The sequence below is a fragment of the Ceratotherium simum genome, chromosome 39, assembly GCF_057802395.1.
Source record: "Ceratotherium simum simum isolate JZ-2026a chromosome 39, ASM5780239v1, whole genome shotgun sequence".
Lineage (NCBI taxonomy): Eukaryota > Metazoa > Chordata > Mammalia > Perissodactyla > Rhinocerotidae > Ceratotherium > Ceratotherium simum.
Window position 1 is genome coordinate 15,116,594 of NC_141938.1, and position 138,001 is coordinate 15,254,594.

The 138,001-nt window shown below is 57.1% G+C and overlaps 5 protein-coding genes across 7 annotated transcripts in view; 4 read left to right on the forward strand and 1 right to left on the reverse strand.

The window, feature by feature from the left end:
- Positions 1-18,315: 18,315 nt before the first annotated feature.
- Positions 18,316-59,887, forward strand: AP3D1 (adaptor related protein complex 3 subunit delta 1). Its single transcript, XM_014796025.2, has 32 exons — positions 18,316-18,588; positions 32,288-32,383; positions 33,261-33,341; positions 34,416-34,496; positions 36,677-36,784; positions 38,434-38,563; positions 39,299-39,438; positions 39,617-39,690; positions 40,967-41,016; positions 42,549-42,598; positions 43,163-43,211; positions 44,374-44,519; positions 44,600-44,748; positions 44,824-45,054; positions 45,595-45,826; positions 46,569-46,714; positions 47,206-47,347; positions 48,093-48,164; positions 48,993-49,068; positions 49,477-49,673; positions 50,114-50,187; positions 50,411-50,591; positions 51,260-51,331; positions 51,924-52,028; positions 52,964-53,110; positions 53,502-53,549; positions 53,941-54,130; positions 54,553-54,641; positions 54,804-54,889; positions 55,458-55,579; positions 55,691-55,770; positions 58,690-59,887. Exons 1-32 carry the CDS (start codon positions 18,493-18,495, stop codon positions 58,783-58,785), a joined length of 3,636 nt encoding a protein of 1,211 aa, XP_014651511.1. The 5' UTR covers positions 18,316-18,492; the 3' UTR covers positions 58,786-59,887.
- A 1,583-nt stretch (positions 59,888-61,470) lies between these two features.
- IZUMO4 (IZUMO family member 4) lies at positions 61,471-64,069 on the reverse strand. The gene is made up of 10 exons (XM_014796029.2): positions 63,856-64,069; positions 63,691-63,771; positions 63,524-63,595; positions 63,114-63,140; positions 62,940-63,015; positions 62,711-62,758; positions 62,610-62,624; positions 62,240-62,257; positions 61,991-62,005; positions 61,471-61,712 (listed from the first exon to the last, which is right to left on the reverse strand). The coding sequence occupies exons 1-10, from the start codon at positions 64,067-64,069 to the stop codon at positions 61,622-61,624; spliced, it is 657 nt and encodes a 218-aa protein (XP_014651515.2). The 3' UTR covers positions 61,471-61,621.
- Positions 64,070-65,010: 941 nt separating this feature from the next.
- On the forward strand, positions 65,011-84,997 carry MOB3A (MOB kinase activator 3A). Of its 2 annotated transcripts, none has more exons than XM_087425813.1 (4): positions 65,011-65,153; positions 77,000-77,551; positions 80,489-80,691; positions 83,543-84,997. In XM_087425813.1, exons 2-4 carry the CDS (start codon positions 77,131-77,133, stop codon positions 83,570-83,572), a joined length of 654 nt encoding a protein of 217 aa, XP_087281939.1. In that variant the 5' UTR covers positions 65,011-65,153; positions 77,000-77,130; the 3' UTR covers positions 83,573-84,997. The 2 variants fall into 2 exon arrangements, with proteins under 2 accessions (XP_087281939.1, XP_087281938.1); XM_087425812.1 differs by lacking the exon at positions 65,011-65,153 and adding an exon at positions 70,338-70,529.
- A 15,808-nt stretch (positions 84,998-100,805) lies between these two features.
- MKNK2 (MAPK interacting serine/threonine kinase 2) lies at positions 100,806-113,389 on the forward strand. 2 transcript variants are annotated; one of them, XM_087425815.1, is made up of 14 exons: positions 100,806-100,932; positions 101,079-101,213; positions 104,502-104,589; positions 104,736-104,837; positions 104,917-105,014; positions 106,965-107,044; positions 107,354-107,427; positions 107,703-107,807; positions 107,902-107,957; positions 108,028-108,123; positions 108,593-108,787; positions 109,922-110,086; positions 110,897-110,940; positions 111,207-113,389. In XM_087425815.1, the coding sequence occupies exons 2-14, from the start codon at positions 101,163-101,165 to the stop codon at positions 111,442-111,444; spliced, it is 1,392 nt and encodes a 463-aa protein (XP_087281941.1). In that variant the 5' UTR covers positions 100,806-100,932; positions 101,079-101,162; the 3' UTR covers positions 111,445-113,389. The 2 variants fall into 2 exon arrangements, with proteins under 2 accessions (XP_087281941.1, XP_087281940.1); XM_087425814.1 differs by lacking the exons at positions 100,806-100,932; positions 101,079-101,213 and adding an exon at positions 103,553-103,697.
- A 20,141-nt stretch (positions 113,390-133,530) lies between these two features.
- BTBD2 (BTB domain containing 2) overlaps positions 133,531-138,001 on the forward strand; it is a 22,993-nt gene continuing 18,522 nt past the window's right edge. Inside the window, 3 exon segments of the mRNA XM_087425816.1 lie at positions 133,531-133,630; positions 133,633-133,683; positions 133,686-133,926. Coding sequence (XP_087281942.1) covers positions 133,543-133,630; positions 133,633-133,683; positions 133,686-133,926 — 380 coding nt within the window. The 5' untranslated portion in view covers positions 133,531-133,542.

Below are 138,001 nucleotides of genomic sequence, written 5' to 3' on the forward strand. Positions count from 1 at the left end.
CCCTTTCCTGACATATCTCTTAGGAATTATGCAAGATCACTCCTGGACAGCCTCAAGTGTCCAAGTTTTGGCTTTGAATTATACCATTTGGTTTGAGCATGCTGGTTAACAAACAAACAAAAACAAACTCTCTTTTGCTATTTTGACACGATGGAAGCCTCCAGAAGCCACCTAGTCAACCACACAGAATTCTTAGAGTCTCCAGATCTGCTTTTTTTATTGTGGTAAAACACACGTAGCATAAAATTTGTCATTTTAACCATTTATAAGTGTCCAGTTCAGTGGCATCAGGACATTCACAGTGTTGTGCAACCATCACTACCATTCGTCTCCAGAACTTTCTCATCTTCCCAAACTGAAACTCTGTCCCCATGAAACACTAACTCCCCATCCCCATCCCCCAGCCCATGGCATCCACCGTCCTACTTTCTGTCTCTATGGATTCGACAGTTCTATGGTCTTTTTCTGTTCCAGGATCTCCTCCAGGCTACCATGTGACATTTAGTCATCATGTCTATCTTCTTAAGCACCTCTGGGCTGAGGCACGTTCTCAGATTTTCTTGTTTTTTGATAACCTTGGCAGTTTTGAGGAGCACTGGTTGGGGATTTTATAGAATATCTCTCAATTAGGGTTTGTTTGGGAGTTTTCTTATGATTAGGTTTGGGTTATGGGTTTTAGAGAGGAAGACCACAGAGGTGCAGCGCCCTTCCCATCCCATCGTATCAAGGGTCCATGCTATCAACATGACCTATCACTGTTGATGTGGACCTTGATCACCTGGCTGAGGCTTGTTTGTCAGGTTTCTCCACTGGAAATTTACTTTCCCCATCATTTTCCATCCTATATTCTTTCGAAGGAAGTTCCCATACACAACCCACACTTATGGGGTGGAAGTTATGCTCCGTTTCCTTGAGGGCTGAGTATTTATGCAAATTATTTTGACTTCTGCCTGGGAGATTTGTCTATTCCCTGATTTATTTATTTATTTATTTATTTTAAAGATTTTATTTATTTATTTTCCCCCCCAAAGCCCCAGTAGATAGTTGTATGTCATAGCTGCACATCCTTCTAGTTGCTGTATGTGGGACGCGGCCTCAGCATGGCCAGAGAAGTGGTGCGTCGGTGCGCGCCCGGGATCTGAACCCGGGCCACCAGCAGCAGAGCACGCGCACTTAACCGCTAAGTCACGGGGCCGGCCCCCCTGACTTATTTAATGATTTGTTCATATCAATACGGAGTCATGGATATTTACGTTATATTTTGGGTTATAATCCAGTACAGCGTTATCTCGTAGCAAAAACTGTCCCAGCTTTGGGGATTGGGAGCTCTTTCAGTTGATTTCCGTATCCTTTTGACATACCCCCATCATTGTGGTGGATTTTTAAACAGTTACTTTCTGGTACTACAAGATGCTCCAGGATCATCTTGTATAAGTCCTGCCCCAGCCCTGGAATCTGCCATTTTTCCAGTGATCTCTGGTTCCCTTTGCTGGAGAATGGTATTAGAAACCAAGATACTGGTGCTGAGTGTCGTGGACTTTTAAGTGTTCCACATGATGGGACAAGGATATGTGACATGAGTATGTACAAATGGCTTTTGTCAACCACATTGAAGATAGAGTGCTGGACAACGTTGTTCTCTAAAATCATGGACTGTCAGACTCTTTGCTGTTTTCAGTCCCATTGGACTGAATGCAGTGTCTTGCTCTTGCCTGAAGGGTCTGAACCCTGCAGGTCACTTTGACCCAGAGAAGCAGCCTGGATTTCCAACTTGGACGCAGAGCTTCAGATAAAGGATGTCTAGACAAAACATTCCATTTGGTAGTTTCCAAGGAAACAGGACCCTGCGTTCGGAACTCAGCCCAAGCTTAATGCCAACCTCTTTACTCTTAGGTTTGCCTAGCTTTGAGCCTATCAAACTGTGCTTCATGTAAATAGTACCTAAATTCTACTTTTCCCCCACATCCTGTAATCATCTGTCTCCTTTTTTTGTGTGTGAAACACCCCATACTTCCTCTATTGTGCAGTCTCTCTTGCCACAGCAAGTTAATAAATCTAACTTTCTGGGACCACAGTTGTGTCCCTGGAGGTCTTTATCAGACGTGCTTTACCAGTAAACAGGATGGTGGTGGGGAAAGAGCTGTTGTTAATCCCAGGTCTTTAGACTGTTTTTCTGTGTAATGTTAGACAAGCCATTCAGTGGCTCTGAGACACAGCTTTTGCGTTAGCCTAATGGGGTCGGTAAATTTGTTCCAGTGAACTTCCAGGGGATGTTAAAAGAATCAAGGGGGAGAGAGAAATAAGATATATTTCAACGGTCCTCTTCACGGGAGGAAAGAAGAGAAGGGGATTAGCGGAGGGCGGGGCTGTAATATGTGGGAGCAAGTAGGGCCAGGATTGACAATTCACAGATTTGTCCCCATGCAGGGATAAGAGTCCTCATTAGCCTCTCCCTTCTATCCTTTTCCCCTTTCTTCCCTGTGAACCGTCTGCAGTGGAGAGTCCCTGAAATTAGGATTGCCAAATTTAGCAAATAAATATACAAGATTCCCAGTGAGAGTTGAATTTCAGATCAACAATGAATAGTTTTTTTAGCGTAAGTATGTCCCAAATATTGAATGGGACATGCTTATACCAGACAAAATTCACTGTTGATCTGAAATTCAAATTTAACTGGATGATGCTGTATTTTGTGTGGCATTCCTACCTAGAAATCCAAACACCTGCCACACCCACAGCAGCCTTTTGAAAAAATGGCCCAAAGCACTTCCTGGGGCTGAGTAGCCACATTTGTGATCACATGATCCTATCATGTGACCACAGTTCCGTGACAGGGATTGGCTCCCTTGCCAAATCAGCCAGTGATAGGGTGAGGAAGCAGCCTATCGGGTGGCCTGGAGCTCTAGCCAATAGGGGCATTGGATGGTGACTTAGCAGCCCAATCAGAGCCTCCCTCTGCAGGAATATTAAAGGTAGGACTCCCAGGTAGAAATAAAAGTGGGTTCAAATCCCACCTCTGCCCTTAGCGGTTGTCTGTGTTTTGGACAAGAGTCATCATCCTCTGAATTTTATATGAATTGCATAAGGGCATTAAATGGGGCACCATAGGCAAAGTTTATAGTAAATGCTCAGTAAATATGCCCATTATTACTGTTATCAATGTCAATATAATTAACTCCTTTGATCTTCCTTCTTCCCATGAGATTAGGCCAACAGGGAATATCATAACCCCACTTCACAATTGGGGGAAACCAAGGCCCAGGATCACACTGTTCGGTTGAGCTCCTGGTGCAGCATTGGCTAGGACCAGGACCCCCGCCAGCCAGACTCCTTAGCCAGCTCCCTGGCAGCCCAACGCTCACTGCTGTCTCAACAGGAGTTGTAAGCCCCTCTGCATCCTCCCAGCAGACCTGGTGCCTGTGGTTACCAGGACCACAGGTGATGCAAGACAATGGCTTCTTTGCTGAGACCTCATCCCCAGACACCAAGGACCTGAGACAGCCTAATTGGTGTCTCAGGGGGCTGGAGGTGCCCAATCGCTCACCCAGGCACCAGGCACAGCCCTTGGGACTCCACCCACCAAAGGCAGGAGCAGGAGGGGTTTTCTGACTTTGAACCAAATGGTTCATGCTCTGCCATTGACCTTCTGGGTGACCAGGGCAACACGACCTCTCTTTCTGAGACCCAACTTCCTCATCTGCCAGATGGGCACCATAACATTGTGTGCGTATTCATTGAACAAATGTTGCTGTTAAAACCAAGTGTTGGCAAGAACAGATAGCACTGGAATGCTCACCCACCGCTGCTGGGATTGTAAATTGGTACAACACTTTGGAAAACTGCTTGACGTCAACTGCTAAAACTAACATACACTTAACCTATGACCCAGCGATTCCATTCCTGGATATGTAGCCAAGGGAAATGAGAGCACTTGCCTACCAAAAACTATGAACACGAATGTACATAATTTGGATAAATTACACATCATCAGAATGAAAACCTTTTGTACTTCAAAGAACACCACTGAGAAAATAAAAAGACAACCCACAGAATAGGAGAAAATATTTGCATATCAGATATCTGATAAGGGACTTGTGTCTAGAGTATATAAAGAGCTCTTACAACTCTATAAAAAATTTTTTTAAATAGACAAGGCATCTGAATAGACATTTCTCCAAAGAAGATATACAAATGATCAATGAGGTCAGGAAAAGATGCCCAATGTTATTAGCCATCAGGGAAATGCAAATCAAAACCACAAGGAAGTATTGTTTCACACCCACTAGGATGGCTAGAATCAAAAAGACAGACAATATCAGGCGTTGGAGAGGATGTACAGAAGTTGGAACACGTATGCATCGCTGGTGGGAATGCAGAATGGTACAGCCGCTGTGAAAACAGTCCGGAAGTTCCTTAAAAGGTTAAACATGGAGTTACCATATGACCAGCAATTCCAATCCTAGATATATGCCTAAGAGAAATGACAATATAGGTACACACAAAAATTCATACATGAATGTTCATGGCAGCATTATTCATAGTCAAAAAGTGGAAAAAACCCAAAAGTCTATCAACTGGTGAATGGATAAACATGTGGTCCATCCACACACTGAAATATGATGCAGTCATGAAAAGGAGTGAAGCCCTGACACAGCCACACCGTGGATGGACCTTGAAAACATGATGATCCATGAGAGAAGTCAGACACAAAAGGACATAGAGTGTATGATCTCATTGATACGAAATGTCCAGAACAGACAGATCCACACACAGAAAGTGGATTGGTTGTTGTCAGGGGCTGCGATGGGGGTGGGGAGTGACTGTCAGTGAGGACCGGGTTTTTAGTTTTTGGTTTGGTTTTGTTGTGGTAATAAAACTGTTCTAGAACTAGATAGTAGTGATGGTTGCACAATTTTGTGAATGTACTAAAAACCACTGAATTGTACACTTTAAAAGTGTGAATTTTATAGTATGTAAATTATATCTTGTGAAATCGTAGAAAATATATATATTGGTGTCTGCCCCTGGTTCCTGGCACAGAGCTCCTGAATCCTTGGAATTTCCTGGTGATAGGAACATCTTTTGTTCTAATGAGGCAGCTCCTGGATGGCTCCTGGATGGGAGCTGGTCACCAGAAGGACCAAGCCGTGATTAGAAGTTGGAACTTTCAGCCCTGCCCCCATCCTCCAGGGAGGGGAGAGGGGCTGGAGGTGGAGTTAATAATCAGTCATGCTTAAGTGACGAAGCCTCTATAAAAATCCTAAAGGTATAGGGGCCGGCCCCGTGGCTTAGCAGTTGAGTGAGCGCATTCCACTGCTGGTGGCCCGGGTTCGGATCCCGGGCGCGCACCGACGCACCACTTCTCCAGCCATGCTGAGGCCGTGTCCCACATACAGCAACTAGAAGGATGTGCAGCTATGACATACAGCTATCTACTGGGGCTTTGGGGGGAATAAATAAATAAATAAATAAAATTATTTTAAAAAACCCTAAAGGTATAGGGTTCAGGGAGCTTCTGGTGGGTGAACACGTGGAGGTGCTGAAAGACCCGTGTGCTTGGAGAGGGCATGGACGCTCCATGGCCCTTCCCATACACCTTGTCCTATGCATCTCTTCCGTCTGGATGTTCATCTGGATCCTTTATCACATAAACCAATGAGCAGTAAGTAAACTGTTTTCCTGATTTCTGTGATCCACTCTCACAAATTAATTGAATCCAAGCAGGGGGTCGTGGGAACCTCCGATCTATAGCCTGTCCGTCAGAAGCACAGGTGACAGCCTGGACTTGCAATTGGTATCTGAAGTGGGGGCAGTCCTGTGGGACTGAGCCCTTAACCTGTGGAATCTGATGTTATCTCCAGGTAGCTGGTGTCAGAATTGAGTTAACGTGTAGGACACCCAGCCTATGTCACAGAGAATGGCCTGGTGTGGGAAAAAAACACCCCACACATCCAGTGTCAGAAGTGTGAGTGTGGTAGTAGTGGGAGAGTAAAGGAGATGCACCCAGGAGGAGAACTGACTTTTTCCCAGACACATCTCGGTAGCTGTTATTTAAACAAACAAAAAAAAAGGATGCGCGATGGCAGATGTAGTTTTTTGATTTGTTCCTCCGTGTTCCTAACCCCTCCTCGCATCGGCACACTTTGTCAGGTGAAGCTGTTCTTCCAAATGTAGGAAGAGTCTGTGCCGGCCCAACAGGTGGTGGGCGTGGTCCTGACTTGCTCTGGCCAATGGGATGATAGCAGGTGCTCAGAGGTCACTCCCAGAGGCACACAGCCCCTGGTGGTGGTCCGGCTCCAGGAAGGTGAGCACAGACAAGTGGAACCAGCAGTGTGCTGAAGCCAGCTCACACTGGCTCTCGAGAACCTATTGAATATTTAGGAATTTTTGTGACCCAGTTTTTAAACACACCCAGTATCAAACATTAAATTATATAAACATGCAATTAAATAGTTTATAATTAAAGCAAAGGTAATCAATACTTGAAACTCAGTATTCCTAATTGTTTGATTGTTTTACCATTCTCTTGGTGTTATTTATTACATTTCCTATGCTCTTCAGGTTATTTATTATATTATAGTATGGTGGAAATAATATATGCTAGAGACTGAATGTGTCCCCACAAATTCATATGTTGAAACCTAACCCCCAATGTGGTGGTGTTAGGAGATGGGCTGAGAGGTGATTAGGTCATGAGGGTGGAGCCCCCATAAAGGCATGAGTGCCCTTATAAAAGAGACCCCCAAGAGCTCCTTGGACCCTTCTGCCACGTGAGGACACAGCAAGAAGACAGCCGTCTATGAACCAGGAAGTGGGCCCTTGTCAGACACTACCGGCTCCTTGATCTTGGACTTCCCAGCCTCCAGAACTGCAAGAAATATATTTCTATTATCAATAAGCCACCCCGTCTTATAGCAGCCTGAAAGGACCAAGGCAGTATATAATCGCCCACTACTGCACATCTCTTCCCAGCTCTACATTCAATGATGTCACAATGGTAGCTTGAAATCAGCCCCAGCAGGAGTATTTACACCATAGAGATTGGCAAAGGTGATACATAAATGCCCCCCACCCCCAAGCCAGCTGTTAAACATTTACCAGCTCACCCTGCATGGAACATACATGGGCCAACCCAAAGCTTGGAACAAAGACCAGCTGAGCCAAAGATGAGAACAGTTGATTAAGCCACTGAGCTTTGGTGTAGTTTGTTACACAGAGTTATCACAACACTTGCTGACTAATACACCAGGTATCCATCTTATTGGACGGAGAGAGCTTCAAAGCAGAGAATTCAAATGCAGATGAGAGAATCTGTTGATGGTGACAGAGTTGGGTCCAAAGGTAGCTGTGAGCAAGACATAAACATGAGGACTGGGTTCAAATCTGGCAACTTAACAGGATTTTCGTTAATTAACCTTGCTTCTCTGAGCCTCTGCTGTCAAGAGCAAGTAGAGATGACCCTCACCCATTGTCTTGAGGATTAAAATAGAAGAACACATGTGGGGTATATATCATAGGTACACATGCTCCCATAAGGTGATCTCTGATCTGGTCCCTGTCGACGTTGCAAAGCTCACCTTCCTCCTCTCCCCTCCTCACTCACTCTGCTCCAACCTCACCAGCTTCCTCTCTGTTCCTCCACAATGCTAAGTTCGTTCTAACTCTTTGCTTTGTCCTGACGTCTGCCTGGACCATTTTCCCCAAACCTTCTCCTGGCTATGATTTTGTCCTCTATATCTGCTTATTGTCAAAGTCGGCACACAGTAGACACCCAGTATATTGTTATTGAATGAATGGATATATAGATGGATGGATGAGAGAATGGACGGATGCATGATGAGTGGATAGATGGCTGGATGAATGATGGGTGGATGGAAGGACGGATGGATGATGAATGGATGGATGGATGGATGGATGGATGATGAATGGATGGATGGATGGATGGGAAGATGGATGGATGATGAATGAATGGATGGATGGATGGGAAGATGGATGGATGATGAATGGATGGATAGGTGGATGATGGATGGATGGATGGATGGATGGATGGATGGATGGGTGGATGGGAAGATGGATGGATGATGAATGGATGGATGGATGGATGGATGGGAAGATGGATGGATGATGAATGGATGGGTGAATGGTTGGATGGGTGAGTGGGTGGATGGATGGATAAATGGAATAATGGGAAGAAGGATGATGGATAGATGGATGGACGACAGATGGATGAATGGATGAGCCATTAGTAGATGAGGGAATTGATTCAAGGCTGGAGCTGGTACTGATCACAGATGTCCGAACCTCTGGCCACGTCCCCATGCTCAGGGCTCCAGGCCAAGACCATTTCAGAAAAAAAAGCCACCCCTTCTCTGAGCCTGGTCAGCTCTGCTCTCTGCTGGCTGTCCTGGAGATTGCAGGCAGCCCATCAGCTCCTGTTAATGTAGACACTGGCTCTTGTCCAAACCACTGTTTAGTCTTCATCAACTTCACATTTATTAAGCACCTACTCACACAGCAAACAAAAAGACAAAGATCCCTAGAACATAGAATTTGTGTTCAGGGTGGAGGAGGTGGTAGAGATTGATAATAAACAAAACAAGTAGGTAAAAAATATGATGTGTTAGAAGGTGGAAAGTTTTAAGGAGAAATATTGAGCAGGGAAGGCAACGGATATTACAGGGGCTTCAATTCATTGAGGTATAGTCCACGTACAATAAAATGCACATATTTAAATTACAGAATTTGATAAATTTTGACATACGTAAACCCTGTGAAACTATCAGCACAATCAACATAGTGAACGTCTCCGTTACGCTCAAAGGTTTCCTTGTGCCCCTCTGTGATCCATCCTTCCTTCCCTCCCTTCCCCCGGTCCCCAAGGAAAAATTGATCTGCTTTCTGTCACTGTAGGTTAGCATGCATTTCCTAGAGCAGAGTTTCTCCATCTCGGTGCTGCTGACACAGGGCCAGGTCATTCTCTGTGGGGGGCCGTCCTGGGCGCTGTGGGGGGTTGAGCAGCATCCCTGGCCCCACCCACTCGATGCCAGGAGCACCCCCGTGTGACAACCACAGACATCCCCAGACACGGCCCAGTGTCCCCTGGGGGCAGAATTACCCACAGATAAGAAAACCAGGATTAATCCTACTTCAACTCCATGAATCGAGGACTTTTGTTTACTTTTGATCCCAATACGGATGGGAAAACTGAGGCTCTAATAATGGCTTGCTTGAGAACACACTATGAGTTTCAGACAGAGTTGGGAGCATAACCAGAGTCTTTCTGACCGCGGACCCCCTCACTCCAACTCACCTCTCCCTTTAACCATCCTGTGGATCTGTGTTCTCCAACACAGCAGTCACTAGCCACTATATTCAATTTTTTTATTGTGGTAAAATACAAATAAAATTTACCAACTTAACCATTTTTAAATACACAGTTCAATGACATTAAGTATATTCATATTGCTATGCATCCATCTCTAGGACTTTCTCATCTTCCCAAACTGGAACTCTGTCCCCATGAAACATTGACTCCCCATCCCCCTCCCCCAGCCCCTGGCCCCACCATCTACTTTCTGTCTCTATTTTTTTTTTTTTGTGAGGAAGATCAGCCCTGAGCTAACACCCATTCCAATCCTCCTCTTTTTTTGCTGAAGAAGCCTGGCCCTGAGCTAACATCCGTGCCCATCTTCCTCCACTTTATGTGGGACGCCGCCACAGCATGGCCTGACAAGCGGAACATTGATTCACGCCCGGGATCCGAACCAGGGCCACCAGCAGTGGAACACGTGCACTTAACTGCTATGCCACGGGGGCCGGCCCCTACTTTCTGTCTCTATTGATGTGACTCCCCTAGGGACCTCCTGTGAGAGGATCACACAGTATATGTCCTTCTGTGTCTGACTCATGTCAGTGAGCATCATGTCCTCCAGGTCCATCCACATTGGATCAGGTGTCACAATCTCCTTCCTTTTCGTGACTGAATAATGTTCCATTGTATGGATAACCCACATTTCATTCAGCTGTCAATGGATACTTGAGTTGCTTCTACCTTTTGGGTGTTGTGAATCATGTTGCTGTGAACACAGGTGTGCAAATACCTCTTTGAATCCCTGCTTTCAATTCTTTTGGGTATGTACCCAGAAGTGGAATTGTTAGATCCTATGATAACCCTGTGTTTAACTTTATGAAGAACTGCCAGGCTGTTTTCTGCAGCAGCTGCACCACTTTACATTTCCTCCAGCAGTACACAAAGGTTCTAATTCTTCACATCCTCAAAAACTCTTGTTATTTTCTGTTTTTTTACAATATCATATTCAATTTTAAATGAGTCAAATTCAGTTTCTCAGTCCCACTGGCCACATTTCAAGGGGCTGCCACATTGGACAGAGCAGGTGGAGAACGCCTCCATCACGGCAGAAAGTTCTACGGGACCGCGCTGCCCTAGATTGCCGAGCTGGGAATTAAGACTTCAGTCACTTATGTGAAGACCCACCCTCTCATTGTAAACTTTCCTTGCGTGCTAAATCCCACACGGAGGGTCAGGGATGGAGGGGGAAGGAGACCTAGTACTGCCCTGTCAGCGCTCAGGGGAGGGGGACGGGGAGCTCCCCCCTAAAGCCCTCTTCTTCCCAGGACCCCAAGTCCCTTCCCTGATGCCCTCTCAGCCCCCACCTCCCGCCCTCTCTCTCCCCACAAACAAAACAGGCCCCAAATGTGCCATAATGCTCGTCACCTCCCTAGCTTTGTTTTCCTTGCCCATCTGCCCAGGACGCCCCTCACCTCTGTATCACAGTAGTGGCAATGGTTGAAAGGGGAAAAAGTGGAAATAATTTATCTTTCCACCAATAGGTTAAGTAAGAAAATTACAATACAGCAATTAAAACAGAAAACAAGACAGAGCTTTATAAACGATTGCAGAAAGTTGTCTGCATCGGATTCCTATGATTGCTGCAATGATTTACCACAAAGGTAGTGGTTTAATACAGTGAGTAATACACCTGTACAGTTCTGGAGGTCAGGAGTCAACACAGACCTCATGGGGCTAAAATCCAGGTGTGGGCAGGGCTGGTCCTCCCGGAGGCTCCAGGGAGAACCATCTCCTGCCTTTTCCAGCTTCTAGAGGCGCTGCGTCCTGGGCTCGGGGCCCCTTCCTCCGTCTGCACAGCCCGCAGCGCAGCATCTCCAGTCTCTCTCTGCCTCTCACCCTCCTCTTCCCTCTGATGAGGACCCGGTGACATTGGGCCCCCAGGAATCCAGGGTCATCCCCCATCTCAGGGTCTTTGATTTAATCCCACCTGCAAAGTCCCTTCTGCCACATGAGGTGACACATCCACCGGTCCCGGGACTAGGACAGGAATGTCTTTGGGACCATTATTCTGCTGACCACAGCATCCAAGGCATATTGATCAGTGAAGGGAAACAAATCAGCAGTGTGATCTCATTTACTTGAAAATGCACTCACCCATAAATGCAACAGGTCGACACTAAAGTGTGGAAATGCAGAGAGAAGGGTCTGGAGGGAGACATCTCCAACTGCTAATTGTGGTTCCCTCTGGGGAAGGGATATGGGAGTGTGGAGTGGAGAGGGTTTTGGAAAAGGCTATGAGATAGAAAAGCCAAAAGTTATGCAGTGTCCCAGCGAGTCTGAAATCAATAGATGCAATAGACACTAAAATCTCAGGGGAAACATAAGATGAGAAGCAAGATATTATGTAGTCTCAGAGTATCTCCCCTAAGATATTTATTAATTACAAATGGATATCTTGGGGTTTTCCAGACATCTTTCTTTATCTGTTATTGATTTCTAATTTAATTCCATTGTGGTCAGGAAACATATTCTGTATATATTGAGACTTATTTCATGACCCAGCATATTATCCATCCATCTTGAATATTCCATGCGCATTTGAAGAGAAAGTACATACTGCTGTGGTTGGGTGGAGTGTTCTATGAATATCAAATTGGTTGATAGTATTGTTCAAGTGTATTCTATATCCTTACTGAATTTCTACCTGTTCTATTAATTATTGAGAGAGGGATGTTGAAATCTCTAGCCATAATTATGGATTTGACTATTTTTGCTTTTCATTTCTGTCAATTTTTGCTTTGCGTATTTTGAACCTTGTTATCAGGGGCATACATGTTTAGGATTGTTATATCCTCCTGATGAATTGACGCCTCTGACATGGTGTAATGCCTTTCTTTATTCTTGGTAATATTCCTTACTTTAAATTCTTTTTTTTTTTTTTTTGATAGATATATAGTTACTCCAGTTTTCTTATGATTAGTGTTTGGATGATATAGCTTTTCCATCTTTCACCTTTTTTTTCAATATAACATCCCCCCCCCACTTATAGCATTTCCCCCTCAATTTTATTGAGGAACACTTCACATATAATTAAACTAATTTCTTGTAAGATTACAGTTTGACAAGTTTTGACAGTTGTTTATGCTTGCGTAACTATACCACAATCACAATATGGAACATTTCATCACCCCAAAGTTCTTTCTCCTTTTGCAACCAACCCTCCCCTCACCCTTGCCTCCAGGCCACCACTGATGTTTTCTCTCTATATTGTTTTTTTTTTTTTTTTTTAAAGATTTTATTTATTCAGTTTTTTCCCCCCAAAGCCCCAGTAGATAGTTGTATGTCATAGGTTCACATCCTTCTAGTTGCTGTACGTGGGACTCGGCCTCGCGTTGGACGGAGAAGTGGTGCCTCGGGGCGCTCCCGGGATCCGAACCCGGGCCGCCAGCATCAGAGCGCGCGCACCCAACCGCCAAGCCACGGAGCCGGCCCATCTCTATATTGTTTTCCTTTTTCTAGAAGTTCATAGTATGGACTCTTACAGTATGTGGTGTTTTGAGTCTGGCTTCTTTCACTTAGTATATGTTTTTGAGATTCATCCAAGTTGTTGTGTTTATCAGAAATTCATCTATTTTTATTTCTGAGTGTTATTCCATTAGATGGATGCTTGAATTTTTTCCACCTTTGAGCCGTCATGAATAAAGATGCTATGATCTTTTGTGTACAAGTCTGTGTTTGGAAATATGTTTTCATTTCTCTCGGGTAAATACCCAAGAGTGGAATTGCCGGGTCATATGGTAAATGTGTCTTTAACTTTGCAACGAACTGCCAAACCATTTTCCAAAGTGGTTGTGCCATTTTGCGTTTACTCCAGACATGCATGAAAGTCCCAGTTGCTCTGCATCTTCGCTGATACTTGGTGCTAACAGACTTTTTAATTTAATCTTTCTAATAGATATACTGTGGTACCCCATCGGGGAACATTTCCTTAATGACTCATTATGTCAAATATCTTTTCCTGTACTTATTGGGCCTTCATAATCTTCTTTGGTGAAGTATCTGCTCTTCAAATCTATTACTCACTTAAAAAATTGGTTTGTCTATTTTTTTATGGTTTCCTAATATTTGTCAGATATGTGTATTGTGAATATTTTTTCCCAGTTGGTGGCTGTCTTGTCATTTTCTTTCTTTCTTTTTTTTTTTTGTGAGGAAGATCAGCCCTGAGCTAACATTCATGCCAATCCTCCTCTTTTTGCTGAGGAAGACTGGCCCTGGGCTAACATCTGCGCCCATCCTCCTCCACTTTATATGGGACACCACCACAGCATGGCCTGACAAGTGGTGCATTGGTTGCACGCCGGGGATCCGACCCCAGGGCACCAGCAGCGGAGCACACGCACTTAACCACTATGCCACGGGGCCAGCCCCTGTCTTGTCATTATCTTAACATTTTTTTGAAAAGCAAAATTTTATTTCGATAAAGTCCATCTTCTCACTTTCAAAAAATGCTTTGCATTTTTTGCATCCTATCAAAAAAATCTGCCTAAGCAAAGTCACATGTTTTCTTCCAGAAGTTTTACACTTTTAGCTTTTACATTTAGGTCTATGATCCATTCTGAGTTAAAATTGTATATGGTGCTCATTAATAGTCAAGGACAACTTTTTTTTTCCTTTTCGATATTCAATTGTTACAGCATCATTTGTTGAAAAGACTATTCTCTTCCCCAATGAGTTATTTAGCACCTTTGTTGTAAATCAATTGATCATAAAGGCGTGGGTCTATTTTTTTGACTCTCCTTTGTCTTTTCACTGTCTTGATTACTATAGGTTTAGAGTAAGTCTTAAAAATAGGTAGTCCTTCAATCTTGTTCTTTTTGAAATTGTTTTGGTTATATCTTTTTACTACACTATCTATGTCTTTATATTTAAAGTGGACAACACGTGTTTGGGGCTATGCTGACAGTTTCAGCTCTGAATTAGTGTTTAGAGCATTCACACTTAATGGCAGTTTCGATAGGGTTGGGTATAGAGCTACCACCTTGCTTTTGCTGTTTGTTGCTTCTGTTCTTTGTAATCTTTTTCCTCTTCATTTGCCTTATTTTGGATTGACTATTTTTTTTAATTATTCCATTTTATACTATAATTGTCTTATTAGTTATTCCTCTTTATTTTGTTCTTAGTGATTTTTCTGTGGTTACAACGTACTACTTCACATATAATGTAAGACCCTTACAGAAGTACATTTCCATTTCTGTCTCCCATTCTTTATATATCATTATTTACTTCAATATGTTATAAAATAAATCTCACAATATGTTGCTGTTATATTTGCTTTAAAGAGTCAATTATCATTTTAAAAAATTAAGAAATAATTACATTCACCACATTTTAAACATTTCTTGTGCTCTTCATCCCTTTGCAGAGATCCATATCTCTGTTTAGTATTATATTCCTTCTGTTCAAAGAACCTCCTTAAACATTTCTTTTAATGTAGGTCTACTGATCACAAATTCTCTTGGCTTTTATTTGTCCAAAAATATGTATTGCCTTCACTTTTGAAAGATATTGTTGCTGGGTACAGAATTCTATGTTTTTGTTGTTTCATTCGATACATAAAAGATATTAGTCCATTATGGTGTGAATTGTTTCTGATAAAAATATCAGTCATTCTTATTTTTGTTCCTGTGTATGTGTGTGTTTTTTTTTTTCCTCTGGAGTTAAAAAAGTTTTTTTTTTCTTTATCTCTGGTCTGTAACATTTTAATTATGATGTGCCTGGGTATGCGTTTCTCTATGTTTACTTTTCTTCTAGTTCATTGACCTTCTTATATCTGTAAGTTTATAGTTTTCATCATATTTGGAAATTTTTTGGCCATTTATTCTTCCATTCTTTTTTTTGCCCTTCCTCTCTCTCCTTCCTTCTAGGACTCCAATTACATGTATGTTATATTACCTGATATTGTCCTGCAGGTCACTGAGGTTCTGTTTATCTTGTAAGCATTTTTGTCCTCTGTGTGCTTCATTTTTGATAGTTTTTATTATGAAGTCTTTAATTCCACTAATCTTTTCTTCCTCAGTGTCTAATCTGTTGCTAATTCCATGCAATGAACATTTTTTTCATGTATTGCAGTTTTTTGGTCCAGAAGCTCCATTTGGTTCGTTTTTAAAATCTTCCTTTTTCTCTCTTCACTGCATACATGTTTCTTTGAAATCTTTGAGCATATGTATAGTGGCTGTCGTATCATCTTTGCTAATTCCCTCATCTCTGTCATTTTGGGGTCCATTTATATTTACCCATTTTGTTCTCATGGCTATGGGTTATCTTTTCTTGCTTCCTCACGTATCTACTAATTTTTTATTGAATGCTTATCAGCATGAATGATGGATTAATTTATGTTAACAAATCCTGGGTTTTGTTGTTTTCCTTTAGAGAATATTGGATTTCTTCTGGCTGGTAGTAAAATTACTTATGGATTATTTCATCCCTTTGAGACTAAACATCTTTTTTAGGGCAGGTTTGTAATAGACTTCGCTATAGGGCTAGTTTAGCCTTGCAGGAGGGCATAAGTCTTCTGAGGTTTCTACTGGATGCCCCACTCACTCAATGAATTCTTTCCATTTTGGCTTCTCCAAGCATTCACAGACTGAGTGAGCTTTGGGGATTGTCCTTTCCCCAGCCATTGTTCTTTGCCTGGCCTAGTGAAGTTTCTCCGTATACACATGCAGTTTGATGCCCCGCCAAAGACTCAAGGGGACCCCTGTGAAAATTCACTAGCCCTTTCTCAGTATAGTTCCTTGCTCCCCAGTACATTGCCTGGCAAATTCTAGCCACCTTGGCCTCCCTCATCTCCCATCTCTGTCCCCTCAATTCATGAAACCACTGTGTTCTGTTTAGGTTTCCCCTCCCTGACCTACAGCCTGGGAATTGCCTATGGGCAGAACTCTGGAGCAATTGTAGGGCTCATCTTGTTTGTTTCCCTTCTCTCAGGGATTATAGTCCTGCACTACCTCTTGTATGCTGTCTGAAAGCCATCGTTTCGTATATTTTGTCCAGTTCTCTAGCTGCTTAGGGTGGAAGGCAATTCCCACAGCAGTAACCTATCTCATTCTTTTTAAGAGCTGGTCAGGAATCCATCACACGGAGATGCCAGAATTAGTCACCTAGTTTCCAGTTCTCCCTTGTATAGTGATATAACCTGACCAGTTACTTAATTCTTTCATCATAGACTAGTTTTGCCTGTAATTAAACTTCACATTAATAGAATCATACCGTGTACACTCTTTTTTTTTTTTTTTGTGAGGAAGATCAGCCCTGAGCTAACATCCATGCTAATCCTCCTCTTTTTGCTGAGAAAGACCGGGTCTGAGCTAACATCTATTGCCAATCCTCCTCTTTTTTTTCCCCCCCAAGCCCCAGTAGATAGTTGTATGTCATAGTTACACAGCCTTCTAGTTGCTGTATGTGGGACGTGGCCTCAGCATGGCCGGACAAGCAGTGCGTCGGTGCGCGCCCGGGATCCAAACCCGGGCCTCCGGTAGCAGAGCGCGTGCACTTAACCGCTAAGCCACGGGGCCAGCCCCTGTGTACACTCTTGTGTGTTTGGCTTACTTTGTTCAACATTGTGTCTGTGCATTTCATCCATTTTTTTCAGTGTATTAGTAATTTGTCCCTTTTCATCGCTGCATAGCATTCTATTGTCTGGATATACCACAAGTTATATATCAGTTTTCTATTGATGGACATTTGGGTTGTTTTGGATTTGGGGCTAATATAAATATAGCTACTGTGAACATTCTTGTCCAGGTCTTTGGTGGATGTATTTATGCATTCTTGTTGGGAACAATAGTGGGATTTCTGGGTCATAGGGTATACATATGTTAGCTTTAAAAGATACAGCCAGACAGGTTTCCTATGTCACTGTGTAGTGTTGCATGCCTACCTGGAGTGTAAGAGAGGAGAGTTCCAGTTGCTCCACATCCTGGCAACACTTGATATTGTCAGTCTTTCTAATTTTAGCCATTCTCATAGTGGTATAGAGGCATCTCATTGTGGTTTAAATAGAAGTTTCCCTAATGACTAATAAGATACAGCACGTTTTTGCATTATACCTATTGGCTACCTGAATGTTTACTTTTGTGAGTGCGTGTTCATCTTTTGCCATGTTTTATCTGGGTTGTCTTCTTCGTGATTTGCAGGAATTTTTGTTTTGCCTTGTTTTCTGTTCGTCAACTATACTGTGGATATAAGTCCTTTGTTGGATATACGTATTGCAAATATCTTATTCCAGTTAGCGGCTTGCTTTCTTACTCTTAATGGTGTATTCAGGGGACGGGAACCAAGGGTCTCTCATTCACTTGCCATGCCTGGCACACAGTAAACCCTCAATAAATGTTCAGTGAATGACTGTGTTAGAATCCTAGCTCCGGGCCTCAGTTTCTCCACGGGCTTGTTAATTCCTGTCCTGCCCACATCACAGGATTTTGTGAGACATGCTGGAGACACAGAATCCGTTCACTGCAGCGTCACCTTTGGAGGTTCTCAAGCAGCGTCAGCTTTTAGATCCAGAAAAGGCGGAGCTGGATTCTCCAGGAACTTGCCGGAGAAGCTCCACGTGGGCGCCCCGCCCACAGCAGGCCCCGCCCACACCTGTCACTTAGCTGAGGGGCGGGGCAGGGAGGCGGTCCTAGAGAGCGTGGTTAAAAAAAAGCCTGCATGAGGAAGTGGGTGGAGTCCCGGAGGCCACTGACCAATGAGAGGGAAGATCCCTGAGCTCAAGTGGGCGGGGCCGAGCGGGCGCGGCTCGCGCTGTCCGCGTCTCCATTGGGCGGCCTGGCGTCGTCAGGGAAACGTGGCGTCCCGGAGGTGGAGGGGCGGGGCTTATGGGGAGGCAGGGCTTCCGGGGGCGGGCCGCGGGGCCGGGGCGCCGCCGTCAGCTGACCCGCCGCCATCTTGTCCGCCATTTGCCAGCGGCGCGGCGCGAGCGGTAGGGGAGGGGAGCGCGGCCTGCCGAGCGGGTCGCCGCCGCCGCCGCCCCTGGACCGCCGCCGACCTGGCCTGGGAGCACGCCCCGCCGCGGCGGCCGGTAGCGCAGCGCTCCGCGGGCGGCAGGCGCGGCCTCCGGGCACCCGTACGGCGCCCAGCCGCGGGCCTCCCAGGGCTCGAGCCCGGCGGCGGCCGCCGCGATGGCCCTCAAAATGGTCAAGGGCAGCATCGACCGCATGTTCGACAAGAACCTGCAGGACCTGGTGCGCGGCATCCGCAACCACAAGGAGGACGAGGTGAGCCCGGCGCGCCGCGCGGGGCCTGACCCCGACCTCCGACCTCCGACCCCGGCCCTGACCCGACACCCGACCCCCGACCCGAGCCGACTCCGACCTCCGGCTCGCCAGTCGAGGCCCCGCTCGAGCCCCGCGTGCCCGCGGCCTGGGCCGCTGCACGCCCTCTCCCTCCTCGAGCCTCAGTTTACCCCCGGGGGCCGCGGGCAGCGCCGGATGAGACCCCGAAGGCCCGCGAGCCACGATCCTCGGACCCCTGTGTGTATGGGATCGCCTGGGGGGCACTGTTAACAAGGCAGCGCCCCGGGCCCTGCCTCTGGGTGGCCTGCCTCCTGGAGCCTCAGTTTACCCGCTCGGCCATGGGGTCCGCCTCCCCCTCCCCGCAGGTGGCCCCGGAAGAGACTTCGCACGCAGGTTACCCTGAGCGGCGGCCCTCCAACCTGGAGGCTGTTTCTGATCAGCTGTTCAAATGCAAGGTCCCCGGCCCCACCCGGGCCTTCTGGTTGGGGGCCCCTCCTCTCCGCGGCCGCCCCCGGAGGAACCCCGTATGAGATGAGTGCCTGTCCAGTTCGCCCCCCGGGGCCTGGTCGTGGGCCCGAGTCCTCGGGAAGGTGGGGCCGCCCCTCTTAGGGAGGGTAGGGAGGCAGCGGTCGCCCTGATTCAAAACAGGGAAGCCGCCGAGGGTCCTGAATAGGGAAGCCGACTTCAACTAGGAACCCGAAAGCCAGGACGAGGGACAGGTTTTCCAGAAGTAAAAGTATAACCGTGGGCACCATTTCCTTCCCTCCCCCTGCTCTCAACCTGTGACCTAGATTTAGGAGGAATGGGGACAGTTAGTGGCCACCAGGCTGCTGGCTTCATGGAGGGGGCCCAAGCCCACGCTTAACACCATGGAAGCATTGCAGAGAGTCGCCCCTTCCTCTCCTGGAGAGAGAGGCTGCCCTAAGGAGAGCGGCTGCTTGAGACCATGCGGGTTCCACTTCCAGATGTTATGGGGCCCTTCCCACCGTGGCCCCGGGACGTGGTGCAGTTCAGAGTGGAGGGTGCAGAGAAGTTAGGAATTTGCTGGGAGGCGCCGAGGTCCCTCTGCAGGGAGCCTGAGTCCCTCCCGCTCTCCTGCACCGTTTCGGAATGGATGTGACCTCGCTGAAAAGTAATGAGGTTATTTTAGTTCGTTCTATCACCCCTTCCCTTCTCCCTCTGCACCTGGGTTTTGCATCATGTTGTAACTTCTGGCTAGCGCGTTGGTTTCAGTGTGTCGTTAACTCCTGTCCTGCTCTTCAGTTTCTTTTTGATTTGCAAGAGTAGCTGGTTGGCTTGGATTTTGTTTGCTGCACGTGGCTAAGCAAATTTGGGACGTGTTTGCACCCCCAGATTTCTTTTTCTGCGCTGGTTGACCCCCAGATTCTTCCCCGCTCTGTTGGTGGATGTCAGTGAGCAGCCTGTTCTGGAATTCTGAGGACAGGCCGCAGGGTCTTCCCAGTGGAGAAACGCACACTCCAGTCTTTTTTAGAGGGGTGTGCCCGTCGCCACGGGGCAGTACCCTGCGCCATAGTTGATTCAGGTAGAGTTGGTGGGAGTTGATGGCGCCATGTCCACAGGCTTGGGGCCTGTTAAACGGGATTTCTACGGTGCTGGAAGAGGCTGGCGCTGGGAGTCCGCAAAGCCCGGTGCCCGTGTGGCCTTGCCCTTGGCCTATTGGCGATTCCCGGCGGGACGTGGCGTCTGGGGGCCGTGGTCTCCTCATCAGAAGACCGTCGTGATCTGGGGAGTCGTTACTGGGGTGTCACTTCTGACTCCGGATGTCCATCTCTGTTCCTGTAGGAGCGAGCAGGTGGCCGTTGAAGCACTCTTCTGGTCCCCCGCTCTCTGTAGACTAGGTCCTTCCCTTCCACCCCATCCAGACCCACCCCAACGCAGGCTTCTGACAGCAGTCGAGTTTCCCCCAAAGTTTACTTTCTGTAACAGATTTTAGCTTAAAACTGCACAGCATCGTGGAAATGAGGCTTAGCAGTGCCTTGCACAGCCCCGTGGAAAGGCAGTGTGCTGTAGTGGAGATTGTTTGCATGATGTTTGGGAGACCCGAGTCCAAGTTCTCGGGCATGTTTGATGAGGTGACCTGCGGAGAGCCTCCTGATGTAAAGTGGGGGCGACACCCCCTCCCCACCTCACCCAGTGCTCATGAGGGGGCGGCGACTGACGTAATGCAGGCCTCATGCGCACCAGAGCACCGCCGGAATTGTCTATTCACTATTTCCAAACCTCAGCCTGTGACCCTGTGGTGGGTGGTGAATTCAATTTAATGGATTATATTTAAAAAAAAGAAAAAGAAGAAACTAGAAAATCCCAGAGTGCGTGCATGCAGAGTAACTGTGGCTTCTTGAAACTTTTATTTTGGCTTATGGTATCTAAGGGTGTGCTTACATTTGTATTGGGTTACCATGGAAAACATATTTCATAAAATGAGTCAAATAGTTTGAAAAATAGTGGTCTAACTCACATGTTTCTGGGGTGCTTGAATTTAGTACAGCAGGGATAGTGTTGGCAGGTGGGGGAAACCCGCTTGCGCACGTCCTTGCTTCTAAAACTTGGATACGACTAGGAAAAACAGCCAGATGACTTTTATTTTTTTTTTATTTTTTTATTATTTTTTTTATTTTTTATTTTTTCCCCCCAAAGCCCCAGTAGATAGTTGTATGTCATAGCTGCACATCCTTCTAGTTGCTGTATGTGGGACTCGGCCTCAGGATGGACGGAGAAGTGGTGTCTCCGTGCGCGCCCGGGATCCGAACCCGGGCCACCAGCATCGGAGCGCGCGCACTTAACCCCCAAGCCACGGGGCCGGCCCTATTTTTTATTTATTTAATTCTTACGGGTAGTTTTCCTATTTTGGGGGAAGCGTTTTCTTTCAATCTTTTTAAGTTATGAATTATACCTGTAACTTTCTGTAATAGGTTCAGTATTAAGTAAAAAGGGAAAGTACCTCCCCCGTGCACGAGTTTGGTGCATATGCTTTGAGGTTTTTCTCTGTGTGTAGACATTGTGGGCGATTCCGAGTGTGCATCAGGGTTCCGTGGTGCGTCTTGCCTGCTGGTGGAGGAGTCCCGCTGACAGCGTCTGCGTATGTGGCGTGTGCAAGTTTACGAAGCCGCCCCGGGGTGTCTTGAAGGCTTCTCTAGTATGGGTGCACCGTTGTTTGTTTAGCCGCGCCCCCACGGGTGGGCGTTTATGTGGCTTCCAGTTTTCTCTGTTCTGTCCCGCAGTTCCCTACACTGGGCACAGGCTCTCCACGTGTCTGTTAGTGTTTGGGTAGCATCAAAGTGTTTCCGCTCGGGTGTGAAAATTTCCAACCCACTTAACTGATGTTTCTGAACTTGTAAAAATTCCGTTTAATTGTGCCGAGTAATATTTTGAAAGTGGGCGTAACCTGGGATTAAGATTGGATCGTATGGAAGTGCTGATATTCTCTTGCTTCTGACATCAAAAGTGGTGCTTTCCTGGGGTTCACCCCAGTGCCGAGGGGCTGGGACCCCTGGGCTGTGTAGGTGAGTGCGGGGCCGGGACCCCTGGGCTGTGTAGGTGAGTGCGGGGCCGGGACCCCTGGGCTGTGTAGGTGAGTGCGGGGCCGGGACCCCTGGGCTGTGTAGGTGAGTGCGGGGCCGGGACCCCTGGGCTGTGTAGGTGAGTGCGGGGCCAGGACCTGCTGTGGGGACAGTGGGTGCAGCACGTGTCGTGTCTGGACAGGGTAAGCTCTCAGTGCTTTTTGGCTATTTGTGTAAGATTCTTTTATTTTAACAACTTCTGAGGAGAATAAAGATAGTAAGTTGGAACTGAGTTTTTTCCTTTCCTTGAATAACATGGGTTGTTACCCTGAATCAGGGTCTCTTCCTCGGCACTGCTGACATTGGGGCTGTCCTGGGCGCTGTGGGGGGCTGAGCAGCGTCCTTGGCCCCACCCGCTCGATGCCAGGGGCACCCACAGTGTGACAACCACAGATGTCCCGAGACATCACCAGTGTCCCTTGGGGGCAGGACTGCCCAGGTGAGACCCTCTGACCCAAATTGATAAGAAAAATCTCCCAGCATTCCCTAACACTCTCCCTTTCATCCAGGCACCCCTCGTCCACTACTTTGTCACCATGTTGTTGGACCCTGTGCTATTGTGATATAATAAGAAATATGTTTTGGTCTTTGTCCCTGGCTCCTGGCACAGAGCTCCTGAAACCTTTGTAATTTCCTAAGCAACAGAGGTACTGGGAGCGTCCTTATTCATAGATTTGGTCCCTGTCCCTGATTCCCGCGCTGAGCTCCTGAATCACGTGGAATTTCCTGGCTGATAGGAGCGTCTTTTGTTCTAACAAGGCGACTCTGGGTGGGTTCCTGGATGGGGGCTGGTCACCAGAAAGACCAGGCCGTGATTAGAAGCTTGGGACTTTCAGCCCCACCCCCATCTTCCAGAGAGAGGAGAGGGGCTGGAGATGGAGTGAATGATCGATCACGCCTATGTGAAGGGGCCTCCATAAACATCTCTAAACTAGGGGGTTTGGGGGGATTCTTGGTTGGTAAAAGCATCCATGTGCCAGGAGGGTGGCGCACCCCAACTCCACAAGGACAGAAGCTCCTTGCTCGAGACCCTTCTGGACCTCTCCATCTGGCTGTTCACTTGTGTCCTTTGTCATCCCTTTTATTATGTGATAACTGGTAAACGTGAGTGGGTGTTTCCCTGAGTTCTTTGAGCAGCTCTAGCAAATTAATCAAACCCGAGGAGAGGTCATGGGAACCCCGATTTATAGTTTTTGGGCAGAAGCACAGGTGACAGCCTGGATTTGCGATTGGCGTCTGAAGTGGACCATCCTGTGGGGCTGAGCCTCTAAGCTGTGGGATCTGTGCTCCCTCCAGGCTCAGTGTCGGGACCGAATTGATTGCAGGACACCTGGCTGGTGTCACAGAGTTGGTCGGCATGGGAGAGACGCCCACACTGGCTGTGAGAGTGATGGAAGAAAGTGTGTTCTTCCTAGACAGCCCCAGGGCGTCTCTGAGCCGTGCTGTTCCCCTCCTTATGGATTGTGAAGGATACAATGTGTGGAGCACCAGACAGTTAGTTAAGTGTTCCAGTAATTACCCTAAGTTCCCCGAGTGTGATTGCTTTCCTTTGTGTAAGTTTTATCCCTTAAACGTGTCCGTGAATGGTCTGGCTTGCTTTTGCCCGAAGCGTAGTTCTCTGCCGTCTGGCTCCCTTCGCTCCTGCTGCGGCTGAGCACTGTAGCTGGTTCATTTGCGTTACCTACAGTGTTCCACTGTCTGTCTCCACCACAGGCTGTTTGTCCAATTGACGGTTGCTGGATATCTGGGTTATTTCCAGGGTGGGGCCCCTTTATGAATGCTGCGGTGGGGATGAGCAGCCTTAGCCTTGCAGGATCGTGCCGCCTGCCCCCCGAAGCGCTGTCACCGCCTCCTGTCCCTCAGTTGTGACGGCCCCCGTGCCCCCGAGTCCTCGCCTACAGCCGGAACGGTCAGAATCGGCGGCGTGGACAGAACTGGAATTTTCACTTCCCTGATTATGAGTGTGGCTGGGCACGCCATCCCTGGTGTGGTGGCCGTTTGCGTTCTTCGTGAGGCTGTCTCTTCTCTTCAGGGCCGTGGCCTCTATTTGTCTGGCTTGCTGATTTGTAGAAGTTTTTAGAAAGGGCACTGTCCAGGCCGAAGACACAGTGTGTAGCCAGGCCGTGGGTGGGAGCAGCTGTGAGCACAGGCTGGAGAGGGGGTCTGTGCGGTGTGGTTGTGTCTGCATTTGTAACCAGCTTCTCCGTGATGGCCGTCTGCACTGCTCTTGGGGAGCCCAGGAGGGGTTGAGGAGAGGAGGGAATGGTGGCCCTGCTGTGCTCTGGGCTGGTCTCTCCCTGGCACTGTGGCCATCGGGGCGGGTCACTCTCTGTGGGGGGCCCTCCTGGGCCCTGTGGGGTTTGGAGCAGCATCCCTGGCCCTTACTCACTCGATGCCAAGAACATCCCAGTCGTGACAACCACAAACCTTTCCAGACACCACCCTGTGTCCCCTGCGGGGCACAGTCACCCCTGCTGAGAACTCCTGCCCTAGGAGCTCTGATAGTGGGGGTGGGTTGAGAGGTCGAAGCTTGGGAAGTCTGAGGCTTGTCTGCGGCCTCCTCCCCGTAGCTCGTCCATGACCAAGTTCTGGACCCTCCCCTGCTGTGCCCAGGGCCTGCGGTGGCAGAGGTGCCAGACACTCCTGGCCTCGCTGTGTAGGTGGACCCTCGTCGACCCTCCCAGCTTCCCCAAAGCTGCTTACACAGGCCACATATTGGACCTTGTGTCGTCGCTTCTGTCCTTGTCGGGCGGCCAGCGCCCACCCTCGGGCCTGGAGGTGATCTCCTGGTGCCACTGTCCACTACCCCGGGGACCCCGGCGTGAGGTCGCTGCCTGCCTCTGCTGGGAATTTGCCGGGCAGGTGTTCTCTCAGCAGAACCACTCGGGCCCTGAAGCCGGCTGGGGGCGGGGGTCTCCGGCTGCTGTGGCCCGCTGCAGGAGGAGGGGCCACGGCGCCAGGGTAGACAGCAGGCGCAGGTGCGAATGTCTGCCCAGAACCAGAGGCGGCAGGGCCGTCCGGGTGCCTGTGGAGTAAGGTGTTGTGCTGGTTGAGCCAGGGTGGTTTTTCCTTTACACGGTTTTATTGAGATACGGTTACACACATAACATCCACCTACTCTAAGCTCGGAACTCAGTGAATTTTAGTGTACTTAGAGAAATGTACAGCCATCAGCACAATCTAACCGAGAATGTGTCCGTCACTCCCAAAAGAAACCCCGTGCCCATTCAGGCACTCCAGCTCCCCCTCCCGCAGCCCCCGGGCCCACTGATCTGCTTGTGTCTCTCTGGATTCCAGTCAAAGGCTTGTTAACAGTGTTCCCACCCTTAGGTGGGCAGTGCCAGCTCGTGGGCGTCCAGTGTGAGCCGAGGATGACGGGAAGGACCGCAGTTGGCTGTCAAGAGCTCCTCGATGTGTGAGCGTGGGGTCTCAGGGCTGACCGCAGGGAGGGGGCTCCACGGGGTGTGGAGAGGGGCAGACTGGGAGGGCACCCTCTGGGCCCGGCAGTCCTGCGTGGGGCTCCCTGGCCTCTGTCCTGGTCGTCGTCGGTCAGCGCGTCTCTCCTTGCCCCAGACCCTCGCTGTGTTTAATTGCTGGAACCATAATTGCTCTGGACGTCAGGGGGGGCCTTCAGCCTTGTGCGTCTCCAGGCTTGCTGTGGCCCTTCGTGGCCGCAGAGGTGTCTGAGCCCCTCCACGGCAGAGAGAAGACAAGGACGGCGTCCTCGGTCATTGGGGACGCTTCAATGTAGGCAGCAGAACAACTTTTTATCTCAGCACTGACTGTTCTCCTTTTTTGGGTTAAAATGTGTTTTCTTGTTGAAATGATGGCCATCGTAGATGGTAGCTGGGTTATTCTTGGCAAGATACGTACAATAACTGGGTGTCCCCTCCCTACCCCAGTTATTGTAATGACTTGAAATTTTCCTGGTCTGAGAAATCTGAATGTCCTGGAAACGCTGACTTAGGCCCATCACTAGGCCATCCCGTGCGGTAGGCTCTGGTGGTCTCAACCACCTCGAAGCCCCCAAAGATCTGAGACCGCTGGGGCTCCTGCTTACGAGCAGGGTGATGTGGACTCCAAGCCCCTAAGCCCGGGAGCTGGTGGGGCCTGCTGCCAGCACACAGCTCAGCCTGGCCTGCGGGCAGCTGTGGGCAGTGACAGGACTGGTGTGTTTGGGACGAACCAGAGAGAACCACTTGAAAATGTCCAGGGGTGAAGCAGCTGAGATGTCCCTGAGGAGGTGGATGGATAGACAGACTGTGGGACATCCAGCATTCAACGCTGAGAAGAGATGAGCTGTCGTCGAGCCATGAAAAGACAGGAGGAACCTTAAGTACACATGACTGAGTGAAAGAAGCCCGTCTGAGAAGGCTGCCCACCGTGTGATTCGAACCACAGGTCTTTCTGGAAAAGACGAAACCTCGGAGACACCAAAAAGATCAGGGGTGAATAGGCGGAGCACGGGATTTTTAGGACGGTGGGACACTGATGCTATAGTGGTGGATACATGTCACTATGCGTTTGTCCACACCCACAGAACGTGCACCAGCAGGAGTGACCCCTGATGTGAGCTGTGGCCTTGGGGTGATAATGCCGTGTCCCTGTAGATTCATCGGTTGTTGATTGTAACAAGTGTCCCACTCGGTGGGGATGTTGATAGCGGGGGAGGCTGTGCTTGTGTGAGGGCAGGGGCTGTATGGGAAATCTCTGCCTTCCACTCAGTCTTGCTGTGAACCTAAAACTGTTCTTTACAAACGTCTTAAAGCCCAGGGTCCAGTTCCGTGGTTCTGAGCTTGCCAGCACCTTAGAATTGACTGCGGGGCTTTGTGAAAACAGACTCTCTGGGCCTCACCCCTGGAGGGTCTGACTCCACTGGTCTAGGGAGGCCTGGATTTGTCTTTAAAAAGTGCCCCAGCGAACTCTGCTGAGCAGCCAGGGTTGGATGGCTGTGTTGTTTTATCCCTGAGGAGTTCACACAGAGGGGAGTTTGCATCTTTGTTCTAAATTAAATTCTGTCACAGTGAAGCAGCCTTGTCTGCTCCGCGGTGAAGTGTGAGTCTCCGTGGAGCAGGCGTGGGGATCTGAGAAATGTAATCATGCTCACACGTCTGATTGCTTTTTTTAAAAGTAGAGTGTCAATGATATGTAGCCATTTATACTTTAGACCTTAAGATGTTTATAATTTATGTTTTTAATGTAATTTTGTAGGTGTAGATCATTTCAGTGTACCCAGACCAGTTTTTTTTCCTTCTTGCAAAATGGGGAATAAATACTGTTTGTTAGCAGTGCTGTGTGTAAATAAGAGATTAATATAATCTCTCTCCCCCATTCCATATGACTGTTTGAGATAAATATTTAAGCACTCCCCAGTGAGTGTGAAACAGATTATTTTCAACCTTTTATGACTCTTTCCACCCTTTTCCTGTGTGTAGGAACTGTGAACCTGAGCCCCTGTTTTATACCTAAAAACTAAAGGTATAAAAGGGTCTTCCTGAAGGTCAGCCACTTTCCTGGGGGTCTCATTTGTCCTCCCTGGTAGGTGCTCTGAGGTGCAGGGAGAGGTGTCATCGGGGTCTGTTGTTCTGCCTTCCTTCTTCAGGGCTGTTTTCTGTGGATAGAGAGCATTCTGGGTGGGTAGTTTCTCCCACCGTCTCGCAGCCTCCATTGTTTCTGGTGACAAGTCGGCCGCCGCTCCAATCCCTGCTGTCTGTGTGTGTAGCGTGACATTTTCCTCTGGCCACTGTTAAGATTTTCTCCTTATTTTCATGTTTTGGCCGTTGGGCTCTCGTGTGTCTGTGTGTGGTTTCCTTTATAGCTCCTGTTGGGGGTGCTGAGCTTCTCGAACCTGTAAATTTATGTCTTTCCCCACATTTGGGAATGTTTCAGCCATTAGTTTCTCAAATATGTTCTCTGTCCCATCCTCTCCTTCCCCGGAACCCCAGTTACACGTGTGTCGCGTCTTTGACGTGTCCTGGTCCTTGAGGCTCTGTTCGTTTGTTTTCAAACCTCTCCTCCAGGCTGGATGATTTCTGTTGTTCTACCTTCAAGTTCACTGACTTTCTCTCCTCATCTCCAACATGCTGTTAGTCCATCCAGCGAATGTTTTATTCCAAAAATTATTTTTCGAATTCTAGAATTCTATTTGGTTATTTTCTATCACTTTCCTCTCGCCGCTGAGATTTCCTCTCTTTTTATTCATTATGAGCGTATTTTCTTTTTGGTCTGTGAGAGCATGGTTACAGCTGCTGAATTGAAATCTTTGTATGTTAATCCCATCATCTGGGTTATCTCGGGGCCAGTCTTCGATGGTTGTCTGTTGTTCTTGAATAGAGGTTATTTTTTTTGTTTCTTTTTTTAATTAATTAATTTATCCCCCCCCCCAAAGCCCCAGTAGATAGTTGTATATCATAGATGCACATCCTTCTAGTTGCTGTACATGGGACGTGACCTCAGCATGGCCGGAGAAGCCGTACGTCGGTGCTCGCCCGGGAACCGAACCCTGGCCGCCAGCAGGAGAGCGCGCACACTTAACCGCCAAGCCACGGGGCCAGCCCTTTTTTGTGTCTTATTTTGGATAATTTTGCATTGTATTCTGGGTGTTGCTAGTGGTACATTGTGGAAAATCTGGATTCTGTTATGTTGTCTGAGAACTGTTGATTTTGTAGGGGGAGGGGGTTTGTTTTGGGGGCAGTTAGCCTGTCTGAAACTCCAGCTCTGCCTCTCTTGCAGTGGGCAGGATACAGCTGAAATTGGTCATTTCTTTTAGCTTTAGCTGGGCCATGGGGAGTGTGCCCGGCTTGCCTAATTCTGGGGTCAGCTGGAGATTTGGGCTGTTTATACGCAGAGTGTGGGGACCCCGTTTCTCTCTGGGATTTCCCTCCAAGCTTTCCAGCGGCTGTGTTCACCCCAGTCTCTGCTCTCTGGTTCTTGAAGCTGGTTGGACGCAGGTCTCCTGTCTTAGTCTCAGCTACTCTGCCTGCTGCTCAAGAAAAAACCCACAGGACACTGGACACCCACCCAACACTTCTGCTCATTCTCCAGTGCTTCCAGAAAGTTGTTTTAAAACAGGACTTGTGGGAGGCTTGGTCTCATAGGAGCTACTCAGACATTCCCGGGAGTGGACTCTGCCCAGCCCTCCTGAGAGCTGGGGGGCCCTGGGGCGTCTAGAAAACTGGGACATGCAGGTGGAGCACGTGGTGTTTGTCCTCCACCTGACGTGCACTTCGGTGGTTTCCACTTCGGGGCTGTCATGACTCGTGCTGCTACGGGCACCCAGGTCCCGGTGTACGTTTGGACACCTGTGTTAGGCGTTCTTGGGTGGACACCCCAGAGCAGGACGCTGTTTACCCTGTGGAGGAGCTGCCAGGCTGTTGTGCGCAGCGGCTGCCCCACTTCACGTCCCACCCTCTGTGTGTGCGGGCCGGCCTCTCTGACACTTGGGGTTGTGTTTTGTTCTTTGCTTTTAAATCATTAACAGTCATGGTTCAGGATGCAGGAGGGGGCCATCCAGGTGCAGGGCCGGGAATGGAGGATCTCCGAGAGGATTTAGTCATCTGAAGCCTGTTGGAAGGATATGGTGGCGCTTGTTCCATTGTTCCGACGCTCGATCATAAAATATTCATTAAGTGTCCTGTGGCGGAGTGAACGCTGGAATTGCTCCTTTCCCTGGAAGCCGGTGCTGGGGACGGCCGAGGGTCTTGGGCCTGGGCAGGGTGTGGTCCGGGGTGACGTGTTAAATGGAGGTGCGAGGTCAGTGTGCGGGCACTTGGAGCAGGAGTCCGCTGTCCGTGCTTGCTTGTCCGTGCTCGCCACCCTGGTCCGTGGGGAGGCGGCCACTCTTTGGACGGCGCAGCAGGGGGACCATCAAATCCTGCCGCCAGGTGGCCGGCTGGGCAGGTTCTCGAGGTTGTGGCTGTTGGTCAGATAATGGCTGGCGGGGGACTCCTTGTGCTTCGTGGAGCACTGGGCCTGTGCGGGGCTGGGGCAGCGGCTGGACAGACTCGCTCTGAAGCTTGTGGTGACCACTCCCTTCGTGGGCAGGTCTGGGTTCTCTTCGGGGCTGCCACAGTGACCTCTGCGTGTCTCTGGGGCAGGGTGGTAGGAGCCCTGTGCCCCGCTGCTCCCAGGGGACAGCTGTTGCTTTGGGCCTCGGGGTATCAATACTGCTTCGGGTCAGACCTGTGTGCGTGGTGTTTCAGTAAACGTGCTGAGCTAGCGAGGAAACCCAAGAGAAGTGAAGACACCCGTCCACACAGACACCTGTCCAGGGCAGCGTGTCCGTGCACCATGATTCAGAGAGCCTGAAAGTGCCCGTCCACTGTGAACGGGTAGACATGACGTGGTCCATATGCACAGTGGAAACAGGGCGAAGCACTGATGCGTGCGGCAGCGTGGAGGAAGGAGCCCAGACGTCAGGCTCGGGGAGAGGAGCCAGCGGGGGCCGCTGACAGACTCCTTACCAAGCTGGCGACGCTGCGGGAGAGGCTGCCCGGCAGACAGCTCAGAGAGAGGGGACGGAGAGCTCGCCGTTGACAGCCTCAGAGGAGCTCGAGAGGTGGGCGGTGCGCAAGGGCACCAGGCCCGGTGTGCAGCCAGCCCGGTGTGGGTGGTGTCCTGGGAGGAATGGGGCCCCAAGGCAGGAGGGGCCGCTCGAGGCCGATCTTCCCCAGCCCAGCTCCTCATCTGTGCCCCCACGCCGGCTCACAGTCCCCGCGCCCAGTCACGGCCCCAGCACCAATGCCACCTGGCCTGCCTGGGCTTTGTGTGCCTCGACACTGTTCTTGGGTGGCCCCCGCCCCAGAGCGAGCAAGAGGCCTGGGGGCCTGATGCTTCCTCCCCTCGTGGAGTCTTCGCCTCGAGCGCCCATCAGGCTGCTGGTCCGAGGCTCCGCCGGGCACAGGGTCCCCCCGCTCCCCGGGACTCTCAAGTGTTCTTGACTACAGCACAGCAGCAGGTCTCAGGAGGTCCCGCCGAGACGCTGCTGCACATGCGCAGCGAGCACGGGAAGCTGCAGGGGCCGTGGAATGCACCGGCCCACCCAGCCTCGAGTGCTCAGCTGTAGGATGGGGACACGTGTCGAGGATCAAATGGGTGGGTTTCTGTAGAGCGCTGGGGCAGGTGCCCAGCACGGGGAAGCATCCTCTCGCACTCTCTCGTCTTGCACAAAAGGGGGCGTCGGAGGAGGATCCTGCAGTCACCTGTCACCCTGGGTGGGCCCTGAGTCATCCTGTGACTGGAGGTGCAGGGAAAGGGGGTGGCCGCCACCTGGCCGCGGCCCTTCTTGTTGGAGAAGCGGGAGCCAGTGGGGCCTCCGTGGTGCGTGTCCGTCTGGACACGTGCGTTGCAGTGTGGGGTTGAGGTGGACCGGCCGCCCGGAGTCACACTCGAGGATTGTGAGGCAGAAACGGTAGGAGGGATGGGCCTTCAGGGGTAGGACGTGGGACGTCTCCCCAGCCTGTGCTTTCTCTCGTTCGCCATTTGTTAAAAGGTGAAACTGGAGGACCAAGAAAATTTATGTCTTAGTATTCTGTGTTGAAATGGTCATTCTTTTTTTAAAAAAACTTTTCAGTTTAGAAAATGTCAGCTATACACTCAGAGAAAACAGAATACAAACCTTGATGTACCTCCTCTGACGTGAATCTTGTTCCCTCGCGGCTCCCACGGCCCCCCTGCCCCTCCGCCCCTCCAGGAGGAGGATTGTGAAGGATTCCCCAGCATCCTGTTGCACTGATGGCTGTTTTAAATAACAGCTGTGTTGGCTATAATTCATGCAGCATACACTCACCCACTTAAAGCGTACAACTCAGTGGTTTCATTGTGTTCCCAGAGTCACGCAGCCATCACCTCTGTCAGTTTTACATGTTCATCACCCGGAAAAGCAACCCCAAGCCCGTGAGCAGTCACTGCCCCGCCTCCTCCCCCAGCCCCTGACAACCACTAATCCACTTTCTGTCTCTGGATCTGCCTGCTTGGGGCATTTCATAGGGGTGGAATCATGGACTCCACGGCCTTTTGTGTCTGGCTTCTTTCTGAAGTAATTATTCTTAACTGTTTTAGCCAGCCACTTGCAATTTCTCAATTTCTTTTTTTCCTTTTAGGCAAAATATATCTCTCAGTGCATTGATGAAATCAAGCAGGAGCTGAAGCAGGACAACATCGCAGTGAAAGCGAACGCTGTCTGCAAGCTGACCTACGTGAGTGCCGAGCGCCCGCGGGCCTGTGGGCTCAGGCGGCGCTGCAGAGCCACGCCCTCCTCCCGCACCCCCTTGTTGACTCCACATCCTCCCCTCCGTCTGTCTGTCCACCGTCCATTTGTCTCTGTGTCCATCCATCCGTTTGTCCATCCGTCTATCACTCCACTCATTTGTCTGTCCATCCCCCATCCATTGGTCCATCCGTCTGTCTCTCCACCCGCGAAACATTGATTGACGCTATCGGCTCCAGGCCCCGGCCTCGGGGCCCACAGGGATAATTGAGAGTCGCCATGACGATCGCGTGCACAGGGCCTGGTGGAGCCCCCATCCAGCTGGCCCAGGGTCCCTTGGGGCCCTGTCCCACGTGGAGGCCGGCAGGAGCGCCCCTTGCAGTCTCAGCTCCCCCTCGGGCTGGGCTCAGAAGCCTTGGCTCTGACCCATCCTGGGCCGGTTCCCTGCCTGGCTGCCGTCCCTGGTCAGAGGTGTGTGGGCCTGTGGCAGACAGCCCCCTCCCGCCTCCTTCCTGTCGCAGAAGGAAGACGAAGGGCCTGCTGGGAGGTCCCGCCACTCTGTAGCTTTTAGGAGGAGCCGATTCACCGACCACTGGGGGAATTTTACCCAGTACATGTGAACACTAGGATCCCAGCGGCAGGCGTCTGTCCCCTTGTAGTGTCTGTCGTTGCCCTATCCCTCTAGTCTTAAACGTGAAGACTGCCGTGTCAGAAGAAGAGACGAAAGGCGCCAGGGTGTGTGTCGGGGGAAGCCCACATGTTCTGAGAGTGAACGGCGCACGTCCTTCCCCAGGCTGGGACGGGGCAGTGGGTGCTGCGGCTCGAGCGTTGGCTTGTGAGTGATGCCTGTGCCTCGCCCTCCACAGCTGCAGATGCTGGGATATGACATCAGCTGGGCCGCCTTCAACATCATAGAAGTGATGAGCGCCTCCAAGTTCACCTTCAAGGTGAGGGGCCTGACCCTGTGGTGCTGGGCTGGGGGCCGCTATTGACAAATTTGACAGCTATTGTCAAATTACTTATTAATACTATTTATGTAACATTTTTCTTTCATTTTTAAGTAATGTCGGTGAAATTATGGGTTTATAGGATTGGTTATGTATTTTTTGAATACAAATTAAAATAAATTTGTAGCTTTAAAAAAAAACAAGCAAACGCTGACTGATCGTCTCACCTAGAGGCCACCTTGTGCTGTCTCAGTGCCTCTTTGTCATCTTCTGAGCACTTTCTCTCTGCATCGCAGGGACCCCATTGGGAGCTGTTTGGGACACTGCTTTTCTCCTCCCTTGATATCATGACATAAGCACATCTCCGGTTTTAGTAAATGTTCTAAAAAATGGTTTTCCACACCCATGGCCCGTTGGGGGGGTATTCTGTAATTTTCCTGAGTCGACTCGGTTTTTGATGGGAACGTACACCACTGGGCAGCTGAGGCCGAGGCCGCTGCCTGCCCCGAGCGCCCGCCTGTGGGTCCCTGCCGGGGTCAGGCCTGCACTCCCTCTGCCGCCCGTTACTCTGGGGGAAGACACGAGATGCCGTATTCGCCAAAACTGGGGCGGAGCTCTGCCCGTGTGTTAGGGCGTCACGCACACGTGCAAATGTGACCTTAGGTCTCTGCGTCAGCCTGGCAAAGATTGGAGGCCAGTAAAAAGCAGTGCCGTGAGGACTTTGCGCATTAGACTGCAAAGGCAGCTCCCGACGGCCCGGGGGGCAGTGAGCATGCTCCCGCCTCACTAACGGGGCTCAGTGGTTTGGCAGACCTTAAGACAGCAGTGTATTTCAAAGACCACAGACTCGCAACTCTGGGGACGTTTCCTCCTCCTGGTGTTTTAAAGACCCCCGTTGTCGTTCATGAATGAATTCCCGGCCCACCTGTGTACCCCGGGGGCCAGGCTCGGGGTGTTGCTGCCAGGCCTCGGGGGCTGCTTGGCGGGTAGGTCAGGAAAAGGGCTGGGAGCTCCCCACAGGGCACTGGGTCCCCTCATCCCACCCCTGACGCCTTCTTTTGTTCCCCTCGACAGCGAATCGGCTACCTCGCGGCTTCCCAGTGCTTTCACGAAGGGACCGACGTCATCATGCTGACGACAAACCAGATCCGCAAGGTAGGCGGCCCCTCCCGCAGGACCTGCGGCCTTCGTGGGGGAGCTCCTCTGTCCCCACACTTGAGTGTCCATTCTCCACGCGGGCTTTCCTGTTGCTCTGTGCGCGAGTAGAAAGCATGAGGTCAGCCAGATCTCCCTGCGACTCCTGTGGCAAGCGCACTGCCCTCTGACTGACGTCTCAGGAGGTGCCCAGAAGTGGTGGGGCGCCTGCCCTCTGGCTCTCGGGCGGGCGGGTGGGAGATGCCGGATGTCCCTCTCTTCTCGTTTTCACTCCTTGGCGTTGGGGGGCTGCCTCCACGGTCACTCCCCTTCTTTCCAGTCCTCCTTCCTTTCAAGGGTGCGCCTGCGGAGGGTGCACACCTTCCCAGTGTGGGGACTTTCTGCCCACTGGTCCTATGAGTCACACCACGTGCATATTTCAGTCAAGGGTAGGTTCTTTATGTTTTGAAATGATCTCTGAAGACCACTGAGGAATAAATTTCCTCCTTGGCCCTAGTACCTCAAGCATCTTTTGTGTCTTGCCTCCTTGTGGAGTGGTCGGAGGGGGCGTCTGAGAATCAGAGAAACACCCCACCCCCCCCGCCGCCCTTTCCTGGCCCTGGATCACATGTCAGAGGCTGTAGCTCACAGACAGCCGGGTGCAAGGGCTGGATCCCGTGAGTTGTGGTCGCCCTGCAGGGTGACCTGGCTTGGGCTTCCAGGCAGGCGTCATGGGACAGTCAGGCCGTGTAGGTACTTGCCGGGGTACTGATGCCCGGCCTGGACGAGATGTGGATCTGAGCACACGAGCCTACCACATTCACAGTGCTGGGGAGGCCGGCTCACGGCCAAGGGCCAGCAGCACTGGGCATGACCCATGCCATGGGGCTGTAAGGAGCGAGCTCAGCCGGGAGTGGCCTTGGAGAGGAGGAGGGAGAGGGCTGAGCCAGCTGCGCTGAGTGTGGCATACTAGGATGGTAAAGGTGGGGGGGGTGGCAGGAAAGAGGAGGGCAGAGTGGCTTTGGCGGGTCACTAAGCTGCGCTCTGCTGCGGGCACGGCCGAGCCTGGGATGTCCTCATGACTGAGTGGACAATGCACCCACCCCGTTACAGAAGGATCTGGGCGTGTGACTGGGCCCGCCTGCCCCTGCCCCCTCCTTGGCCTGTTGCCACCTCGGCCTCGGGCACGGGGTCCTGACTTCATGCAGCCGCAGCCCCGCCTGCCGCTGCCATTCTGATCCCTCGCAGCCCCAATGTTGGCAGTCCCCGTGCGCACCACTTTACATGAGCCCATGACCTCTGAAACAGCCGCCGCAGACCTGCCCACCGGGCCTCCTCCGCTGAAAAATCACGGACGCCCGGCAGTCGGGGTCTAAGTTCTGTGCCGTGGGTTCCAATGCGGTTTTGTCTCCTCAGCCTTGGCTGGAGTGTGTTGTAAAAGCCAGTATTTTCATGTTATTAGCACAATCTAGAAGCTGAACTCTTAAAATGCATCTCAATATATTCTTCACCACGTATGAAAAGTTTTGGGAGGTTCCTTAAGAAAACGTCTCCCCAGGGCAAGTTTGTGATGTAAATAGAGCACTTCACTAGCGTGCAGTGAGGCGTTCCTGCAGTCGGGGTTAGTGAGAGCCTGGGGGCCGAGAGCCGCGGGTGAGGGACCTCGGGACGTCAGTGGCTGGGTGTGTGTGCTTCCTCCCTGGGCTGGCTTCCTGTCCACCTGGAAGATGACGCTCAGGCCGAAGCTTCTCCCCACTTTTGGGAGGGGCCCAGAGGAGTTGTCTCTCGTTGTAGGAGAGACACCCCGGTGGAAGCGGAGGTTTGGGGTTCTGCTCCGGGGGCTCCCCTGCCGTGTGCCCGTGAGGTGCTCGGGACTGGCTGGCCGTGCCTTCTCACGCGTCTCAAGCAGGGAGCCGCTTCGAGAGCCCCTGAGCGGCGCTGGCTCAGCCCCCGTCGTGCCCTGGGCCACTGGGCTGTGCCCGGAGTGAGAGGCCGCCCTCGCCTTGCCCCTGTCCCCTGTGGGCCAGGACAGCCGTCCCCTTCCTTGTGTGCCGGCTCTTCTCTCGGGGACGGTGCAGAGCCGGCTGCATCTCGCTGCTCCTCGTCCAAGCCCAGCTCAGGCCCCGGAGCAGGGCAGGTGGGGCACGGCTAGGCCGGGGATGCGCGGGCGGCGCCCCGCTGACCCTCCCCTCCCCTTGCAGGACCTGAGCAGCCCCAGCCAGTACGACACTGGCGCTGCGCTGACCGGCCTGTCCTGTTTTGTTACCCCAGACCTTGCCAGAGACTTGGCCAACGACATCATGACACTGGTGAGTTTGTGCGCATGCCCGCCAACCCCTGGCTTCTGCTCCGTGACGTGACCTGGACCGGACGGGTGCCGGGAAAACTGAGGCTAAAACGTCACGCCAAGAGCGCTCGGGCACGCGGAAGCGGGCCAGGGTCCCCAGGATGCAGTGGGAAACTGAGTCACTGTCCTGTTCCGCTGCGTGGTGGGGCTCAGCCTCAGGCAGCCGCTGTTCTCACATTCTTACTCCCCCTTTGAAATCGTCCTGCGGGGGAGGGGCGTGGTCACTAACAGCGAAGTGTGGCTGAGGACGGTCGCCTGCGTGGTCATGCGTGACCCGTCGGGTACTTCCTTACCGAGGCGCAGGTGACAGTCGCCGTGGTCTCAACGGCGCATGGTCAGGGTGAGCCTTCGTGCTCCATCCCTGGTGCCGTCTGTCTTTGGCCATGGTTTGACTTCTCGTGGCTTAGTCAATCTGAAAGGCAGAAGCCCAGCCCGTCCTGATGGCCAGGGTGTTCGCAACGTTGTTCTCAAATACGACATCCTCTTAGGAATCATGGCCCCCGGAGACGGCGACCGTGCGCCCACATCTCCAGCTAACCAGGGGGCCTTGTTTTCCCTTTTGGTCACATTGAAGCAGTGTGGACTGGCGGTTACATTCCTCCCTGGAGAGTTGTGTCCGTCTGTGGTCAGCCTGTCTGCTGTGCAGATGGTTAGGTCTTGGCTCGTGGTCTTGAAGACTGCCATCAGCTTCTGGATCAGGGGCCAGTACCCATGGCCCGGGCCACATCCGGCCAGCCTCCTGTTGTGATCTGCGCATGACCCCGCCCATTCATTCACAAGGTGTCCCTGGTGGCTTCCCAGCTGCAAGGGCAGAGCTGAGTAGCCGGACAGAGACTGTCGGGCCCGCAAAGCCAAAAATACTCAGTCTTTTCAGAAGGTGTGCCGACCCAGTCTCGGTGAAAGCAGTCCCGAGCCCACAGGAGGGCGTTAGCGAGTCACGGTGCCTGTTGGTGCCGGGGCATGGGGCGGTGCTGGGGTGGCTTTCACAGGGCGAGGCTCCCTGGGCCCCTGACGGGTGAGGAGTGTGCCCACCAGGGACAATAGGCCTTTCTAGCCAGAGCACATTTGCCAGGTGGCCAGGAGCTCCAGGGCAGTGAGTGTGTGGGCGTGCGGGACTGAGGCTCGGGCAAGAGGAGCCTGGGACGCCCCTCGGCGTCCTGCTTTGGTAACAGGCCTTGGCAGCCAGAAGAGCCTGAGGCCAGTGTTGCTAGGCGGAGGCTGTCTTTCCAGTGTGACCTTCCGCATCAGAGGGCCCCAGGGCATCTGGGAGGAGCGTCCCAGCCTCCGGAGAGCAGGCCTGGCCTGGGGTCACGGGTGCAGGGAGGCAGGTTCTGATTCCATCCAAGACCCTGTCATGTGGTCTCGGGGCTCGGTGGGGAAGTAGGGCCTGTGTGCAGGCCGGCCTCGCAGGCTGGAAGCCAGACCAGCTGCAGAGAGGCTTTCCCTCCGGGTGACTGAGGTGGGCCGCGGCAGGTATGGGGAGATGAGCACGCAGGTGAGCAGGGCAGGTGCGGGGAGGTGGGACACAGCAGGTACAGGGAGGTGAGCACGCAGGTGCGCCGAGGGCAGCTGCAGTGCCAAGGGGAGACGGACGGCCCTCTGCTCCCGCAGATGTCGCACACCAAGCCGTACATCCGGAAGAAGGCCGTGCTGATCATGTACAAGGTGTTCCTGAAGTACCCTGAGTCGCTGCGCCCTGCCTTCCCCCGCCTGAAGGAGAAGCTGGAGGACCCCGATCCTGGTTTGTTGATTTCAGTTAAGACGGGGGCACCCAAGATGCTGTCACCACTCGGGGACCATGTGGGGCCGTGGCGCTCCGCCTGCGTCTGTGAAGACCAGCTGGAGGCTGTTGTGAGGAAGGAGTTGTGACGCCCCAGGTCCCAGGATCCCCATCCTAGAATCCCCCACAGAGGGCACCTCCTTGCTTTCTGGCACCACAAGATGCCGGGTTCTCGTCCCCCTCTCCCTGCCCCGGCTGTGGACTCCGCCGTGTCTCCAAGGAGCGCTGGTTCTGTTTATTGGTATGGAGTTTAGACGAGATCCGGGCGCTGGGTGTGCTCGTAGCCGCTGGGCCCTCGGCGGACACCCGCCCACACACCGCCCTCGTGGAGTGCTGGCTGGCTGGCTGTGTGTGAGCCGTCACAGTTTATTCCGATGCCTTGACGCCAGTCCTGCACCACGGGGCCCATCCTGCCTTCGTCTGTCCTTGTCTGTACCTCCTTCCTCCAGGGGGAGACCCTGGCTGAGCAGACGGAAAGCAGCTTCTCGAACCCTGGTGCAGGTTTCAGTTATTGATGAGGATGCCCCGTATTGATGAGGACCTCGCTTGTTGATGAGGACCCCCCCATTGATGAGGATGCCCCCTTTTTTGCTGAGGATCCCACTTAATTGATGAGGATGCCGCCTCTTACTGATGAGGGCGCCCCCTTTTTTGATGACGCCCTCTTATTCACAACGACACCTCTGCACTTCACAGGGGTCCAGTCCGCAGCGGTCAATGTCATCTGCGAGCTGGCCAGGCGCAACCCCAAAAACTACCTTTCGCTCGCCCCGCTGTTTTTCAAGCTGATGACCTCCTCGACCAACAACTGGGTCCTCATTAAAATCATCAAACTGGTGAGCCTCCGTCTCTTCCCTTGGGGAGAGGTCCCTGGGCGTCCCAGGAGTGCTCCTGGGCCTGTGGGGGGTGCGGTGTGGGCACACAGAACCGGGCGTCCCTCTCCTGGTCATGGACAAGGACGTGCCGTCCTGTTCCTGCTCTGCAGCGAGTGACCCGCTGGTTCTCATCCCCCAGTTTGGTGCTCTGACTCCTCTGGAGCCGAGGTTGGGCAAGAAGCTGATTGAGCCTCTCACCAACCTGATCCACAGGTGAGCCCCAGGTTCCCTGCGCTCTGTCAGGGTGCCCACCGTCCTCGCTGTCCACCAGGCAGGCCTGTGTTCCCACCCCGCGTGAGGACCCGCGGCTGTCACGTGGGGGGCTGAGCCCCGAGGGAAGTCTTGTGGGATCGAGAAGCACATACACACGCCGGGTGGTTTTGCTCCGGACGACGAGCTGTGTTGCAGGGGCATCTGCTGGCCCTCCTGGAACACCAGGGCTCGGGCTTTCTCTCCCTTTAGTTCAGGGTTTGAAACAGCAACAGCGAAAACAGAACAAAAGGAAAAAAGATACCCCACGTAGCCTCCCAGGTTCACAAGTACATCTGGTGGTCCAGTTGAGCTTTAAACGACTTATGTCACTGGCCAGTTCTGGAATGTTCTAAGAGCTTCTACATCACTTTGGATGCCTATAGTTGAATTGTGAGGGCTGAGCAGCAGGTGGCTCAGGAGATCCTGCCCCCGGTGTCCCCCAGGGAGGTGGCCGTGGGCAGCGGGAGGAGCTGGAGGTCTCGAGGCTGCGTAAGACATCAGAGCTGCGTGCTCCTCTGCGTGCGGCCCAAGCCTCGGGCAGGTCTCTGCCATCCCCTGGGGTCCAGTCTCCTGGCTCGTAAGTGGATCACACATTCACAGATAATTAGACACAACAGGTGTCTGGGCTTGGGACATTTTGGTTTTAAATAATAACCAGTCACTGAGTTCACAGCGTAGCCATGGATTTCAGAGTGGATTAACTAGAAGCCATGGGTCCTGTGGCCGTGGCCTGGCTCTGACGGCCCGTGCTCTCTGGGACACTCAGTGTCCTCAGTCTCGGGTTTGGGTGATTTGGGCTCAAGAGCATCTTCCAGGAGAATACTGGAGTGGAGTAGACATGCCTGGTGCCCGCCCTTGGCCGTCATCATCCTGGGCTCTGCTCCCCACGTCCCCAGATGCCCTTGAGGCATGGCCATGTCCTAGTGGTGGTGGTCTGGGTTAGGGGAGGTGTTTGGGGAATTGGGCTTCCTTCAAGGAAGGAAGGTTAGGGGAGTAGACTGCAGTGGCGGGAGCATCTCAGGCCGCCTTTGGTGGTTAGAAGGGGCGTGCTCATGACCCTTGGAGGGTTCTAATGCCGCAGGTGACAGAGTGGGTGGGCCACGCTGACCGGCGGAGGTGCCAAGTGCCCAGAGCCCCGGACAGGAGTTGGGGTCTGTGGGCGGGGTGCTTGTCAGGACTCTGCGTCTGGCGGAGCGGCCCAGCCGTTCTCATGTCTCCTCTCTGTTTCCGTCCCCAGCACGTCTGCCATGTCCCTGCTCTACGAGTGTGTGAACACCGTCATCGCAGGTGAGAGACCATGGTGCCCGGCTCCGGAGCAGGTGGCCCTCCCCCGCTCCCGCCTGGGGTGTCAGGTCCCCAGTGGCCGTCCCCAGGCCTCACCAGGGGGTGCGAGAACCCCTGGAGTCGCAGGTTCCTGCCCGTCTCGTCCGATTTCCCACCCGCCCCAGTGCTGGGTGTTTATTCCCGTCTCTGCAGCCGCTCGGCGGCGCAGCCTGTCTGGAGCCCCTTCCGTCTGGAGGGGTACAGGGCTCGTTCCTCGTCTGCAGCCAGAGCCCCTGCCCGTCACCCAGCCTCCAGTGTAAATCCTGCTGCTCTCGGCCCGTCCGTCACCCCTGCCAGCAAGACCTTATTTTTTCTGAGTATTTTAAAGTAAATCTTGGGCGTCGTGCCTTTTCTCTGTAGGTTCTTAAGCGTAGGCGTCCACAACAAAAAGGTCTTTGCAGACAGGGTCAGGTGTGTTTCTCAGAAAGTTTCCTTAGAGTCAGTTTGAGTTGGGATCCAGCGAAGGGCCACAGAGCGTTGGCTGGTGGGTTGCCACGTGGTTGATAAATTAGAAGCCCCTCGGCCCCTTTACTTGTTGGGACTGGAGTCATTGCTCCGCAGCCTGTCTGGCCACCTCCTGGGTCCCGTGTCCCTGTGGCCTGGGTGTCTGGTAGACTGGCAGTTGGAGCTGGTGGCTCGAGGGGTTCAGCTTCTCGTTGCCTGCCCGCCCCTGCCCGGAACTGTTGGGCAGCCAGCCTCCTGTCCGTCCTCCTGGGGCGTGGGCGGCACTACTACAGTAATTCACAGGCAGCTGGCCCAGGGCCCACGCTCCGTGGCTGTAGCTGTGTGGACGGTGAGTGTCCGGAGGCTCCGCAGCAGGAATAGGGAAAGGAAGGGTGGGCGTTTGAGAGCAGACCTCGGAGCGTGGGCTCCTGCGTCTGGAAAGATCAGTGGGGAGGGCCGGGGCGTGGCAGGGTCAGAGACAGCCCTGGCGGTATGTGGAGGAATTGGTGCAGAGAGAGGCAGGGGCCTGGCAAGTCACAGGTGCGGCGGGTCTCAGGTGATTGTGCGGTGAGCCAGCAGGTGGGGTGTGGCCCCAGTTCCACGGGACTGCCCTGGATGGGGAGGCCTGGTGCCCTTGGGACTGTGGTCTGCTCTCTTAGCCGTGGAGACCCAGCGCCCAGGGTTCTCACTGGGGGCTGGCACGGACGAGATCCCAGACCCCAGGAGGAGAGCAGGCGCTCAGCGTAGACCACGCATTTGCACAGGCAGCTTAGGGATATGGAGCCCCCTGTCAGAGAGCGCGGGAGCCCCCGAGTCCAGTTCCAGGCACCCACCTTGTAAGCTGGCCTTCCCAGGGAGAGCAGTCAGGCCACCGTGTTAACCCTTTCCTGCACAAACATCAGTTGGGCCGAGCAGTTCCCAGCATGGTGGCGTTTCCACCTCAGGTGCCTCCCGCCGGGCACAGGGGCCGATGCCACAGTGGATGTTGTGAGTGGACGTGTGCACGCCGGGTCAGGCCTGGCAGGCTCCTAACTCGAGGTTGTCTGTTGCAGTTCTCATCTCCCTGTCCTCCGGCATGCCTAACCACAGTGCCAGTATTCAGGTGGGTCCCCGGCACCAGGCAGCGCCATGCAGTGGAGTCGGGTGACAGGCCGGGGAGGGGCCCGAGGATCTGCCGGCCAGCCAGCCCTCTTCTCCCCTCTGTCCCCACCTTGGGAGCCCCCTGCCCCCACGCTCTGACAGATGCCAGCCCACCCCACATACACTGCCATCGTTCACACTCAGCATCCTGCATGGCTGCATTCTGTGGAGCGCGCGTCTGTGGGGTGGACCAGTGAGGGGTGGACACACACGTTGGCACCTGTGGAAGTCGCCAGGGTGTCCAGTGCGTGTTTCTGTGGGCGTTCCCCTTGTGTCCATGTCGGGCGCCTACTCTCCTTGCCCACAGTATGTCCGCTATCTGTCCTCGTCGCTGCTTGCGAGCAGCCCCCCTCCTGCGCGGTGGGTGCTCCTTGGGTGGATGCCTGTTGTGTGCAGCCCTTCTCTCATCTGTGGGGCTGGTGGCCGGGCCCTCAGGGCACGGGGTGGACTCGGGTTGGGGCAGACCCAGGGGTGCTGCATTCTCTGCTGGTCTAGAAGGTGTAACGGTGTCATCTGCCCCGTGCAGCTCTGTGTTCAGAAGTTAAGGATATTAATAGAAGACTCCGATCAGAACTGTAAGTTGCTCCCCTCCGTCCGTGCCCTCTGGGTCTTGGGCCCTAAACCTCTGTGGAGTTAGGGCTCCTTCCTGTGAGAAGACAGTGGATGCTAGTGTTACCCACACCCTTGCTCCATGGAGACCAGTGTCAAGAGGTTGACGGTCAGGCTTCAGGGGTGTTCTAGAGAAACCACCTCTGTCAACGCGGTGCGGCCCCCATACCCACTCCCTCGTCTGCACGCCGGGCACCTTCCGGCCGGTGTCTCAGCGTGACTCTGGGGACAGCCCTTCCCGAGGTCAGACTCTGAGCCCCGTGCTTCGTCCGCAGGGAGATGGGCCCTGGGTGAGGTCCTGGAGAAGGACCCGGCTCATTCTTCCAGCCCCAGTTCCCGGGAGGACCTGAGGGAGGGGCTAGGGAAGCCCAGTTGAGACGGAAGCAGAAAGCTAGGCGAGGGACAGAGCCACGCTGGCACCTGCTCCTCCTGGGTCTCGTCACACTCAAAGCTGCACGTTCCTGCTGGGATGCAGGTGGCTCTCCTATGACGAGCTAGCGAGGGCAGCTCGTGGCGGTCCCGCTGGTTTCCTGAGGAGCATGAAGAGGCCGCGCTGTCCATTTGCTGTATGTCTGCACACGGTCTTCCTTTTGTGGACAGCTTCCGTCGAGCAGTCCTAGCCAGCAGCACCGCCTGGCACAGGGGCTGGGGTGGCAAGGGCTCCTGAGGGCCTGGGCGTGTTGGCTGCTCATTTTGAGTCCAGGTCTGTCTGTTTTCATCGGGGGCCACCAAGCTTTGGCTGGCGGGAGCCAGACAGTGACTCTCCTCAGCTTTGCGGCGGTGCAGTCTCTGCCGTTGCAGCAAAAGCCGGCGCGGTGGGCGTGGCCGTGTGCTGGTTAGACTTCATTCACAGACAGGCTCCGGGCTGGGCTGGGCCTGAGGCCTGCAGTTCGCTGCCCCTGCTTTAGATCCTCGTGTATGTGGGGGGTCAGGAGTGAGCGGTGGCCCCTGGTAAGAGTGAGGTCCTCACCGGGCCCTCACCTAGGACTTCTCTGCCCTCACTTACTGTGCCGCCCAGGATACGTTCCGAGGGTGCCCAGGTTGCCGGGGCCGGGCCTCGCTCTCTGTGCTGGCCCGCACACCCATCGGGGCACGTCCGGGGTTAACCGTGTCTTGCTGTCTCTGCAGTGAAGTACCTGGGGCTGCTGGCCATGTCCAAGATCCTGAGAACGCACCCGAAGTCCGTGCAGGCCCACAAGGACCTCGTCCTGCAGTGTCTGGACGACAAGGATGAGTCCATCCGGCTGCGGGCCCTCGACCTCCTGTATGGAATGGTGCGTGCCCCTCCCGGGTGGCTGGCTACCGCTCCCCGGGTTCCCACAGCAGCCCTCCCTCACCAGCCCTCCCGCCCCAGGTGTCCAAGAAGAATCTAATGGAGATCGTCAAGAGGCTGATGACCCACGTGGACAAGGCCGAGGGCACAACCTACCGCGACGAGCTGCTCACCAAGATCATCGACATCTGCAGCCAGTCCAACTACCAGCACATCACCAACTTCGAGTGGTCCGTGGCGCACGGCCGGGTGGAGGTGGAGGGCCGGCATGGTGCTCGGCACTGCTCAGTGGCTCCCTCCTGCAGGTACATCAGCATCCTGGTGGAGCTGACTCGGCTGGAGGGCACGCGCCACGGCCACCTCATCGCCGCACAGATGCTGGATGTGGCCATCCGCGTCAAGGCCATCCGCGGGTTCGCCGTGGCACAGATGTCTGCACTGCTTGACAGCGCCCACCTGGTGGCCAGTGGCACCCAGCGCAACGGGATCTGCGAAGTGCTCTACGCGGCCGCCTGGATCTGCGGCGAGTTCTCCGAGTGAGTGGGCGGGCCGGCCCCAAAGGAAGGGCTGTCCCCCACCTCCCACCTCATCCCCCGGGAGTCTCACAGTGCCCTCACTTCCCCGGTGGCTGCCGCCCCCCGGCCTGCCCACCTTTCCTTTGCGTTACTTTCTCTGGGAGAAAAGCTGCTTTGACCATAAACATGTCCGATCTCAAGGACGAGGGAGAAGTCAGGAGTGTGACCCGGGACCCGCCCACCCGCCCCTTCACGTGGTCGGGTCTCATCTTGTGTCCTCACACCCTTGCCTGTGGTGGGCAGTTCCATCTCCACGTTTGCGCTGTTGGTGTGGTTTGTTCCTCTTCTGTCGTAACTGTTCTCTGTCTGGCCTCTCCACGACTGTCACGCCGTGGCTGCGATGTCGTCCTCCAAACGCCTCCCTCAGCCCTGGCGCCTGGGATGGGCTGGGCAGGCGCCCCCGCAGCCGTTTTAGCAGGGCGCCTGGCCCCCTGCCCCGGCCCCGGAACCCCCCTGGCACGGAGCCGTTGGGGCGCGTGCTCACGGCCCTTCCGTCTGCAGGCACCTGCAGGAACCTCACCAGACCCTCGAGGCCATGCTGCGGCCCAAGGTCACCACGCTGCCCGGCCACATCCAGGCCGTGTACGTGCAGAATGTGGTCAAGCTGTACGCGTCCATCCTGCAGCAGAAGGAGCAGGCTGCGGAGACAGAGGCGGCCCAGGAGGTCACCCAGCTCATGGTGGAGCGGCTGCCCCAGTTTGTGCAGAGCGCGGACCTGGAGGTCCAGGAGCGGGTGAGAGCTGGTGGGCTGGCACGGTCTGGGGTGTCAGGGTTTCCCGGGGAGGTCAGCCTCTGGAGGAGCCCGCAGCCCACATTCCTGTGTTCTCAGCAGGGCGCAGCTTTTCTTTCCCAAAAAGCAACTTGGGGAAATCCCCTTTTCACTGCTCCACCCAGCCCCTGGCGGGTGGGGAGTTCTGGGGCCGCCCATGGTGGGGGAGGGTGCCCTCCACTCTCGGTGGTGTGTTTGGGTATGTGGCGTTAGCCCGTCTGATGGCGGAGGATCCCAAGACCCGCGTCAGGCTGGGGGTGGGTTGTTGTGCTCCTGGGAGCCACACTCCTGCAGAGTCCCAAGCCAGAGTCCTCTGAGGACCAGCGGCACAAAGGTGCCTGGGTGCCTCCTGGAAGCAGGCACTTCCAGTCGTCTGGGGACTCACGGCCCTTGTCTGGGCGATTCTCGTAGAGGGGCGCTTTCTCTTCTTGTGACCCATCGTGTTTGGGCCTGTTTCTGTCTCTGCTTCCTTCTGCTAAAGGAGACGGTAACAAGGGCTGGTTTCTTCCTGGCTGGGTCCCTCCACACTCGATGGCTTCTCACAGAAGCTTCTGGATGTTCTCAGTAGCCCTCAGTGGGGAGTGGCCATGTGTCACCTTCCCTGGGCTAAGCATCCATGGGGTGTGAGCGATGCCCCATTGTTGCCAAGTGGCCCTCAGGGTCAGTCCTCCGTGACTCCTCTGTGCTCCCCCACGGCCCTGCACAGGCTTCCTGCATCCTGCAGCTGGTCAAGCACGTCCAGAAGCTTCAGGCCAAGGACGTGCCGGTGGCGGAAGAAGTGAGTGCTCTCTTTGCCGGGGAGCTGAACCCAGTGGCTCCCAAGGCACAGAAGAAGGTTCCGGTTCCCGAAGGGTGAGCCGCGTGGCCTATCGGAGGACACAGGAAGCCAGGGGCAGCAGGAGGGAGAGAGGGAGCAGAACTGCACCCTGGACCTGCCATCCAGCCAGGAGAGGTGCAGGAGGGCGGGAGGAAGGCCCCTGATGCCTGAGCCTTCATGGGCTGGACAGACCCCCTCACCTGGACTGTGTCCAGGGCAGTCACTAGTTCTCGTGAGGTCCTGGGTCCACCCCCTGGAAAGTGGGTCTGCTGGCAGCTCTCGTCCACAAACCTCAGGGGCACGGTGAGCCTGTGTGGGGTCCCCAGAACATGGGTAGGGCCGCGGAGGGCAGCTTGGACTCCAGGGTCCCTGGACTCTGCCTTGCCTGCTGTGACCCCAGGCAGCCACTCGGTCTTCATGTCTTTGTCCCAAGGGGACAGCAGCGTCCCTGCCTCATCTGCCACTCTGAGCATGTACGGCTGGGCACGCAGGCTGGAGCCGCCTCTGAGTTCACTGTGTCCTGCAGCCTGGACCTGGACGCCTGGATCAACGAGCCGCTCTCAGACAGCGAGTCTGAGGACGAGAAGCCCAAGGCCATCTTCCACGACGAGGAGCAGCGGCACGCCAAGCAGCGGCAGCCCGAGGCGGACGAGGAGGAGCTGGCCCGGGTGAGCGCTCCTACTGGGGTCTCGGGGGTGGGTGGCCCTGCTCAGAGCAGGTTCTGAACTCCGAGCCCACGGGTGGCCACGCACGGTTCTGTCGGGTCTGGCCTGTGTGTCCCGCTGTCCTCCGGGGAGCGCTGAGCCAGCCTCTGATGTCCCGGTTGGGTTTTCTTGAAACGAGAAGCGGCTTCTCTTGAGCCCAGAGCACCCCAGAGAGAGCTGCGGGGGCCTGACCTGGCGCCCAGGGGCCTATGGGTGCACTTGGCCTGCCCCGACTGTCTGCTCCATGCTCCCCTGGGCGCAGAGTTTTATAACAGCGTGCGACGTTCAGATAGCCCAGAAAAGGACAGGAGTGCTGCGTCCCCCACCTTTCTCCACCATGTCCAGCTCCTTTCGTTCTGAAGTTAGGGACACACACACCCCCGGGAGCCCCTCTTCTCTCACTCGTGGCCTGTTCTGCGGTTGTCTCGGCTCTGCCCTGGAGCTGGGTGGCCTCGGGCAGCTCACCCAGCCTCTCTGAGCCCCCGTCCTTAAAACAGAGACAGTCATAACCCTATAACCTCCTGGGGTTATGACCGACTTGCCGTCTGGCCCCACACCTGCTCCTTCCCACTGTGGGGGCCTGGTCTTCCTGTCGGTCAGAGGCCCCCCAACCCAGGGCCTGGAGCCAGGAGGCGGCCCGCGCCTGGGAAGGAACAGGGCTCGTGTTCCATGCGTTCGCTGACAGACACCTCGGATCCTTTCTCCGCAGCGTCGAGAAGCTCGGAAGCAGGAACAGGCCAACAACCCGTTCTACATCAAAAGTTCCCCATCCCCCCAAAAGGTGAGGCTGGTCCTGGATCATCCTCGAGGGATGTTTCCCAGCCCCACTGGGCCCGTCGACCCACCCTCGGGTGGACACCAGGGGGCAGTGATGGGTTATCTTGGTCGATCCACGTGGCAAGACAGTGGGGGGGTCCCCTCCCCGGACACTGAGACCTGGGAGAGAGCCAGTCCTGCACTCGCCTGTGGTCAGGCTGCCCTCGCGGGTGGTGGGGCTGCAGAGGTGGCGCCTCTTGGTGGGAAGGGAGTGGACGCAAGGGTATGTCTAGCGTGGCTGGAATGTTCTAGATCTTGGTTCAGGTGGTGCCCACTGTCTTCATCCCTGCTCTCTGCCCAGTGGCCCCCCATTGAGGGATTGTTGGGCTCCCTGTGAGAGACACAGCTCCACGTGGCAGGCACTCCAGTGTGTTCCTTCTCTGGGGATCGCCGGTTCACTGGTGACTTGGCTCAACCTTCCTAAGGGCCGCGTACTGTTTCCCACCTGCCATGCTGAGGGCCATGACTCCACAGACCCCCACCAGGCCTGTGTCGTCTGGCTTTTTGATTCTGTCCGTCCTGCTGGGTATAAAGTGCTGGCTCACTGCGGTTTCTGGCCTGCGTTAGTTTCTCAACTTAAAAAAGAAAAAAGATCCAAATGGGAAAAATTGATGTAATTTTTGCTTCTCAACTTATTCTTGTTTATACTGACAGACCGTTCCCCCAGTCATTAAGGGAGCAGGGCTCCCGCAGGATGGTCCCTCGCTCCCCAGGGTGTCCCGCTGGGCGGAGACCCCTTCTCGGGTTTCGTCTGTCCGTCCTGCGTGGTAACGCCCTGACATTGCCTCCTCAGCGGTACCAGGATGCACCGGGCGTGGAGCACATACCCGTGGTGCAGATCGACCTCTCTGTGCCCTTGAAGGTGCCAGGCAAGTGTAGCACGGACAGCGTAGGGGCAGGGAGCCGTGTCAGCGAGGGTCGTGGGAGCCCCTGAGCTCATGTCTGCACCCATCCTGCTCCTTGTCTGGAGTTGGTCCTAGCTCACGGGGTGGACAGAGGCACAGGCGAGCCTCTGGGCCACTATGCTGGTGCCACCTCGTCTCTTCCCCCAAGTCTCAGTCCCCACCCACCCCTGCCACCGCATGGGTTGCCTGTCTTCATTAAGAAAGGCCCTGCCCGTGTCCGGGTGGCCAGAGGGGCAGTGCCCACGCGTGCCCTCGCCCCCCTCCAGAGCAGGTGACGGGGGCTGAGGCGCTTTCTGGGGGCCGCCCGCACGTGGCTGTCGGGCAGGGTCAGCCCAGGCACTGGCCGGGCTGAGCGTGTCCCCACGCCCACAGGGATGCCTATGTCGGACCAGTATGTGAAGCTGGAGGAGGAGCGGCGGCACCGGCAGAGGCTGGAGAGGGACAAGAGAAAGAAGAAAAAAAAGGAAAAGAAGGGCAGGCCGCGGCGCCACAGCTCGCTGCACACGGAGAGCGACGAAGACATCGCCCCGGCCCAGCAGGTGGACATCGTCACCGAGGAGATGCCCGAGGTCAGCACGCGGCCACCACGGGCAGGGGCAGGCTCCTGCCGCTGGGGGCTGTCGGCCTCCCGTGAGCCGGCTCTGCTGTGTCCACCACCGCTGGTCGGAGGGCCATGCTCCAGGGAGCCTTCCCATCGCTGGGCTCCTCTGTGGCCCGGGGAGGCCGTGTGCCAGCCGTCCTGTGTGCCAGGACACGGCGGGGGGGCTCAAGCCATGAGTGCATGCACCCCCATGCTTTCAGTCCGTTTCCTGTGGCCTGGCAGCCCTGGTGCGGCCCGACCTCGCCGGCCGCTCTGACCCCCTGGCCCCAGAGCGGGTGCCCTCGTGGCTGAGGACCTGGTTGTCCGTGTCCAGGAAGGGGTGGGGGTTCCGCAGACCTGTTAGGCTCGGCTCTGCAGGGTAGGGGGTTGGGCTGGTTGAGTGGAAACTGAGTTCCTCTTTTCCCTCAGAACGCTCTGCCCAGCGACGAGGACGACAAGGACCCCAATGACCCCTACAGGGCTCTGGACATCGACTTGGATAAGTAAGTGCAGGGCCCGGGCTGGGGGCGAGGCTGGACGTGGGCCTGGGCTTCCCTTGTGTTTGCCGTTCCCCTCCGTCCCCGTCTATCGCCAGTGCAACGTGGCCCGTGTGAACAAAAGGGGCGGCAGAGGGGCTGTCCCAGGCCACACCGTGTGTGTGTGGAAGGACGAGCCCAGGGCCCAAGGACAGCCCGGCGGCTTCTGTGACCTGGCCGCCCTCCCCAGGCCCCTAGCTGACAGCGAGAAGCTGCCCGTCCAGAAACACCGGGACGCCGAGCCCTCCAAGTCCCCTGAGAAGGAGACCGTCCCCGTGGTGGAAAAGAAGAGTAAGAAGCCTAAGAAGAAGGAGAAGAAGCACAAAGAGAAGGGCCGGGAGAGAGAGAGGAAGGAGAGGAAGAAGGAGAAGGTGAGGCCAGCCCTCCTGCTCCCTCTCTCAGGCGCAGGCCGCGGCCACGTCGGGGCACTGGGGACCTGGGGCACAGTGGGCGGGGATGTGGGGACGCGCAGGCAGGCGGCCACCAGCTCGCACCAGGGGAGACCTGCGTGGCGCCCGCGGCGGCCACCTCAGCCCTGGGCAGCACTGACGTGTATCGCAAGTCGTCGTGATGGAGGGTCAGCGAGCCCCCGCCGGCCGCCCCACGCGGAGCACCAGCATCTCAGCGCTGGCCTGCGGGTTTGTGCTCTGCGAGGCAAATGGGGTTTTAAAGAACCGTGCACACGTGGGCCGTGTTGCTTCGCCACAGAGCGGCGTGGCTCCCCGCGGCCATGTGGTGCCACGGCTGTTAGTCCTGGTGGGCGTGAGGGCTGTGCTGGCTCATGGACCGTTGGGAACAGAGCTCATGCGTCCCCGTGCGGGTCTGTGGGCGCCTGTTCTTCTTGTGACAGGACAGTCAGAGCTAGAGACGCCACCGCCCCCTTAAGACTCGCCGCTGTCCTCAGCTCCTGGACGCTTGAGCTCCTGGGTCCTGTGAAGCCAGAGTAGTCCTCTGCCCACGCCTCCTCCACACTCCACCCGTGCCCTCTTGGGGGCCATCCTGCTGCTCTGGCCAAAGGCCTGTCATCCTGTGGTTGCAGGGCGAGGACCTAGATTTCTGGCTGTCCACCACACCACCGCCTGCCGCTGCTCCTGCCCCAGCCCCGTCCACGGTAAGAGCCTGCCGGGCGGCCTGTGCTGGCCCCGCGCCGGCCTCGGCTGCACTTTGCAGCCCGGGCACAGCTGCCTCTCCGAAGCGTCCAGGGTTGCCTGCTCTGGGCGCCGCCCACTCTGGCCCCTCCCCTCCTGTCAGCCCTTCCCAGCCGCCCGGCCCTCAGGGTGGACGTTGGAGACCCTCACACGGACGAGCCGGATTCGGGCCAGTTCGGTCCTGAGCCCACGGTCTTGCCCAGGCAGTGAAAGAGGAATGGGGGTGGCTAGGCTGCTGGGCCTCAGTGCAGAGCCGGGTGCCCCCCAAGCCGGGCAGCAGCCTGAGCGGTCACTTTGTGTTAGTGGACGGGGCCTGGTGGCTTTGGGGTTCAGGCAGTGACCCCAGTCAGCGCCCAGGCGGCCTCAGGCCAGGCCTCCTCTTCCCCCTGCTGGTCACGTGCCTGTGTGCTGAGAAAATATAGCTGGGCAGGAGGAGGCCAGGGCTCGTCCCTCGCAAGGTATCGCCAGCACGAGGCTGTTCTGGGCCCGAGGGTGCAGGACACCCTGTCCTGGGGCCTGGCTGTCCCCTGAAGCCCCCCACCTGGCTCCCTGCAGGAGGAGCCCGAGGTGAACGCCGTCATCCCTGCCCCTAAGGAGGAGTGTGAGGAGCCTAAGAGGAAAGAGCAAGACGAGGAGGAGGAGGAGCGGGACTCCGAGAAGGTGAGGGCGCCCAGGCCAGACACCTGCGCTCAGGGCTGTGGGGAGAGCCAGGCCTGCCCGAACCTCACCCATGGGACCTTCAGGGCTTCTGACCATCGCTGTGGTTACAGGGTTCTGGCTTTTGTGACAGCTTTATTGCACACCGGAAAGTTCACTGTGTAGAGTGAACAATTAGTGATTTCAGTACATTCACAGAGTTATGCACCCACTGCCAGTCTCTAGTTCCAGAATGTTCCATGTCTTCTAAAAGAAATCACATCCCCATAAGCAGTGACTCCTATTTCCTCCCCCAGCCCCTGGCAACCACAAAGCCACTTTGTGTCTGTGGATGTGCCTGTTCTGGACATTTCACATCAATGGGATCACACACCGTGTGTCTTTCTGTGTCTGGTTCTCTCACTGAGCATCGTGTGTTCAAGGTCCGTCCACAGTGTGGCTGTGTCAGGGCTTCGCTCCTCTTCACGGCTGCGTCATACTCCACTGTGTGGGTGGACCGCATCTTATCCATCCACTCTTCAGCTGATGGACACCTGGGTTGTGTTCCCCTGTAGCTGTTGGGAATCGTGCTGCCATGCACGTGTGCCCAGGTTTCTGTGTGGACGTTTGCTTTCGTGTCTCGTGGGTGGATACTGAGGAGTTCCGTAGTTGCTGGGCCGACGTGTCTGAACTCAGTCGTTTCCCCGGGCGTTTTTACCCCAGTCGGCAGTCACTGTCCAGCTGAGCTATGGGTTTCTGGGTCCTGGCCTCCGCTGGGCCCAGCCTCGTCCGTTCTCCATGGACCTGGGGGTTTCTGGCCTGTCTGCTCTGACACGTGTGCCCCTTACCTTGGCACACTTGGGCCTGTGTTTCAAGTCACGTGACGTGAGAGAGAGTGTCGCTGTGTGCCACGTGCCGGGGAAGTTGGGGGTTGACCCTGGCCTCCCCTCTGGTCGCAGAAACCTTCCAAGCATCAGAAGAAGAAGCACCGGAAGGAGCGGGAGGACAGGTGCACAGACAGGAAGAAATCCAGGAAGCAGCAGCCGGCGAGCAGCGGGGCGGCGGAGCCCGTGGAGAACGGCTCGCTGGATGAGGAGCCCCTCCCGGTGAGGGGTACTTCACTCGCCTCCCGCGGCCCGGGGCGTCCCCGCAGCTCGCCATGGCCTCCACGCAGGGAGAGACCGAGCCAGGCTGAGGAGCCGGCCACAGCGGGCGAGCAGGCAGTGGGGCCTCAGTGGCAGTGGGTTGGTGGCCCTGGGGCCGTGGGTGTCAGGGAGGTGTCGCTGTCACCTGGCAGTCCTCCCCAGCCGTGCCAGCATCAGGATCCCCTGGGGTGTAGACGTGTGTTGTCTGTGGCCCACGGGGGCTCCTTGCCCCAGTTCTCATGGTCCTAGTGGTTCCCGCCCGGAGCACTTGGCAGCTCGAGACAGGCCTCGTTCCGTGGCAGACATCACTCAGGCCCTGGCTCCCAGCGCTGAGCTTCTTCCTCTGTTCCAGCCCATGTCCAGCTACTGTCTCCTGGCTGAAAATTCCTACATCAAGATGGTGAGTGACTGGGCCTTGCGGGGGCTGGGGCTGAGGGGTCTTCTCTCTGGCTGTGAGGGGGCGGCTGTGCCCCGGGGGCATCCATGAGCGCCCAGAGTGCCAGTGGAGGCCTTTTTGGGAGAGAAGTCCAGGCCGGCGCTCTCTGCTGCGTGTGACAGGGAGGCCCTCGCACCGTGGGCGGGGCAGGGGCGACAGGGTGGCCAACAGTGGTTCTCAAAGGACAGGAATGGCTCGAAACTGCAGACAGCCGAAGCGCGGTTTTCTTTGCATGAGGATTCGGGAAAGTTCCTTTCTTTGCACTTCCCTGCACTTGCAGAACGAGTGTTGCCCGCCTTCCCCTTGGGTGGTGGGCTTGCGCCACACCCGCTGACCCCGGCCTTGCTCTGTGCAGACGTATGAGGTCCAGGGCAGCCTGCAGGAGGACAGCCGCGTTACCGTGTCCGTCGTCCTGGAGAACCGGAGCAGCAGCTTCCTGAAGAACATGGAGCTCAACGTGCTGGACTCGCTCAATGCCAAGCTGGCCCGGCCGGAGGGCTCCTCCGTCCACGACGGCGTCCCCGTGCCTTTCCAGCTGCCCCCAGGTGAGCCGGCCGCAGACCACCGATGTCCAGGGCTCGGTGGAGGCCAGGGGTTCCCGCGGGGTGAGCAGCTCCTCGTCACGCCTCTGCTCCTTGGTCCCAGGGCTGGGGGAGCCCCCAAGGTCAGGCCTGGACGCCCACACCCCTCCTTGTTCCCGGGGCCCTGATGGCCAAGCCTCTGCTGGAGGCCAGGGGCACCCACGAACCTGCTGTGGGTGGGTGGGGCCAGGCCCAGGCAGAGGACACCAGGAGCCCCCACTTTCTCCCTGTGCCCAGATGCCCCCTTGGGGGCCGAGCCCAGCTTCCCAACCCGGGCACGCAGTGCTGAGGACAGACCCCAGGTGGGGTCAAGCCACTGCCACCTGCCACCTCCTGGGCCGAGCCCCATGCTGTTCCTCAGGCCCCGTCTTTCTTGCTCTCCCCAGGCATCTCCAACGAAGCCCAGTTTGTGTTCACCATTCAGAGCATTGTCATGGCCCAGAAGCTCAAGGGGACCCTCACCTTCATCGCCAAGGTATGCAGCTCTCAAGGTGGGGTCGGGGGCCCACGGGACCCCCACGCCCGCTCCATGTGCTGCGAGCACGCAGACCCCGGGTAGGAGCTGCTCCCAGATCACCGGCCCACCTGAGCTCGCGGGCTGGCCCACTCCCCACTCACCCGGCCCTGCTTCTGGCAGAACGACGAGGGCTCCACCCACGAGAAGCTTGACTTCAAGTTACACTTCAGCTGCACCTCGTACTTGATCACCACGCCGTGCTACAGGTGCGTGAGCCCGCTCCCGCTCCCCTGGGTCCCGGGCAGTCCCCCGGACACGTCCTCGGACACTGGCATGTGAGTGACCAGCGGTAGCTGGTGCAGAAAGTCCAGCTCCTCTGACGTGTCGGCCAGCTCGGGCTGCGTAAGGAGTAGCACAGTCTGGGCGGCTCAGACAACACATTGCTTCTCTCCTGGTGCTGGAGGCTGGGGTCTGAGACCCAGGTGTGGGCAGGGCTGGTTCCCTCTGAGGCCTCGCTCCTTGGCATGTAGACAGCCATCGTCTCCCTGTGTCCTCACGTGGTCGTCCCTTTTTGCATCTCCTTGCCCTTGTTTTTTCTTAAAGGACCCCAGTCACATTGGATGCGGGCCCTGTCTCCAAGTACAGTCACATTTCTGAGGTCCGGGAGGTCAGGACTTCTACGTAGGAATTTTGGGAGCGCAGTTCAGCCCGTGACGTCTTCCAAGACCCTTGGAGACCTCTAGGCCCCAGCACATAGAGGAGGGGACCCCGCCCCCGGGGCTGGGTGCTCTATCTGCCTGTCCTCAGCTTCCCTGTCCTGTGTCCTCCCCACAGTGATGCCTTTGCCAAGTTGCTGGAATCTGGGGATCTGAGCATGAGCTCAGTCAAAGTCGATGGCATTAGTATGTCCTTCCAGAACCTTCTGGCAAAGATCTGTTTTCATCACCATTTTTCCGGTAAGGGATTTGCAGTGGCTGATAGGTGGCACGGCCTGTGCGCACACGATTGTCCCCTGTTCCCCGAGGGGCGGCCGTGCCGCGGCCTCACGCCTGCCCGCTCTGTTGCAGTTGTGGAGCGAGTGAACTCCTGCGCCTCCATGTACAGCCGCTCCATCCAGGGCCACCACGTCTGCCTCCTCGTGAAGAAGGTGAGCCCGCCCCACTGTGGTGTTTCCAGAGTGACTGCGTGTCCCCTCCACGCCAGCTCCCTTCCCCCTTGAGTCCCTGCAGCGTTCTTCTGTTTTAACGTATTGCTGAGTTCACTCCGTGACTGTTTTGTTGAGGGCTTTTGAGCCTGTGTTCGTGGGGACCGTGGGCCTCTGGCTTTCTCTGTCTGGTGCGCGGGGACCGTGGGCCTCTGGCTTTCTCTGTCTGGTGCGTGGGGACCGTGGGCCTCTGGCTTTCTCTGGTCCGTGGGGACCGTCGGCCTTTGGTTTTCTCTGTCTGGTTTTGGCGTCAGGGCACTGACGGCCTCGTTGAATGAGCTGGGAGATGTTGCCTTCTCTTGCATTTCCTGGAAGAGACTGTGTAATTCGTGTATTGCTTCCTTACACGTTCTGTGGAATTCACCAGGGAAACGTGCACGGTTAGGATCGTGGGATCTTCTTGGCGAATGGAGCCTCTTTCACGTGTGTGATGTTGTCTTTACCCTGATTATTTTCTTTGCTCTGAAGTCCGTTTGTCTGATACCAGTCTAGCCACTCCCTCTTTCTTTCTTTTCTTTTTTTAATAATGTTATTTATTTATTTTTCCCCCAAAGCCCCAGTAGATAGTTGTGTGTCATAGCTGCACATCCTTCTAGTTGCTGTATGTGGGACGCGGCCTCAGCGTGGCCGGAGAAGCGGTGCGTCAGTGCGCGCCCGGGCTCCGAACCCGGGCCGCCAGCAGCGGAGCGCGCACAGTCAACTGCTAAGCCCCGGGCCTGGCCCCCTCCCGCTTTCTTTTGATTGGCGTTTACATAGTGTATCCTTCACTTTGCACCTGTCTTTACCGTTGTATTTGGAAGAGTTCCTTGTGGACGCCAGTTTGTCCGACCAATGTCTCTGCCTTTTAACTGGTGTGTTGAGACCATTTGCATTTACAGTGTTACTCATCTGTCTGGGTTTCAGTCTCCCGTTTTGTTTGTTTTCCGTTTGTTCCTTCTATTTTCCTTTCCGCTCTTCCGTTCTCCTGCCTGCTGTGGCCGATATGAGGATTATCGCTGTCCCATGTATCTGTCTGTTGTCTGTCTGACGCTGTCTCTTGGCAGCTGTGTGTGGCGTGACGTACACACGCTTAGCTGTTCAGTCTTCTTGGAACTGGTGTTTCACCACTTCAGTTCCCTCCACCCGCCCCCTGTATGAGCTCTTGTCCTGTGTGTTGCCTTTACGGACGCCGAAGACTCCGTCCCGCCACCTCCCGGTTCCCGCTCTCAGCCCTCAGGCAGCTTTCCAGGGACTTGAGGAGAGGAGCCCGCAGCGCTCGCCACGCGGGCACCCTCCTGCCGCTCGGTCACGCGACTGCTGCACGTTGCCTTCCGGTTCTCGCCTTCTGTCTGGACAACTCCCTGTAGCGGCTCCTATAGAGCAGGTCTCTTGGCTGCGGAGTCTCTCGGTTTCCCTTCCTCTGCTTGTTCTGTGTTTCACTCTTCCTCGAGGCTGCTTTTGCTGGACCTGGAATCTGGCTTCAATGGTCTTTTCTCTCAGTACTTTACAAATATGCCGTTTCTCTCGGCGTCCGTGGTTTCCGATGAGGAATCTGCACTCATCTGCACCGTTATTCTTTTTGTGGGGAATGCATCGTTTTTCTCTGTTTTCAAGAGTTTTCTTTGTCTTCAGTTTCCAGCAGTTTCTGATGTATCTGGGTGTTGACTTCTTTGGGTTTATCAACTGGGGTCTGCTGAACTTCTTGAATCTGTGTGTTTATGTCTTTGCAAAATTTGAGAAGTTTTCGCCTATTATTTACATACTTTTTCAGCACTGCATTCTTTATCCTCTCCTTCTGAGGTCCCAGTGACATGAATCTGAGACCTTTTGGTACCGTTCCTCAAGTCTCTGGGGCTCTGCCCGCCCCCGACTCCTTTTTTCCATCTGTTCAGACTGGATTATTTCTATGAGCTTACTGTCAAGTTCATTGACTCTTTTCTGTCATATCCACTGTGCTGTTGAGCCCATCCAGTGAGGTTTTTATTTTGGTGGTTGTATTTTTCAGGGCTAATATTTCCATTTGGTGGTTCTTCATATCTTCTGTATCTTTGCTGAGATGTTCTGTTTTTCTGTTTGTTTCAAGAGAGTTCATGATTGCTTGTCGGAGCATTCTCGCGATAGCTACTTCTGACATCGTCATCTGGGCGTGGGTTTGTCTTTTCCATGTTAGCTGAGATCTCCCTGGTCCTTGTAGGCCACGTGATTTTGGGTTATATCCTGAACGTTTGAGTACAGTGAGACTCGGGGGCTTGTTGAAACCCTGTGGGGAATGTTGACGTGTAGCTTCCGGCTGCAGGACTTCTGGAGGCTGTGCTTCCATCGTCCGTCTGTTTTCACAGCCTCTGTCCTGCCCTTCAGAGCTCCTCTCGAGTGCACCCCCATGGGGCTGGGACCCGGGCGGTGGTCTGTATTCTCCACTCGTTGAGTGTGCTCATTAGGGTGAGGTCCACGCGTGCTCAGTGCAAGGTGAACCCAGCGGTTCATAAACAGCTTTACGAGGTCACTTTCTCCAAGCTCCTCCCAGGACCTTCCGGGCTCTGGACACTCCTCCCACGGTTCCCCAGCCACAAAGCAGGGCGTCAGTTACCCCACTCTGCCCAGCTCCTCCAGAGTGCTAGTTCCGGCTTCTTCCCGTTCTGGTCCTGGTCCCTAGTCCCTCAGGCAGCTGCTCTGCACCTCGGTCCCGGGTTTGTAGCTCTTCCTGTGGGGAACACGGGGCACAGCGTGCTCGCTCCGTCTTACCCAGAACCACTCATTGCATTTGATCATCAAAGCACCCGCGCTTCGGAAGTATTTGGAAAAACCACAAGCATGGTACGTGCAGCTGGGAGGCAGCATTTTTGCGTCGTGTGTGACGCCCCGCCCGTTGCTTTCCCTCTTCAGGGTGAGAAGTCAGTGTCGGTGGATGGGAAATGCAACGATGCAACACTGCTGAGCAACTTGTTGGAGGAAATGAGAGCCACGCTGGCTACGTGCTGAGTGCCACCCTCGGCCCCGCCATGGAGGACATGTGAGGGAGAGCCAACTCCAAGCGATAGGTTTCTCTCTGTCGCATGGACTATACCCGGCCCAGGCGTTGATTTAAGTCCACTGTCGTCCACCATTATTCGTCAAGCTTTTCTGTTGCGTTGATTTATCCTGTCATCTTTTTTACTTTGACTCTTCTCGCCGTCTTTGGTGAGAAGCCCCGTTCCAGTCTCCCAACCAGCAGGAGCTCCTGTAGCCGGGGGCCGACTGTGCACGAGGTCTCGGGCTGGTGGGGAGCGGGTGGGACTTGGGCCAGGACCTGGCGGGCCCAGGGTGAGGGATGCTCAGGCGACTGGGTGGGGTGGTGCGTCCTGCGTCTGTGAAGTCATCCGAGTCCCACGAGTCCCCAGACACCCTGCCCGGTGGCATCTGGGGGAGAACGGGCTGGCTGCTCACAGCCGCGGGTCCGGGTCTCTCCCCAGGACGTGCAGTGGGAAAGGGTCGTGCAGCCCGTTGTCCACTGTGTTCTCTGTGCCCCACCGCCGTGTTCGTGTGCCGGCTGGAGAAGGGCGGTGGACGCCGAAGCGGGGGGCTGCAACCTAGGGGGGATCCAGTCAGGACCCCTGACTGAGCAGGGCCTGGACGTTCTGTTCAGGACAGTGTGTCCGGGTCGGCGCTGTCGGGGTGAGTGAGGGAGGGCTGCGGTTCCTGGTGTCCCCCTCTCGTCACTGAACACCCCACAGGGTTGCCCCGCGGCTGCTGCGAGGGCTCTGTCCTGCACTCCGGGGCCCTGACCGCGAAGCACGTGCATCGGGCCGGCCCCTGAAATGTGCCTCATGGGCAGGGCAAGGGGACCCGGCCACCCCTGTGAGACTGAACTTTCCTCAGATGATGGGCCTCAATGATGTTTTAACTCTTCCTTTTGATGAAACTGTCACGTTAGCATGTAGAGTAATCTATTACAGAATCCTGTGCAGTGATTCTAGAATCTCGAAACTGTATGATGTGTTATATAAGAATTTATTTGCTATCGACATTCCCGTATTCAGGAGAGAGACATATCATGCTGCTGTAATGATTTGTGTCAGGATGATCCAATAAACTCGCAAACAGACGTCTCCCCGTTGGTCTCCTGCCTGTGCGCACCCCAGCCAGCCAGGGGTCGTCACATGACCCGGGGCTCTGGGCGGTCTCTGAGTTGCTCAGAGTCGGATGGGGGCTGTAGGGTGCCCTCCTGGAGGCTGCAGTGTTCGAGGAGCCCTGTCCCCTCCTGCCCATGTACCCTTTGTTCCCTTGGGAGGTGACGTCATCCCCGCGCACTGTCCAGGCCTTGGGCTGGGGTGGTAAGGGTGAGGAGCCGCCCAACCCCACCCACGGGGCTCTGCGGGGTCCACCCACGAGGCACAGTGGCCATCGCCCTCCCTCCCTTCCCCAGGGAACCCCACTAGTGCAGGGGAGTGGGGCGAGCCACAGGAGCCAGTGCTAGAAAGAAGGCCCTGCCTGTGGGGGTTAGTTCACCACGTTCCCACTGGCTTTACTGATGCCACGTGGACAAGGGACAGTTGAAGACCAGTCAGGCTGGGTCAGCAGACAGAAAGCCCAGATCACCTCCACTGGACTCCCACAGCGTGGGAGGTGAGGAGCCGGGGCAGACAGGCTCCACGCTAACCCCGGGTGGGGCGCCCTGATGAGAGAGGCCTCAGGCAGCCCCCACCTCCCAGCAGCGTCCCTTCTAGAAAATCATCCTGTCCAACGCCCACCAGGAGGCTCCTCCCTGCTCTCAGTGGGAAGCCGGGTACCTCGTGCATCCAGGCCACACCCCACACTGGCCCTCATGGGGTTGGGGGGGCGGCTGGATGGGCAAGCTCGGGGACCTCAGAAGCAGCGCGACCTCGGGGAGTGAGTGCCAGCCCTGCACCCCCTGAGCCTGGTTATCGGCCACCCTGCCCCCACTGCGACCCCCGGAGGGCGCCTGCTCCAGAGGCCCACGTGGCTCCACCGTTCTGCAGTCTCCCTGGGATGTCCCTGTAACCACGCACCGTTTGAAACCCTAGCGGGTTTCCCCGACCCAGACACAGGCACGCCCATGAAAGCAGTGCCCGTGCGCTGGCCGCGGGACCCCGGCAGCAAGGCATGCGGGGCTGGGGGGTCCGTCAGCTCTCGAGAGTCCTCCTGTGACCCCCATGGATGCGAGAGCAAGCGAGTGCCCTGAGCCGAGGACTGCCCAGCTAGCAGCCGCCCTGATGGGCACGAGGTCGCCTCCTGGCTCTGCTGGTGTCCCCAGGCCCCCTTCCCTGTGACAAACACGGGTCCAGCCATGGGTCGCACCGCCCCGGGCCTGTCTCCTTCATTCTGCGTGGAGTGTTTTAGAAAGGCGGGGCAGGAGGGACCGTGGTTCCTGTGTCCCTCGGCCTAACAGGGCCTAAACCCAAGACGCACAACTGCTGGCCCTGGTCTCCATCTCACTGCAGCCGCACGTGGACTTGCTGTGCAGGCTTGTTTCTGGCGAGCCTGCCCAGGTGGGCTGAGGTGGACCACAGTGAAATCGAGGTGGGAATCCCTGGACCCACCGTCCTGCCCAGGACCAGGCCCCTTGAGCCCCTCACCGTTCTCCCTGCCTGACAAAGACCGCTCCGTAATGAGAAAGATCGGGGAATTTAATCATTCCATCAAATAACTCTGCGATCCTGCCCGGGGTCAACGCTATATACAAATCCACCTCCCCTCCTCCCGGCTGGCCCGGCTCTGGTGGGGGCGAGGGGACCCCTCCACAGGGCCAGGCTGGGGTAGTCCAGCTGACTCCAGGCCCCAGTTGCCGCTGGGGCAGGTCCGGCAGGCCTGGCGGCCATCAGTGCTGCATCAGGCACTGGGAAGCATTTTCCAGAGTTAGGTTGGCCAGGTGCGGGGGCTCGAGACACGTGAAGCTCGGTGATACCAGGCTGGGGGGAGACAGGGCGCCCTCAGACCTTCCTCTCCCCGCCCCGCTGCCCCTCACTGGGGGGCCTCTTCTCAGCTGGCGCATGGGACGGACTGAGCTCGGAGGCCCTGCCTGTTCTGTGTCCCCAAGATGCACTAGGTTCTGTCACATCAACATCCCACTACTGGGGCGCCAAAAGGGCGTGGGGGGGCCTGCGGCAAAGTGGCCATTGTGTTTCAACCTCTGGCTTAGGTGCATCCCTGCCCCCACAGCCCACCAGGGTCCCTCTGGGTCACTCACAAGGCTGGAGTGGTCCTGTGCATCCGGCAGCAAGGGGGAGAGGAGTGCATGTTTATTCATGAATCAATCACAGGGTGTGGTTGCAGAGGTGACATCGGCATGTCTCAAGTGCAGAAAGAGCCCTGTTCAAACCCCCCCAGCCACCCCCTTGACCTGAGGGACCCCACAGTACCCCTTTCCTCTCTCCCCTCCCCTCCCCTCCAGAAGGCCAGGCCAGGGCTTTGGAGGGGATAGGCCAGGGGGCCTTACCTTGTGTTGGTGTCCTGTCTGAAAGACATGACGGGGCCCCAGTTAGCCCCGAGCTTTGGGGCCGAGGCTGTGCCTGTGGCCCCAGGCCCCTCCACAGGGGTGCACATCTGTCATGGGGGGCCTGCCCTCCCCGGCTCTGATCACAGCCCTGCCACCCGCTTGGGGCAGGGGTAGGACCAGACTCAATGGGACCCTTTAACCAAAATGATCCACCCCCTCTTGTGCCAGCTGAGCTCAGAGACCCTCAAGGGACTGGGGCCCAGAGCACTGGGGCCAGGCGCCACCTCCTGTGGCCGGCCCCACACATACTCACCCAAGGGTGCACGTACTGCCTCTGATAAACAAGTGGGGTTTGGGGAGGGGGGCTTACCTGTGCCACTGATTTCTACAACAACAGGACAGCGGGTTTGGAGTCAGAGGCCAAGTGGCCTCGGTCGGGGTCCCTTCCCTGAGCCCAGCTGCCCGACTCACATGTAATGGAGAAGACCCTGCACAGCCCTCTCCCACTGCGCCGACGACCTGCGGGGACACGGGGCGTGGAGGTGGCGTGGCCCCCAATTCAGGGGGCCAGCTGGGAGGGTTTCCACCCCACCCTTCCCAGGTGATGGAAGGCTGGGGGGAGGCCGAGAAGGGGCCCCTCGGGGGAGAGCCTCGGACCGCACAGACAGCGGGGCCCTCAGCCGCCCGCCTGGAGCCCTACTCGCAGTTGTAACCGAAGCAGACGACATGCGAGTCCTTGCAGTTGAGGCAGGAAATGGTCTCGTACTGGGAGATGCCTGCAACACAGCAGAGGCCGCTGCGGGCTCCCCTCGGCCTCCGGGCCCCACACCGCCACCGCCACCGCGCCCTACGGCCTGGATAGAGGCTCGCTCACCACAGTGACGCTGACAATCGATGCGGCCTGTGCGGGGACGAGAGCACAGACGTCGCCTTCTCGGCAGGCCCAGCCTATCCCCGCTCCAGCCCGCCCTCCCGGGCCTGCCCAAGGCTCGGGGCCCATGCGTCCTGAGATGGAGCAAACCATCAGGGAGGGCGGCTCCCAGGGAGGTGGCAGGGAGAGGTGGGATTTACCCTTCAAGGCGCCCCGCTGGCGCCCACGGGAGGAAAGTGCTCCTCGCTCGGGGAGCTGCCCTGCTCCCCGCTTTCTGTCCCCAGCCGGCTGCAGGCTCTAACGCCCTATTCACATCACTTCAGCCTCGCCACGCCCTGGCCCGGGGCCCCAGCCTCGAAAGGGCCTCTGAAATCCTCCCGTGGCCCTGGGTCCCCGGGCCCTCATTTGCTCACTTTCGATGATGGCGTTCTGGATAAGGTGCACCTGCTCTCGGAAGATGGCTCGCAGCTCGTTGGGGAAATACCCTGATGGGGGAAACAGGAGGAGGGAGGTCAGGCTCGGACGCTGGGTGAAGGGAGGGGTCCTGGGGCGGCCGGCCCTGCCTCAGTTTCCCCCTTACCCGGGAAATACATCTTCCCCTGGTACAGCAGATCCATCTTCCGGTACACGGCGTTCGCCACCTGGTCCAGCTTGTCCCGGGCTGGGGGCGGGAGGAGGAGGCGGGTGAGCGGCCCGGGCCGGGGTCTGGCCGGGCCGGGGGCACCGGGCGGGGCTCGGCACTCACTGATCTCCGCGGGGATGGCCAGGTGCAGCTCCTTCATCGTGTCCTGGCTCCAGTCTGTGAGCAGCGAGCCCGACACGGGGATGTCGCCCACCCACCATGACTTGAGGTTCACGTGGTCGCGGTAGAAAGAGAACTTCTCCGAGAAGTTGCTGTGGCAATGCAGGCAGCCGCGGGCCAGCGCCGCCGTCAGGCCCAGGCACAGCAGCAGGGCCATGCCGCCCCCGCCGCCCCGCCGCCCACGGCGCCCGCGCGCCACGCCCCTCCGCGCGCACCGACCAACCAACGGCGCCCCTTCGTCACGCCCCTCCACCGCCAGCCAACCAACAGCGCCCCGCGCCACGCCCCTCCGCGCGCACCGACCAACCAACGGCGCCCCTTCGTCACGCCCCTCCACCGCCAGCCAACCAACAGCGCCCCGCGCCACGCCCCTCCGCGCGCACCGACCAACCAACGGCGCCCCTTCGTCACGCCCCTCCACCGCCAGCCAACCAACAGCGCCCCGCGCCACGCCCCTCCGCGCGCACCGACCAACCAACGGCGCCCTCGCGCCACGCCCCTCCGCGCGCACCGACCAACCAACGGCGCCCCCGCGCCACGCGCGCACCAACCAACCAACCAACCGCGATCCCCGCGCCACGCCCCTCCGCGCGCGCCGACCAACCAACGGCGCCCCTTCGTCACGCCCTTCCACCGCCAACCAATCAACGGCGCCCGCGCGCCACGCCCTCCGCGCGCACCGACCAACCAACGGCGCCTTCCCCGGCCCCGGCCGCGCCCCCGCACCGCCCCACTAGCGGACAACTGACGGCGCCGGCTCCCCCTCCAGGCCCCGCCCACGAGCCGCCACGCCCAGAGGAAACTCCACCCACGGCTCGGCCCCGCCCTCAGACCGCACCCCACGCATGCGCCCACGGCCGGCGCAGGCTCCTCCTCCCCGACTGACCCCTGCTCGAGGCCCCGCCCCGCGGTCCCAGCACGGCCCAAGCTCCGCCCTCAGGCCTCGAGCCACGGGCACCAGCCAATGGCGTTACTGCCCGTCCCCGGTTGCCAGGCAACGGAGAGCGCGGCAGCTGGGCGCTCCCCCCTTGATCTAGACGTCCGCGCCCCGACTCCGCTTCCGGGGAGGCCTCCGCCTGTAGCGGAAGTAGATTCGGCCGGGCGGGCGGGGCCGGGCGGGCCGTGCGCGGTGTCCCTCCGCGGTGAGCGGCAAGGCCGGGGCCGGCGGGCGACCCGGGGACAGGCACGGGGACGGGGACGGAGACCGAGGACGGAGGACGGAGGCGAGCGTGAGGCGGCAGGTGGGTCCTTGGAGGGGCGAACGCGGGAGGCGGAAGGTCCGATCCGTCGGGCGGGGCGAACGCGGGCGGCGGGAGGACCGATCCGTCGGGAGGACCGAACGCGGGCGGCGGGAGGACCGATCCGTCGGGAGGACCGAACGCGGGCGGCGGGAGGACCGATCCGTCGGGAGGGGCGAACGCGGGCGGCGGGAGGACCGATCCGTCGGGAGGACCGAACGCGGGCGGCGGGAGGACCGATCCGTCGGGAGGGGCGAACGCGGGCGGCGGGAGGACCGATCCGTCGGGAGGGGCGAACGCGGGCGGCGGGAGGTCCGATCCGTCGGGCGGGGCGAACGCGGGCGGCGGGAGGACCGATCCGTCAGGAAGACCGAATGCGGGCGGCGGGAGGTCTTGTCACTAACCATCACCAGGACCCCCGCCTCCTGGTTGGGACCCAAAGTCGCAGGATTTCAGGGCCCCCCAACCCAAGGGGACCCGGGCCTTTTAAAGGCAGGCGTCCTGTGTCCTGGTCCCCAGAGTCACTGAGCACTGGGAAGGCCTGGGGGGGGAGCGGTCAGTACTGCCCATTGTGCGACCTCACAGCTCCTTCTCTGCCCTGGCTGGAGGGCTTGCGTTTGCTTTAAACGTCCCTGTATGTTATAAAATGTCACTGAAAAGGGAAGGTGGCCGATTGGAAAATCCAGAAAGTCACAGAGCAAAAACTAAGTCTCAGAGCCGCTGTTAATTTGGGGGTGAGAGTCTTCCGGTCTTTACACACGTGTGCTCTCTCTGAGCCCCTTGCATCCTTTTTTACAGTTTACAGAAGTTTAATTGACATACAGTCGACTGCACACATTCAAAACATGCAGTTGAGCAAATTCTGACATACGATGCACAGTGCACTGGTGCGTATTTCACAGCCCACCTGCCGGCCTGCACTTCTGGGTTCCGACTTGGTTCTGTTACATGGGGCCCCTCCAGCCACTTCCTCATTCCTCTCTCCACCCAACCTGAAGTTCAGGGACTCATCATGTTAGCCCATTTCACCGACTTGGCCCTGGGTGGCGCCAAGGGTCCCGTCAGGACAGGGCACTGCAGCCTCCTGGAAGCCCTGAGCCCCCATGCCCCCGGAGTTGACATCTTAAGGACTGAGTGATCGCTTCCCCACGTGTGTAACCCCTCAGGGTCTGTCGTCAGGACTCACTGAACCAGGGTGCTGGGTGTGGAGTGGGAACAGAGTGAGGGGAAGTCCCGGCTGCCCCTGCCCTCACCCCAGGGCACCTGTGTCTCCCCTCCCTCCCGGAAGGTGCCCTCTGTTTCTTCACCCCCAGCAAGGCATAGCCCCGTCCCCAGGATCTGAATCCAAACCCACCTCCAGCAGCACCTGTCCTGTCGCTCCCGTGTTCCCTCTCCTTCGACTCTCTAGAGCTGAGCCAAGCAGTGCAGCAGCCGCTGGCCATGCGTGGCTAGTGACCGCTTGAAACATGGCTGGTCCGAATTGAGATGGACTATACAAGTGCAAAATACACACCAGGTCCCGGAGACTCGGTGTGTTAAAAAAAAAAAAAAAAAAGGCAAAATATCCCCTTAATATTTTCTATATACGTTAGGTGTCGAAATGATATTTTGGTGCTCTTGGGTTAAATAGGATATATTATTACTATTAATTTCACCTGCTTCTGTTCATTTTTTTACTTTTCAATGTGGCTTCTGAAAATTTGAAGTCACACATGTGGCACACATTATGTTTCTAGCACCTTCCGTGGCGTTGATTCTTTCCACACGTATACGTGCAGCTCCTGCTTCCATAGGATTGGTCGTTTTCTGCTTCCTGTTTGTGGCTTCAGCTATTTCTTCAGTGGGGTGAGCTACTCAAAGGGTTTAGCCAAATGCTGGTGTGTCGTAATTGATGAATTAGTGTTAGCTATAATTTTTTTTAATAGACTTTATTTTTTTAGAGCAGTTTTAGGCTCACAGTGTAACTGAGGGGAAGGAACAGGGAATTCCCATATATACCTCCTGCCCCCATGTACGCACAGCCCCCCCATGATCAATGTCCCCCACCAGAGCGGGACATTGGTTACAAGGATGAACCTCCATGGACACGTCATTGTCACCCAGAGTCCGCGGTTGACACTGGGGTTCACTCTTGGTGGTGTGCGTTCTATAGGTTGGGACAAATACATAATGTCATGTATCCACCGTCACGGTGTCGTACAGAGTAGTGTCACTGCCGTAAAAGTCCCCTGTGCCCCGCCTATTCATCCCTCCCCCGACCCCTGGAAACCAGGGATCCTGTACTGTCTCTGTAGTTCTCTCTTTTCCAGAATGTTCCAGAGTTGGACTTGCAGTGTGTCGCCCTCTCAGACTGGCCTCTTCCACTTAGTAACGTGTGTTTACGGTTCCTTGTGTCTTTTCCTGGCTTGATGGTTTACTTCTTTTTGTTTGTTTGTTTTTTCTGTGAGGAAGATCGGCCCTGAGCTAACATCTGCCAATCCTCCTCTTTTTGTTGAGGAAGACTGGCCCTGGGCCAACATCCGTGCCCATCTTCCTCCACTTTATATGGGACGCCGCCACAGCATGGCCTGACAAGTGGTGCGTCGGTGCGCGCCCGGGATACGAACCGGCGAACCCTGGGCCGCCACAGCGGAGCACACGCACTTAACCGCTTGCGCCACCAGGCCGGCCCCTTGACGGTTTGCTTCTTATCTGAACCTCCCTGAAGGAGAGAGTGTGTCTTTATCATCGTTAAATGTCTCGCAGAGGCGAGCGCGGGGTTCGCATTCCAGGCGCCCCAAATATCTGTGACAAGCTGGATTCTAAGTTCCTGTCTCTCTCTCAGCAAAGGCAAAAGTGGTTATTTTAGTCCCCCAGGGGGTTCACAGAAATGTTGTTTCAGTTCCTGAACTTTTCAGGTGATTCAGATTCCAACCAAGTGCGAGGCTGTCCGTTTCATATGTAAAAACGCCCCGAAGCCCACTGAGTTCTGGAAAAGCCAGCCGTTAATCACCCTTCCGGGAGCTCCTCTCTGGTCTCCAGGGCTTCATAAGACGGAAGTTTAACGAAAATCCCCCACACGGCCGGCCGGGAACTCGGGTTTTCCCTCCGGGAAGTTTTAGACATGCCCCCGCTGGGGAACCCTGTTGCTGATTTCCTGGAATCTCGAGGTTCGGATTTCTTAAGTAGAAAGGGCAAATCTGACTTAAGAAACCGGATTCTGGGAAAGAGATGGTCACTCCGGCGGCTCCTGAGTCCCAAGCAGGACACTCAAGGCCGAGTCATTCTCTGTGGGGCCGTCCTGGGCACTGGGGGGGGCTGAGCAGCATCCCTGGCCCCACCCACTCAATGCCAGGAGCACCCCCAGTGTGACAACCACAGCCCCGGGGCAGGACCACCCGGATGAGACCCACGGCTATAGCTGCGAGCTCTTCCCAGCTCCGAGGAGACTGTGGTCCGTGAGTGGATGGGCCTGGCCCGCGGTGGCCGGTGCTCAGAGCAGTGACTCCTCCCCCCTCCCCCTTCAGACTGGGGTCAGTGCCCAGTCAAGGCCCCATCCCGAGGGTCCTGGTGTTAATGGGAAGCGTGGACAGCCGGCGAGAGAGCTTGGGGCTGTGTCTTGTGACTTACCCTTCCTGACTCGCGGGCCTCTGGTCAGTGACACATCCCCGGGCTGGGTCCTCAGACGGAAGAGGCGTGTCCCCTAAGTGGCAGACACCACAACCACGGATGGCCTCACTCACATTTCTCTTTTCCACCCCCGGGTGATGCAGTTTTGTCGAACAGGGTGTCTGTATTTGCCCCCGGGGTGAACCGAGGGAGAGGGAGGAGGCGCGGAGTTCTCCTCCAGGTGTAGGCCCCCCGGAACCCTGCTCTCTTTCGGCAGCGTGGAGGCAGTGGACGCAGGGACACTCGGGTTCGGATCCCAGGCCCGCCTCTGTGCGCTGTGGGCTCGCAGCTCTCAGGCCCCGGGGAGGGTCCTTCCGGCCTCTCCCCCATCTCTGCCTCCGTCGTCACACGCCCATCTTCTCTGCGTATCTCTGTCCAGACCTCCCTCTTCTTATGAGGAGGCCAGCTGCTGGACTCAGGGCCCCCACTCTAGTGTGACCTCACCTATATTAAGGACACCTGCAGTGAGCCTGTTTCCAGACAAGCCAGTTCACAGGTCCCAGGGGGCAGGACTCGAACGTGTCATTTTGGAGGACTCTATTCAACCCATAGCAGGGGAACGGAGAGTGACGGCTGATGGGCACGGGGGTCTTTTGGGGTGATGAGAATGTTCTGGAACTAGATGGTGGTGATGGTTGCTCTACTCTCTGATTTTACTAAAAACTGTTGAATTATGTACTTTAAAAGGGTGGAGGGCCGGACCCGTGGCGTACCTGTTGGGTGCATGCACTCTGCTGCTGGCAGCCCAGGTTCGGATCCCGGGCGCACACCGACGCACCACTTGTCAAGCCATGCTGTGGCGGCATCCCATATAAAGTAGAGGAAGATGGGTACGGATGTTAGCCCAGGGCCAGTCTTCCTCAGCAAAAAAAAAAAGAGGAGGATTGGCAGATGTTAGCACAGGGCTGATCTTCCTCACAAAATAAATAAATAAGTAAATAAAATAAAATAGGGTGGAATGTACCGTATATGAATTATACCTCAATTTAAAAAAAGAAGAACTCTCAGGAGGGCTGGAACAGAGGGATCCCCTCGACAGCACCTGGCCTGGAGTGGCCCCCACAAACCGTACTTCCTGCCTTCATGCAAGTTGGGGAAATTCACCAGAAAACCGAGACCCGAGGTCCAAACACCAAGAGAACACGCATCCCGGGTGTGCCCTGCAGGATGGCGGGCGGCTTCCCGCACAAGGAGCGGTCGCGATATTTAAAAATAAACATTTCGGTGGTGGCAGACAGCTGTGGGCCGCGAGCATCTTCCAGCCGGATACTTGGGCTGCCGCCCGGGATCCAGGGTTCACACGTTACTCTAGAACATACTGGACCAACCTCTGAGGTTGGGGCCTGTCCCCCCAGTGCCCCCGAGCTCCGGGCAGCGTCCCCGTGGCGGTGGCGATGTCAGCGGCCGGGGCAGGATGTGGAGCGACCGGAAGGAAGTGGCGAGGGCCGAGCGCGGCTGCACCTCTCCAGGAGGGTCACGCGAGGCAGTTGCTTAGAGGAACTGTGTTTTGTTTTGTTTTCAGAAAAAAAAGAAGGGTTGGGTGTGTATGGGGGCAGGGGAATTTTGTCATCTTACCTTGTGTCACTCTAGAAGTTTCTAAGTGCCGCGCACATCTCCTCTTCGGGAAGAGCCGGGGAGCCAGGAGAACCCTTAGCACTGAATTTCGAGAAGCCCGCCCACGCATCCTTGGAGGTGTTCTAGGAAGAGCCGAGGGACGGGAACCCAGAGACGGTAACTGGGACGTGGGGGGCGTCTCCCGGCCGCCTGGCCTCCTGCAGCCTTTCTCAAGGAAAAGGCGATTTCCGGTGGCCGGCCACCCCTTGGCTGTGGGATGTGTGTGTTTCTGATGGAAAGCTGTTTGCTTTTGACGGGAACTCGGCCCATCCAGGAAGTTTTTCAGAAAATCATTGCTTCCACTTAAAAAAAAAATCCTCCCACTTTCTGGGAAGAGAGAGACAGGCGGGGAGGATCCTCGCAGGCCCCGCCGGCCCTCGCCGTCTCCAGAACTGTCCTGGGGTGAGTCCGGTCCGTGGCATGAAGGGTGTGAACAGGACAAGTTGTCGGCCTGCCCGGACGGGCCCGGGGGCCGCCACCTTCTGAGGCTCAGCCGGGCAGGCGGCTCCTCCTAAAGCCTGTGTCACGGCCCCCGAGGCCCTCCTCGCCCGCCTGGAGGCCCAGCTCCTGCCTGCACAGGTCGCGTGTCTCCAGGTGACACGGTCGGAGGTTCAACCCCCAGAACCATCCCTGGAGAGGGCCCGAAATAAAGAGAAGGCAGCACCCGGGCGCCAACGGGCTGTAATTTTCTCTGTCGGGATTTCCCTTAGGGTTGGAAAGTTAGCTGCGGGATAGATAAGGAGCCTGGAGGCGAGGCGACAGATAGAGGCAGCTGTGGGGCCCCTGTGGCCAGGCCAGGCTCACCCCTTGAGCTGGACGTGGGGTGCAACGCCCGCTTCATCTTCTAGTTGCTAGAGCGGGGCTACACTCAGCCCGAGCGGAAAGGCGTCTGGAGGCTGAAGCAAGAGCGCGTATGAGGAAGTGTCCCTGCAGTCCTGGCAGGCGGTGGGCGCGGAGAAATCAGGCAATGGGGGCGGTGGGTGGGAATCAGGCGGTGGGTGAGGGAGAAATCAGGCGGTGGGCAAGGGAGAAATCAGGCAGTGGGTGGGGTGGGAATCAGGCAGTGGGTGAGGGAGAAAGCAGGCAGTGGGCGGGGCAGAAATCGGGGTGGGCGGGGGAGAAATCAGGCGGTGGGCGGGGGAGAAATCAGGCGGTGGGTGGGGGAGAAGGTAGCTTTCTTCTCTGTTGGCCCATGGGGAGTTTCCATCCCTTGGCCTGCACCCAGAGTGGCCTAAGAGCAGCGTGGTGTGCAGATTAACCGTCTGGGCAGGTGCGCAGGCCACTTGGGCAGTGAGCAGTCACAGGTGGGGGGTCGTGGGGTCACCACAGGGCGTGCCCAGCACACACGCCCACGGCATGGAGGGGGCCTGGGCTGCCCAGCCCCAGGGGACGTGGCCAGTCTCGGAGACAGAGGGTCGGGGCAGGTAGCCTCTTTTCATCCGCCCTTCCTGGGGCGTCTGAGGCTGGGCCCCGTCCGGTCCCTCCACGGCGGGAGAGAAGCGGGCGGGGGGGCGTTTGTGGCTGCACCCTGCTCTCAGCTGCCTTCCCTTCTCGGAGGTGCCGCCTTCCCACCCTCCAGGCCCGGGTGCCTGCGGCCGTGCCCGCCCACCGAAACCAGGGAAGCACCCACGCCGGGCTGTGCGGGCAGTGCAGACGGGCCGGAGGGGGAGCAGCCCAGCCTGGGGGGCGCCTGGCACTGGATTTGGGGGATTTGGGATTAGACGGATGGAAACCGAACAACGGAGAGGTGTGTGTGGTGGAGGCGCGAGGCCCGGCAGAAAGGACCGGGCTTCACCCACGCGGTCCAGGGGTCCATCTCCGGCTCCTGCCTCTACCAGCCGAGTGGTTTGAAACACTGACAACTGATCATTAGCTGGTTAGCACTGAGTCACTATCTTCTAACCCAGTGGTTCTCACTCAGGGCGACTCTGCCCCCGGGGAATACAGGGCCATGTCTGGGGACATCTGTGGTTGTCACACTGGGGGAGCTCCTGGCATTGTGTGGGTGGGGCCAGGGATGCTGCTCCACCCCCGTAGTGCCCAGGATGGCCCCCCAGAGAGCGACCCAGCCCCACAGTGCCGGGGAAAGACCCAGTCTGGGCCTCGGTCTTCCCATCTGTGAAGTAGGGCTACCATTTCCCTCGTGGGTGACTGTAAGGTGCCCAGCTGGGTGCCAACCATGGTGGCAGGAAGTGACAACGGCAGCCATGGCCCCAGGGCTGGCATTGGGGAAGGAAGTGAAGGCACCGTGGCCTCACTCCAGAGTGCAGGTCGCCTCGAGCTACGTCCCCGCGTGGGCTTGACGTGGCTCTTCCTCACCCTGTGACAAACCGTTGCCCACACCTGTGCTTTTGTGTAGTTTTCTGTAGTTGTGTTGCATTTCACCGTAAGCCAAGATTGTACAGGTAACGCCTGCCTCAGTCTGAGCCCCAGAGGGAGGCGTCTTTTGTTCCTTGACGAGCCCGGGGTGAGGCTCAAATTAACAGCTTTATTAGACAGCATTCACATACTGCACACTCCACACATTTAAAGTGTACAGTTCAGTGTTTTCAGTACATTCACAGAGTTGTGCAACCATCACTTCTATCTAGTTCTGGAACATTCCATCACCCCAAAAAAGAAGGCCTGTCCCCATCAGCAGTCTCCCAACCCCCCTCCCCAGCCCGTGACAACCACGAACCCACTTTCTGTCTGTGGATGTGCCTGTTCTGGACATTTCACATCAATGGAATCACACACCGCGTGTCCTTCTGTGTCTGATTCTCTCACTGAACATCATGTGTTCAAGGTCCATCCACGGTGTGGCTGTGCCAGGGCGTCCCTCCTTTTCATGGCTGTGTAATACTCCGGTGTGTGGATGGACCATGTTGTGGATCCATCATCCGTTGATGGATAGTTGGGTTGTTTCTCCGTTCTAGCTGTTGTGAATCGTGCTGCCATGAACATGGGTGTACAGGTTCTGTGTGGACGTGTGTCGGCCCTTCTCTCGGCTGTGTGCCTAGGCGTGAATTTCTGGGTGAGATGGTGACTCTGTGGTCTGGTAACTGCCAGAGTGTTTGCCACAGCGGCTGCCCCATTTTACACTCCTGCCAGCAGCGCAGGAGGGTTCCGACCTCTCCACGTCCTCGCCAGCACTAGTGATTGTCCTTTTTGGTCACGGCCATCCTCGTGGAGGGAGGAGGTCCCCTCGCCTGTCGCTGGGGTTTCTCCCGTCCCACTGGCCCCATTGTCTTCGCTTGGCTCTTCCGTCCCGGTGGCTCAGTTTCTGCATTTGCACGGTCCGTGCAGCCTTGAATCAACCTTCCGACACCCACGGTGCCCGTGAGCGGGGCCCAGAAGGATGGGCGGGCTTCGGCTGCCAGCGGAGAGGACGGACGGCCTTGTCAGCGAAGCCGAAAGCTGGGGAAGGTCCCGGGCCCACGTGGAACCTGGGCCCGGGTGACACAGTTAAGTCACTCAAGTCACTCTGCCCGGTGCTTGTTGGGATGAGCTGCGTAGCCTTTTACTGTCTCCTCTTGTATCTGAGTGTCCTGCAGCTGCTGTGACAAGTGACCACAGACTTCGAGGCCTAAAGCCACTTGTCATCTCACGGTCCTGGAGGTCGGGGGTCCGACGTGGTCCCACTGGGCTAAATCCGGGTGTGGGCAGGGCTGTCCTCCCAGAGGCTCCGGGGAGAACCGTCTCCTGCCTTTTCCAGCTTCTAGAGGCGCCGCGTCCTGGGCTCGGGGCCCCTTCCTCCGTCTGCACAGCCTGCAGCCAGCGTCTCCCGTCTCTCTCTGCCTCTCACCCTCCTCCTCCCTCTGATGAGGACCCTGTGATGACACTGGGCCCCGGGGAATCCAGGGTCATCCCCCATCTCAGGGGCCTTGACTTAATCCATCTGCAAAGTCCCCTCTGCCATGTGAGGTGACAGGTCCACAGGCCTCAGGTACCAGGACAGAGACGTCTTTGGGGCTGGCATCCTGCCCACCCCGTCCTCCCCCCAACCAGGGCGGGAAGGGCCTCTTCAGGCTCTCGCACAGCAGACAGTTGTGAGCCGTCTGCGAGCGGGTCCCCCTGGACACGGCCGACAGCAGCCTGGGAGGACTGCGGGCAGGACGGGGCGGGGGGCCAGGACGGGGGCCGCGGTGCAGGGAGCAGCCCCGCGTTGGGCAGCCACAGGCGGGAGCAAGGAGGCGGGGTCACTCCGCCCTGAGAGTGGAGGCTGTGCCCCCCCCCCCCGCCGGTCTCTGGAATGAAATCGAAGGCTTCCAGCAGGCAGAGCCTGGCCTCCACCGCAGAGGAGTTCTAGAGGGGCACATTGAGGAACCACGGCCGACTGCTGCCCTTTGCCCTCTGACCCCAGCAAGGGCACAGACCCGGCTGGTCATAGTTCCAGAGGCACCTTCTCGAAGGCCGGGCCCTGGGGGACTCGGCTCTGTAGGGGGCAGAGCCGTGAGCAGCTTTTACGGACCCTCGGCTGGAACCCTGAGCACCTCGCCGCCATCTGTCCTCCAGTTACTCCGTCTTAATCTCGGGGACTGGACTCGAGGAGGGGACTCTGGGCCGGGGAGGCGTGGCCTTGAACCTGCGGCCGTCTTCTGTCATCGGTGCATTCCAAGTGGCGCCCACTCCCCCGTGGCTGAAACTGACCGGAGATGCTTGCCTCCGGGTCACTGTCCCTGGGGGCAGCCCTGGGCCCTGCAGATGGAGATGGGAAGCCCATTGCAGACGCGGGCCATCTAGAACTTTCTGATGAGGAAGTTGGGCTGTTGGAAGTTTGTGGTGTTTTGCTACATGGCGCACTCGGCCTGGAGGGGTGGGCCAGCAGGTCACACACGGGTCAGACCCGAACTCCCGGGATTTCAGCAGAGAAAGGAGGGTGGCGGTGTTACGGTATTATAATGGGCGTTTGTCACACGTGGGGGCCTGGCGCGGGGCCCGGGCGCTGCTTCCGTTTCCTCTCCGCTGACTTCTCCTTCTTCGGCTTCCCCCCCAAGGTGAACTCCCCAGAGACCCCGCCGCCCCACGGCGCCCGCCCTCCCCTCTGTCCCAGCTGGGTCCAAGCTCCGGGGAGGGCGCGTCCACCGGGCCCGCAGATGGAGAGTAAGGGCGGCACCGATGGTGACCATGGGGATGATGTGGTGACCGTGTCCAGAGTGTGTCAGGGCTTGATTCACCCTCGCGCCCCCTGAGATGGAGTCTGTTACCCTCCCCACCCACAGAGGAGGGGGCGGAGCAGGCGGGAGATCGGGGCCTCGTCCCCGGTAACGGGCAGCGGCGGTCTTGTTCCCATGTAGGCATGGACAAGACTCAGGCAGGCTCGTCAAGGCTCTTAGATGGTGTCCTGGGGTGCACGGTGCGCCCCAAAGTCCAGGCCCACCGTTGATAGGCTCTTTGCAGATGCCATCAGGATGGTAAGGTGGGGTCACACGGGGTTAAGGCGGGCCCTAATCCGGTGACAAGACTCGGACATGACACGCAGGGAAGCACAGAGAAGCCACCGGAAGTGGTCCTCCCAGTTCTGGAGCCAGAGCCCAAGTCAGGGTGTCGCAGGGCCAGGTCCTTCTGGGGCTCTGAGGGAGCATCTGTCCCCGGTCCCTCCCGGCTCCTCTGGTGCTGGCCGTCCTCGGTGTCCCTGGGCTTGTAGACTCGTCTCCCCATCTCAGCCTCTGTCTCCCTGTGTGTCTAGGTGTCCTCTCTTATAAGGACGCTCATCCTTGCGTTCAGGGCCCACCCGGATAATCCAGGATGAGCGCATCTCAAGATCCTTAACTTGTTTGCATCTCCAAAGCCCGTTCTTCCAAATAAGGTCCCATTTGCACGTTCCGGGGATGTGGACATCTTATGGAGGCCACCACTCAGCGCCCTGTGTCCCCGTAGCCCCTGTGCACAATTCAGCACGCTCTCTCCCACTGTACGGAAAGCCTTCGGGCGCGGGGGAGGACGCCGCTGGTCCGGGTTGTGGGGGCCCTGTCTCAGCGTCTTCTGCTCTGGCCGTCGAGACACAGCACAGGGCAGACCTGTCCGTTGAGGAACTGGCACCTTTTTGGTGAAACTTAAAACCATGAGTCCTGGGCCGGCCCCGTGGCTTAGCGGTTGGGTGCACGTGCTCCGCTGCTGGCGGCCCGGGTTCGGATCCCGGGCGTGCACCAACACACCGCTTCTCCCGCCATGCTGGGGCCGCGTCCCACATACAGCAACTGGAAGGATGTGCAGCTATGACATACAACTATCTACTGGGGCTTTGGGGGGAATAAATAAATAAATAAATCTTTAAAAAAAAAAAAAAAACCATGAGTCCTGGGGCCGGCCCCGTGGCTTAGCAGTTAAGTGCGCGCGCTCTGCTGCTGGCGGCCCGGGTTCAGATCCTGGGCACGCACCGAGGCACCGCTTCTCCGGCCATGCTGAGGCCGCATCCCACATACAGCAACTAGAAGGATGTGCAGCTATGACATACAACTATCTACTGGGGCTTTGGGGGAAAAATAAATAAATAAATAAAATCTTAAAACCATGAGACCTGGAAGCATCCCCAATCCGCCCACCGTGTTTTCAGAACAGCGTTTCCAGGAAGGGTGACGATTCTCCCCCTCTCTGTGTTCCAGATCTCAGGAGAGACCCGGGGGCCCCGTGAACTGCCCATCGCCCCTCGGTCGGTGGCCATCGCACACGTCCTGCCCGGGCCATCTCCGAGGAGGTGTCGCCAGGGAGTGTGCGGGGCCGGCGGGCGGCCACGATGTCCAGCCCCTTCCTGAAGCAAGTGTTCAACAAGGACAGGACCTTCCGGCCGAAGCGCAAGTTCGAGCCGGGCACCCAGCGCTTCGAGCTGCACAAGAAGGCGCAGGCGTCACTGAACGCGGGGCTGGACCTGAAGCTGGCCGTGCAGCTGCCCCCCGGCGAGGAGCTCAACGACTGGGTGGCCGTGCATGTGGTGGACTTCTTCAACCGCGTCAACCTCATCTACGGCACCATCAGCGACGGCTGCACCGAGCAGTCCTGCCCGGTCATGTCGGGCGGCCCCAAGTACGAGTACCGCTGGCAGGACGAGCAGAAGTTCCGCAAGCCCACTGCCCTGTCGGCCCCCAGGTACATGGACCTGCTCATGGACTGGATCGAGGTGCAGATCAACAACGAGGACGTCTTCCCCACCAACGTCGGTGAGTTGGGCGGGCCCATGGCGGGGGGGTGGTTGGGGAGGCACCCGGCACCGGGGAGGGGCCTCAGCACTCTGGGGGGCCACGTGGAGAACAGAAGGGACCAGCCAGGCTCGGGCATGTAGTGCATTCACAGAGTTGTGCAACCACCACCTCTAATTCTAGAACATTCCGTCACCCCAAAAGAAGCCCCATCCCCGTAAGCAGTCAATCCCCATCCCCTCCCCCAGCCCCTGACAACCACAAACCCACGTTCTGTCTGTGGATGTGCCTGTTCTGGACTTTTCACATCAATGGGATCACACACCGTGTGTCCTTCTGTGTCTGGTTCTCTCACTGAGCATCGTGTGTTCAAGGTCCATCCACGGTGTGGCTGTGTCAGGGCCTCACTCCTCTTCATGGCTGCATCATATTCCACTGTGTGGATGCACCACGTCTTGCTTCAAGTTAAGGATCTTGAGGTGGAGAGGTTATTCTAGAATATCTGGGTGGGCCCTAAATGCTATCACAAGGATCCTTATGGGAGGGAGGCAGAGAGAGATCCGACACACACAGAAGAGCCGAGGCGATGAGACGATGGGAGAAGGAAGGGTCACGAGCCCAGAAAAGGCAGGAAACAGCTTCTCCCTGGAGCCCCCAGGAGGAGCCAGCCGTGCCGACACCTTGACTTCAGTCCTGGGAGACCTATTGGGACTCTGGCCTCCAGAACTGTGAGGAAAACCTGCCCGGTTTGCTCCGCACATTAGACCAGGAGTCAGCAGACTTTCCCCATGAAGGGCCGGATGGTAAATCTTTCCACCTTTGCAGGCCAGACGGTCTGTGTCTCGACTGCTACTGCTCAGATCTGCCGTTGTAGCCCGAAAGCCACCCAGGACACCATATAAGCAAACGGGTGGGTCTGTGTTCCAATAAAACTATTTACAAAAGCAGGCAGTGGGCCGTATTGGCGACCCCTGTGTGAGAGTATCGTCGCCAGCGCGGGCAGTGAAGTCCTGGAAGGTTCCATCTCTACGCCCTTCTCCTAGGCTGGCTGCTGTGCATTGCCCCCCGTTCACCCAGCATCGCCCTTGGTGGCCCCGGCACCCTACTCTCCCAGGAGAGGGCGGAAAGGGGCCGTCGGCATCAGGCCCGGGTCCCGCAGGTTGGTGCCGAGCCAGGCGCTCCGTTTTGCCTTTCTCTGCCTGCTGCGGGCTTGCTCTTGTCTCGGATTTTATAACCACTATTCGAGGACCCTAGTGCATGGGGATCACCACCCCTTGAGGGGACCGTCCCACCACATGGCTTTCAAAAGTCTTCAAGGACGGCGTGAGATCAGCGGAGAAAACTCAGGCCTCGTTGATGCTGAACGAACCTTCCGCAGACTTAGTCCCCCTGGAGCCCCGGGCCCTGTTCCCCGTAGCACAAAAACCTTCACGGCGCCGAGAGCCGCCGGAATACGAGTACCACGAGCCGTCACGCTCTGAGAATCCTCTGTCCCGGATACGGAGGGCGAGCAGGGCGGCATCTGGGAAGACGCGGGGCAGGCGTGGCCTGTCATGGAGAGCCTTTTTGGTCTCGACGTCTCGGACCTTTCCCGGCGGTGGGCAGCCATGTGGGCTCCGCTGTTGAACCCTCCAGTGTCAGGGCTGGCTGTCCCCGGTCTGGCCGCAGACGTCACCTGGGAGCCTTCCCGCACGGGGATCTCCGGGCACCTGCTTGGGCGTTTCTGGGGCTGTTACTCAGCCGACCACAGGCCCCGAATCACCGTGCCGTCTAGGTGCTGGGGTTCCCATCTTCTGGAAGCCTGTGCCTCACACACCTTGGCTTTCCCCGCAGTCAGCGACATCTGTGTCCTCCCCACCGGGCCGTTAGCTTGTGAGGACAGGGCCAGTCTGTCTGTCCTGGTCCCACTGCCCCATCTGGTGGTGCTGTTTGGATCCCGTGAACACGTGGCTCCATCGGTCCTGTGGGACGAAGAGGACGTGAGGTCCTGGCGGGGGTGGCAGGAGGGAGCACATGGGGGCACCCAGCGCTGTGACTGTACCTGACGCTATGAACTGTCGAGGGACTCTCGTGCTATGTGTATCTTACCACAATTAAAGAAATAAAGAGAGGCTGGCCCCACAGCCTAGTGGTTAAGTGGGGCACGCTCCGCTTCCACGGCCTGGGTTCGGATCCCAGATGTGGACCTACCCCACTTGTCGGCAGCCAGGCAGTGGCAGCGTCCCACATACAAAATAGAGAAAGATTAGCAACAGATGTTAGCTCAGGGCCAATCTTCCTCACCAAAAAAAAAAAAAAAAGTATTAACGCCAAGAATAGGAGAAGAAACAGCAATGTGGCGTATGCCTGCAGTTAAGCTACGATACACACATTCACATTACAGTGATGTTCTAAAAACGTACTTGAGATGGAGAGAGAGAAATATATCAACTGAAAAATATCAAACAGCAAAAAATGTTTTCATAGGTTGTTCCATTCTCTGAAGGAAAATAAATGTAACTAGAAATACAGCAGCCCAGGGGCCAGACCCAGCCTCGGGGAGAGCAGATCCAGAGCTGGCCAGACGCAGGTGGGGAGGGTGGGGAGGGAATGTTCTGGGCTCACACACGGGCCTGGGCAAAGGTGGAAGGGATGTGGCTCTGGGCGCGTTCCCGGCGAGGGTGGGCTGCCGTGGAGCGCCGGCCAGGGTGGGCTTGACCTGCAGGCTTCAGCCCCGTGCCACGCATGTTGTTAAGCAGCCGAGAGGAGTCATTGCAGGAGGAGAGCTGCAGTCCTGCAGACAGGGGCTCCTGCCTTCCCAGGGACAGACCAGGCGCCTCCCCTCGAGTGGACAGCGGCCTTCAGGAACGGGGACTAGGCTGTGTGACCCTGGGCAGGCGTCTCAGCCTCTCTGAGCCTGGCCAGCTCACGGCCGCGATGCGGGGCGGCGGTCCTGAGCGTGCCCTCCCGCCCGTGCAGGCACGCCGTTCCCCAAGAACTTCCTGCAGGTGGTGAAGAAGATCCTGTCGCGGCTGTTCCGCGTCTTCGTGCACGTCTACATCCACCACTTCGACCGCATCGCGCACATGGGCTCCGAGGCGCACGTGAACACCTGCTACAAGCACTTCTACTACTTCGTGCGCGAGTTCGGCCTCATCGACACCAAGGAGCTGGAGCCGCTGGTGAGCGGGCGGGGCACTGCGGGCTCCGGGGGGGGGCACTGCGGGCTCCGGGGGGGGACACTGCGGGCTCCGGGGGGACACTGCGGGCTCCGGGGGACACTGCGGGCTCCGGGGGGGACACTGCGGGCTCCGGGGGGACACTGCGGGCTCCGGGGACACTGCGGGCTCCGGGGGGCACTGCGGGCTGCGGGGACACTGCGGGCTCCGGGGGACACTGCGGGCTGCGGGGGCACTGCGGGCTCGGGGGGACACTGCGGGCTCCGGGGGGACACTGCGGGCTCCGGCGGGGGGACACTGCAGGCTCCGGGGGACACTGCGGGCTCCGGCGGGGGACACTGCGGGCTCCGGGAGGCACTGCGGGCTCCGGGGGACACTGCGGGCTCCGGGGGGCACTGCGGGCTCCTGGGGGACACTGCGGGCTCCGGGGCGGGGCACTGCGGGCTCGGGGGTGGGGGGACACTGCGGGCTCAGGGGTGGGGGGACACTGCGGGCTCCGGGGGGGGGACACTGCGGGCTCCGGGGGGACACTGCGGGCTCCGGCGGGCTGGGGGACACTGCGGGCTCCGGGGTGGGGGACACTGCGGGCTCCGGGGTGGGGACACTGCGGGCTCCGGGGGACACTGCGGGCTCCGGGGCGGACACTGCGGGCTCTGGGGGCTGGGACACTGTGGGCTCGGGGCGGGGCACTGCGGGCTGGGGGGGGCGACATTGCGGGCTCCTTGGGGGGCGGGGGACACTGCGGGCTCCGGGGGGGGGGGCACTGCGGGCTCTGGTGGGGGGCATACTGCGGATTCCGGGGGGTCAGGCACTGCGGGCTGGGGTCCCCAGGGCTCGGACACCCAACTTGGTGATCGGTCTGCAGTGGGTTGCTTCAATTCCAGGCCTGGCACATGGGATCCGCCCGCAGGGTTGGTTTGGCTTCTTTGTTCCCATCCCCGCTGGTGAGCATAGGGCATGCGGGTGCCCCCATGGGAGCACCCCGACCCCACCAGAAGCAAAGGCCCAGCATCCCTGGGCTGCCACGCAGAGATGCAGCCCCTTCCTGTAGCTGCCCCCCTTTCCCTGGGGGAAAAACTGAGTCCCCGCGGACACTGAACGCACACTGAAGGCCCATCCGCCTGGGAGCGTCCCCATCTCCCTGGAGAGCCGGAGAGCGAGGAATGATTTATTGGTTTTAATTGAAGTTAAATTCTGATAACTTAAAATTACAGTCCACTTGACATATAGTGCAACCATCACCTCTATCTAGTTCCAGAACATTCCATCACCCCAAATAGAAACCCCGTCCCCATTAGTAGTCACTCCCCCTCCCCCAGCCCCTGAGAACCACAAACCCACTTTCCCCGTGGATTTGCCAGTAGGTTGGCGTTGACCCGACCCTAGAGACGGGACGACTCAGGTGGCCAGAGTGGCTCACTGGGGACCCCCATCACAAGGGCAGGGACTTGGGATCCGATCCATGGTGGACACCCGATGCTTCCCCAGCTGCGGCACAGGGTTCCCCAAACTGCTTTGGGCTTTGAGCAGGACCTGTGAGGTCAAAGGGCGCAGGCGGCTGCTCTCTTGGGGCCCACCAGTCCCACCACTGCTCATGAGGATCACAAACATCCCCAGGTGGGGCGTGTGAGAATCTGGGGCTGGTGCTCAGAGCCCCCGGGGTCCTCACGGGGGGCTGGGAGCGCCTGCGTCCCCCTCTCTGGGCATCTTCCCCAAGGTCGGAGATGCTGGAATGATCCAGGGCTGGGCAGGACCCGGGCTTGCGGGTCTGCTCCTGGGGAGACTAAGATCGTGACTCTGTGGGTCCCCTCACGGGTTCCTCACAGGGCCCTGGGCACCATGCGGCCTTCTTTCTGGTGGATCCCTCCATTGAGTGCGGTCTTGGAAAGGCTGTTCTTTTACAACTTTTAAAAATGGCTAAAAACATCTTCACATAACTTTTTCATTTTTCAGTCAACATTTTTCCAGAGTTAAAGTCATAGTAGACATGTTGAATGGGGAAGGCGTTTTACTCTGGGGTAATGGAATGTTCTGGAACAAGATAGAAGTGGGAGTTGCACACCGTCGTGGATGTGAATACCTCCAAGTATTTGCTTTACGGTGGTTAATTTTATGCGAATCTCACCTCGCTATATTATTTACCAAATACTAAAAATTGCAGTGTGCAGTTCTGTGATCTGCTTGCTTTTTTTTTAACTTAGTGTCGTAATCCCATCGTCATTTCTCCCGTGTTGATGCTCAGAGTTCTCTCTGGAGACAGTTGGGGAATAAAGTAATGAGTTCATGACTTTCCCCACGGTCTTCTGTAAGTGAAACGGGCCGTGTCCTTATCTGGTCAGCTGTTCCTATGTAACGAGTCGGATGTGACATGGTGTTGTCGTGCCCCCAGCTCTTTTGCATTTGTTAGTCATCTCTTGTGAAGACAGATTTCCAAGGCTGAGACCACATAAAGGTCATAATAAGGGTATTCGTCTTTATTTCCAGGCTGCTTTCTAGAAGTTTCCTTCCAGTGTCTGATCAGATGTACAAGGCAGGGGCTGGTAAACTGCGGCCCTTGGGCTGACCTCCTGGTTTTGTGAATAAAGTTTCATTGGCATGCAGGCCCACTCAGTCCTGAGCCGAGCAGCCAGACAGACACCATCAGGCCCCCAGAACCCACAGTATTGCCCATCCGGCCCTTCACAGAAATAGTTTGCCGCCCCCGGCCAGAGTGTGCTGCTGTCTGTTCCGTTTTCTCTAAGGTTTGGCGTTAAAGGAGGCCCTGGTCCCTTGAGACTGAATCCCCCGCTTTTCCATCTGTGTGATTTCCATCACCTCTCGCGTCGATGCCTGACATCCTGCTTCTTCTTAACAGAAAGAAATGACCGCACGGATGTGCCACTGAGAGCCCCTCGGCCCCGCTGTCACCGAGGCAGTGCCAGGGGGCCACCCCGACTCGAGGGCCACGTCTCGGGAACATGGACCCGTGTGTTCTAGCCCAGCGTCAGGGTGCACTCTGTGCCATCGATGCTCCACGGACGCCGGGGTCAAGTCCTCCCTCTGACTCCCGGGTGGCAGCCGTGGGACCCTGGCGCCCGGCCTCCCTGAGCTCTGTCTCCGTGGCTGTCCAGGAACGAGGGGACGCTGAACTTGAGCTCTGATCCTGTGTGCTGTGAGCAACAGGAAAACCACTCTGTGTGTAAACTACGTGCTGGCCCTGGGCGGCTGGAGCTCTGCCCCACCTCTCCCCGTCCCACCTCGGGGCGGCCCGGTGGCTGCCACGGCCTCGGCCCCGAGGGCCTGTCATGCTGGGCCTGGGAGGGGAGAGGCCGGGCCCGGGTCAGCGAGGCAGCGGGCCTGCGAGCTGCCGTCCCCCACTTTGCTCCCCGGCAGCCCCGGGCCTGTTTCATGAGAGGTACACCGTGGCCCTGCTTCCTCCCCTCCCTCCTCTCTTCCTCCAAACCTTTGGCTCACCCGCCCGGGGTTTCCCCACGCCTGCACCCCGGGTTTCCTGTGGCCCCTTCGTGTATCATGAAAGATCTCATTTTTATACAGTCTCACCAAGGACCGCCTTCAGATATTAAGAGAATAAGTTTTTTACCTATAAATAGTGAGTCCCTCTAGAAAACTGTCCCCTTTCTGTTATGAATGACCCCGGATGAATCTCCCAGGGAACGCCGTGCCCCCCGGGTTTGGGGTCTTTGACTTGTGCCTGATATTTAGCTGGACTCGGCCTTTCTTTTCTGCCTGCCTACTTTATATCAAAAGCCTTTGTGTGTGTGGCCCTCCCTGGTCACTGGACCAAAATCCCAGCACTGTCCCCGCTGTACAACATTGGGAAGTGTGGCTGGGGCTCCGCATGGGCCGCACCAAAGTAACCACAGGAAGCCGCCCTCTGCCCCTGTGTCCTGCCCGCACAGCATCCTCAGAGGCCCTCTTGGTGGCAGCCCTTCCCTCCTGGACCACACCGACTCTGGGCGTCTGGGATGCTCGCAGACGAGAGGGGCGCCGTCACCAACACCGACCAAGTGCAATTAACGTGACCTCGGCCTCCGTCCTTCCAGAACCACTGGCATCCAGCTTGGAGCCCTAGGGAGATGGACCCTGTAGGACTTCCAAAAACCGTTGATCGAATGTAGCTCCTTTTAAATGCAAAACCACGACCAAAGGCCATAACCACTGTGTCCCCCAGGGTCACCTGCTGTTCCCGCAGCCCAGCCAGGTCGGGGAAGGTGGCCCGGATTGTGGGACAGGGAAGGCCCCCTGCCCACCCTCCTGTGCTCATGGGTGTTCCCACATGAACCTCAGAATAAATTGTGCCATCTTTGTACCCGCGGCTGCTGGTTGTCATTTCTGTTTTCCTGGCAGGAGGGCCTGGCATTGGGACACATCCCTGCCATTGTCACTGGGATGCCCTCGTCCCCAAGGGGTGAGGAAATCTTAGATGTCCCAATGGTGTGTGGCCCGCCAAAGCGCCCCAAACAGAGAAACAGATGCACAGAATGTCGGTGGGATTAGAATTTCCTGGGGCACAGGGTGGGGAACGATTGGGACAAAGTGGAAACGCCGTGAGGGAGGCGTCTGTGTCACTCTCCCGTTTCTGTCTGGAATGACTTACTTTTGGCCTTGACCAAACACAATTTTAACTCTTTGCCTTTTGCTATGTAAAAGAAGGTTCCAGAAAACTTTGAACGGAGTGCAGAAGAGTAGATTGGGAGGGAAAAGACAGAGGGGTGTTTTCTGTTCCAGCCCGTTACCAAGTAGCCTGTGACCCAGGACTCAAGATGAACTTAGCCCAAGACTTTTTTCTTGTATGTGAAAAATGGGATCGATTACTGACTCAGGGGTGAAATGTCACGGTTCCAGGGGCTGACAGGATTTTTGGGTTGCAGCCTGTGCTCGTGCAGGAGTAGATCGGGAAGAGGCCCCTAGTGGACACCGAGGTGACACCGAGCCCCTGGTGGGCCACCCTGGGACCTCTGAGCCCAGTGCGTGGCTCCTTGCCGCTAGAGGGTGCACTGGCTCCGTGGAAGGCAGAGGTTTTAATTCAGACTGAATTCCACATTACTTGGAAATACCTTCAAAGAAGCCATTGTTTTCTTGCCCTTTGATTTTGCAAATGCACCACAATGGTTTCCAGGACCAGTTTAAGAATTTGGGAGCTGTTATTGTTATTCAGAATAACGGCCCCCAAAGATGTCCCTGTCCTGGTCCCGGAACCTGTGGACGCGTCACCTCACGTGGCAGAGGGACTTTGCAGGTGGGATTAAATTAAAGCTCCTGAGATGGGGGATGACCCTGGATCTCTGGGGTCCCAGTGTCATCACAGGGTCCTCATCAGAGGGAGGAGGAGGGTCAGAGGCAGAGAGAGACGGGAGACGCTGCGCTGCGGGCTGTGCAGACGGAGGAAGGGGCCCCGAGCCCAGGACGCGGCCTCTAGAAGCGGGAAAAGGCAGGAGACGATTCTCCCTGGAGCCTCCGGGAGGACAGCCCTGCACACACCTGGATTTAGGACTTCTGACCCCAGAACTGTTAGAGAATAAACTTGTATTATTTAAGCCACTGAGTTGTGGTCATTTGTCATAGCAGCTGTGGGAAACTCATACGCCCTTTAGAAAGAAATGTTTTGCACACAGAACGCCTGCAGGCCCACTGCCCTGGGCTCCCTGCAAGAATGAGAGAGGTCAGCTTCCGAGTGACTTCTCCCTGTCCACGGGCCTGAGAATCGCTCGTCCTAATGGGAGAGTTCGCCCCAAAACTTGTCCAACCACGGGAGGTAAGGGGGACAAATATCGGAAATCTGGTGAGGTGGGGGCGGTGGGAGAAGGAACCAGCGAGGGACTGTCATTTAGGAGCAGCTGTGGATTTGTGTCCTCCAAATAAATGTGACAAAGGGCAGAACGACCCAGAAGGCAGCCTCTGGGGTACATGAGAGACGTTCTTCCAGTAATTCAAGAGCTGCTCGGTTGGGCAGTCTTAGAAGATCAGGGGCCCCCTGTTACCGGAAGTTTCCAAACCAGGGCTAGAGTTGTCCTGACCCATGCTGTCCAATATGGCAGCCACTAGCCACACGTGGCTGTTTAAATTCCCATTAAAGATGAATTCAAATGAAAAACCCCTCAGCTCGGTCGCACAAGCCCCTGCCAGTGGTGTCTCAACGGCCGCCCATGTCCACCCCGGCAGGAGGCACTATCAGTCAGCACGCTCCTTCTAGAAGCAGGTCCCAAGTCGGAAAGAAAGTCAAGGTAGAGGGCCGGCCCCGTGGCTTAGTGGTTAAGTGTGCGTGCTCTGCTGCTGGCGGCCCGGGTTCGGATCCCGGGCGCGCACTGACGCACTGCTTCTCCGGCCATGCTGAGGCCGCGTCCCACATACAGCAACTGGAAGGATGTGCAGCTATGACATGCAACTATCTACTGGGGCTTTGGGGGAAAAAATAAATAAATAAAATTATAAAAAAAATAAAAAGTAAAAAAAATAAAGTGAATTCTTTGTTACTTTTGGTTATTCCTGTGAATGAGATGTTTTTCCATGACGTCTTTTTTTCCATTGTACTCTCTAAATAGTCATGTCTCGAATATATAGGAAATCTCTTGATTTTGTAATTGATTTTGCAACTGGCTTCTTTTCTGAATTTTAAGTTGATTCTCCTGCATTTTCTAGGCAGAGATTCACACTTCAGATGATGTTAATTGAATATATCCATTTTTATGGCCAGAATCAGTAGACACCGGTTCACAGATGATGATAACTGGCAAAATTAAGTTCAATGTGTTAAAATATATATACATAGTTAACCACTAGTAAAATGTAAAATAATATGTATCCTTTCAGATTAACTAGAGGAGCAAAGACAGGAAAAACAGGATCTACAAAAGATAGCAAATAGAGAAAACAGCAGGGATGAATATTCTAAAGCATGACACAAGATTAGCTCATGGAAAACCACACGCATCAGTCATGGATTGGAGTTGGCTGAATGGAGCCCGAGGGCTGCTTTTGTAAATAAAGTTTTATTGGCACCTGGCCCTGCTCATTCATTTGCATATCACCCTCAATCTACCACAGCAGAGCTGAGCAGCTGTGACCCCTGCCCCACAGAGCTGAAAATAGCGACTGACTATCGGACTTTTACGGAAAAAGTTTGCCAACTCCTGACATGAAGATACAGGTTGATTCTCCTGCTAAAATGTGAGAACCTCACATAGGAGTAAAACCAAACTCTTAACACTTTCTTCTTTTCAAAGAGACATAGATGGTGGTGATGGTTGCGCAGCTCTGACTATACTAAAACCCGGGAGCCAGACACTGTCAATGGGAGAATCTTATGATACATGATTTATATCCTGGTAAGGCTGTTATTAAAAAAAAGACAGAGAACAGTTCAAAGAAGATCAGGCAAAGTTCTACAGAGCAAAGCAGAGCATGAGAAAACGGGATCACAATATTAATATGAATGAGACAGAGTATAAGTATTTTGATCGAGTTTTCTGATTCATATGTCTACAGGGAAAATATATGAGTCAGAAAACTTTATGTACTGAAATACATTAAATGAACTAGAAATTCAAGGAAAACACAATAAAATGATTTAATAAACATTTAAAATTACTTTCCTTGCAGGCTGAAAAACTATATTAAGGGCTGGCCCAGTGGCATGGTGGTTAAGTTCACGCACTCTGCTTTGGTGGCCCAGGATTCGTGAGTTTGGATCCCGGGCTCGGACCTACGCACCACTCATCAAGCCATGCTGTGGCGGCATCCCATATATAAAGTAGAGGAAGATGGGCACAGATATTAGCCCAGGGCCAATCTTTCTCACACACACACACAAAAAACTATATTAATATACTGATACATTAATGTAGAAATTTGTTGATATATTAATTATAAAATTATATATAAATTTACATCATATAATGCATTTATAAAGTAATATATTAATTCAACATATAATTAAAATTAAAATAATATTTTTAGATATGCAATTTAGTAAAGTTTATTTACTGGCTATTTTTTTTTTTTTTTTTTTTTTTTTTTTTTTTATTTTAAAGATTTTTATTTATTTTTTGCCCCCCAAAGCCCCAGTAGATAGTTGTATGTCACAGCTGCACATCCTTCTAGTTGCTGCATGTGGGACTCGGCCCCAGGATGGATAGAGAAGAGGTGCCTCGATGCGCACCCGGGATCTGAACCCGGGCCGCCAGCATCGCAGCGCGCGCACTTAACCACCAAGCCACAGGGCCGGCCCATGGCTATTTTTTTTTAATAATTTTATTTATTTATTTTTTTTCCCCCAAAGCCCCAGTAGCTAGTTGTATGTGTACAGTTGCTGTATGTGGGACGCGGCCTCAGCATGGCTGGAGAAGTGGTGCGTCGGTGCGCACCGAGATCCGAACCCAGGCTGCCAGCAGCGGAGCACGTGCACTTAACCGCTAAGCCACGGGGCCGGCCCTACTGGCTATTTTTAAAATTTTTTACTCAGCAACTGGAGTCTCTCTCTCTTTTTTTTAAATTTTTGCTGAGGAAGATTGGTCCTGGGCTAACATCTGTGCCCATCTTCCTCTATTTTGTATGTGGGGCGCTGCCACAGCGTGGCTTGATGAATGATGCATAGGTCCTCCTCCAGGAGCTGAACCCACGAATCCCGGCCCGCCAAAGTGGAGTGTGCAAACTTAACCACTATGCTACCAGGCCGGCCCCAGAGTCCTTTTTTTGCTAGATGACCATAAAAAGCACTTGTGAGGGCCAGCCCCGGTGGCCTAGTGGTTAAGTTTGGCGTGCTCCGCTTCGGCAGCCCGGACCCAGTTCCCAGGCATGGACCTACACCACTCGTCTGTCAGTGGCCATGCTCTGGTGGCAGCTCACATACAAAAAGAGGAAGATTGGCAACAGATGTTAGCTCAGGGCGAATCTTCCTAGCAAAAAAATAAAAAATAGCACTTGTGAAAAATGATTTTCTTTTTTAACTGATTATATATTTGACTCTATGAAAAATGTTGAATTCCAAAAAACACAAAACAACACCAAAAACTGTACAGGCCACTGCCTCTAATCAGATTGCAGTGTTGTGTGCTGGTCTCAGCCAATCAATAATCAATGTTACAGCTGAACCGGCCCTTGTGGTTCTTACTATGATTGCAAGACGCCCCTCAGCAATAATCACATACAAAATAGAGGGAGGTGGGCACAGATGTTAGCTCAGGGCCAGTCTTCCTCGCCAAAAAGAAAAAAGAAATATAAACTCTGTGAACCTGAGCTTCCCATGAGTAAAATGGAGGTTGCACGTATGTGCCTTTAAGAGACGCTGTATTCACTATTAGTTAGGTATTAATAACAAAGCAGCTATATTAGTCAGCTCCTGGTACGTGACAAATTACCACAGACAAAGCAACTCAAGACAACACACGTTTGCTATGTCACAATTTCTTTGGGTCAGGAGTCCAGGGCCTGCCTAGCTGAGTCCCCTGCTCGGGCTGCAGTCAAGATGTCGGCTGGTGGTGTAGTGGTTAAGTTCGTGAGCTCCGCTTTGGTGGCCCAGGGTTCGCAGGTTTGGATCCCTGGTGCAGACCTACACACCGCTTATCAAGCCATGCTGTGATGGCATCCCACATAAAGTAGAGGAAGATGGGCATGGATGTTAGCTCAGGGCCAATCTTCCTCAGCAAACAAAAAAAAAACCAAGATGTCAGCCAGGCTGGGGTCTCACTCGGAGGCTTGACTGGGGCCGGATCCACTTCCATGCTCTCGTGGTTGTTGGCAAAATTCAGCTCCCTGCAGCTGCAGGACTGAGGGCCTCAGGTTCTCCCTGGCTGTCAGCCAGAGGCCGCCCTCAGCTCCCTGCCACGTGGGCCACCCCAACATGGCCACATGCTCCATCAGAGGCAGCAAAAAAGAGAGTGGGCCAGGCGGGCATTACGATCTGCTGTGACCATTCCCCACTCATCAGTCAGAAGTGAGCCCCGGGTCCCACCCACACTCAGGGGAGGGGACCGCACAGGGGCGTGACCACCAGGAGGCGGGTGGGGTGACAGTGGCCACCGCAGAGCTATCCAGCTTCTTCTCACTAAGTGGAAATGATGCTCCCTGAATCCCCCCGTTGAACGGCCAGGTCGTGCTCCACCACGTGGCAGGAACACGGATCAGGTGGCTAGTTAATGACATGAAGGTGTTTGTGCTGTTCCCCTCTAGAATCAGTGCTTCTGGAACATTCTCGATGTTTCTTCGTGCTCCCACCTGGGAGAGTCTCTCTAGACCAGGGTCTCTCCCCATCGGCACTGCTGACATGGGAGCCCGGTCACTTTCTGTGGGGGACTGTCCTGGACACTGTGGGGGGTTGGACAGCATCCCTGGCCCCACCCGCTCGATGCCAGGAGCACCCCCAGTGTGACAACCACAGATGTCCCCAGACGTCACCCAGTGTCCCCTGGGGGCAGAACCACTACTGGGTACAAAGGCTCTAGGGCATGTCCCTGGCACGGGGTGTTGGTGCCCTCCCCACCTGCCGCTGGGTAGAATTTGGGGGTTCCTGCAGACTGCACGCCCTCACCGGTGTGAGCTTTGAACACATGGTCTCTCTCACTGCACAGTTCGTTCTCCTAAAATTTCTTGTGAGTGAGAAGCAGGCGTTTTCTTAAACGCCTGGTTTCCCATCGTTAATGCTTTTCGACAGCGCAGCCTTTAGCGCTCAGCTCTTAATCTGCACGTTACACCCTCACAGGCCCCCGTGGTTTCCTTCTCTTTGCTCACCCACAGATTCTTTCCCTCGTCAACCTGTCACGGCCAGGAAACGTGCCAGGCACCGGGGTCTGTGCGTGTTAGTGCTGCATCCAGGACGGTAGCCCCTTGATGCCCGCCGGGCGCTGTTGACCCTCCCCCAACCCCCCGCAGTAACCACACAGTCAAAAGCCACCACCGTGCAGCGTTCTGTGGCTGTTAAACACCTTTATTGAGATATCATTGACACACTGTACAATTCACCCACTTACAGCAAACAATGCAGCGTTTTCAGTACATTCACAAGGTTGTGCAACCACCACTTCTATCTAGTTCCAGAACATTCCATCTCCCCAATAAGATTCCCCGTTCCCATCAGCAGTCACTCCCCATCCCCTCTCCAGCCCCTGGCAACCGTGAACCCACTCTCTGTCTGTGGATGTGCCTGTTCTGGACATTTCACATCAATGGGATCACACACTGTGTCCTTCTGTGTCTGGTTCCCTCACTGAGCATCGTGTGTTCAAGGTCCGTCCACGGTGTGGCTGTGTCAGGGCTTTACTCCTCTTCACAGCTGCGTCATATTCCAGTGTGTGGGTGGAAACGTTGTGTCCTAACTGTCAGACATCTGTTGCCTCCCTCCGCTGTCCCGAAGCACGTGCAGAGCTTTGTGCCAGCACTGCTGTTCCGTGGCCGCTGTTTGCACTGCAACTCTGCTGACCTCTGATGCCACCGCAGGTCATCACCCAGGCAGGAGGCAGGGGGCACATTCCTAGATATTTCTGGAGCCCTCTGGATGAAAAACAAAACCAGCTGCCGCTCCCGCCCTCCCCACTGCGACCTTGCATCCCTGGAAGGGATTTTCGCTCCCAGGAAGGCCGCCTGGGAAACAGCTCTGTCCGTCCCAAGCACATGAGGGGAGGGCCGGCCCCTGTGCCCGCCAGGCTGCTGGGTTCCCTGATGCTCTGCTGCCCGGCCTCAGGGGTCTGCTGACCTGAGTTTCACACTGGGGACACTGGGCCCTCTCCAGCACCTCAGTGGAAAGTGGAGATGGAGTCAGGTGGTTACCACCAAGCCCCCCAGCCCAGAACCCCAGGACTGATCTACCAAGTTGCTAGAAGCTTCTCTCTGTTGCAAGGCATTGGGCCCTGGTCCTGACCTCAGTAAGGGACAGGCACAAGACTGGCCAGGACCCCACGGCAAGGCCCCTGGTCGGTCATGATACAGGGAAGCGGCCACGAGCCCAGGGTCCCCGCAGACGCCTGCACCTGTCAGCCCCGCTGTCCATCTCTCACGGTCCGGCCCATCTCGCCTCTGCGAGCAGACCTCCCTCCCTGTTCCTTCAGCTCAGCTCTGGGCGCCACTGTGAGTTCCGACCACCCGGCCAGGCCAAGGGGAGAACAGGCCAGGAGGTCTGGAGGAAGGCCAGAGCGGGTGGACCCATCCCACCCTCCGTCAATGACCGTCCTCGTCCGTCAGTCCAGTCCCCAAAGCCACAGAGGAGCCATGCTGGGCTGTCACAGCAGCAGCAGCAGGCCCGGGCACCTTCATCCCTTAGGATTAGCCTGGAGTGGGGGGCGCTGGTTTCCTGTGGCTGCTGTGACCAATCACCAAAACTTGAGGCTTAAAACCACGCACATTTATCATCTCACAGTCCTGGTGTCGGGAGTCCCACACAGGCCCTGGCTAAAATCCAGGTGTGGGCAGGGCAGGTCCTCCCGGAGACTCCAGGGGAGAATCATCTCCTGCCTTTTCCAGCTTCTGGAGACCCCGCATCCTGGGCTCGGGGCCCCTCCCTCACAGCATGCTGCCCCCAGGACACAGACAGCCCATCCCAGCGCCACCTCCATAACCTCCGAAGAATCCTGGACAAGTGGGCGAGCTTCCCACTGGCCAGGGGCCCCGGGGGAGTATGGAGACGGGGGACAGCCCCTGGCCCACCCAGACCAAAGCCAGCCCTCCCCAGCAATGGCCTGCCTAGAAGCAGGAACGGCTGCTTCTAGAACAGCTGGAGGCCGTGGCACCTGGGAGGCGTGTCCAGCTGCGTGCCCTGGAGGGCCAGGCTGCACATGCAGGCCATCTTTGCTGGGTCAGCGAGGTGGGGACAACAATGTTGAGAAGTTACTTACTTGTGGTGTGCTGTCTTTTTCATTTGACTTGACTTTGAACTAGTTTTAGACTTACAGAAAAGTTTCAAGAATTGTTCTGAGCCTGTCCAGATGCCCCCACCCAGTTTCCCCTAAAGCTAATGTCTTACATCGCCAGGGAACAGAGGGGCGGTGGGGAGAGAGCCCCGGCATTGAGACCTGGGGGAAACAACCTCCCCGACTCTCCAGGTGGGGAAGGGGTCCTGGAAAGGGATGTTTCTCCGCCCCGGGGCAGACGGAGCAGGAGCCCAGGCCTGGGGAGGGATCCAGCCCCGCACTCGTGGTGTGGCCTTCTGGGGGTGCGCTCGCCCTAAAGCCACGGGGCATGGGTGACCCCCGGGGGGTGGGCGCTGCATGGGGTCTAAGTGCACATTGGGGCGCCGCATAAATGCAGGGGCGCCCTTCGGGGGAGCAGCGGGCTCCGCATGCGCCGTCCCCGCGCCCCTGCTGTGAAGCAGCCGGGGAAACCGAGGCTCAAGGAGACCAGGGGGCCCTGCCCGGGCCTGGAACCCGGAGACAAGCCCACCGCGGGAGAGATGCGCGCGGTCCCTTTAAGAGAGGCGCGGCCTGTCTCGCGCGGCCCCGACAACAACAACTCCATTGGCTGGAGCGCGGGCCAAGGTCACGCCCTTCGCGCTCAGTCCCTGGAATCCTATTGGCGCATCTCCAGGGCTCCGCCTCCCACTCCCTGGGAGCTCGGGCGCAGCGCCAGGTTCGGTGACGCAAACGCGTTGCCCCAGCAACCGCTCCCGCCACGGGGTACTGGGGCCCGGAGCCCAAGCCAGTGCGCAGGCGCGGCGGCCGCGGGGGTCCCAGGGCGTGCGCCCGGGGCTCCCCGCTGTCCCCTCCGGCCGCCCCGCCCCGGGGCAGCCGACGAGGGGCGCCTCGGGGGTCCCGCTACGCAGGGAACGGGGGAGGCGCCCGGGGACTGCACGCCCGGAGAGGATCACCGCGAGGGAGCGCTGGGCGCCGCGGGCCTCCAGCTGCTCGGGGCGGGAAGGGTTCAAAGGCGCCGGCCACACGCCCGGCCGCGGATCGGCTCGAGCATTTAGCAGCACAAGCAAATCCCGCCCTGGGGGAGGACATTCCTGGAGCCTGTCCCAGCACCGTGCCGTGGTCGGGAACCCGCCGCCTCCGTGGTCTTCGGCAGGTCAGCGGGCGCCGGGCCCAGGAGTCCGGGCTGCCAGGCCTCTCCCGCCCCCTGAACACGTCGCCCCTGGCCCCAGCCAATCAGGGACCCTGGCCGGGACGCCCAGGTTGGCCCCCTGGGAGCCTGCCGGGACTTGCCTCACTTTGCCCGTCTGCGGAATGGGAACTTCTGGGGTGCCGCAGACTTAGTGCCTGCTTAAGCCTCCCAGGGCTGCTGTGTCAAACTTCCACAGATTTAGGGGCTTAAAATGACGTATTTATTCCCAGAGAGTTCTGGAGGACAGAAGTCCGACTCAGGTCTCACTGGGCTCAAATACCCTGGTGGATTCCAGGGGAGAATCATGTCCTGCCTTTTCCAGCTTCTAGAGGCCGCATCCTGGACTCGGGGCCCCTTCCTCCGTCTGCACAGCCGGCAGCGCAGCATCTCCCATCTCTCTCTGCCTCTGACCCTCCTCCTCCCTCTGATGAGGATCCTGTGGTGACACGGGGCCCCTGGGAATCCAGGGTCATCCCCCATTTCAGGCTCCTTAATCCCACCTGCAAAGTCCCTTTACCACATAAAGTTTCATATCCACAGGTTCCAGGGATTAGGATGGGATGTCTTTGGGGGCCATTATTCTGCCGACCCTGGGGCCTGACAGCTTTCTGCACCATGGGGCCAGCTCTGCCCTCTGCCCAGCCCTAGGAGGAGTGTCACTACGACACCGGTCCTGGCGGGGAGCTGCCCCGAGGAGGCAGCCTCTGAACCACCCTGGAGTCAGGCAGCAGGGAGAGGCCCTGGGCTGTGAGAGGATTTGGGGCAGGTGAGCTGGGCGGTGTTGCTTGGCCGGACACGTGGCTTCCCCCTACATCTGCCTCCCTTTTCCTCCCTGCCCCCCACACTGTCAGCCACACCCCGGACCCCCCTCTCTGTCCTTCTCTTGCTGTGCCCCTCCCAGGACCTGCACACACACCCTCAAAGCCCCCCACCTTCCTCAAAACTAGGGGCCCTTGTGTGTGATGCCCCAGGTTGCTGTCGGGGAGCAGGTCAGCAGGAACCCAGAGACCTGGCTCCCCTGAGAGCAGCCTGGGTGTCCACTGCCTTGGATGACGGGGTGGAGAGGAAGCAACGTGACAAGCCAAGTGCCCCGTCCTCGGTCACTAGGGCAGGCTGACGGCCTTTGGCCATCTGCTGGACCAGCCCTGTCCAGCCCCTGGCCCCGCCCCACCCCTCCCTTGGGGATTTTAAGTGACTGACCCCCCAGGAGGCAGGACATTCACCGTGCTACCCCCGTCACAGCAGGGCAGGCCCCTCGGCTGCCGAGACACCCACAGCCGGGCAGGCAGGGCAGCGCAGAGCTCCTGGCCACACCCACCTGCTTCCCCCCTCCCTGCCCTCCTCTACCCCCTCGGAGGACAGCGGCCCTGGCTCGGGCCCCAGGACTGCTGAGCCACTGGAATGGGGTGAGCTGTGAGTCAGCCAGCGGGAAGGGACACTTACAGCCACTTACATCAGATGTTCCTGCCGCCTGGCCCCACGGCCAGAGGCCCCAGCCCGGTGGGGGCCCTGCCCGTGACCCTCACTTATCTGGGGACATCCTGGGGCTTGTGGTTCCTGTCTCTGGGGAGCCACACAGGTGGGAACATGCAAAAGGGGTGCAGGCCACGCTGGGCAACAGCCCAGGACTCCGACTCCACCTGGCTCCTGTACCCATGGCCACTCCAGCCCCAAGTGCCAAGACTGATGACGATACCCGGATCCTAGCTTAGAAGCTGCGCTGGGATCCGGGCTCCTCCCACACCAGCTCAGCGCCTTAGGGCCAGGCCTGTGCCTCCTCTGAGCCTCAGGTGCCCAGCTCTGAGCAGAGGAAGGAGGGACTCAGGCCTCCCCACAAAGGCACAGGCCCGTGAGGACACTGCAGTAGTCCTAGCACTGGCCCCATGGCGCCCAGCCCCACACGTGGGCACCCACTGCTCTCACATGTGTGTGTACGCACCTGCTGGTGCACCTCCGCTCTGCTCCCACACGTGCACACGGTTTGTCCTACACAGACCCAGGCTCGGTGCCTCTCTAAATGTGCGCAGACACACACACACTCCCATTCTGCTCACACTTACACACACACACACACACACACACACACCAAACCAGTGCCTTTTTGTAATGTTGGGTGACAAAAATCTTTACAGTCACCCCCGGTAGGGTGGTCAGATGAAACACAGGATGCCCAGAGAAATTTGAATTTCACGTAAATGATGAATAATTGTTTGGAATATATTTATGCATGGGACTTACACTGAAAAGTTAGTCATTGTTTATCTGAAATTCCAATTTCGCTGGGTGTCCTGTATTTTTATTTGCTAAATCTAGGAGCTCTACCTGCTGGGTTGTGGAGGCCCCGAGCTACCCTGGGGTCCCCCGGACGCTGCCCAGGAGGTGCACTGTGCACGGCTGAGCCCCCAGGATCCCAGGGCTCCAGGAGACTGCCAGGCTGAGGAGGAGGTGGTCAGAGTGGACCCCACCCAGTCAGCCTACCTCTTTCTGGCTCAAAAGGGGCAGGGGGAAGCAAAGGCCCTGGGGCTGGCAGTCAGGACCTGCCTGGTGTCTCCTCTGGGGTTTTGGGGAGACCCCATGTACGTCATAGGCTGAGAGTTGCCCTGCAGAAGACTGGCTGGAGGTGGGACGCCTCTGAGAGGGCCGGCTCCCTGCACCTTTGGCCTAAGTCTTGCCAAGCCCCCTCCATGATGGCTGTGGGAAGCGGGCCAGCACCCGTCTGTTCCCGGACCCCTACTGAGCCACAAGAAAGGCTGAACTGCAGGGGTAGGAGGAGAGCAGGGAGAAGGGGAAGCCGGGAGCCTGGGCATTGCAGGACGCTGCCCCCACTACCTCATTTCCTGCTGCCTTCCTTTTTCAGGCCAGCACATCCCCGCTCTGGGAGCCTCAGGCTGGCCCGGCCCCCCAGGGCAACCCTGAGCCCCACTCCCAGGCTGGCCACCTCCCCTGGCATCCTTTGCGGGGATCGGGAAGTATCCTTGCTCTGGGCCCTGCCCCTGCTGCCCACCAGCTCTGTCTGGGTCCTGGCTAGACCTGCCCCCCGCTGACCGTCACTGCCCCAGCCTGGACCACGCTCCGGAAGGACGGAGGAAACCGGCCTCCAGCAAGCGGGGCAGGCGGAGGAACCGGGGCCAGGGCCCAGGCTTCCTGCCTCCCTGCTTAGCCAGTCCCTTCCACCCCGGGCCAGGTCGGGTCTCCCTCCTGGAGGCAGGCGAGACCCCTGGGGCCCCGGGAAAGGCCCAGCTGGGCCCCCAGCACCTCCAGAAGCTCAGCCTGTAAACAGGGTTATTCTTGAGGAAGATAGGAATTGGCTATCTGGGCTGGTGGCCAGCCCGCGGCAGGACAGGGCTGAGGCCTGAGAGCCAGCAGGCTGGGCACAGAGGTCCTTGCCCTTCCCCCATTCCCACCGGCAGCTCCCCACCCCCACCCCCCAGTGCAGGCCTGGGGCTTGGGTGTGTCTGGAGGGTCTCCAACCCATCCTGTTCCAGGGGGTGAGGATGTCGATTGATTGAACACACCTGTACGCACACAAATGCAAGAGCTCAGATGTTTCCAGCTAGTGTTGTGTACGTGTGTGCACGTGCACGCATGGCCCCCACCCGCGTGGAAGGGCCCGAGTGTGCACCAGGGCCCCTCCCACCGCTCACACAGTGTCTGCTCCCCTCACCACCTCCTCATGTACGGGGCGGGGGATTGTAGGACTCAGGTCACCCTGTGTGCAGAAGAAGGGTCTCATCTGGAGTGATCCTGTCCCCCCAGGGGACACCGGGCCATGTCTGGGGACATCTGTGGTTGTCACACTGGGGGTGCTCCTGGCATCCAGTGGGTGGGGCCAGGGATGCTGCTCAACCCCCCACAGTGCCCAGGATGGCCCCAGTGTCAGTATTGCCGAGGGGGAGACCCTGGGTAGAAAGACCCCAGAGGTAGGGGCCATCTTCACATCTCTGAGCTTCCTGTCTCCACACCTGCAGCCTGGGGCCCACGAAGGGACCACGTGTTCGGGCTTTGTGAGGGGAAGCAGCCCCTCTGAGGGGCGCCCAGGGCTGGGCCCGGCTTCTGGCTCTGGGAACACATCTGCCCCAGTCGGCCGAGCTCCCGAATTAGGCCCCCGGGACCTAGAAAGACGGCACTGGGGCGAGACCTCAGTTCATTTCTGTTCCCTGAGGTCAGCCCCACGTGAGTCTGCACATGAGGACAAACACTGCTAACACCCACAGCAGGACGCAAAATAGCTAGACGCCGGAAAATGGGTCCACTTACTGTCGTGGGCTGAACCGTGTCCCCCAGGAAGAGATGTCCATATCCCAACCCCCGGGACCTGTGAATGGGACATTTGGAAATAGGGTCTTTGCAGGTGTAACCAAGTTAAGATGAGGTTGTCCTGGAGTGGGGTGGGCCCTAATGCAATGACGCGTGTCCCCATAAGAGAGGAGACACAGAGACACGGAGAAGATGGCCACGTGAAGGTGGAGGCAGGGTTCAGGGTGATGTGTTTACAAGCCAAGGATTGCCGGCAGCCACCAGAAGCTGGGAGAGACAGGAAGGATCCTCCCCTGGAGGCTTCGGAGAGGTGTGGCCCCGCTGTCACCTTGATTTCAGACTTCTGGGCTCCAGAAAGTGAGAGCACAGATTTCTGTTGTTTTAGGCTGCCCCGTGTGTGGTAGCTTGTTACAGCAGCCTCAGGAAGCTCATACACCTACACAACCCCTCTATGCTCGCGCGCGGACACACACACGCGTGCACGCTCAGATGCATCCCCTCTCAGCAATACGCAGTGAGCACTTCCTGTGCGAGTGCTGGGCCGGCAGCGGACAAGGCTGTGCTCTGGTCCAGCTGACCTTCTGGGGAGGGGCAGTGGCCCATCTGTACCCACCCACCATCCAGAAGCGCATGCAGACCTGCAGGTGACCACGTACACAAGGAGAGAGGGCGCCAGCCTGCCAGGCAGGAGTGGGAGGGGACAGCCAGGTGAGGAGAGGGGTGGGGAGGATGAGGAGGGAGCCCGAGGCTTCCCCGGGGCAGGCAGGTCTAGCAGCCCCACCCCAGGCACCTGGAGCCAACGTGTGTGTCTACACACACACACACACACATGCACACACACACGCACGCACACGCAGGGACAGGCTGGGGAGTTCCCTCCAGGTTCCTCCAGGACACCCCAGGGCTGGCTGAGGTCAGGCCTCCCAGCTCCTGTGGCCTGAGCTGCAGCCTTGGGGGCAGCATATAGAGGCCGGCCCGCTGGGGGATAATTGGGGGTGGCAGATGGGCAGCCTCTGCAAGGACAGCTGGGGTCTGGAGGAGAGAGGGAGGACAGTCCACACCGCAGGCCTGTGCCCCGAGCACGGGGTCTGAGGACTTTGCACCACGGGGCTGCAGGGACAGGGAGCTGGCCAAGCTCAGGATGGGGTGATTTGATCCAAGCCTGGGTGGGGGGGCCCAGCCGAAATGGGATTGTGTTTTGCCTCCTGGCCTGACTGCCCCCACCCCTTGGCCTTTTATCCCAACAGTCTGAGACTGAGGGAGGGTCCTTCACAGATCTGTCCTCACCCCTACTGTGGTCTTCCCTGCCAACAATGGGGTGAATTCTTGGAGAGCTCCCTGGGGGAGGCGGCTGGGCCTCAAAGCGTATTCGGGTGCGCCTGCAGAATAGCTGGGGCCAGGATCCGGAGCGGCACGGGGGAGCATGGCAGGTTCTAGAGCTGGGGCATCGCCCAAAGGAGTCAGTGCATCCTAGGCTCCAGCAGACAGACTGGGGTTGTTGCCAGAGGGCAGGGCCCCGCTCAGGCTCAGCGCCAGGGTCCCGCGGGCCTCCCCGACGCTCAGGCAGCTCCTCCCGCCTCCGACGGAATCCTTCCCGGGTCCCGCACCCGAAGCCCCGCCCCTCGCCGCACCGCGCAGGCGCGCGGACAAGCCCCGCGGCCGGAGCGCGCAGCCGCACTCGGGCCCGGAGAGCACCTCCAGCACCCCCGCCGCCGTGCGCGTTTGGGCGGGTCCTGGGGCGGGTCCTGCGTCGGGGGCGGGGCCTGGCCTGCCCCATAAAGGCGGCGGCGCGGCGGCGCGCGCGGCTCCTCTCGGCGGCGGCGGCCCAGGCGGAGGAGTCCGCGGTGGCGGCGGCGGCGGCGGCGCTGTTCCCCGCGCGGTCCGCGCAGCGGGATCGGGGCTGCGCGTCTCGGGCGACGGCGGCGGCGGTGGCTCTGCGGCCCCGGCCCGAGCCCGACCCCGGTGAGTGTGTCCCGGCGACCCCGGCCTGGCCCGGCCTCGACCCGGGCGCGCGGATCGGGCCCCACGGAACCCTGCCGCGCTGGCCGTGACTCCCGGCGCGCCGGCCGCGACCACTCACGCCCTCCTTTGTCTGCTCCCGCCCGCAGGGTCCCCTCCCCGGCCGCCCCCCGCCCACGGGCCGCCCCCCGGGCCCCGCGTCCTTTCCCCCGCTGGCGGGGCCCGGACAGAAGATGGTGCAGAAGAAAACAGCCGAACTTCAGGGCTTCCATCGTTCGTTCAAGGTGAGGGCCCGGTCGGTTTGGCGGGCGCCTCGGGCTGGACCACCCGAGTGGCCGGTGGAGGGGGAGCTGAGCCCGCCCCCAGGATCTCCCCCGGGGCTCGTGCTCGCCCCCCGCCCTGCGCCTGGGGCTGCCCCAGCAGGTTGTAAGCCGGTGGTGGGGGTCACCGGGCCACAGTCTAGTCTCCAGAGCCCTGGGACCTGCGGGGTCCTTCCTCCAGGAGCCCCAGGCAGGGCTGAGAGCCACCTGCCCGTGGGGGCCCTTGCCTTTGTGTCCCCTGCAAACCCGAGCCTGGTGCACACTGCTGGCGGGCCACAGTCCTGTTCCCAGCTCCACGGGGCTTGTGGGGTCTGTGGGGTCCTTCCTCCAGGAACCCCAGGCAGGGCTGCAGGCTGCCCGGCACACCCTCCTAGGTGGTCTGCGGAATGAGGGAGTGGATTGGATGCCCCGCCAGCCCTGCACCTTCCAGACACCCTAGGCCCAAGTGCTATTTCCTGTCGGAGTGGGAAGTTTCTGCTGTGGCCCCATGGCTGCGACTCCTGGTCTCAGATGAGCGAATCTGGGGGGGTGGGCAGGTGGTGGGCAGGGGCCTCACAGGGCCTGGCCCAGGGGACACAGTGATGGCAGCGGCCGCCCCACCCCACCGGCCGAGTTATGTAATGGTTTCTCTGGGCCTCCTTGGGCAGGGACCTGTTGCCCAGTAGAGGAGGCAGGACCTGTGTGTGTGAGTGCGTGTGTGCGTGTGTATGTGTGTGTGTGTGCGCGTACAGGCGCGCCAGGGTGGGAGGAGCAAGCTGAGACTGTTTGGGTTAGAATTCCCAGGCCTGTCCAGCCAGCGTCTCGGGCCAGCGCCCCACCCCTGCCCACACGCCTGTCATTCTCGCTTCCCCCCCCAGGGCAGCAACAGCCTTGGCAAGTCCAAGTGTCCGGGGCTGGGTGGGAGGGGAGTGGACCTGAGACGTCACCTGCGGTGGTCTCTCTGCTCCTGGGGCTGCGTGTGAGCCGAGATGGGGTCAGTGCGTGGGGCCAGCGCGGCAGCCAGAGCAAACTCGAACTTTCTGGATGGTTCCAGCCGCCTCCTGCCAAGGCCTGCTGACTGGAGTCCTGCAGCCAGCCCTGGGCCCGGCCCGCCCACAATGCTCAGAACTGCAGGCTGGCCTCTGCAGGCTGCCGGACAGCCCCGCGCCGAGGTGGGACTATGGGAGTCCCGAGGGAGGTAGGAGGGACGCTGGGTAGGGAGTCCTGGCTCTGAGGTGGCCCTGGGCTGGCAACCCTTGCAGGAGTCTCCTCCCACTGCACTGAGGTTGTTCCCTTGAGCTGGGGCCACTTCCCTCCCCCAAGTCCGGCAGCAGCCCAGCAGGGAGACACATTTGCCAGGAGTCTCCCGAGTATTCTACCCATTTGAAGATGGGAAAGTGGAGGCTCGGAAAGAGTGGGTGTTTGTCCTGGGCCCCCTACAGGTGGTGACTGGGCGTCGTGTTCCTTCACCTCGGAGGCTCAGCTGCCCCGTCTCCTTTGAGTTGGAGGCTGGGACAAGCGTTTGGGGACGATGATGGGACCCAGCGGCCCCCTTGGATCCTTGTGCCCTTATGCGGTCCCACAAATTGGGGGCAACTTCCTTCCATGTCGCCCTGGATGCTGGTCAGGCCCAGGGCTGAGGTCATTAGGCCGAGTGCCATCGGTGGCTGCTGAGCCTCGTGTCCACGCTCCCTCCTAATCAGCCCCTTACGTGGCCACCCTGAGGCCCCTCCTCCCAGGGGGAAGTAGTCACCTGGCACCTCTGGAAGGAGCCTTATCAGAGTGCCAACGGCCGTGTGCCTGACTCCTGTGGGGCTGGTGGATGAGCCCCACGAAGGCTGGCTGGAGCACTGTCCCTCTCCTCTCCCCTCCCCTCCCTTCCCCTGCCAGGCCTCCTAGCAACTATCTGCAGGGTGGGTGGGGAGGCTGGGAGGGCCCACGCCTGTTTTTCAGCCGCTCCCTCTGACCTCCGCCTGCCCCTCTGGGCCGGTCTGGTCTCCGGGCCTCGGTCTGCAGGAATTGGGCGGCCCCTTCTGCCGGCGGGCCCCTCGGGGTCTCCCTAGGGCCCTCCTGGAGTCTGGTGGATGACTTTCCTGCCAAAGCCCCTACCCCAGTTGTCCCAAGGCCCAGAGAGAGGCAGCGACTTGGCCCAGGTCGTCCAGCATCAGCGCTGGCACCACCACCGGGGGTCCCCTGCACCCACCCAAGGCCCCGGCCATTAGAGCTGGCTCCTAAAGGTACTAGGCGGGTCTCCGTCCCAGCTTGAAAGCCTCACCCGTCGGGCAGAGGCTGGCAGCCCTCAGGCTGGATCATCTGTTCTGCAGTAATGTTTCTGTTCCAGCAACCTGCTGTCTGGAGCACAGGAGAACATTTCTGCTCCCCAGCTGCCCTTGCTCTCCAGCCTCGGTCTCACACTCTCTCCCAGTCCTGGGGGCAGTCGGGGACTTTGAGTGGCCCTTCCCCCCCAGGGTGAGCCTCTTAGCTGGGCAGCGGGGCCTGTGAGGGGCTTCCTCCTGGGCGTGTCTGGGCGTGAGTGGGACAGTGCAGGCTGTGGCCTGGGCAGGGCCAGGCAGTGGGCGGCCTGGTGTTCACGCTGGAACCCGTGGGTGCCTCTCCTGTGACCCCCGGGGCATGACGCAGTTGGGTAACGCCGGGTGGGGCTGGACCAGAAGATGAGGCGAGTGCTTCGGGATGCACAGAGCTGGGGGTGCATCACGGGCGTTGCGGCAGTGCGACCGAGCACCGTCCCGGGGCAGAAGGCATGGTGGGGTGGGAGAGCAGCGTGAGGCAGGGAGGGCGATGGTGCCCATTTTACAGGAGGCCACGAGGGCCTTGCCCAGGTAGGGCTGAGCCCAGGAGGCCGTGGGGACGCAGGCAGGTCCGCCTCGGCTGGGCGCCCCGCCCGGGAGTCAGTGATTCACCCTCCCACTGGCTGCCCTGCCGCCTTTGATCCCCATGCTGGCCCGGAGGTCAGCGGGCAGTGGAGCTGTCACCACTCTGCAGGCGAGCACGCCGAGGGGCAGGTGTGGTCTGGCCCCACGTGACAGCCCTGGCATGGGAGGCAGTGCCCCCCACTTCTCTGTCCAGCCCCTTCCCGCACCCCTTCCCCGGAGGCCCCAGAGGCCCTGGGCTGGGGTAAAAGGTCCCTTTCCTCACCGTCAGGCAGATCCAGGCTCTCTCCCCCTGGGCATGTGGTCATGGGGCACGTCACTGTGGGGTGGGGCTGTCCTGGCAGAGGGGGCTGAGAGCTCTCTCCTCCCCTCTCCGCTGCAGGGGCAGAATCCTTTCGAGCTGGCCTTCTCCCTGGACCAGGCCCACCACGGGGAGGCGGACTTCAGCCTGGAGTGCCCAGCCCGCCCTGGTGAGGGGCCTGGGAGGGAGGGGCACTCCTCTGCCGTGGGTGAGGCCTGGGCCCAGCCTGAGCGCTGCAGGCCAGCCTCTGGGGCAGGTGGCGGCAGCGGCCACCTCCTGAGCCGGCTGGGTCTCCCCCCCGGGTCTCTGGCACAGATATGCCCTCGAGCCAGCCCATCGACATCCCAGACGCCAAGAAGAGGGCCAAGAAGAAGAAGCGCTGCAGGGCCACCGACAGCTTCTCAGGCAGGTTCGAAGGTGAGTGGCGCCGGCAGGGCGCGGGCCGGCGGGGCGCGGGGCCGGCCCAGGGCGCCTCTCATTGCCCCTTGCTCCCCAGATGTCTACCAGCTGCAGGAGGACGTGCTCGGGGAGGGGGCCCACGCCCGCGTGCAGACCTGTATCAACCTCATCACCAACCAGGAGTACGCCGTCAAGGTGAGCGCGGCGTGGTGCCTGGGCGGCCCCCCTCCCTCCTCCCTGCAGGCCTGGGATCTGGCACGGGCCGGGGGTGGCAGGGGGAGGAGCGGTGGCATTTGAGTTCCTGGACCAGCAGCTTTCCGGGGAAAACCAGTGTCTAAAAATGGCCCAGGGCTGGTGACTCAGGGGATCCAGGTCAGCCTGGGCTGAGCCCCTGAGTCCCCGTGGGAGGGGACCACGAGGGGCAGTCCTGCGCAGGTGGCAGAGGACCTGGTGCCCTGAGCGGCTGCTGAGAGCCAGGGGCCTTGGTCAGAGCCGACGCTCGCCTGCTGGGTCACCTCGGGCCAGCCTGTGTCCCCGGGGATGACAAATGCTGCCCCGTTTTGGTTACAAGGATTAGAAGGTGACGCTGTTCTCAGGGCCTCGGGGGGCTCGGTGTGTGGGGAGACCAGGCCTGGCCTGCGAGAGCCTCCCACTTGCTGCGTGGAGCTTCTGACCTGGGCTGTGGCCGAGCAGCCTGGGAGCCGTGGCCTCGCCACCTGTGTTGCCTGGCCAGGCGGTCAGACCGGACGGTCTGAGAAACCTTCCAGGCTTCCCCTATGACCCCGCATCTGGGCTGGCGGGGCACGGCGGGCTGTCCAGAAGCCTTGGCCCCGGTGGACGTCTGGTGACAAAAGTGGCTGTGGTCCCTGGGCCCAGGGAGCTCCCAGGAGGGGTGGGGCAATGGGGTAGGAGAACTGGAGACATCCCTGAGCACTTTCTGCGCACCTGGCGTCTTCTGAGTCTTTTCCTCCTAAGGATCCTGCCGGGCAGCCTGGCTTCCTGTCACCAGTTGACAGAGAGGGAAACCGAAGCTCGGAGGGGTTGGGTAGCCTGGGTCACACACAATCTGAGGCCATCCCCCTCTGGCAAGGGACGACTGTCTTCTTCATGAAATAGGGGTCCTAGCCAGATTCCCCAGGGACAGGATGAGGTTAGTTTACCCCAGAAGGGTGTGGCTGGTGGCACTGTGGAATCTGGTTGTTTTGTCCCTCTCTGAGACAGGTGTGGTTGTCCCTAGACAGGTAAGACAGCGCATACAGTAGTGGCCAGGCCCTGGTGGCCAGTGGGACACACTGCATGTCCTCCTCTAGGCTGTGGCAGTGGGCAGGGCACCCTGGGCACCGGTGGTAACTCAGCCTGCCTACCTGCCTAGTGAGAGGGGGCCCAAGGGTCCAACCCCCGGAACAGGTTCCCAGCATGGGGCCCGAGGTTGCTGGGAGACAGGTGGTAGGCACCTTCTGACCTCCCCCCCCCCAAGCAAAGGTGGCTGGGGGGGCACCTGGGGAGGTGGGCCCAGACCTGTCTGGTCCTCAGAGCTCTTGGGTGCTAGAGGCAGGTGGGGGCAGAGGCACGGGCTGGCGTCTTGAGGCTCTGGGGTCCTGAGACGCTGTGCCTGCTGGTGGGCAGGGAGCCAATCTGGGCTCACAGGACTGGGGGCCTCTGCCCAGACCGGCCTGGAATTGGGGAGGTGAGATTTGGTAAGTGGGAACAGCTTGGCTGGTAGCCAGGTGCCCCGAGGCCCCTCCAGTCCTGTGGGTGGTGTGTGAGCCCGCACAGCGGCCACCAGGCTCCTGGTCACGGAGGGGAGGGAGGCCAGTCCAAGGGATCCTGACATCTTGAAAGGGTATTTTGCAGGGGCCCCAAGGCCTGTTGGGGTCTGGATGGAGAGCTGCTGGCTCTTTTCTCGGCCTTCCCCCGCCCCCCCCCCCCCCCCCCCCCCCCCCCCCGCCACGGGGAAACACGTTGCCCCCAGCTGGTGCCGACGCCACAGTTCTGACTTCCGGCAAATTCTCCCCGTAGGAGTGCTCTGCCTTCTAGAGCTTAGAGGTCCTTCAGGTGTGGCACAGGGAGTTTCAGGGGGCACCCTGAGGCTGTGGAGAGGCTGGCTGACCTGGCTGCTGTCTCCCCATCCCCACGCTCTTTCAGATCATCGAGAAGCAGCCAGGCCACATTCGGAGCAGGGTTTTCCGGGAAGTGGAGATGTTGTACCAGTGCCAGGGACACAGGTAACATGACCCACCCTGTCACAGCACCGGGCTGCCAGCCGTCTCTCGGGATCAGTTGGCCTGAGTGCCTCATCGCTCCCAGCAAGCATTTAGTGAGCACCCACTGTGTACCAGGCCCTGTGCTGGGTGCTGTGGGTGGGCCTAGTGGCAGGAGGCTGACCATCCAAGGTGGGCACAAGCCATGGCTCCAGTCCCCGTCTTCCTGCGGCAGGTGTGGTGGAGGAGTTGGGCCCTCCTGGGCTGAGTTGTGGGTGCACGGGGGCATCGGGAACCCTCATTCCTCTCCTGCGTCTCCACTCTCCACCCCAGGAACGTGCTAGAGCTGATCGAGTTCTTTGAGGAGGAGGACCGCTTCTACCTGGTGTTTGAGAAGATGCGGGGCGGTATGTGGGGCCTGGGAGATGTTTCCCACTGGGTCCCCACAGGCGAGGGGGCTCAGGGCCCCCAGGGAGAACCTTTCAGAGGGTCCCGCTCATCAGACGCGGCTTCTGGGGTCTGTGCTTCCTGTCCACGTGGCAGCGCAGGGTGGAGGACTTTGGGGCCTGAGAAGGCCAGAGTGGGGGCTTCCCTGCCCGGTGGGGTGGGGTGGTGCTGGGCAGTGGCCTGGGCAGGTGGAGGTAACCCCAGCGTGTTGTCCCTGCACCGTGGCTGGCCCCAGGCTCCATCCTGAGCCACATCCACAAGCGGCGGCACTTTAACGAGCTGGAGGCCAGCGTGGTCGTGCAGGACGTGGCCAGCGCCCTGGACTTCCTGCACAACAAAGGTGGGTGCCGCCTGCCAAGGGGTCCCGCCCATGTCCAGCTTTGTGCCCCGTCCACCTACCACTGACCCTCTGCTTGGTTCCCCCACTCCCGCAGGCATCGCCCACAGGGACCTAAAGCCAGAAAACATCCTCTGTGAGCACCCCAACCAGGTGAGGGGCGCGGGGGGCGGCCCCCCGGGGGACCCCAGGCCCGGCCCGCGCTCACGCCCGCCCTCCCTAGGTCTCCCCGGTGAAGATCTGCGACTTCGACCTGGGCAGCGGCATCAAACTCAACGGGGACTGCTCGCCCATCTCCACCCCGGAGCTGCTCACCCCGGTGAGGGGCGCCCCGAGGCGGGGAGGGGCGGCACGGCCCGGATCCGGTCCAGATCCGGTCCAGCTGCGGTTGCGTAACTTCAAGGTGCCGGGCCTGCTCGGCCGCTCGCTGTAGAGCTCGGGCTTCTGCTTAGCAACAGCCGCTGATTGGCCGGGCGGGCGCGACTGGGCGGGGTGGGCTCCCGGCACCTGTTGATTGGACGGGAGGTGGGGCGGGTTCCTGGCCCTGCTGCTGATTGGGCAGGGGGCGGGGTGGGCTCCTGGCCCCTGTTGATTGGACGGGGTTGGGGTCGGGGCGGGACCGGCTCCCTCGGCAGCCTCTGATTGGCCGTGCGGGACCGCCAGGCGTGGCGGGCTCAGGTGACGGGCGTTCCGGCGCCTCACGTGACGTTGGGAAGCCCTGGGGCGCCCGTCCCCTCCCTCCCCTCCCCCTCCGCGGCCCTGACGCCCCCCGCCCCCTCCGCCCGCAGTGCGGCTCGGCCGAGTACATGGCGCCGGAGGTGGTGGAGGCCTTCAGCGAGGAGGCCAGCATCTACGACAAGCGCTGCGACCTCTGGAGCCTGGGCGTCATCCTCTACATCCTGCTCAGCGGCTACCCGCCCTTCGTGGGCCGCTGCGGCAGCGACTGCGGCTGGGACCGCGGCGAGGCCTGCCCGGCCTGCCAGGTGCGCGCGCCGCCGGGCCCGAGCGCACACCGGCGTGCACAGCCCCCAGCACACACATGCACACCCCTGCCCCCCCGCCCGGGCCCGAGCGCGCACACCCACAGGCACAGCCCCCCCGTGCACATATACACCCTCCTGCCCCTCGCCCGGACCCGCAGCGCGCATCCCCAGGCACAGCTCCGTGTGCACACACCCCCAGGCCTGCCCTGTCTGCACATTTACATAATCCTCCTCCTCACCCCCCACCCTGGGATCTGGACCGTGCACCCCCACTCACAGCTCTCCCCCTGCCGTGTGTGCACACACACGCCTGCCGCCTGCTCTGGGACCTGAACTGTGCACCCCAAGGCCTCCCTTTGCACACCCCCAGGCACAGCCTCCATTGCACACACTCCAGGCCTGCGCCGTGTGCAAACATGCACACATACTGGACCACACATACTGCACCCCAAGGCCTCCCCATACACAGCTCCAGGCCTGGTGTGTGCAGACACACACACACACACGCGTACATCCACCGCCTAGGGTCCGGTCTTTGACCACTGACAGGTTCCCAGGGCAGTGCCAACTTGGCCTTCCTGGGTTTCCAGAGGCTGTTTGGGTCTCCTGGCCCAAAAGAAGCAGCAGTCGGGGTCAGGGGGCTCAGATGGGCTGAGGCCTGTGGTTTGGGGTGAGCAGGTTCCAGTCTTCCATCCCCACACAGTGTGGGGCTCAGGGTTCGTGGCCCGGTGCCCCCTGGAGCCGCCTTCCTGTAAAGTGGGCCCCCCTGGGCAGAGGCCAGTGAGGGCCTCCCTGAGGCCGGCTCTCCGTCCAGCCACCCCCAGACCTTTGGCTCCTTGGCCCTCCAGAGCCCCAGGCCTTGTCAGCTAATCTCAGGACGGACGCCAGGTCTGAGTCCCACACAGCCCTCTCCAGCCCTCTGCCCACCCTGCTGTCCGAGTGGCCAGTCCGGGGTCCTTGAACGTGGGTTCCGGGGCACGAGTTAGGCCGTGTGTCTAGGAGTCCTGACAGAGCCTGTCACTCAGCAGGGTCGCAGTCCCCCCCCAGGTCCAGGCTCGCCCGTCCAGATGTCGGGCACTAGGCCTCGGCCCTTGCTGGCTGTGGCTAACCCCCCCGCCCCACCGTGTCCCCCAGAACATGCTGTTTGAGAGCATCCAGGAGGGCAAGTATGAGTTCCCTGACAAGGACTGGGCCCACATCTCTTTCGCCGCCAAAGACCTCATCTCGAAGCTCCTCGTCCGTGACGCCAAGCAGCGGCTCAGTGCCGCGCAGGTCCTGCAGCACCCCTGGGTGCGGGGGGTGAGTGCCGGCCCGACAGGCCGTGAGGGTGCGGGGCCTCCCGCCTCTATCCATTGTTCTTTGGTGGGCCGGGGGTGACTAGAGCACGTGTACGCGAGCCCTCGGGAGGGCCCAGGATCGTCGGCGCCCCCAGGTGCAGCGTGGGTCTGGGGCTCAGTCGTGGGATCCGCTGGGAACCCAGGCACAGCAGGGGCTGAGGGGCACAGCAGTGAATTCCCCGTCCCCTGCTGGCCAGGGCCGGGCAGGAGCAGCCGCAGCTGCTGCTCCGTGATTGGTGATCGCAGGCCCTGTGCCCTGGAGGCGCTGAGGTCAGCCAGGGGGCTGGCAGGCAGCCTCGGGCAGGGCCAGTTGACCCAGGGTGGACCCAGGCCTGCCAACCCCAGTGCAGGGCTCCGTCCCCACCGATTCCAGAAGAGCTCGCGTTTTCCTTGCCAGCCGTCGGCTGAGCTGGCTGCCACCCCAGGGCAGGAGGCCACCAGGGCAGGGGGCTTAACCCAGAATAGCAGTTGGCACTGGGGCCCCGCTCTCGAGGCGGCCTGGTGGAGGGGCTCCCAGCCCCTTCCCGTAGCATCCGGAGACCGCAGGTGGGAAGGGAGGGGCTGCTGTGGGTTTGGGTCAGGAACCGCAGGAAGGGGTGGCCATGGTGAGTGGGGTCCTGCAACATGCCCCCAACTCCGGCCTGGCTCAGTTCCTGGGCACGTGCACCCCCTTATCCCGGGTGGTTTCACAGCTGGTGGGGTACCCGGGAGGGCCGTCCTGGGGGGCGGGCAGGGTCTGCTCTCCAGCCCTGCTTTTCCTGTCTCCTCGCAGTGCGCCCCGGAGAACACCCTGCCCACGCCCATGGTTCTGCAGAGGTGAGGCACTTGGTTGGGGAGGGGATCTCCAAATCTAGGGGTGGGGTTAAATGTTAAGCTGTTTAAAAAAAAAAATTGTCCTTAAATTGGGGGAGGGGAAGCCATGCGAGCGCTTGGGTGTCCTTGTACTGGGTGGCAGAGGGGGCCCCCTGCTGGGGTCCTGGCCTCCCGGGGAGGCTGGGAGCACCTGGGGCCTGCACAGACCGCAGGGGGTGTCCTTGCGGCTCCCCTCCCCCTCCCTGGTGACTGCCCTGCCCCGTCCCCAGGAACAGCTGTGCCAAAGACCTCACGTCGTTCGCGGCCGAGGCCATCGCCATGAACCGGCAGCTGGCCCAGCGTGAGGAGGACGCGGCTGAGGAGGCAGGGCAGGGCCAGCCCGTGGTCATCCGAGCTACCTCACGCTGCCTGCAGCTGTCGCCGCCCTCCCAGTCCAAGCTGGCTCAGCGGCGGCAGCGAGCCAGCCTGTCCGCGGCCCCCGTGGTCCTGGTTGGGGACCATGCGTGACCCCTCCCTCCCTCTGTACATAGGTCCCCCCGCCCCCGTCAAATCTAAAGATTTTTTTAAGCTACGGCCAGCCGGTGACCAGCAGGCTGCCCTCCCCCGGCTGGATTCCCAGGCGCTGAGCTCAGCGGGGGGGCTCTTTTATATGAGGTTTTTGCTGTTGGGTTTTTTCCTTATCTCTGTCCTGCCTCCCGTTTTTTTTTTTCCCCGTTTAATGGTGTTAAAAGCAGAGCAGGCGCCCGGGCTGGGGGGGAGTGGGGGTGTCGCTGGGTCTGCCCTCCCCCAGCCTCGGATGCTCACCTACTGTGAAAGGCCCCCCGTGCTGCACACCCCCACCCCCACCCCCTGTGCCGCCGCCGCCGCCCAGACACGACTCAGGAGAGGAGGGCGCCTGCCGTCTTCCGGGGCTGGGGGCCGGGACCCCCGCGCCCACCCCCTCCCCAGCCTCACAGTATTTTCAGGGACAGGCCGACCCCGCGGCTCCTTCATCCCTCGCCCCAAAGACACCGTGATGGCTTGGCGGGGCTCGGGGGCTTCTCAGGTCTCCCCTGTGGCAGGAGGAGTCTGGGTGTGCGCAGGCGGGGTGGATGGCCGCTGGGCCCCCCCCACTGACAGTCCAGGCTCCCTTGAAGCTGGACCTTAAGCTGTAGCTGACCCCAGGGCCCACCCACGGCCCGCTCCACGGGGACTCTGCCCGCCCAGGAGGGTGGCACCAAGCGTGTAGGAGGGGTTGGACAGGCGCCCGTCAGCCAACGTGGGGGTCCCGCAGACCCCCCCGGGCACCCGAGTGCCCTTTCTCAGGGCTCAGTCTGACCATGGCCACGTCCTGCCCCCCCAACCCCTCGGGGCTGCTGTGAGAGCTGCCAGCTCCTCCCCGGAGCAGGGGCCCCACTGAACCCCCCACCCCGAGGGCGGCGTTTCTGCTCTGCCCACCTTCAGGAAAACGGCCACAGCTGCCACGGCCCCCCCAGGGCACCCAGGGATCGCCGTGCCCACTCCGCCCGCCCCAGCGCCCGGTCAGACGTCGAGTGACCCGCCAGGCCCGGGGAGACTCTGACACCCCTGTTCGTCCTCGGGTGGGAAACACTATGCAATACAGGCTTCCTTTTCTACGTGCACACGTGCTCCTGCCAGCCGGCGGGGCCCCGCAGCCCCTGACCCTGGGCAGCCTGGCCCTGGGGTCTGGGCAGGTCTCCCACGGCCTGGCCGGACAGCCCTCTGGCTTCTAGTCCTTCGTCCCCTTTTGTTAGTTTTATAAAACATCAGTTGATTTCCCTTACTTGTTCTCAAAGAATACTTGAATGTCGGGGGGCCACGTGGGTCGGGGGGCTGGGACGCCATCGCGGCGGCCCCCCGAGTCTCGTATGATTGTCGATTGTCACCGTCTGCGGTGGCTGGTGGGGGCTGTCGCCCCTCCCCGGCCCCGCCAGCCCGGATCTGTGGACTGGCCTTTCCAAAGACCCGGGGTGGGGAGGCCGCTCCCACCCCCACGTCTCACCCAGCAGCGGTTCCACGTTTTTGCATCTGGGGATTCTGCCTTTTTGTAAAAAAAAGACACCACGGATCCTCGCCCCGCTGCAGACGCCATGTCCCTTTTGCTCTGGAAAGCTGAGCCGTGAGCAGCTTCTTTCTTCAAAGGTGGGACAGCCACTTGCTTCTCCCCGGTCACACAGCTGAGGCGGCCTGGGGGGCCGGTCAGAACCCTTACTGTGAACGAGCGGCCGCATCCCAGGCCGCTGCGGGGCCGGGAACGGCAGTGTTTCAATGTCAAGTGTAAAAAAGACAAAAAAAAACTCAAAATTTTTTAAAAGTGGGGGAAAAACATCCAAGCACTTTAACTCCACTGTACCAGGTGAACTGATACAGCTCAGAAGTTTTCCTTTACAACCGTCATTGCCGGAATTTTGTATTCTGTTTTGTAAGGATTTAATAAAACCATAAAAACTCACAGTCTGGTCATCCTGGTGGTCTCATGCTGCGTCACGGGCTGCCCCCGCCTGGTGGCCCAGAAGTGTCTTAATGGCTTGTGATGCCACGAGTCAGGAGCCCGGATGGCACAGTCGAGGGTGCCCGAGTCCTCCCCTGGGAAGGCTCATCATGCACAGTGTGAGCTGGGCTGGCTCCAGGGTGGGCTCGCCTGGGAACGTGGGCCGGGTCCCACATGTGGCTGGGGCTTCCTCACAACATGGCAGGCAAATCCAAGACGCAGCTCTGGAAGCAAACGTTCCATGGGGAGAGGCAGGAGCTGCAGGGTTGACCTGGTGTCACCTGCCCGTCACGTCCGAGGTCAGGTGCTCAGCTCTCCAAGATCCAAGGGGGGACACGGAAGACCATGTTTTGGAGGTGTGGAGGGAGGGCGTGTAGTCGAAGCTTCCTTTGGACAATGCAATCTGACAAACCCCATTAATTCAAACCTCCTCCGTGCGGCTGGCCCTCCTCTCTCTCTGGACTCCTTCCTCTCAGCCATGATTAAGTTCTTGCTGTATGCAGGCCTCTGCTGGACAGCCCCCCAGGGCTGACTTCAGGTCCTGTGGGGGAGGGAGTGGATCATGGAGGGCTTCCTGGAGGCGGGAGCCGAAGGGGGTTCAGTGAAACCCAGTGGTTGAGGACAGCAGCCCGGGTTGAAATCCCAGTGCTCTCCAGACTGCTGTGTGCCTCAGTTTCCTCATCTGACGAGTGGGGATCTGAGAGAAGCCACGTGAGGTGACAGGTAGCACAGTGATAAGAGGGGACAAGAAAGAAGCAGATGCCGTCAGCTCTGTGGGGCCTGGGGTCAGGGAGCAGGCAGTCCTCGGGTGGGCTGGTCCAGGGCTGGAGGCTTCTATGTCTGGTTCTCTCACTGAGCATCGTGTGTTCAAGGTCCGTCCACAGTGTGGCTGTGTCAGGGCTTCCCTCCTTTTCATGGCTGAGTAATACTCCATCACGTGGATGGACCACGTTGTGTGTATCTGTTCATCCGTCAGTGGACACTCAGGTTGTTCCCACTTGTCGGCTGTTGTGAGTCGTACTGCTGTGAACATCTGTGTCCAGGTTTTGTGTGGACACTGTTTTCATTCCTCCTGGGTGGACACCCTAGGGAGGGATGTGAGCAGGGCGCAGACCGGATCGGATGTCATTTTTGGATGGACCTTTCCCCGTGGAGTGTGGACTTGGTGCCCTGAGGACCTGGGGAGCCATCGTCACCCTCACAGCCAGCCCAGTGAGGGATGACGGGCCTGGTGGGAGCAGTGGCGAGGAGGCCACAGAACAAATGCCAGGCCGTGTGAGGAAGTGGCCTGCCAACGGCTGGGGACAGGCTGGATGTGGGTGGGGCGAGGGGGGGCTCTTGGAGCTGTGGGGAAGGCCCGCCTGGCAAGGTGCGGGCTCCCCTGAACCCCAGGCTCAGCAGGTGGCAACCCTCCCCCAACCCGGCCCTTCAGGAGGAAACCTGGGCGCCCTGGAGCCTGGCCCCCGCCCACCGAATCTGTTCAGCCACCTCCTAGACCCCTCCTCTCAGACCCCTCAGCTGCCCCTCCCCCAGCCAGGCCACCACCAGCCCCCTCCAGGTCCACCGTCCCTCCTGGACCCCCGGCCCCCACGACGTCAGTTGTCCCCCTCGATTCCTCCAGGCCCCTCCCGTCCCTGGCCTGGCCCGGCATATGCGTGGGGGGAGAGGGGTGTCACATGCCGAGCCGCCGCCTTCCAGGTGGCAGCGAGCCCTGCCCGGCCCTGCCAGGCCGCGCCGCTGACCGCTCCCTGCCCCCTGCCGCCTGCCAAGTCCGGGGCGGCGGGCACAGCCTGTTCCCTGAGCTGCGCGGCAGATCTGACGTCTGCGGTTTCCTGGCCAGCCCGCCCCTTCCACATCGCGCTCCTCCAGGAGCGGGAAGATCCCGGAGCCGGAGGAGCCAGGGCCTTTCCCAGGCGGGACTGTGGCTGTGGCCGCTCCGGGCCCGGTCTCCACCCCGGTAGACGGGGGTGCCAGCTCGGGGCTCACCTGCTCCTGTGGGCGCCCGGCCCCGAGTCCCATCTGGTAGGGGCGCGTGCAGATCGGATGGTCACCCCGAGATCATGTCTGAGGTCCGGGCAGCCGGCCTCTGCTCCCCTTGACAAGACGTCGCTCACTCTGACATTCGTGCTAACAGGTAACCGGGGGCGAGGGGCATACGAACACTGTGTTATCTTCTTTTTTTTTTTTTTTTTTTTAAAGATTTTATTTATTCAGCTTTTTCCCCCCAAAGCCCCAGTAGATAGTTGTATGTCATAGGTTCACATCCTTCTAGTTGCTGTACGCGGGACTCGGCCTCACGTTGGACAGAGAAGTGGTGCCTCCAGGCGCTCCCGGGATCCGAACCTGGGCCGCCAGCATCAGAGCGCGCACACTTAACCGCTAAGCCACAGAGCCGGCCCTGTGTTATCTTCTGTCAATCTAAAACTGTTTTTTAAAAAATAAATTTTATTTAAAAAAATAATAAAGTGAGAGAACCAGACACAGAAGGCCACACGGTGCGTCATTCCATTGATGTGAAATGTCCAGAACAGGCAGATGCACAGACAGAACGTGGCTCAGTGGTTGTCAGGGGCTGGGGAGGGGATGGGAGTGAGTGCTGATGGGGATGGGGCTTCTTCCTGGGGAGATGGAATGTTCTGGAATTACATAGTGGTGATGGTTGCACAACATGCTCAGTGTACTGTCACGGAGTTATTTATTTTAGAATGCGTAATTTTACGTTATGTGAATTTCACCTCAATAAAAATGTAAAAAGTAATGAGACTGAGTCTGTGTAAGGTCTGGTGCATACAGTAAGTGTTCAATAAATGCACGGAGGAGGAGTGATTTATCACCCCAAGGGGTGGTGAGGAGGCCAGCTCAGGTGTCTCCTCCCCAGAGCTCAGGGACTTGTGCAAGTGTTTGCTCCTGTCATTGTCACGGATCAGCATGCCAAGGCCCTCCTCTGAGTCACCCCATCTCATTGTCCTCCTTAATTCCCGTCTCCAGAGGAAACCCGGGACCTGTCCTGGCCTTAGAGTCACCGGGAAGGAGGAGAAACTGGATTAAAGTAAAGCGTGATGACATCAAGTCAGACGTGAGGAAGAACTTACCTTGTTGGTTGAAGCCTGGATGGGGTGAGCCAGGGCAGGAGAGAGAGGCAGGGAGGGAGGGAGGGCTGGATTCTTAGGGTGGGGATGGGGATCCGTCCGACCCACCTTGCCACCTCTGGGGCATGGACAGGCGGCTGGAGCCCGGCGGCCCTGGGTCCATCGTGTGCCGTTGGCTCTGTCTGTTCCCACCCCGGGCTGCGTCCATGCTCTCTGTCAAATGGGCGTGGTGCTCTCCCCACGTAGGGTTTGGGGCTAGTGGGCAGCCTCTGGAAGATGCTGTGGGGTTTCTGTCACATCCGTCATCTCCCCCACGGAGACTCAGTTTCCCCACGTGGAATGTGAGGGCAACAGCTCCATCTTCCCCTGCCTCCGTTTCCCCTTTGTGACTTCCTGTGAGGCGGTGGCAGAAGGCTCGGACACCGAGGGGGGGACTTGCCCAAAGGTCCCGGGACGACCATACCCGGGACCCTTGGGAGAGCATCCAGTGTGAGGTTAGCAAGTCCCAGAACAGATTCGCAAACAGAAAAATGGGGACACACTGGAGTGGCCGGTGCTTTATCTGCACTTTCAAGGTGGCACCTACTCCCCACGTGCAGGGGCCGCATGGAGGTTGTGGGTCTGAGCGCCGGTCACTCCCGACCCGGGGTCATCAGCCCAGTGACTCAGCTCTGTGCAGCCTCTGGTCATTCGTCACGGTGTCCATCACAGTCCTTATCTCCCGGGATGGCTTTGTCCCTTCACTGGGGCCCGGGGCCAGGCATGCAATGGGGAGAGAGCAGCTCACAGCCACCCCAAATCGGGGCCAGGACCAGGGAGAGGCCAGCGCGACCCCCGCCAGGGCACGAAATTTAAGGCAGCACCAAAAACCTTAGACATTGAGATAATAATATTCTGTGCTGGGAATTTTTGCAGCAACAATTGTAGATTCCCAGGCGCTGTAAGAAGTAACATTTTTGCTCAGTTTCCTGTGGCGGTAACATTTTGCAAAACTCGGTTACAATGTCACAGCCGGGATATTGACGTGGCTACAATCTGTCTTCTTTGGAGGTCGCCCTTTTCGCCCCTTTTGCTTTCCTGTGTGCGGTTCTGCCTGCCGTCCACAGCTCTGGTCTCAAGGCAGAACAGCGCATGCGCTTGGAAGTAAAAGCGCATCAGACCGGACCATCGAACCCCGCACCTTCTGAGGTGACTTTCTGGAACGATGGACGTGCTCTCCATCTGCGCTGTCTGGTACAGCAGCCACCAGCCACATGTGGCTACTGAGCACGCGGAATGTGGCCAATGCGAATGAGGGATGGAATGCTTCCTTTGTTGCATTTTAATTGATTTAAATTTATGTGGCAGGTCTAACCCTCCCTTTTCAGAGGAGGAGGCCAGGCCTGTGTTGTCTTGGGTCCATCGGCAGCTCTCACACCCTCAGTCCGTTACTCCTGAGCCATAGGCATACAGTTGGCGCTCAATAAATGCTCGTGGAGTGAGAGACTGAGTGAGTGAGGTCTCTGGACAGGCGGTCCCTCCTGGCCTTCTACCCCCGACTCTGGCCCCTCCAGGTGAAACCAGGCTTGCCCCTGCCCGGGCCTCACTATGCCCATCTGTAAAATGGGGAGGGGGTGTCGTAGTGCCGGGAGAGGGGGCTCCCCCCGTCTTCTGCACCTTCACCCCTCCCTGGTGCGGCTCCTCAGGGTTTCATGGCGCGTGACGGCCACCTCGAATAATGCACTCTACAGCAGTGGTGGCATCTGGGGGGGTGTCACCGGGATCCCCACTTTAGAGCGAGGGTGGAGGCAAGGGACAAGGTCCCAGTGGGAAGAAAGCCCCTAACCCTTGCATTTAGGGCCAAGGAGGGGGTACTGTGGGCATCCCAAGCAGGGAGAAGGAGGCAGTTTCAGATGGGGAAACTGAGGCAAAGCCATGTCAAGTCACTTGCCCATAGGCGAACAGCCAATGTATCTACAGTTGGGGCCGGGCTGTCTGACCGAACGCAAGTCTCTTTTGGTTATTCCACACTCTGGTCTCCTCTGCCCGCCTCTCTGTCTGTCTGTCTCTCTCGCTCTCCCCTCTCCTTCCTCTCTGCCTTCCCTTCTATCATAAAAGAAGTAACATATGCTTTCTTTGCTATATGTCCAGAACTATTTTATTTCCAAGAATGAATATATCTAAAATATATTTGTGCTGTGGGTTTTAAAAAATTCCCAAGTGAATAATTGTTTTCATCTACAGTGTCCACACTGGGGGTGGTGATTATGGTTCTCCCGACAGTCACTGGGGTGGGGTGGGGTGGGGATGTCCCGTCACACATCCGAGGGCCTCCATCTCGTCTGGGTGTGATGGGTGACATCACAGGAGGCTGCCTCTTCGGGCGGCCTCCTCTGGTCTTGTTTGGCCTTCTCGGCTGGACGGGTCCCGGCACCTGGGCCCTCCCCTCGCTTGGCCAGGTTGCAGGTAGGAGCTGAGGAGGGCTGGATTTCTCTGTAGAAGAATTTGGGAATCCAGCACCTTCTGGGAGGGGTAGGCGGTGAGAGACTTGGAAGCAGGGAAGTGGCAGAGGACAGGGGAGCTCGGACAGGACCTCCCTCCCTCCGCAAATTGCCAGAATGTTCACAATCGATTTTGTGAGGTTCCTCGGGAGAGATGATAAGGGCTGTGCTTTGCAGTTGGGTTCATGTCACGGGAACAAGACCGGTCAGTCCCCAAGGAGGTGCAGCGAAGATGGGACGACACCCCACTCTGCTACAGGGAGCCATACAAGACTGAACAGAGGCCCAGCACCTTCCCCGGGCAAGGACCTGGGGAGAGGGGCGCGTTACGGTGACCTATGGCTGCATGACAAACAACCCCAAAACAGCGGCTCAAAACAACCCTTTTATTTCGCTCGTGATTCTGTGGCCCAGGAATTGGGGAAGGGCTCAGCTGGGTGGTTTGTCTGGGACCCTCGTGACATCAGCTGAGGCAGCCAGGATGGAGGGTCCACTTCACTCACGGGGCTGGCTCCTCCATGGTCGGCCTCACTCTGTCTCTGCAGGGTGCCTCTTCTTCCAGAACTTTCCACACACAGCACGATAGTCACAATTCTGGCACGGCTTCCAGGAGCACAAGCGAGCCACGAGAACAGAAGGGTGAGCTACAAGGCCTGAAACTGGCATGATGTGACTTCCAGAATATTCTCTTGGTGGAAGGCAGCCCAGATCCAAGGGGGTGGAGGAACAGACACCACCTGCTGGTGGGAAGGAGGAAACCTGTGGCCACCATCTTGGACACAAGCAGTCACAGGGGTGTCGAGGCAGCTTTGTCTGCACCTGGAGAGGAGACCTCCCCTCCGTCTGGTTTACCCTCACGTAAGTCTCTCCCAGGGTGTGGAACACGTAAGAACTCAGTAAACATTTGTGACAGGAAGGGAGCCAGCATGGCAGGGCATCAGGCCCATTGCTCCATTTGTGTGAGTGTGTGTGTGTGCGTGCACACACGTGGGCCTCTGTTCTGTGACTGTCAGGGTATGACAGGTCATGCTGAAGTAACAAACATTCCCACCACCTTAGTGGCTTAAAACTACATCGGTTTTGTCTACCCCAAGCCTTGTACACAAATGTTCACAACAGCCAAGAGATGGAACACCCCAAGTGTCTGTGGACGGATGATAGATACACACAATGTGGTCCATCCACACACTGGAATATTATTCAGCCTTGAAAAGGAAGGAGATTCTGACACCTGCTCCAGCGTGGATGGACCTGGAGGACATGATGCTCAGTGACATGAGCCAGACACAGAAGGACAGACACTGTGTGATCCCCTCACAGGAGGCCCCTAGAGGAGTCACATCCACAGAGACAGAAAGTAGACGGTGGGGCCAGGGGCTGGGGGAGGGGAGGGGAGTCAGTGTTTCATGGGGACAGAGTCTCAGCTTGGGAGGATGAGCAAGTTCTGAAGATGGATGGTGGGGATGGTTGTACAACAGTGTGAATGTGCTTAACGCTGCTGAGCTGTGCACTTAAAATGGTGAAGACCGGGGCAGGTCCCGTGGCTTAGCAGTTAAGTGTGTGCGCTCCGCTGCTGGCAGGGTTCGGATCCCGGGCACGCACCGACGACCGCTTCTCCGGCCATGCTGAGGCCGCGTCCACATCTAGAAGGATGTGCAGCTATGACGTACAACTATCTACTGGGGCTTTGGAGGAAAAAAAGGAGGAAGATTGGCAATAGATGTTAGCTCAGAGCTGGTCTCCCTCAGCAAAAAGAGGAGGATTAGCACGGACGTTAGCTCAGGGCTGATCTTCCTCACACACACACAAAAAAAGTAGGGAAAAAACCCACGTAGGCTTATTTCTGGCTCCATTCCAGGATGGCTGGGGCTCTGCCCACGGCTCGCCACTCCTGGACATGCAGCCTCCATTTCCAGTGGGAGGAAGGGACAGGCGTCTGGAGAGTCTCACTCCTTCCGTTCATAACTCATCGGCCAGACAGTGCAGCGAGCCCACCCAGCCTCAAGGGGTCAGGGCTGCAGCCCCATGTCTGGCGTATGTGGAGAACAGACCTCCTGGCCCCCAGTCTGGGGCTGGGCTGGCGACCCAGGCCATGCCGTGTCCAGGCGTCCACCAGGACTGGCTCTGTCCTGCAGTGGGGGAGGGGGAAGCTGTGCACCTGGGTGGGGGCTGGTAGGTGGGAGCTCTGCAGAGAAGGGGGCTTGGCACCAGCTCCTGGAGGACAAGGGGAGCCCGTAGTGCGGAGAAGATGGGACGGGGCAGGACCCCACACTGCTGTCTCCTTCACGTCACCCAACCGACCAGGGAGGACTCGACACCCCACTTCACAGCCGAGGCAGGCGAGGCTCCCTGTTGTCCAGTCGCCCTTCAACTCACAAACCTCTCATCCATTTCCCCCCGGGTCCTAATGTAAAGACCCACTCATTTCAGACACTGCGGAAAACAATACAGAAACGACGTCCACCCTGCCCCCGCTGTCCCCAGATGAGGGCGTGAGCGTCCCCAGACTTTGCAGAGCCCATCCCCAGCTCTGAGCATCATTGGTCCTCCGTGTGTTCCTCGTTAGCATTTCACTCCTCCCAAATGCCGCCTCGGGGAAAGAGGCGTGATGACTCTCAGACCATTGATGTAACCTCTGTTAAAGTCTCGTCAGTAAAGAAAGAATCTCATTCTGCAGAGGACTTCAGATTTTCCAAGTCTTGTCGAGTCGCCCTCCCCAGTAAGTTTGAGGAGGGGTGGAGTGAGAGAGGTAGGATCCTAACCACTTTGGCTCAGGCACCACCGTTCATTTTACTAAGGTTACTGAGAGCTGCATAGTTCATTCCAGAATATTCCAGAACATTCCAGCTGGCTAAATGCTCATTCTTGGTCCGCGTTCCTGGAGTTTAACAGTCAACCTTGAAGCTCATAAAACATTTTCTAGAAGATGTTTGATGTCGGGAACAGATTTGCTGGGTTAGGTTGTAAACAAATCAATGCGTTAGTCAGACCCGTTGCTCCGTGAGTCTCATGGGCCCTTCTGTTTACTTGGAAAACTGTAGGTCCCAATTTTTGTTTTCCCCTTGCTGTCTCTTTGTGCCGGGTTTCCTAGAAGCAGAGCCTCAGAGGGGCTTTGTGGTTTATGAGAATTCCCTAGGAAAATCCAGCCAGGTGACGATTCTCACCTGGATGCAATCCTGCCCCCCAGGGGACAGTGGGCGATGTGTGGGGACATCTGTGGTTGTCACAATTGGGGTTGCTCCTGGCATTGAGTGGGTGGGGGCCGGGGATGCTGCTCAACACCCCACAGTGCCCAGGACAGCCACCCACACCAAGAGTCATCCAGCCTGGGGCAAGGGAGCTGGGGTATTTGTACCCCACACCTGTCAGTCATCATGGGGACATAACTCCCAGGTACATCCAGCTCTACCTGAGTCCAGGTGCGGTGGGTTCCAGCTGCCTGCGGGGTGTTCACAGGCAGAGAGAAGAAGGTTCCGGCTGCTGGGGAGCAGGTGTGCACAAGAAAAATAAGGGGACCCGAGGGGTCGACACTCAGCGTTTGCTCCATGGGCCGCGTAAGTGGAATAAAAATGGATGACGACCTCCAACATGTGGCCAGACCAAACAGGTGGCTGGAGCCCCAGATCTCCTGCTGCCCCCGGGAGGGTAGAAGACCTATTTAAAAACCCTGCATTGGAGCTATTAGGGAGGAACTGCCAATGCTCGTTGCCTGCCACCACGTTGTGAGGACGCTCCAACAGTGCTGCAGAGCCATCCACGGGTCGAGGAACTGAGATGCCCGCCAACAGCCGGAATCAACTTGCCCTCTTCTCATGACCTGACTTCCTGCAGAGACGAAGCCACTTGTCCTGCAGAAGGTCACCTTCTGGAAGCTCTGCTGGCTTTAGCTCCTTTCCTGACCCCCTGTATTTCTTATAAGCGAGAAATTGCATCCAAAGATTGACGGAGTCCAGCTAACATTTTTGGCTCAGGTACTTTTTACGTGGTGCTGGGTCCTTGATTGCGCATCACCTCTTGAGATACCGGTGGTTCCACGGTTAGAGGTGCTAAGATGCATCCTTGGACTAGAGTGACGCGAGTCACAAGAATACGACTCATGTGATGAGATCCCAGCGCACGTAGTGGCTCGATTCCCCTTTCACGACTCATCAAATTATCTCAACACCACTGAACATCATTCCTGGAATCCAGGATTTCATGAAGAGCTGCAGACTCCTGGCTCGTCTCAGTCGAAGGTGTCTTCTTCCTTTCCCCAAATCCAGTCACACGCTCAATTCATGACCTAACGGGGCCATGCCGTCCCCACGGGTGAATATTCCATTCTGTGCCCAGGCAAATCCCACAGCCTGACTGGGAGTGAGACTATAAATGGCCCAGAGATTAAATCTAGGCAGAGTCCACTGGCACCAGGCAGCTGGCCTGGGCTGGCCCCACTTGTTCGAGGTCACTGACCCACTAGTAGAAGGTCCCCTCCTGGGCCAGGATGTCAAGGAGAAGGCTGGGCTGGCTTGTCGGAAGTGTTTCTACCTTCAACCCAGGCTAATGTAGGGCAAGTGAAACCAAGCAGCATCGACCCACAGCTGATCCTATTGGCAAACTTCAGTTGTGTGGGGGACGAAAACCTTTCCCTATTATGTTCTGTTATTGGGGTCCTGCGAATTAAACTGGTGAAAGATATTTTAACAGGAGAAAAGGCATAAAATTTATTAATTTTATGTGCTCAGGGCATCACAGAAAGAAGTGAATGGTGAGATTTGAGAGCTCATATACCATCATAATAGGGGGAAACAGAGGGAGAAAGGCCACTTTCCGGAGAGCAAATGAATGTTAGGAAAGATAAATGGGTCTCAGGAGAATAGACGGGACATATTATAGTTTGTGACAAAGTCTTTCTGGGAGTGGTACCAACTTCTCTTTTCCAAGAAGAGAAAATTAGAGTTGATCCCGGAAAGGGATTTATGACGAGTTCTCTTGGGAGGCTCGGCTTTAAGGCAGATAAAGGATGTCAGGAACTCAAATGTCTTCAGCTCGAAATAATTCTTACGGCAAAGTGGCATACTGTGGGGTGGCATATCCTGGTCCCCTTCAGTAGCTCCCCCCAAATTTATTGCTAGCCCTCTTATTTTTTTTTCTTCAGTGGCAGGCATTTTTGGTGTGAATGATATGCCTGTGTGACAGCCCCAGTGTGCTAGAGTCGGGCGATGGGGTGGGAAATGACGCCCCACCTTGCTCACCAATGATGGTTTTGTAGAAATTGTAGAGGCTCCAGAAATGAAGTGAAAATCTCGAGATTGGCTATGTCAACAGCGCTCTCTAGAGGCCACCACCTGCTTAGACAGGGCCGGGTGGTTCAAGGGCCGGGTTTAGAAACGCAAACATATTCTCAAAGAATTCCTGCAAGGGACTCGGGGCTGGTGTTTCATCGGCAAACAGCAAAAATTATCAACCAGGGGGACACAAAGGCTGGATGACCTTCCCCGGGGCTGAGGTGGCTCCACTGTCTGCTTTCACAGTCAATCCCTGTGTCTTTAGGACGGCACCAGGAGCTGAAGATAAAAACGTAATATTTTAATGCTGCTTGAACTTAAGTGAGGTATAGTTTACTTACAGTGACCTACACAGACCTGAAGTGTCGTTTGACGGAACCTGTGTCACCCACACCCCATCAGGATCTAGAACATTCCGGCATCCCAGAAAGTTCCCTCCACTCCCCAGAGAACCGTCTTCCTGATTTCTGTCACCATAGAAGTTATGCCTGTTCTGGAACCTCTTCTAGTTGGGACCACACAGGATGTCCCCAGCGTCTGGCCAAAGAGCTGTGACTTTGCAAATGTATGAACGTGAGGTATGAAACTTGTGTTTCATACACAAGTGTTCAGGGAACTTTAAAACATTTTTTTACTTGAAACGTAAATACTTTTATTGATAGATGCGTTGGTCTCTTCCCTGGCCAGGCATGGACATGTGAGATGTTTAAACAAAAATAAATAAAGATCTTGTAAATTATACCTCAGAAGTAATTAAACTGCCTTGACCCACCTCTGGGTCCTAAAAATGGTGGTTTGAAATAGCAGTATCATTGATTCACCAGCTTCTGTGTTTCATTCTGATTTGTTTAGAAAAGATAATCTTGCTAAATTAAAAATGGTTTCAAATTTAGGGGCTTTCATGAAAGCCTTTCAATTTAAACTATAATAAAAATTATGACATTAAAATTAAATATTTATTTTTCACATTTCAGAATATTTCCTTGTTTATTGATAAAAGAAATATGTCCCAGAGATTTTTTTTTTTTTTAAACTTTGATTCATCTCTGTAGTGATGGGGCAGTTACGAGAAGATGCAATGCTGGGGATCAAGCATTATCTATTTTAATCCCTGCAAAGATTTTGCCTTTTTGCACCAAAGCTGAAATGGCTAAAGCTTTCTGAATTCCTCTAAATGCTTTAATAAAAACACTACCAGAAGGTGAATTACTATTATGTAAAATAAAGTGTGAATATGGCTTTATAACCAAAATTTGCTATAATTTAACTACGGATGTCTTTTAAAACATCATTTGCCAAAACCTTTTTATCATGAAACGTAATGCATTTTCAGAAAAACGCATGCAATGACAGATAATTTAACAAGTTATTGCAAAACCAACATATGACCACAGCCCGGACCTTAGAAGCTCTCCCTTCCTCCCTCGCAACCACAAGAGCCACCTGGACCCAGTCCTCCCTTCCCCCAGTGTAGCCAGTAACTTGAATTTTATGATTATTACTTTCTTGTTCTGTTTATAGTTTCACCACATGAGATGCAGCAAAAATAAATTTAATTTGCCTCTTTTAAAACATTACATACGTGGAATTATACTGCATATATTCTTTCATGTCTGTTTTTTTTTTCAATTAATATTCATCCAGGCTAATCCATGTAGCTGAATTTATTCATTTTCACGACTATACGTATTTCATTGTATGAATATTCTGTTAGGTTATTTACATATTTGACCCGAGCTGTTTTTGAATTTGGCTATTACAAAAAAAATGTACCTATGAATATGTCTGGAGATATCTGTGCATACATTTCACAAGGATATATACCTCGGAGTGGAATTGCCCAGCTGCAGTGTTTGTGCATGTTCCAAGTCACTTGATAATGTTAAACTCTTTGTCTAAGTTGTTGCAACAATTTACATCGCCACCCACCATGATAAGAAAATTCAGGTTCTTATCAGCACACCTGAATTTTTGTTCTCAATCTGTTGGATCTGTAGTGCCTTCTCATTGTGGTTTTAATTTCCATTTCTCTATTTACTAGCACTGTTGAACACCTTGTCGTGATTCATTGGCTCTTTGGGTTTCCCCATCTGTGAACCACCTAGTCAAGGATAGCTCAGTTGTCGACTTGGCTGCCTGATTTTCTCTTAGTGATTTCCAGGAATTTATCAATTCCGGATATACGCCTTCTATCCATTGTATGTGTTACAAACATCTCCTTGGTGCCTTTGCACTCTTTTAAGGTGTCTTTTGAACAGTTCTTACTTTTAATATATCTCAATGTATCATTCTTTTTCTTTATTGTTATGTGACCTGTTTCAGAAATCCTTACCACAAAGTTATAGAAGTATTATCCTGTATCATCTTCTAAAATGTTATTGTTTTATGTAACCTGAAATTTACATAATGTTATAAACCAATGTTACCTCAATAAAAAAATTTCTTAAATAAATAAATATTCAGAAAAAATAATAAAATAGAATGCTATTGTTTTATCTCTCATATGTAGGTCTGTGGTCCTCCCCAATTAGCTTCATGTATGATGTGAGGTAGGGGTCACCTTTTGTGTTTTTTTCCATGGTGATATCCAGTTGTCCTGGCATCGTTTATTGAAGAGATTATCCTTTCTGCACTGTTCTGCGTTCCCACCTCTATGGTAAATCAACCTTCCAGATGTGGATATGGTCTGTCCTGGGCTCCTAATCCATCCATTCATCTATCCTTCAGCCCCTGTCTTAATGACCATAGCTGTTTGAGAAGCCTTGTTAGCAATACAAGAGAGTAGGGTGCATGATGAGAGCCCACCCATTTGATGGTTCAGTTCCCCATCAACAATGCACCTGAGGGTCTCAACGCCATTGGTAACCTTTGCCTGAATCACTAATTTCAGGAATTAGTTGAAACTCTTGGGAACATCCTCTGCCTCACTAGCCTTCAAGCCCAGAAGCCCTCCAACTTCAGGATGAGTTGCAGGCTGTGTGCATTTGAACCTTAACTTATTGCCATGGACAAATTCCATTGCAGTTGGGTGGTTGCAGGGTCTCTTTGTGAAACCTTCATACATTAAATGGCTTATGTTGTTTTCCCTCTGTCTCGTGAGGGAACTGCTTAGAGCTGACCTCCCGGACCCTCCAGTAGCTAAATGCCATTAGCAGGTAAGACCTGAGGGCTTAAAGCTCCTGAGTAAGAAACGTCAGGGGTCAGAACACCTTCTAACTGAACATGAACTTAAACAACTGGGCTGAAGCACTTGGGTGGACTGTGCAATGACCACAAATTTCCCCCAACTCAACATGCGTGCCCCTGTGCAATGGGGCTTTTGAGGCTCCTCCCAACCACAGGGGAAGTCTGTTTCTCCACTCCTTTGAATCTGAGCATGGCCCTGTGACTTGCTTCACTTGCTTTTTTTTTTATAAATTTTTATTTATTTTCCCCCAAAGCACCAGTAGATAGTTGTATGTCGTAGTTGCACAGCCTTCTAGTTGCTGTACGTGGGACGTGGCCTCAGCATGGCCGGAGAAGCGGTGCGTCGGTGCGTGCCCGGGATCCGAACCCGGGCCGCCAGCAGCGGAGCGCGTGCACTTAACCGCTAAGCCATGGGGCCGGCCCTCTTCCCTTGCTTTGACCTAGAAAATGTGGCAGAAGTGAGGGGTAGGAGTTCGGCTGCCATGATGTAAGGAAGCCAGTGTAGCCTCTTGGAGGCTGGGAGGCTCCATGAGAACTGAGGCCTCCCAGCCAACAGCCACCACCAACTGCCCAACATGCCAACGCAGCCGACTTCCAGCCCAGCCAACCCAACCCTCCAGGTGTCTGTGGTCTCATAAGTTAGCCCAGGTGAGATCAACAGAAGAAATGCCTGCTAACCCATAGAATCATAGAAATACTCGATTTGAGTTTCTTCCCAACAACATTTGATTATGAAAATTTTCAAACAGATAACAAAGTTTAAATAATTTTACAGCAAACACCCATATACCTAGCACATCAATTCTACCATTCTCATTTTACAGTACCTATCAGCCCTCCATCCCTTCATCCATCCATCATGCCATCTCATTTTTGATGCATTTCACAGTTGCAGACACCAGGCCACTGCCCCTTGAATAATCTGGCATGCCTATCATTAACAAGAGTTCAATATTTGTTTACATTTTTTCTTTTGAAGTACAATTTACAATGACTTGCATAAATCTTAGGTATACATTTGCTGATTTTTGACAAATGCACACATCTGTGCAACTGAAACCTCTATTAATATATAGAACATTCCATTCACCCTGTGGTTGGCAGAATAATGGCCCCCAAATGTGACCATGTCCTAAGCCCCAGAAGCTGTGAATACAATATCTTACATGGCAAAAAGGACTTTGCAGGTGGGATTATGTTAAGGCCCCTGAGATGGGGATGACCCTGGATTCCCCGGGGCCCAGTGTCATCACAGGGTCCTCACCAGAGGGAGGAGGAGGGTCAGAGGCAGAGAGAGATGGGAGATGCTGCGCTGCGGGCTGTGCAGATGGAGGAAGGGGCCACGAGCCCAGGACTCGGCACCTCTAGAAGCTGGAAAAGGCAGGAGATGATTCTCCCGGGAGCCTCCAGGAGGACCAGCCCTGCCCACACCTGGATTTTAGCCCCGTGAGACCATGTCAGATTCCTGCCCTCCAGAACTGTCAGAGAATAAATGTGTGTTGTTTTCAGCCACTACGTTTATGATAATCTGTTACAGCAGCCCCAGGAAGCTAATACACACTCCTAGAAATTTCTCTCCTGTCCCTTCCCAGCCAATTCCTGCCCCTTCTCCCAGTGAAGCCTCTGAATCTTTAGAGGGTTTTGCTCTGTGCTGATAACCAAAATATGAACCAGGCCACTGTCTGTGTAAATCACCACGCAGAATGGAGTGTTATTATAAGGGGGGCAGGAACAAAGTCACTTCCCTGTCTGTCATTAGTGGGAGGGGTTCAGAGGCGGCCACCAGGGCCAGGTGCACCAGTTGCATGCCCTGAGCTACGAATAACAGAACACCTGGCTCTACCTGCCTAACCCATAAAGACATTTATTAGCTCGCAGAGCAAACAGCCCTGAGCTGGGGCGGCCTCCAGGCACCGAAGGATCAGGACAGCTCAGCGCTATTGGTCCAGACTCAGATTCCTGCCGTGTCTCCGCTCTGCCATCCTGGGGGTCATTGCACTGAAACCTTTTCTGGAATCCCCCACCCACGCAGACTCTTCATCTCATTGGCTGGGACTGGTCACGTGCCACGTCCCTGAACCAATCAGCATGCGAGGCATTCACGCTCACCAGGATAGCTTCTGTGATGTTAGATCTTAATTTTCAACCAGCAGTTTTTTTAGATACTGTTGCTATGACTATTATGGCCTGGACTTATATTTTATGTTGACAGATCAAACAAATAAGAAACCACACACATTATAATCAGGATCTTTGGAAACTTATAGGCTTCACTAAATGCTAAAAGAAAAGGGTAAAATTATATTTTGGGTGATGCATTTATAGAGCAGGGGTCTGCAAACATTTTCTGTGAAGGGCCCAAGAGTACATATTTTTGGCTTTGTCAGCCATATGGTCTCTGTGGCAACTGCTCACATCTGCCCTGGACGCCTGGAAGCAGGCATAGGAGACAGGCAAATGAATGGGCGTGGCTTTGTGCCAATAAAACTTTATTTACAGTGACAGGTGGTGGGCCGGGTCTGGCCTGCAGGCTGTAGTTGCTGAGGACCCCTGTATGGAGTAGTGTTAGAGCTAAATTGGAAACAGCAATATGGACTCAAAATCTTTAAAATTTATCATTTCTACCTGACCACCGAAGTAGACTTTAAGCAGTTTTCCACCAAAAACTCGTGTGAAATAATTGGAGAGTTGTCCCCAGTACCTAAAACATAGTCACCAATATTTCTCTTCACCTGAAGGAATGAGGGCTCCTTGGAGAAGAGCCGGTTTTGTGTTTGGGGGCAGAGAAGACGCAACATGGGCCTGGAATATCTCTTTGCTAGAAAGTAGGATGTTTCCCCCAGTTCTGGGGTGTGTTGAAGACACACTGGAGCCCACCTAAAGGATCTGTCACCAGTAATGATTACAGGTAATTAAAACGACTCGAGTCTGCATGCCACGAATCCATAATTATCCTCAAGAGTCAAGAACCAGAATCGTCATTCTTTATCAAGCCACTCATACTATGTCCATGCCTGATTTTATTCTGATGAACTATTTTTCAGCATCCCCACATAAAAGGCTGATATTTCCTTACCAAATGATGGATATTCAGGGTGATCCCAACTATATAAAAAGGTTCCACTCGTTGTAAAAAACAAACAAGAAAAAAAAAAAACAATAAATACACCAAAGTGTTAACACTAATTATTTCAGGACAGTAAGATGATAGATGATATTTGTGTTCTTTTCCTATATTTTTCTGGCCTTTCCAAGTTCCCCCCTTTATTTTTCACATACTACTTTTAGAGTGAAAAAATAAATCTTTGAAAAAAAATTTACCCCCAGGTTCGGGAAGCCTTTTTCCGTGGTTACAACTGTAAGGGTTATTTATTTATTTATTTATTTGCCCCCAAAGCCCCAGTAGATAGTTGTCTGTCATAGCTACACATCCTTCTAGTTGCTGTATGTGGGACACAGTCTCAGCGTGGCCGGAGAAGCGGTGCGTCGGTGCGCGCCCGGGATCCGAACCTGGGCCGCCAGCAGCAGAGCACGCGCACTTAACCGCTAAGCCACGGGGCCAAGGTTTATTTACTTGGGTAAATTTCTCACCCCAAAGGGCAGAGGCAGTGGGCCGGCCAGGTGGCATTTTATAAAAGCCAGGGGCCAGGCTGCGGAGGGGAACACATCCCGTGGAGGGGCTGGGAGGCGCCGGGCTGGGAGGGCTGTGGGGTCCCAGGGCTGGGTCTGAGCCCTGGCCCCAGGGAGGGCCCTGTGTGTCTGTGCAGTCTTGAATGCACAGAGCAGCTCTTCCACTCAGTGGCAGCTTCCCAGGGCGTGAGTTTGCCCCCTCTGTACAGCGGGGTGCCCTCCGCCGGGCAGACAGACCCCTTGGGCTGGGGGGTGGGGTCCGGGATCCCAGGTTTGGGGTTTGGACTCTGGAGTCCAGGGTCCAAGGTCTGGGATGGGGTCTGGATTTGGGATTTGGGGTTCTGGGTCAGAGACTGAGATCTAGGGTTCAGGGACTGGGGTTCACTGTCTGGGGTTGGGGTCTGATGTTTGGGGTCTGGGATCTGGAGCCTGGGTCTGAGGCCTGAGGTCTGGGATGTAGGATCTGTGGTCTGGGATCCAGGCATTGGGATTCAGAGTCTGAGATCCGAGGTCTGGGGCCCCGGGGTGTGAGCATCTAGGATCTGAGGCTGGTCATGTGGGGTCTGAGGTCAGGGATCTGAGGTCTGAGGTCTGGGGTCCTGGTTCTGGGGTCTGGGGCCTAGTGTCTGAAGTATGAGGTCCAGGATCTAGGACCCGGTGTCAGAGGTCTGAGGTCCGGGATCTGGGGTCCAGGATTCTGGATCTGAGGTTTGAATGTGAGATCCAGGGTCTGAGGTAAAGGACCTAGAATCTGGGACCCGGGGTTTGAGGTGAAGGATCTGGAATCTGGGGCCGGGATCTGAGGTAAAGGATTTGGAATCTGGGCCCAGGGTCTGAGGTGAAGGATCTGGAATCTGGGCCCAGGGTCTGAGGTAAAGGATCTGGAATCTGGGGCCAGGGTCTGAGGTAAAGGATCTGGAATCTGGGACCCAGGGTCAGAGGTAAAGGATCTGGAATCTTTGGCAGGGGTCTGAGGTAAAGGATCTGGAATCTGGGGCGGGGGTCTGAGGTAGAGGATCTGGGGGCCGGCCCCATGGCTTAGCAGTTAAGTGTGCGCGCTCCACTACTGGCAGCTGGGGTTCGGATCCCGGGCGCGCACCGACGCACCGCTTCTCCGGCCATGCTGAGGCCGCGTCCCACATACAGCAACTAGAAGGATGTGCAGCTATGACACACAACTATCTACTGGGGCTTCGGTGAAAAAAAAAAGGAGGAGGATTGGCAATAGATGTTAGCTCAGAGCCGGTCTTCCGCAGCAAAGAGAGGAGGATTAGCACGGATGTTAGCTCAGGGCTGATCCTCCTCACACACACACACACAAAAAAGGATCTGGAATCTGGGGCGGGGGTCTGAGGTGAAGGATCTGGAATCTGGGGCGGGGGTCTTAGGTAAAGGACCTGGAATCTGGGACCCAGGGTCTGAGGTGAAGGATCTGGAATTTGGGGCAGGGGTCTGAGGTGAAGGATCTGGAATCCGGGACCCAGGGTCTGAGGTGAAGGATCTGGAATCCTAGGCCCAGGTCTGAGGTGAAGGATCTGGAATCTGGGACCCAAGGTCTGAGGTGAAGGATCTGGAATCTGGGGCCGCAGTCTGAGGTGAATGATCTGGAATCTGGGACCCACGGTCTGAGGTGAAGGATCTGGAATCTGGGGTCCGCGGTCTGAGGTGAAGGATCTGGAATCTGGGGCCGCGGTCTAAGGTGAAGGATCTGGAATCTGGGGTCCGCGGTCTGAGGTGAATGATCTGGAATCTGGGACCCACGGTCTGAGGTGAAGGATCTGGAATCTGGGGCCGCGGTCTAAGGTGAAGGATCTGGAATCTGGGGTCCGCGGTCTGAGGTGAAGGATCTGGAATCTGGGACCCAGGGTCTGAGGTGAAGGATCTGGAATCTGGGGCGGGGGTCTGAGGTGAAGGATCTGGAATCTGGGGCCGGGGTCTGAGGTGAAAGATCTGGAATGTGGGACCCAGGGTCAGAGGTGAAGGATCTGGAATCTGATACCCAGGGTCTGAGGTGAAGGATCTGGAATCTGATACCCAGGGTCTGAGGTGAAGGATCTGGAATCTGGGACCCAGGGTCAGAGGTGAAGGATCTGGAATCTGATACCCAGGGTCTGAGGTGAAGGATCTGGAATCTGATACCCAGGGTCTGAGGTGAAGGATCTGGAATCCTAGGCCCGGGTCTGAGGTGAAGGATCTGGACTCTGGGGCCGGGGTCTGAGGTGAAGGATCTGGAACCGCGGGGCGCGCTCCGAGGGACGGGCGTTAGGATGTGGGGCCCGAGGTCTGAGGTCAGGGCTCTGGGGTCTGAGGTAGCGGCTCTGGGCCGCCCCCTCCCCTTCCTCTCCGCCCGCCCCTGTGCCGCCCCCGTCGCTCCCGCTGCCCGCCCCCTTCCCCCCCCCCGCTCCCCTCCCCTCCCCGCCCTCCGCCCCGCCCGCCCCGCCCGCGGGCGCCGCACCGACAAGATGGCGGCGGGTGGGAGCGGCGGGCGCGCGTCGTGCCCGCCGGGGGTCGGTCCGGGCGCGGGGGGCGGCCCGGGGCCCAGCGCCAACGCCGCCCCGGCCCCGGCAACGCGGCCGCCGCCGCCGCCGCCGCCCCGGCCCCCGCCGCCCCGGGCCGCCGCCGCCGCCGGGAGCAGGGCCGGGGCCGGGCGCGCAGGCCGCGGCGGGCGGGGAGCGGGCGGCCGAGGAGCCGGCGGCGGCGCCGGGGCGCGAGCCCGCCTACAACTGGCAGGCCACCAAGCCCACGGTGCAGGAGCGCTTCGCCTTCCTCTTCAACAACGAGGTGCTCTGCGACGTGCACTTCCTGGTGGGCAAGGGGCCCGGCGCGCAGCGCATCCCGGCGCACAGGTGGGGACCCCCGGGCCCCCCCGCCCCGCGACCTCCTGCGCCCGGTGCCCCGGGCTTCCCCGCCTGTGACCCCCCGCCCCCCGCCCACTCCGCCCTCGGAACCCAGGACCCCCAGACTCACAACCGCCACCCCCCGTGACCCTCCCCAGATCCTGACCCCACCCCCCTGACCCCCCAGCCCCCGGGCCTCCTCTCTGGAAAAGGGGGCGGTGCTGGTCAAGGGCGCAGCACCCCCAGACTGCTGAGGGGGTGGGGGTGGGGCTGATGTCAGCGCCCCGCCCACCCTGGTCCCTCTGACCCTGCTCCCCCAGCACCCCGGGACGGGGGGAGGGGGGGAGGGGGGCGAGGCTGCTGCGTTGTTGGGGGAGGGGAGCCGGGGGCTCTCGCCTCTCTGCCTGGAGTGTCCCCAACCCGCTGTGAGGGTCCTCCCCGCCTTTCTCACGCGTGGCCTTTATTTAACCTGTACCTTCCAGATTCTTCTTTCCGGCTTTTTCTTGGTTATTTATGTACAACCGGGGCTAGATTCCTGCCGGAGAAGGTTGCAGGCCCGGGGTTGGGTCCTCAGGGCCTCCTCTGGCTGGTCTCTCCCTGTGTGTGGACTGCAGCCCTCTCCCCTGTCACCAGCATGGCCCCCCCACCCCATGCTGGGACTGGGGGCTGGTCAGTTTGCCTGGGAGTGTGTCCCCCCCCACCTCCCTCCTGCCCCGTCCTGCGCCTAATACTGCTCAGTCCAGGCGGTTCTCCGCCAGCCTGCTGGGAGCACCCTCTCCCGCCCCCCGCCCCCCAGCCCTCTGGGGATGGGACGGGTAGATGCAGCTGGAAACCCCACCAGTGGGGGGACCTCAGGATTTCTGCTTGAGTGGAGCGAGGGCGTCAGGGGGTCCCCCCTGGGCACGGCTGACCTCAGGACACGCACTTGATCACGTTTGAGGGACCGTTGGCTTGGTGGCAAAGTGGGGACCCCTGGTGAGAAGCAGAAGAGGGGCCCCGGGGCCTGGGGTTTGGTGGGAAACGGAGGTTAAGTAAGATAGGATGGGTGTGAGATTTAGTGAGAATTTCCAAGAGCAGGAGGGAGATACAGGGGCTGGGGGGTGACAACAGGGCTGACCTGCTCCAGGATCGACACCCTAGTGCAGGGCTCCCTGCTCAGGGATGTGGAGGCCTGGAGACGGGGGGAGCTGGGCAAGTGGGAGCCACAGCAAGGCCGGAGCAGAAGGGGCGAGGGGGCACCGCGGGCTGCAGTGACTGCATCTGCTTTGAGGGGTGGAATGGCCACAGACACGACGGGAGATGACGGGGGCTTGGTGGGGACCACAGAAATGGGGAGCAGAAGGCTCAGCAACCTCAGCTTGGTAAGGCCGTGGTTTGGCCGGTGAGGGGTCCCCTAGACTCCTGGCTCAAGCATCCCAGGAGGGGACAGGCTTGGGAGGGACATGTTGTGTTGGAGGGGCCGAGATGCCTGGTGGAGAAGGCCAGAGGCGATATGGGTCTGGGGTCTGCGGCGTGCAGGGGTCCAGAGCGATGGAGTGGATGGGGCGGCCTGGCGGAGCATGTGGACAGAGTAGGGTCGCTTAGGAATGTGGCAAGGAGCCCCCGAGAGTGGGGTCTGGGATCAGGCTCTTCTGGGGGTGGGGTGCGTGCCTGATGCCGATAATCACCATCAGACCGGCCCACCCAGGGGACCTGTCCCTGCTCGCGCTGCTCGCTGCACACCTTGCTGGTCCCTGCAGCCGTCGGCTGTCCGCCGGGTCCTGGAACCCCCTGACCCTGTGTGCTCGGTGTCCAGAGGGCGTCCAGGGCCAGGCCAATGGCCCTTTTCTTGTCGCTTTGCCCAGCGTCAACACTCCACTCCATGGATCCCCCGAGGAAGGTTCTTTCCCCGAGGAAAGTTCTTTCTTTTCTGTCTTTGGGTTGTTATTTCATATGCATTGGTGACATTTTACCTGCGGTGATCAGGTAGATGACTGTCCAGTGAGTGACCCTGGGCTCGCTGTGCCTGAGTTTCTCCATTTGTGAACCGGGACTGACCACTCAGACGCCTCCATCCTGGGGCTGCTGGGAGGATCGAGAAGTGACCCAGCCTAGTGCTCGTCACAGTGGCCCAGAGACGGACGAGCTTAAATAAATGTGGGGGCAACCCAACGCGTAAAAGAATGTCTGAATTGAACACACACGAGAAGGGGGGAGACCCAGCATTTCCTTCTGGGAGAATTGCTAATAATGTGGCGGAAACTCCTGGCTGGACCTAATTCCCCTGCTCCTGGGTGGGCTGGACTTGGGGACTCGCTTGTGAAGAGTAGATTGGAGAGCGGACGATGGTACCTGCCCATGGGGAGGCTGGCGGACCTCACCTTAGCCGGGCTGTCAGGGTCAACCTCAGGATGACATCGTGTGGGCCTCAGGGACCGGTTATGGGAAGTGACCAGAAGGGCACCTCACCTCGGTGTGTTCTTCCCCAAACCCATAACCGCAGTGGAGGGGTTGGTTGGTCGCTCCCAAAAAAGTGTGTCCACATCCTAACCCCCAGAACCTGTGAAGGGGACCTTGTTTGGAAAAAGGGTCTGTGCAGGTGTAATTAAGTTAAAGGTCTCAAGATCATCCTGGATTATCCGGCTGGGCCCTAAACCCGGTGACAAGTGTCCTTATAGGAGACACGCAGAGGAGAGACAGAGGAGGTGACCATGTGATGAGGGAGGCAGAGCCTGGGGTGATGCGGCCACAAGCCCGGGGACGCTGGAGCCCCCAGAAGCTGGGAGAGGCAGGAAGGACCCTGCCCTGGAGCCTCCGGAGGGAGCGCCGCCCCGCCACACTTTGATCTCGGATGTCTGGCCTCCAGGACTGAGAGAGAATGACTTCCTCTTCTGTGAGGTGCCCCGGTTTGCAGTAGCCGGTTATAGCAGGCCTGGGAAACCAGCACGTCCAGTCTGCTCACGAGAAAACCCTGGCGAACCCAACTCGGGGATGATGCGGGACCCCCGGCCAGTCCTCAAGACTGCCCAGCCCTGAGAACAAGGAAAGACGGAGAGACTGTCACAGCCAGGGGAGCCTAAGGGGAGAGAGAAATGCCATGTGGGCTCGTGGGTGGGGTGCCAGGGCAGAAAGGGGACGTTAGTGTCAGAACTGGTGACCTCGGAACAAGGTCTGAGGTGGCCTTGAAGAAGTGGAGTGGCGGAGGAGCTCATGCTGGTTGCAAGGAATGTCTGTGTGGTCTGGACCCACCGGCTCCCAGGGCCCAGGCTCGGGGTGGTCACGGGCTGGGGCTCAGAATGGCCGTGAACTCTGGGTGCAGGGTGACCTGGGCGTGGGAGACAGGAGGGCTCGGGTTTGGCCTGGGACCCCGGATCAGAGGTTGGCATTTGAGACGGTGGAAGGCGCTGGCCCCGGATAAGCTCAGGCCTCCCTCGGAGGGAAGAGGCCCCCACCCCCCGCTTCACTCTTTCTCCTTCTGACTTTCTGATGACTGACGTGTGTCTTAGGTTTGTCCCTGCCTTGCTGTGAGCAGGGTTTTCCCTCCTGCATTCCGAGCCCCCAGGAGAACGCCCGGCGTGTAGTGGGTGCTCAGTAAATATGTGTCAGCCGACCTGCCTGAGTCCCAGGTCTCTGTTCTCTGGCGGGCCTCACTCGGAGGAAGTACCAAATATCTGCAGGGGAGCACTTTTGTACAAGTGGGGTGGTCCCACAAAATTAACACCTCAAATATCTTTATTCATTCTATCGTGGAAAATTCCGCAACACTGAGAAGTCTAGAAAGTGAAACAGTCTGTGGCCGAGGTCTCTTCTATTCCATCAATCTGTCTGTGTGTTCTTAGTCCACTAACGTTTGTTGATCACTGTGGCTTTACGGTGTCGTTGGAGAATTGCTGAGGAAATTCTTCCCAATTTTATTCTTTGTCAAGACTTTTTCAGTTGGTCTCACACATTGACTCTTCCAGAATCAATCACCCGTTCATCTGCCTGTCCGTCCGTCCGTCCATCCATCCATCCATCATCCATCCATCCATCCAGCATCCATCCATCCATCCACCATCCGTCCATCCACCCATCCATCCATCCATCCATCCATCATCCATCCATC

What these genes read in the sequence shown, in the direction of transcription:
- AP3D1 (XM_014796025.2), top strand. Translation starts at nt 18,493, where the DNA reads ATGGCCCTCAAAATGGTCAAGGGCAGCATCGACCGCATGTTCGACAAG. An exon ending in TCGACCTCCTGTATGGAATG is followed by an intron (nt 44,520 to 44,599) that starts GTGCGTGCCCCT and finishes CTCCCGCCCCAG; the next exon opens with GTGTCCAAGAAGAATCTAAT. An exon ending in CTGCCCCAGCCCCGTCCACG is followed by an intron (nt 51,332 to 51,923) that starts GTAAGAGCCTGC and finishes GGCTCCCTGCAG; the next exon opens with GAGGAGCCCGAGGTGAACGC.
- IZUMO4 (XM_014796029.2), bottom strand. Translation starts at nt 64,069, where the DNA reads ATGGCCCTGCTGCTGTGCCTGGGCCTGACGGCGGCGCTGGCCCGCGGC. An exon ending in GGCCATCCCCGCGGAGATCA is followed by an intron (nt 63,772 to 63,855) that starts GTGAGTGCCGAG and finishes TCCCGCCCCCAG; the next exon opens with CCCGGGACAAGCTGGACCAG. An exon ending in GGGGAAGATGTATTTCCCGG is followed by an intron (nt 63,596 to 63,690) that starts GTAAGGGGGAAA and finishes TTCCCCCATCAG; the next exon opens with GGTATTTCCCCAACGAGCTG.
- MKNK2 (XM_087425815.1), top strand. Translation starts at nt 101,163, where the DNA reads ATGGTGCAGAAGAAAACAGCCGAACTTCAGGGCTTCCATCGTTCGTTC. An exon ending in GCTTCCATCGTTCGTTCAAG is followed by an intron (nt 101,214 to 104,501) that starts GTGAGGGCCCGG and finishes TCTCCGCTGCAG; the next exon opens with GGGCAGAATCCTTTCGAGCT. An exon ending in GGACTTCCTGCACAACAAAG is followed by an intron (nt 107,808 to 107,901) that starts GTGGGTGCCGCC and finishes CCACTCCCGCAG; the next exon opens with GCATCGCCCACAGGGACCTA.
- MOB3A (XM_087425813.1), top strand. Translation starts at nt 77,131, where the DNA reads ATGTCCAGCCCCTTCCTGAAGCAAGTGTTCAACAAGGACAGGACCTTC. An exon ending in CGTCTTCCCCACCAACGTCG is followed by an intron (nt 77,552 to 80,488) that starts GTGAGTTGGGCG and finishes CCGCCCGTGCAG; the next exon opens with GCACGCCGTTCCCCAAGAAC. An exon ending in CCAAGGAGCTGGAGCCGCTG is followed by an intron (nt 80,692 to 83,542) that starts GTGAGCGGGCGG and finishes TCTTCTTAACAG; the next exon opens with AAAGAAATGACCGCACGGAT.